We start from the raw sequence: 121896 nt of genomic DNA on the forward strand, positions 1-121896 counted from the left end.
GTGTGGAGTTCTGCAGCCCCTCCTCTTGGGTCGTGTGTGTAGTAGGCCTGCTCATGTGTAGGCGGAGGAGACTTGGCATTTTAATTAAGGGAATCATTTTGCACGGCTGAAACTAGTTCCATAAATCATCCCAGCAGGCACTTCTCAGAACAGGGCAAGGGGACCTCGATGGGCCATGGCAGCCTCAGAAAAAGGGGAAACACGACGGGTGGTCATGGAGGGGACAAGCAAGAGTGAGGCTGGAGCCCAGGAGTGGACACATAATTTCCCGTCATACGAAAGGGAGTTATTTTTGGCAGCCATCCCCTCTGATTTGCCAGGGGAGGGACCTCCCATGATGCCTGGTGGAATTCTGGAAAGTTCAGAGGAGAGGAGGAGGCCTGGGAACAGCACTCCATGTTATTGTGTTATGATGTCTTTGGGAGGAACGAGTGAGCCGTGTGCCAACAGATGCAGATTGCTTAGGTACCCAAAAGCAGAAAGGGAACTTTGCTGAGTAAGGAGGGGGGTCAACAGGGGCAGAGTGCCGCAAAAAGGGTATTGGTTTCTTGAGAGGGGAAGAAATGCTGACCGACTCCTTTTTCCAGTCTGAGAAGGGAAAGGGAGAAAAAAACAAACCCACACTTTTTGTAACATCCCTGGTAGCTCAAAAATGGGCAAAAGCAGCTCCTGGTCATCTTTTTCTGGGTCTGGCTCTCAAATGGGTTGGAAAAAGTTTGCTCTGTGGGTGAAGACAGATACAATGGCCTGGTTTTCGCATAACACTAAGCTGTGTCTAATGTTAACCATAGTTAATAAACCCAAACCCTCAAAGTGCCCTGATTTTCCAAGGTAAGTCCTAGAATTATGAAAGCCATCCTGGCTTCTGATTTGATCCCAGAATGTCCCTGTTTCCTCTGCCAAAGCTTCTGCTGCTGAGCTCAGGGAGGAGGGTGCGCCTGCGCTTGTCCGAGTGATGGCAGTTGTGGCTGCAAGGGAGCATCCCATTGTCTCTCCATGGCTGCTGCTGATGGCACTGCTACCTACTATAGAGGAATGGCTGATAAAACTATTGGACTTGGCTGAGATGGCAAAGTCAACATGTTTAATTAGAGAAAAATCATTACTGACATTTGTTAAGAATTGGAAATTTCTTACAGACTTTTGCGTAAAAATGAACTTGTAATATCTGGATTTGAGGATTGAAAAAATTCTGCTTTATAGAAGATAGAATGGTTGGATCTTACGGAATGAATACCATGTGTTGCTACAGGACAGAGAGCCAGAAGTCCTTTTATTTTTATTTTCTTCTTTATCTTTATTTTTCCTTTCTTTTCCATTTTTCCTTACTTTCTCTTTTTCTTTCTCCTTTCCTTGTTTTTTCTTCCTTCTGACTTTATTCTCTTTTAGACTAAAGTTGTTGTTTTACCTCAGTATATTATAAAAAGATACTTTGTAATGGGTATTTATATATATCTCTTTGAATAAGTATACAGTGGTACCTCGGAAGTCGAACAGAATCCGTTCCGGAAGTCCGTTTGACTTCCAAAACGGTTGGAAACCAAGGCGCAGCTTCCGATTGGCTGCAGGAAACTGCTGCAGCCAATCAGAAGCTGCGGAAGCCGCATTGGACATTCGGGTTCCAAAGAACATTTGCAAACTGGAGCAGTCACTTCTGGGTTTGCGGCGTTTGTGAGCAAAAACGTTCAACTCACAAGACGTTCAGGTTCCAAGGTACAACTGTACAGTGGTACCTCAGGTTACATACGCTTCAGGTTACATACGCTTCAGGTTACAGCCTCCGCTAACCCAGAAATATTACCTCAGGTTAAGAACTTTGCTTCAGGATGAGAACAGAAATTGTGCAGTGGCGGTGCGGCAGCAGCAGGAGGCCCCATTAGCTAAAGTGGTACCTCAGGTTAAGAACAGTTTCAGGTTAAGTACGGACCTCCAGAACGAATTAAATACTTAACCCAAGGTACCACTGTATAAAAGGCACGCGGATGGTGCTGTGTATTAAACCACAGAGCCTGGAAGGTCAGCGGTTCGAATCCCCACGACGGGGTGAGCTCCCATTGATCAGTCCCTGCTCCTGCCCACCTAGCAGTTTGAAAGCACGTCAAAGTGCAAGTAGATAAATAGGTACTGCTCCGGCGGGAGGGTAAACGGTGTTTCTGTGCGCTGCTCTGCTTCGCCAGAAGTGGCTTTGTCATGCTGGCCACATGACCCAGAAGCTGTATGCCAGCTCCCTCGGCCAATAAATCGACATAAGTGCCACAATCCTAGAGTCGGTCTGGACCTAATGGTCAGGGGTCCCTTTACCTTTACCTTTACCACTGTAGAAAGAATATATATATGAAGAATCCCTGATTGGACAGCTAAGTGGCAACAGAGCCGCCAATGGGTTTCCCCTTTCCTTCCATTCGTGCACTGACTCCTAGTTGATCTTCTGGGGTGCGAACCCCCTTGCCATGAAAGGGGCCTTGTGGGGCCAGCCCTGCCTGTCAATGAAGGAGGGGGAATGACCTACAACTCCACCAGTGTTTGTCACGGCAAAGCCAAGCCTTGGCCTGTGCAGAATCCTGTGCCAGCGTCTCTGAGCGAGGCACTTTTCCCAGGGGCTGGGCGTTGGCAGGGGGCAGCTGGGATTTCTTGCTGAGCGCAGCAAGTTCCCCCACTGCCCACTGTTTGCTTTAAGAGCTTTCCTATGAAAAATGAGCCTCCAGTGATGCCGGCCGCTGCAGCCGTCCCGGTGATTTACCGAGAACTTTGCTCCTACAAAATCTTTCCGCTCGAGCAGACCAGGAGGAGGGGGAGAGGCCAGAGAGCTGCAAACGGGCAGCCCGATTGGAACCAGATGTCCCAGGCCTTTGCTGCAAGGACTAGGCTGAGCCTTCTGCCAAGGCCTGTGCAGTGGCCAGATGGCAGATTGGCGGGATAGACGGGGCTGCCTTGGCTACCTGTGAAACTTGGAAATTCACCCTGCTGGAGGGATGCTGGCAAAAGTTTGCCGGAGTCAGACATGGAGGTAGCAACATCTGAGGGCTCCAGAAACCTGCAGCATGCCGAGATGATGGAGCCAAGTGGTCCAGGGAGAGTGGTCAGAAATGCCCTCTGTCTAGGGATGGGAAAGGATCCTCATTGAGTCCATACAAGGCATTTTTCCAGGAGGTTGCCTAGCTCCCTGCCTGCCTCCATCATTCAAACCCACAGACCTTCACTGTGGAAATGGAACTCAATGTACACATTTCGGCCAAGAAATTCCCCCTAATGGAATGCTTATTTGCATATTCCTTTCACTAATAGGTCGCGGGTGGTGCTGTGGGTTAAACCACAGAGCCTAGGACTTGCCAATCAGAAGGTTGGTGGTTCAAATCCCCGCGACGGAGTGAGCTCCCGTTGCTCAGTCCCTGCTCCTGCCAACCTAGCAGTTCGAAAGCACGTCAAAGTGCAAGTAGATAAATAGGTACCACTCCAGCAGGAAGGTAAATGGCATTTCCGTGCGCTGCTCTGGTTCGCCAGAAGTGGCTTAGTCATGCTGGCCACATGATCCGGAAGCTGTACGCTGGCTCCCTCGGCCAATAAAGCAAGATGAGTGCCGCAACTCCAGAGTCGGCCATGACTGGACCTAATGGTCAGGGGTCCCTTTACCTTTATGCAAACGTACCTTATTCTAATATATGATGCGCTTGTTTTTTGACTTTGGTTGGAAAGCCAAGATTTGGAAAGGTGTGAGTTTTGAGGTGTCGCTGCATCTCACTTTGTGCACTGTCTCAGGAAGGGTGAATTAGCTGGGCTCCCATTAAGATGCAGAGCAATCTTGTCCCTCATCCTTCCTTCCCCAGGTCTGTCGCAGCACAATCCTCCCTCCAGGGAGAAGCTTCTCTGCAGTCGCTTTGTGAGGGGTTGGCAGATGCCTTGGGACAGAAGGTCTGGTTTCCCCTCCCGAAGTTCTGTTTATTATACTTGTTTATCATAATATTTGCACTTCTAACTCCTGGCTCCTGTTTTTAAGCAGCAATCCAAAAAAAGGCGCTGTTTGTGTATGTGTGTGTTTCTGTGTGAAAAGCCAACCTCGCTGCCACTAATTCCTCATTACGGGGGAAGATCGAAGCCAACTGGAGGAGCTTGGGAGCTACACAAATAATTCTGCAGCTGAAGGGGCTGATTAAGAGAGAGTCACAGGGACAAAGTTCAGGAATGATTAAGGAAGGGCCTGGGAAGGCCTTATAAATATTCTTGGAGCAAAACAGCACTCCAGGGGGGACAAGAGGCACTGAATGTGATGCAGGGCAACAGAGGGCCTCTTCACCAGTTTTTCTTTTTAAAGTGCACACATTCCGATAGATAAATTCATAGAGGACACAAGGTATTAGCAACTGGAAGTGAATGAAACCTCCATCTGTAAGAGCAGTGGACAGTGTATGCCTTGCAAGTCGAACATTTTGGCTCCTGAACCGGAATGTAACGGTTTGTGAACATTCTTTGGAACCGTAACGCCCGATGTGGGTTCCGCAACTTCCAATTGGCTGCAGGAGCTTTTGACACCCCCTTGGCCAGGCAGTGCTTTCCATCCAGCCAAGCAGTGCTTTCCATACATCTCTCAAGCTGTTTGCCAAGGAATCTGCCAATTTACCACTGCTTGTATCACCCACTTCTGGTGCTTGCGAGATCAGTGAGTAAGACAATCGTGGCCGCATCAGCCCCTTCAGGGAGCCTTCAGTGAACCAGCTGCAGCTTAATGACCACATGACACATGGTCCTACTGCCCTGGCAATGGTGATGCCCACAGGATGCCTCACAAGGTTGGCAGATCCCCACAGGATGCCACTGTTGCGGGAACATTATTTATGGCCGATACAAATTAAGGGCGGGACAATCTGTCAATTTCCTTTCCTCTCAGTTTCTCATGTTTCCAACCTCAAGGTCAGTTCTCCACATTTTCATATCAGTTTGTGAACCTAAAAAATGTAAAACATCCTCATCAGCATTTTAGGGTGAATTTTTCCTAATAATACAGTGGTACCTCGGGTTACAGACGCTTCAGGTTACAGACTCCGCTAACCCAGAAAGAGTACCTCAGGTTAAGAACTTTGCTTCAGGATGAGAACAGAAATCACACAGCGGCGGCGCAGCGATAGCAGGACACCCCATTAGCTAAAGTGGTACCTCAGATGAAGAACAGTTTCAGATTAAGAACGGACCTCCAGAACAAATTAAGTTCTTAACCCGAGTTACCACTGTATCCACACTATTGTGTGTGCAGTTTTGCCTAACAAGCAGTTTTGCAAAGCCCCTTGTATGACAATTCTACTATTCTACGATGCACGGCATGTTGTTTTCATTCATCTTGATGCACACTTTGCCCCGGCAAGTACATTTCTGCACACCGTACTTGGCTGTAGAACTGCACTGCAAAATCCAGTGAATTTCGGATGCCATGGAATAGTTCTGTGTTTTGGTCCACATCTCATTTTTGTAATGTGAAGTTTAGGTCGCTGTGTCTTTAAATGCAAACTGAATTGAATTCCCACCTTCACAGTGGGTTTCCCATACTCAGGTGTGGCTCATGGGCCAGACATTTTGTCTGCCAGTGATGTATAGAGCAAGAGTGGCAAAAATCATGCTGGCATTGTGATGGATAAAAGTGAAAAGAGAGAGAGAAAGAGAGAGAGAGAGACCAAGTGCAGAGAGAAGAGCCTGTCCGCTCGGCTTTCCTGTTTCCTAATTCCAGCTGCAGCTGCTTCCCCTAGTTGTAGGCCAGTCAATGGAGTGGCAAAATTACAAGTTGCCGGCCTCCCATCCCAGCTGCATGAGGGTTGGCTGCCGTTACTCAGTGGTGAGAGAAATACGCACTGTTCAAAGTGAAAGATCCTCTTTTCTCTTTCCCCGATCATGATCCCTCCACATTTTCCAGAGTCCTGGCTCGGAAATTCACCCCTCAACAGGCAGTTTTGGCCAACCAACAAGCTCTGGGGCTAACATGCCTGGAGGGGCCTTGAAGGGAGGTGGGGCTTCTGCAGCAGGCCCCTGATCTCCTGCAACTTTCCCCCACCTTAACCTTCCACCCCCCAATTACTATGCTTATAAGGCACCTGGGTCCATTGCAGAGCATGGTGCATGTGAGATCTTTTCCCCTCCCCCGGCCAGTCTTCATTTGCTATAAATGAGCCTTTGCCTATTTTATGTCAATTCGCGTCATGATCCTGGGCACCAGACTCTTGGAAGTATCAAGTGGCTTGTCTGGTGTCCCAGTGCCAACCCAAGACATTTTGCTGTGTTTTTATTTTATATTCTCTATTGAAAAATTAAAAGTACAAAATTAAAAAGCGCACACAATATGAAAAGACACGAGAAAGAAGAAGAAACAAGAAATAGTACCCATGTTGAAAACAAAACAGAAGAAAAGATATTGTGCACGTTGCAAAAAAGGGGGGATAACTTGTTGCTGTAGTTAACCAGACCTTAATCTAATATGGTCTTTATAAAAATGAATTCCGTGAAGACATCTTGCTGTGTGAGGTGCATCCCTCCTACATATAGAAGCTGTATGGCTACTGTTGTCATGATAAAACCAGCGACCACAGTACAGTGGTACCTCAGGTTACATACGCTTCAGGTTACATACACTTCAGGTTACAGACTCCGCTAACCCAGAAATAGTGCTTCAGGTTAAGAACTTTGCTTCAGGTTGAGAACAGAAATCGTGCTCCAGCGGCGCGGCGGCAGCAGGAGGCCCCATTAGCTAAAGTGGTGCTTCAGGTTAAGAGCTGTTTCAGGTTAAGTACGGACCTCCGGAACGAATTAAGTACTTAACCTGAGGTACCACTGTAGTCATAATAACTGTATAAAACTATTCCAGGAATAGCCAACACGGTGCCTTCCAAATGTTATTGGACACCAGCCTCCAGCAGCCCCAGCCAGCAGTCAGGGATGATGGGAGTTGTAGTCCAACAGCATCTTGAGCACTGCAGGTTCCCCATTCCTGTGCAAAGTAGTCTGCAAAAGTTGCTTATGGATTGTTACAGCTTAGAAGACAGTGGTACCTCGGGTTACAGACGCTTCAGGTTACAGACTCCGCTAACCCAGAAATAGTACCTCGGGTTAAGAACTTTGCTTCAGGATGAGAACAGAAATCGTGCTCCAGCGGCCTGGTGGCAGTGGGAGGCCCCATTAGCTAAAGTGGTGGTTCAGGTTAAGAACAGTTTCAGGTTAAGAACGGACCTCCGGAACGAATTAAGTTCTTAACCCGAGGTACCACTCTTACAACATCCATAACTGATTCGGTTACACAAGGTTATGACCAGGGTACAGACATTCCAAAACAAGTCAATCTTTTAATTGGTGCTCTTCATTTGCACCTTGAATAATCTACCCTGACTTCCCCTTGGCCACCAGAGGAACATTTGTTACTCGTTTTCTATAACTCTCTGTGAGGCAATCTGTTGGTTTCTTCTTCTTCTGCATACAACTTTATGAATGAGAAAGGGGGGTGGTGGTAAAGCCCCCTGCCTGTGCCTTGGGGAAGGGGAGGGGTGGGGATGGGGAGCAGCACAACTCAAAGCCGCGTGGCTTCATTTCCCAGCTGTGGAACTGAAGTCTGGCAGAGATTGAGACGAGTTGGAAACCCAGGCGCCAATCCGATCAGAACCCGCATCCCACAACCTCACAAATGTTCAACGTGGGGTTGAAGTCCGGCGGGTCTTACTCATGAGTAAGTGCATTCAGGGTCACTGCCTCAGTGACGTGGCTCTTTCTGCTCTTCCCACTGTTCAATTCCGCCCCCCCCCAGCTTGGTGGTGGTGCTGCTGCTACGAGGGGCTGCGTTAGATGACTCACAGTTTCCATGATGGCTTTTTCAGCTCATCTCACTCAGTCGGCTGCCCTTGTTGGGTGGGTGGGTGATCTGAAACAGCTGTCCCCAAATGCCCTTGCGAGTGTGTGTCTGTGTGACTGTTTCTTATCACCTGCCCTGGATTTATCGGGAAAATATTTATGGCTAAAAACACAGGGAGGGGTGGCCACATGCCAGTCCCTGTGGCCTCGTCTTGAGGGTGGCAGTGGGGCCTGGGCCAGGGATTCAGAAATGCTCTGGCACTTTGCCTGGGGAGATGGGGGATTTTGCCAGAGCCTTTCAGGGCTGCCGACAATTCAGCTTGTCAATCCTGTAAATTAGGGCTATCAACGGCTACAAGCCATGATGGCTATCCTGTCTGCCTCCATAGGCAGCCGTGCTTCCGAATATCAGTTGTTGGAAACCACAGGAGGGGAGAGGGCGCTTGTGCTCAAATCCTACTTGTGGGTTTCCCGCAGGCAATTTGGCCACTGTGAGAGCAGGATGCTGGACTAGACGGGCCATGGGTCTGATCCAGCAGACTCTTCTTAAGCTTGAAGCTACATCCATTCCCCCACCCACTTTTGCTTATAGTCCCGCCCATCACTGTCATGTGCCCCCCTCTCAAGACATGCCCCCTGAGCAGATGCAGCCCTTGAGCTGGAAAAGTGTCCCCTGAGCTCAGTGTGCAAAGCCCCCGGTCACATTTCCTGCCATTCCACCCCACCCCTTACTCCATCGATCCCATCCCGCTCTCCCACTGGACTTCAAGCAGGAGGAAGAACCAGGTTTTAGCTGCTCCAGGAAAAAGTTTGCCCTCTTTATTATACCTAGTCAGTGCTCCCCCCCCTTTAAAATGTTTAGGGGTACTCTCATTTTGACTCAAGAAAATAACGATTTTATAGTTCAAATCTGGAAAAATGAATACAGTAAATAGACAAAAGTACAAAGATTCACGTCCCCCCAGGAGAAAGCACTGTACCTAACAAAAAAAGGGGGGTCCTTCAGAAGGAGCCGCCTGGCACAAGCACCCATTGTGCGGATGGCTTTCATGGCAGGCCAGCTCCTTTGCAGGAGAGTCAGCCAGAGCCCAGAGGACGGAGGGAAAGAAAGAAAGAAAGAAAGAAAGAAAGAAAGAAAGAAAGAAAGAAAGAAAGAAAGAAAGAAAGAAAGAAGGGACTGGAAAGTTTCTGTTGGACACCGTTCAGAAGCCTTCGCCCAGCAGGAGAAAACCCAGCGTGGAAAGAAAACAGTGCGAGGCGTGGAAAGTGCTGACTCTGAAAGCCAGCCTGGGCATCGGCCGCCAGCCAACCAGTCGGCCCGGTCACTGAGGCCACCTGCAGCTGGAAGAGGAGCCAGGCTGTTTTCCACAGGGCAGGCCCTGGGCAGCCCGCTCCCTCCCCAGAGCTGACGCACTCCAAGGGCTGCAACTCCCACCTTAGGAAGAAAGAGAGTTTCCACTGGAAGCAGCAGCAGCAGCAGCAGCAGCACTCTGTGCTGTTTCTCCCCTGGTTGCATGGAGACCTTTTGTCTGTTTCTGTTTAAAAAGAACTTCGCTTAGAATCATGAGGACTGGAGTCTTGGGAAAGGAATATAGGCACTTGGCGTTGTTCTGCCACTGTTGAATCCCTAGTGCTGGCTTACTGTTCATTATTATACTGTTTCAGAGCTTTTATGTTGATTTTGTATACAGCTTTAGGATATTAAAATAAGCAGTCTGGAGAATCAGTGTGGCATAGCGGACCAGGACCTGGGAGAGACCAGGGTTCAAATCCCCCCCTCTATAGGCCAAGGGAGCCGGCGTACAGCTTCTGGGTCATGTGGCCAACATGACTAAGCTGCTTCTGGCAAACCAGAGCAGCGCACGGAAACGCTGTTTACCTTCCCGCCGGAGCGGTACCTATTTATCTACTTGCACTTTGACGTGCTTTTGAACTGCTAGGTTGGCAGGAGCAGGGACCGAGCAACGGGAGCTCACCCCGTTGCGGGGATTCGAACCACCAACCTTCTGATCGGCAAGTCCTAGGCTCTGTGGTTTAACCCACAGCGCCACCTGCATCCCCACTGAACTCTGTGTTCCATTGAGCTCCGTTAAATGTCAGGCTCAAGAGACCCGCTTAAGGAGACCGCCTGCTGTCCCTCTCAATGATGCTCAATCGACACTTGGCCTGACACCATCCCTGTTGCAGTTAGGACGACCTAAACATTAACCAGATCCTGAGGCCTCTCCATCTAGTGGGGCTTGCTCAGAAGCAGCTGCTAACAGGCAGGCTCCCCTAGAGGACCTTATCAGATGAAGCTGCCATGTTTGAGCTCTTTGGAGGGCTGAGGCTGTGTGTCCAGAACTTGTTAACAAGCCAAGAGAGAGATAAAGACAGGGCTGGAATTCAGGTGAAGACAGAGGGTAAGGACTCCTAATTGGTATACCTTCACTCAACACGGCCATTTTCTCTTTCCATCTCTCTCTCTCTCTCTGGCCAGGTAGGATTGATGAGCTGGAAGCTCCCAACGTGTCTCAATAGAATAAACGGTCTTATACAGAGTCAGACCCATCTAGCTCAGTGTTTTCTTCAGCAGCAGTGGGACACTTGCTGCAACTCACTTGATGACTTTCGTGTAGCCCACCACGACCGCGATAGTTAAGATGTTCCCCAAATCAAGAATATAAGAAGAGCCCTTCTGGATCAGGCCAATGGTCCATCTCATTCAGCATCCTGTTCTCACCCAGTGACCACCCAAATCCTTCAGTGGGAAGCCGACAAGCAGCAGTCAAGCACAAGAGCCCTCTCTGCTCCTATAGCTTCCTTCCAGCAACTGGTATTCAGAAGCAAATGAACAGAGACTGGGTCCCCAAAGTGGACAATCCCACTTCTGCTTGTATTTTGTTAACTGCAAACACACAGGGTGTCACTGATTGCTTGTCCAGAGTTTAACTGGCGAAGCAGGAACCCTTGAATCTGGGGGCCTAGCTTGGGCAGGGCCACAGGGACGGCAGCCCTGGAGCAAAATTCTTAGGGACACAAAAATTCAAAAGAAAAAGAAAGAAAGGAAGTTGTAATAATAATAATAATAATAATAATAATAATAATAATAATAATAATAATAACAACAACAACAACAACCTCCTTCCCTACCCACCTTATCTCCCATGCAATATTTTCCTTGCTGTGGGTGCTGGCAACCCACGCTATCCTACTGCTTGAAGCTGACCCTTCGCTGTAATTTTTTCCTTGGTTTTATTGCTTTATCTTTTTGAAAACCGCTTTGAGTTTTGTTTGCTTTTCAATGAAGCAGCATATAAATTGTATAGGGACGCGGGTGGCGCTGTGGGTTAAACCACAGAGCCTAGGACTTGCCGATCCGAAGGTTGGCGGTTCGAATCCCCACGATGGGGTGAGCTCCCATTGCTCGGTCCCTGCTCCTGCCAACCGAGCAGTTCAAAAGCACGTCAAAGTGCAAGTAGATAAATAGGTACCACTCCAGCAGGAAGGTAAACGGTGTTTCTGTGCGGTGCTCTGGTTCGCCAGAAGTGGCTTAGTCATGCTGGCCACATGACCCGGAAGCTGTATGCCGGCTCCCTCGGCCAATAAAGCGAGATGAGCGCCGCTACCAGTCACAACTGGACCTAATGGTCAGGAGTCCCTTTACTTTTACCTATAAATTTTATAAGCTGCTGCCTTAGACTGATCCAGTAGCCCACTGAGCCACACCACTTTCCAACCGGCAGTACTAACTGGCAGAGCTCGGCTGATCTCCCGGCAGCTGAGTCTTGGCTGTTTACTGGGTGTTTGTGGGTGGGGGGGTTGTTGCATTTCCAGCAAAGTCCCCGGCATTGCACAAACAGGACTTCCAAGCCCCCACAGAGGCTGGACAGAGCAGTGCAGCTGAGTCAGCTAAATCATTTTCATTCCTGGATGACAAACAAAGATCAGCATCCAGGAGGTGTGGAGAAACAGTCTGTGTTGTAGGCACAAGCCAGCCTTTTAAAATTCTTATTCTCCATTTACAGGCATCAGACTGTAATATGTCGCAACCAATTTTGTTTATGAGACCCACTTACCGTTTGGGGGAAGGCGAGCCCATTTTGCAAATTTCGTGGCACTCGCAACCAAGCAAACATCCCCCACCCCACCCCACACTTTGTAAAATAGGAAGAAAGGTTTGCACAATTAGGGACAGTCCTGGAACTTTCAAGAAGTGGTTGCAACATACCGTACTTTTCCATGTATAAGACATATGTTTTTTACTTTTGAAATCATGCTAAAAAGGAGGGGTCGTCTTATACATCGGTAGTGCATAGGGTGGACGTTTCATTGGTTGCTGCCAAGGCTGTCAGAGGCTATTGTGTGTGCTATTGGTTGTTGCGTCAATGGGTGGTGTTGATTGGCTGATGCTCCGGCAGTTGGGCAGGCGACTTGCAGCTTCTGCCGGCGATGGGACAGACAGGAGGCGGATTTAGCATGTATTGAGCATTTTTTTGGCAATCCCCCCTAATAAAAATTCAACAACCCTGGGTAATCCCCTCCAAAAAGCTCAATAACCCTGGGCAATTCTCCACAAAGGTGGGTGTTTTTAATGTATTTCAATGTATATATTTGTTTGTTCTAATGTATCTATTTGGGTTTTCGTTTCTTTGGCTTTTGAGTTGCCTTTGGCAAGAAAAAGCGACCCATAAATTTAATAAACAACAGTGACAACAATTAAATAATTATAACAAAACCTCTAAGTGGTTTAAGAAGAAACATTCGGGACAGATCAAGAAAGAACTTCTTCACCTGGTGCATAGTTAAACTATGGAACTCACTCCCACTGGAGGCCGTGATGGTTGCCAGTTTGGTTTTAAAATAGGGTTAGACAAATTCATGGAGTAGAGGGCTGTCTTTGGCTACCTGTCATGATGGAGGCTGTTCTCTGCTTCCACAGCTGGAGGCAGCAATTTTTGTTATTGGTATCCATCTGTCTTGAGAGACAATGGGCAGCACTGCTCGGATCCTGCTTGTGGATTTCCCATCTGGTTGTATGTTGTAAGAACAGGATGCTGAGCTAGATAGGTTGTTGGCCTGATCCGGCATAGCTTTTACTTACCTTACTGAGTGGATGTTGGAACACCGACTGGATATATAATCAAACATCTATGTAAGTTTCATGCAAGCAAATGGGGATGACTGCTCCGTAAGCAGGTTGCCTACGTGCCTTTTGGCACTCTGTACGTGTTTCTCTTTCCACCCTGATGTGACCTGTGGTCTTCAGCGAAAGACAAGGCCAAGCATGCTGACAACCATGACCAGGGCAAGGGATAGCTTTGTGATTTATTTATTTTTTTAAAATTTCAAATGGTTTAAAATACAATATGAAATAAGGCTACAGTATATAAAAGACTCTCCAGAAAAATGATGTGCCAGCATCAGCAATTAAAACAAAACCAACTCCGCTCCCTATTAAGTCTTCAGTGTGGGAGGGAATTGCATTTTGGAATTCTTTTTTTAAAAAACACACACACACACACATACATACATACAGACATCGCTACATCTCTAAGCTACCTCAGATGAGTTTGGTTTTCTTTTTCCTAAAAAGCACCTGCTTTTTTTTCTCCTTTTTTTAATTAAAAAAAATCTTGCTTTTTAAGGTTTTTTTTCTTCTCCCTTTCAGTTCTATAAAATATAAATTATATGAAAATACAAGTTGGAAAATAGTTGAACAGCATAATATAACAATCTTTTTCTTCTTCTAAAATTATCAGCTTAAAAAAAACAAAACAGAAACCAGGTATAAAAACAAAGACCAAAAAATAGTAATTGTACAAACAACATACATTTTTCTTTTTCTCAAATAATAACTTGTTTCACTGAGGCAGTTAATTCCTGGAGATATTTCTGTCATAAACATATATGTATACATCAGTTATCATCTATTCAAACTTCTTTGGAATGGAGTGCACAGTTCACTGGTGCTACAGAGACCCCGTCAGAAACAGAACAGAGGGAGGAAGGAAGGAAGGAAGGAAGGAAGGAAGGAAGGAAGGAAGGAAGGAAGGAGGTGAATCTCCAGGCACATGAATGCAGAAGGAGGCACATTGGCACATCAACACAGCGCCACAGAGAGATGCTCCACACTCAACACTTTTTAGGCGTAGGTCTTCTGAACAGCATACACTGAAATAGGCCATGTGAGAACAAGACAACAATGTCTACCAACATGCAGCCACACACAGCAGGAAGCCACAATGAACGGCAGTTCCTGGTCCGACGATCCAAACCTTGTCATGTGTGGATTGGTCCACAGATATATTCTCTAAAGACATTGAGGTTTAAAAGTCATCCAAAACAGAGAGAGGTGTCCTCAGCACTTTTTTTCCTTAAAATTTTCCTACTGATATTTAAATATTGTCCCTCAATGAGGCCGGACTTATATTCACAAAATATTTAGGGGTATGAGTACCCCTGCATCCCCCCAGAAAAAAGCATTGGGTGTCCTTATATTTCAGATATTAATTAAAAGCTATCCTTGGCAAAGGTGTCTTCCAAGTTCCCTCTGTGTATCTGTTAGAGCAAGTTATTTAACTATCAGATCATAATTTTCAATGATAATTCGGAAGCAGGTTGCAATATAATACATTGGTACCTCGGGTTAAGAACTTAATTCGTTCCGGAGGTCTGTTCTTAACCTAAAGCTGTTCTTAACCTGAAGCACCACTTTAGCTAATGGGGCCTCCTGCTGCTGTCGCATGATTTCTGTTCTCATCCTGAAGCAAAGTTCTCAACCCAAGGTACTATTTCTGGGTTAGCGGAGTCTGTTACCTGAAGCGTATGTAACCTGAAGCGTCTGTAACCTGAGGTACCACTGTACTGTACTGTCTAAAGAGACAATCCTATGGGCCCTGAGAGGGTGCCCTGGGGGCTAGAGGGTACTGAGGAGGTCCGCCCTTGGAGACCTCTTCACTGTGGCTACAGGAACCTCTGCGGCCATCGTTCTCCATCAGTGCTCTGTTGTCAGGAAAGAGGAAAAACGGGCATGTTGGGGTGGATCTAGAGAGAGGCCTTGCACCCACAGGACCCAAAGTTCTCTTGTTGCCCCAACAAGGGAGGACAATATCCCAGTCCTGGATTTGCCATATTTGTTTCCCTCCAGCTGCTGCCTCAGATTGCAACCAGGCCAGTAGCAGGACTCTGGACTGGGCAATTCTCCCACTCTTTATTAATCTGCGTCTCCAGTGAAGGAATTGCTTTTTCAAAGAAAACCCAACAACTTATGTCATTGGGCTGTAAAATGGCTGTTTTTCTGAACTGAATTTCCTGGAGTTACTGAATTAATCACTTGCTAGGTACAGCTGAGCACTGCAAGGATGAGCCACTCCTACCCCCTTTCCTTCTTTCCAATTTGGCCGCAAAGAGCTCAGAAGGCTCTACTTGGTTTTTGCTTAACCACAGTGAAGGGGTTAGTCTGATACCTAAACTGTGGTTTGTTGAAACAAGCCAGCTTCTTAAAATATGGTTTGTAATGGGCTTGTTTCAACAAACCACAGCTAATCTTAAGCCACATCAAGTCTGGACAACATGGTGAGCTGTGCTTAATCGAAAACAGAAACAGAAGTTTCCAGTCTACCTCACAGATGGGACAACTCAGTGCTCAAAAGCTCTCGGATGAGCACTCCAAAGGTTCTGGTGTAGTTTCACATGGGTAGTGTAACTTCCAGCTGACACCTGAGTAGCTCATCAGGCGAATTGGTCATTTTCTGGCTCCCATTCAGCACCAGCAAACAGGCAGTGACCAGAGTTGATGGGAATTGTAGTTGAGCCACATCTGGACAGCCAAAGGCTCCCTAATGCATGGCTGAAAGGCACCATTTTTTGGCTTTATGGATACAACCTTTCCCCACCTCCACTACCCCTCTCTCCTCTCATCTTCTACTCTGGCTCTTCTTCCTCTCTACTGGAATCAAATCTAGCTGAACTGGAGATTCAGTCATCATTACACCCATTCCAGGAACACCCACCATCAATATCCTTGACTCAGAAACTATGTCCTATGTTGTCCCGAGAAATGCTGAGCTTTTATCTCCCACCATTCAAAACCAAGATCTCCAATCAGCCATGGCTAAATACATGGAAGCTCTTCCTTATTCCCAGCCAGGTGGTCAGAGGCATGAAGTGTCAAGTGCTCCTGTGGCAACTGTGGCAACTGTGGGGGAACCTTTGTCTGCTGAACTACAATTCCCATCACTCCTGGCCATTGGGCCACATTTTGGGGGGATGAAAGGAGCTGTAGTTCAGCAGTGCCTGGAGAACCAAAGGTTTCCCATCTCTAGTTCAGTGGTTCTTTCCAATGTTCTACTCAGAGCAGTTAGGCATGTTTTTGTTGTTGATGTCCTTTCTACTCTTTATCAATTCAGGATATCTCATGGGAAGCGATTCATAAATTACATTTTAATACATAAAACAAAAATGACTAACTTAGGTTCATTACTTCCAATGGGTCTGTGCTCTGAGTAGAACCTAGTTGCTAGTTGGACACAACCTTGAATTTGGTTTTTCAATTAATTACAGTTATACTCCTTCCTTCTGTCTGCCTTTTTGTGTGTGCAGGGAACTGTTCTGGACTGACTTCCATCTTGCCAGCTGCAGCCTGCAACTTGAAATAGATTTACCACCTCCTCTGACATTCGTGAGAAAGGGACCTCAGCAACAACAGTGTTTGCTCTTCTTTTCTTATAGCCCTGCCAACCTGAGATGTTATTATCTCAAGTCTTGATCTGTTTCAAATTCCGCTGGCCCGTCATTGACCCAGGAGTTCCCCCTCTTTTAATTCTGCATGATTGAAATGATTCAGCATGAAGCAAAAATTAAAATACATTCAACTATTTGCCGCTTTAAGGTCACAGATTAAGTTATCCAGTTTTGTTTTAAAGGGAACTCTGGCCAATTCACACAATACATTTCCGCAGTGATGTGGATCTAGGATCCATTAAGGGCTGGTGTAAAAATTATTAAGTGCGAATTTGACAAACACGTAGTTACAAACAGGTCTGCCATGCAGTTATACTCAGGGAGGTGGGGTTGGTGTGGCTCCTTTGCCAAGGACACATCCAGGCCTGTAAACCAAGGTGTCGTCACTGTAAATCACAGCTGGGGAGGGGGGGTGGGGAGGGTGCTGACACCCACGATGCCTCAATGGCATCAGCATTCCATCAGCTAAATCATGAACATTAATAAAGTAGCAAGGAAGGCAAATAAATCAGTAGATTTCGCTTCACCACCTCAACTGCCTTCTTCTCTAATAAAATAGGAACTTAAAAAGCCACTTTTAGGAAGGAAATGTTCCCATTTGCTTCTTTGGGACTGCCTGAGTTTGGAGCTCAAGGCTTTGCAAACACAGCGGAGCATCAGGACTGGAGGAGAAACAAAATGGTATCTATCCCACTTCCAGGAGACCACATTCCCTCCTACCTAGGCCATAGTTTGGCATAGAGATTACTTGGAAACTGCAAATAGGTGTGCGTGTCTATGAATTAGGCTCATGGCTGCTGGCCCTGACTTGATGCTTAGTGAGTTGACTTTGTGGAAAGGTTCTACACACCAGGAGTGGATCCAGCAGGCAGATTCCTCCACGAGACTCCTACATGCACGCTGGTGACCTGAGAATTGTTAGGGGACCTTTGCAGGAAGAGCTATTCTGTTTACAAAGTACCCCATTCTAAGTACAACCTGAGATATTGAGGAACTGGGGCCTGTAAGCTGAAGAACCAACGACCAATGAGACATGCAGGGCTGGGTCCTCCCACCAATTAGGGTATTGGAAACAATCCTAAAGTTCAACGCTGGAAGAAAAACCTTTCTTTAATATATCTTGAAAAGGCATAGGGAAAGTGGAGGAAAGTCCAGATAAAACTTTTGATGGAAAGAGCCCCTCTCCTCCTCCCCAAGACACAAAACTGATTCATCAGTTGGAATGGGAGAGCAAAAACAGAGTAAGGTGTGGGAGACCCTGTGTGAAAGCAAAACAGTCATTCACCCACAAATTTCTCCCCACCCACCACTCCTAGGGTGTATATTGATTTTCTACTGAACAGTTAAATGCTTCTGTTTCTGGAGGGGTCTACATAGCCTCTGTATTTCCCCCCCACCACCCAAAAAATGCTGATAGAATTCGCAGCTGGCATAACAAAAATAAAAACACCAACGACAACACAATATTGCAATACCGAGACCATCTTAGAGCTTAAGACTATTTTAGAGAAAAATACTGGCACAAAATTTTAATAAAATAACATTCTTTTTACAAATAAAAAAAAAAAAGGTATTGGTCCCTCTTAAGAAGCAAACTTGTTCTTTGAAATGCAAAATTATTTAGGACCACCAATGTGACTTCCCTGCAGAAGAGGATGCTCTGCCCCCCCCCCAAAAGGCCACTCCTCACTCTTAAAATCAAAAGGGAGCCTTATGAGCTTATGGATTGTCAGTTTATGGCACCTCGGGGGGAGGGCGGGGAGTTCTTTATTTATCATGCAATTCTAACAGGGCGGTTAACTTTTACGCTCTTTCCCCCACTGACTTTTAAAATATCAGCCCCCAATAAAACTCTCCAAGGACGTTCAAATTTTTTCCCCCATTTCTCCTCCCAGCCAAAATATGTCACAGTTTCATCCAAAAGCATGATGTGTCCCCCCCACCCCCTTTACAACCAGTGGAAATTCTTGTTTCTTTCTGTTTCTTTCTCTTTCTCTCTCTTTTAAAAGAAAACCATGACAGTAAAAAAAAATACAAATGACAGAAGTTCAATTGAACGCCTAGATGGATGCCCTGAATCCATCTACAAGGACTTCTGGTCTTGCCTGCTCATCCCTTCACTCATCTGCATCTGGCTTCACATCCAACATGGCGTGCAGCTCTTCGGGTGTGTATCCCAGCAAGCTTTGCAGGTCACACACAAAACGGTAGACGTAGCGCTTCCCGGCCGTCTTGTGGATGATGTTCTTGTCATAGTAGTAACGCAGCCCGCGACTCAACTTCTCATAGTTCATTTTGGGCTTGTTTTTCCTCTTGCCCCACCTCCTTGCAACCTGGGAATGCAAGGACACCAGAAACATCACGGAAAGTCCTTGGCGAGCTCGGAAGGGAAGGGAAATAAACGCTTCAATGCCAATAGCGCAAAATACCCTCGGGCAGATTTAGCGGTCATGGAGAATCCCGGGAACTGTAGTTTGCTAAGGGTGCTGACCTTGCAGAGCTACAGTTCCTAGCATCCTTCACGAAATAGAGTTCCCAGGATGCTCCATGATTCTTAGACCTTCAGTAGTGGTGTAAATATCTGGTGTGGGTGCAGAAGGGATGGAAAGGCGATGAAGAGAGACAGGAGGTGGACTTTTTAAATACGTCAATTTTGGTATTAGATTGCCATTCGCTCCAATTGAGCTTTAAAGAGCAGGTTTTCATGGGGCAACACGCCCCCCCCTTACTCAAGCATGGACCATGCCTGGATAAGAGCAGAAGAGAGGTAAGTACAGATAAGCCCTTAGTTTACTTAATTCAACACAAATTATAAATTTGATCCAGTGATAACAGCTTTTTAAAGTTTCATAGTCATTTCCATCTCCAAAGTCCACCTGCTGCCCCCTTACCTCTTAGTGCCCCCCTAGGGATTCGTGCTGCCCCCCAGGAGCAGTACCACTCACTTTTGAGAACCACTGCTCTAGGTCCTTATCTATTTATTCCTTCCCTTATAATACGAGTGTCTCTCCAGACCTGATTTAGGCCCATACGTACCTCATCCGGATCAGATAGCTTGAACTCCCAGCCGTCGCCTGTCCAGCTGATGAAGGACTGGCAGGACTTGTCTGTGAGGAGCTCCAGCAGGAACTGCCACAGTTGGATCGGTCCACTACCTAAGATAGCAAAGGGAAAGGACCCCAACAGCATTAAGAACAGAATCCATAGCAAGGCGCCTTGTCAACTAGGACCAACCAAGTTTTCAACCCTTCATGGCTGAGTGGTCTGCTACCTGCCAGGCCAGTGACCCAAAGGACTCTGCTTGCCATTTTTTAAAGACCCTCACCATGGGGAGACTTGGCCAGCTCAATTTGGCCTACAGATCGAAGGTCCTCCACCCCTCCCCGGGTTTAAGCCACCTCTGCATATTGTGGCTATTAATAAACACGGGTATTATGCAATATTGGAGGGTTCATGAAATATACTCGGAGTCGAGAGTGAATTTCATGCTCTTTATTCAGCTCATAGTGGTGAGGAGGAATGGAAGTTCCCCCAGAATGTCTGCTTTATATACATTATTTACACAATGGGCCCCACGTGATTGGCTAATTCAGGGATTCTCCTGTAGGCCAATCAGGTTGCAGATTCACTTCCACCTGGAGCTGGATTGGGTGGCTCTTGTGGACCAATCAGACTGCTGCATTCTGGGTTCTATTGTTCTAGGACCAATCAGACTGCTGCATTCTGAATCCTATTGCTCTATTACCAATCAGACTGCTGCATTTTGGATCCTATTAAACTCAGCACATAACACCTCAGCTAGATGTTACAAAAGGACAAAAGGCACACCCAGCTGGTGCCATTTTGGTTCTCCTTGTGTGGCAAGGTGTCCCCCCGCCCTTCAGACCACCCCACTCTCAAGAACAAGATGCATGACAACTAGCGTTTTGGGTAAAATCAAGCCACAATTTTATTGAATACATATTAAGAGGTTTGGCTCAGGCAATGGGTAGAAGCCACCATTTTTGGCCCACCCAAAGTGGGCTAAAAGTAAGCTGAAAGGACTTGCATTTGGGGTCGGCCGGAAGTGAGGGAGTCCCTGACCTACATGAAGGAATAACCCCCCTGCAAGATTGCATCCGGGGGGTGCTGTGGCTCCTTGCCCCCATCTGGGCGTCTGGACAGAAGCATCTCCTCTGGATCCCTTTAACAGGACACTCCATTCTCAGAGGGGCAGGCAGAGGCCATAACCTCCCCTCTGTCCAAGTCTACACCTACTCAAAGCCTAAACCGCCAAAGTTTTGATGAGTACTTTGAGGATGGTGAAAACCAGAATGCTGGAATTGGGGGAAATTCCAACTTGGCGCCAAATACGGTGGCCGACTCTGCTACTGCAAGGTCCAGCAGAGCCACATTTGACAGCAATATGGGGAGGGAGGGAGAAGTGGCTCCAGTGCAAGCTATATGCCTTCATTATATACCAGAGGGGCAGGCTGGACCCGCCTCTCAAGAGGGGCCCGCATGCCTGCTCAAGATTCGTCAATTGAACGAGTGGGTAGGATCAGCTTCCCTGGCAGCAGGATCGATCCAAGGACCCCCTTTGCTGCCCGGGAAACAGTCCAAGGGGCTTCTCCTGTCAGATCGCAGAGGGCAATGCAATGGCGTCCACTAAGAAGGGTGAGCTGTCTTTTGAGCAATCTCTAATCCAAACAGTGCAAGTTGCAATACACCTGGGCTGTGGGGTCTCCAGTCCGTTATGTGGGTGAGCGTGCGGGTGGGGGGCAGCAGCAGGGAGGTGCCACACGTGGTGATGCCATGCCACATGGCACATCTCTTGCAAAAGCCTTTGCCACGCCCCAAGGGCATCAGTAGAGGAAGAGGCAAACCTGGCAGGTTCAGTGTTGCCACTGAATGCGAAAATTTGCAGGATGATTCCCGGGCAAACATTCAGCCGCCTGGTTCCACAGTTGCCTAAGCAATATGACATTTATTTATTTTTTGCATCTGGGCAAAGGAGGCACCATTTCCCTGATGCACGGGCCTCCTCCCCTCCCACCTGCCGAAAAAGGGCCCTTGGCCGCTCCTGCCCCCGCGTCTTGCCAGCCGCCTCCCCTGACCTTGACTTTTTGTTCCCTGGCAGTGTTTACCAAGATGTGATAAAGAGGAGGCAGGTATGGAAATTATTTGGCCTCCATCCAAGGCATGTTGATGCAGGAGCAAGCTGCAAAAACTCCCCGGGCAAGAATGCTTGGAGCCAGTGAGTCAGAGCTGTGGCTATTCAGGTGAGAGGAGGCAGACCCCAGAAACAGGCCAGCAGGAGTGGCTGGCCGTCGCCTCTCTTCCACGGGGCTTGTGCTTTATATATCCCCCACCTCCGGGGCACCCGGCGTCAGCTGCACCCCCAGTTTCCAGTCTCTAGTCACACACAAACACACCGAGGGGCTGACAGTCTGTCACCTCCTGTCTACTTTGGTTGACTGGGTTAGACACACTGAATCATGGGTGGGGAATCTCAGGTTCTGGGAGGAGTTGAATGCGGCCCTCTGTGTCCGGCCCTCAGAACTCTCTCTAGGCCACACCCCTCACCCACACTCATCTCTTTGACTCAGCAGCACTCAAGAGCAGACGGGCAACTTCTCCTGAGGTCTGCTGTGGTTTCCAGGTTGTCAGGGAATGCCAATATTATTTGCCATTCCCCTCCAGCATCATGGAATCATAGAGTTGGAAGGGATCTTGAGGGACATCTAGTACAACCCCCTGCAATGCGGGAACCTCAGCTAAATCATCCAGGACAAATGACCATCCAACCTCTGCTTAAAAAACTCCAAGGAGAGCCCACCTTCCAAGGGGGTCTGGTTGACTGTTGAACAGCTCTTACTGCCAGAAAGTTCTTCCTGATGTTCAATATCCAGGCACCTCAAACACTTTACCTTCTTCCTTTTCCCCTGCCTCTTAAGGGACACCATAGCTCAGGGGCAGAACATCTGCTTGGAGTGCAGAAAGTTCTAGGTTCGGTCCCTGGAATCTCTTGGTAAGGGCTGGGAGAGATTCCTTGCTTGCAGCCCTGGAGAGCCATTGCTGCCAGTCCGTGAAGGCACTGCTGAGCCAAACGGACCTTGGGTCCGATTCAGTATAAGGAAACAGCTTCCTAAACTTAATGTGACCCTCCTCTGCAACGGCCCTTCAACGCCGGTTTCAGCCTGCCAAGTTCTTTGTGGCCATGTGGACCACATCTAAACCAGCCTGGCAAAGCCAGCCAGGAAAACCTTCCAAGTTCCCATGAGCTGGGTTTCCAAGATGCTGAGAAATTCACAGCTAGCTTGGATATGCAACTCCAAAAAAACAGCAATGACCTTGGTTTTTTTCCACAGTCCTGGGGAACATGCTGGCCTCCTGAAGATCCCGCCTTTCCATGCCATGGATCTATTATTCCTGATAAGAACATCAGAAGAGCCTGCTGGATCAGGCCAATGGCCCATCTTGGCCCAGCATCCTGTTCTCACAGTGGATGATCAGATGACCTTGGGAAGCCCACAAGCAGGACTCAAGTGCAAGAGCACTCACCCCTCTTGTGGGTGAACGATGAATCAATGACCTTCCATTCATAATTTTAAAAAGCTATTTTGCAAAGCAAACAATGAAACAAGGAAGGGCAGGAATCAAGCCCGCTCAACAACACCAGCAACCACAGTAACAGCAGATGCTTCTAATTTACCACCAACAAATCCACAGCGAAGGTACAAAGTTGGTGCGAAATGTTGAGGCAAGAGCAAAACTAAACTAAAAACAAAACCGGCAATAATTCAAACAGTCCCGTCGAGCAAAGCCCTCACTGGCTGCCCCGAATTTCCATCGCTTCCTAGGACAAAAGCAAGAAGCCCCAGGCCTAGGAGTGTAACGTGGCCCTTGAAGCCTCACCAACTGGCCCTCGGAACTCATTGCAGGCCCTGATTCTCTCCTGTTTTCACCTGAGTGGGAATATGTCCTTGAACTCTGATCAGGCCTCTTTATTGGCTTGAGTGAATGGAGGGCGGGCAGGGCTGTGTGTGTAGGAACTAGCCGATTCTAAGATGGTAAAATCTGCACCTGTTGTTCTCTGGCCCTGCCTACCACTGCCCTGTGGCCCCCAGAAGGCTGCCCAGAAGGAAAAAGCATTCAGTCCTGCGTCTCAAGCTACAGGGCTTTTCCATTCCTAACAAGTCAAGATTTAGCCAGAGCTGCCTGCTCTGTGTTTGCACCTCTCTTATGCCAAGCGAAGCTAGAGCAAGAGCCAAGATTTCATGGCTTAGCCAAGGCTGGATGAGGACCACACCTGCCTCCTGCTTTTCCTGCAAGCTAACAGCAAACACAAGGAGGATCAGCCAACACAACACCAGGAAAAGGAGAAAGAAAAAGACATCAACCATCACTGTGTGCCTCTGACCACCTTTATACTCAGCCCTGGACTTGCAGAAGAAGTCTTTCCTGGCCTAGAGATCCCAGTTCAGTTGTACCTTGTTATAATACGCTGCTTGCATACCCTCCAAGTGTCCCTACTTTCTAGGGACAGTGTCAGAATTATGAAAACCATCCCGGCTTCTGATTTGATCCTGGAATGTCCCTATTTCCCCCGCCAGTACCGCTGCCGTCGAGCTTGGAGAGGAGGATGAGCTGTTGCTTGTCCTGAGCAGCAGTGGCAGCTGCAAAGGAGCATCTTGTTGCCTCTCCATGACCACCACTGCTGGCCTCCTCCCTTGGGCACCTTGTAGTGGCTACTGGACAGCGGGCAAGGAGGTGGAGGAGAGGCTGCCACCACTGAGACCCTGCTGGTTCAGAGAGGCAGGCAGAGGGCAAGGCTGCTCTGGGCAGGAAGAAAGCGAGAGTGGAGCTGAAAAAGTCTTGATATATATTTTTTAATGCAATGCAGGAATCATAGCTCAATAGTTCCTGACAGATGGCCACCTAACCTCTGCTTAAACACCTTGAACGAAGCAGAGTCCTCAGACTTCAATTTCTACAGGAACTCAAAGATCCTTGGGCTTTCCTCCATGCCATTTAGAGGCACAGAGTCCGCGCACTACAAACAGGAGGACCCCTCCGACACGGACGCTGCGGGAGCAGACGACAAGCTGCCTTTTGTGACGTGATCCTCAAAGCCCTTGGAAGGAAGCCGGAGGCTGGCAAGCTCAACCCATTGCAGGATCCGCCAAGCCCAGTCAGTTGCACAGGCAAGACCTGCCCCCCCCACTGCCCGCCACAAAAGGCATCACCCCCTCCCCACCCACCAGGAAGAGGGAGAAAGTTCCGGCCTGCCCCTTGACAGCGGCCTGCTGACCTCTGTCCTGGAGAGGGAGCCCCACGCGCTAAGAATAGAGGCAGCCAGAGGGGGCTCACATGCTAAATGCAACTGACAAAGGAGGGCCTTGTCTCGCCCCCAGAGGAGTGAAGGGAGCCCTTGAGCAGCAGCCGTCGGGAGACAGTCACACGCTAGGAATTCTCTGGCATCACCAGGAAAATATGACTCGTCAAACGGATTATGAAATGGGGACTACAGTGGGAACCCTGTTTGAGGAGAAAGTCCCTCTGGGTGTGGGTGTGCGGCAAATGTACATCTACAGGCACCACTTCCAGATGCTCCCATTGCCAGAGTTTACTATGCATAGACTCCGTTTAGCGCTGCTGCCCCACCTCCCGCTAAGACACTGGCTCTATTTTTGCCTTCTGGGAATGCCTTGTTAAAGTTGTGTTGGGAGCTGGTAACTATGTCATTCCTGAGTGACCCATTCCCGCGTCTCCTAGAAGTGACATTTTGTAGCGACGGAGTGGGGCACCTCGACTCCAGCATGCGCAGGTGAGAGGTAAGACACCTGAATGCCAAAGGGACACCTGTGCTGCTGCAGCTCCTGCAGAATAGTTTAGACCATGAAGCCTGTTGGTGGGCAGTTATGCTTTTCTATTGCATCTCAAAGGGCTGTATTCAATGCCAATTCTACTCAGTGCAGACCCAATGGAATTAATAGGCATGGCCAATGTAGGTCCGTTAATTTCAATAGGTCTACTCTGAGTAGAGGTTAGTCGGCTATGAATGGATGTTGCAGAATCAATTTATGCAATGCCTAGCAGGCAGAGTAGAGCCTTTGGGTATGTGTGTCATGAGGCAGGATGGGGAGTGGGGCAGGGGCTTTGGGCATGAAAATAAGGGTGTTACGTTTGTGCCCCTATTTTATTTGCCTGACATTCCACAGTTACATCACATGGGTCTGAGGGTCCCCTTGGTTCTACTAACTATTACCTAGGCTGGTCAGAAGAACCATGTTCCATCATGAAACCAATACTGGGGTTTAAGGAAACGCAATGGGCTGGCTCTAGATTCTGCCAACCTCAACCAAGACCTACCAGACTCCCCCAATCAATATCTCTAACTTGTCACATTCTGCCCTGGAAGACAACATTGAAAACAACCACACTCAAAAGATTACCACCCTATAATTGCAAGACACATTGGGATGCAACCATCTCAACCAAACCATACAGTTAGCGTTGAATTCTAGTGAATATCAACCATATCTAAAATGTAGCTTTTCTGTACATCTGGGGTTTAGGGGAAGTTTACTTGCTTGCGGTTTTTATCTGGCCTCAACATGCTTTTTGTCATTCTCCCAGTGACGCTTTGCAAAGCAGCTGTAAAAAATGAGAGCTGCCCACAGTTTATTGGGCTCTGATTTCAATGGGACAAAATACTAGGGAATAGAGTGTACCCTGTCACGTGCCAAACTGCTTGCAAAGGTTGTGAAGCTACGAGGCAGAAAATAAGTAAGCAAACGAGCTGCCTGCCTGTCTAAACATACCTACTTATTTGTTGCACATCAGCAGCTTGAAAGAAGAGGAAAAGGACCCGCCTTTATAACTGAGAAGCAACCATGTTAGTAACAAGTAAATATTCGCTTATGTGTTTTCTCCCATTCCTGCTTTTGGGTATGACCCCCCCACCCCTTCTGAAAGCTCTGTTCAGGTATTCTTTGGGGTACAAAGTAATGTGTTTTTTGGGGGGTGGGGGTTATTTGAAGGTCTCATCTGCCCAGGGACTTTGCATGCCCACCCACAGGGTGTGGCAGAGCATGTCATGGCTATGATCTGCAGCCCTACTCACCTACCCCCGACCAACAGTCCAGGCTGAGGTGTGTGATGTATAATGTTTCATTAGGTTTTATGTATGTTGGAAGCCACCCAGAGTAGCTGGGGCAACCCAGTCATATGGGCGGGGTCCAAATAAAATAATAATAATAATAATAATAATAATAATAATAATAATAATAATAATGATGATGATGATGATGATGATGATGGGAGGTTTTGCCCATTTTGGAAAGAGCTTCATTTCCCTTCAGGACATATTTGCATGGCAGATTTCTAGGCTTTCGTTTTAGCACACCCAGCCAGGAGTGTGGAAATGGCAGGAGGAGTCCCTCAACCCTTAGATTTTCGTCTGCTTTGAAATGGAGAAGCCTGGTGTGGGAACTACGTGGTCAGTCCTAGCTTATCCCCTCTCTGCTCGGGCCTCAGCAGAGACAGCTCTTGGCTGCATCTGCATCAGTTCAGGATATGGGCAAGATCAGAGCCAAGGTGATGAAACTTTTTCTTTCAAAGATGACTCAGAAAGCATCCACCTTAAAGTTTGAGGGGAGAGCAAGAGGGTCCCATGTAGATGGGTTTTCTTTTCTTTTCTTGAGATTCTGTTGATTTTTGGGGAGGAGGATAGGGAGATCTCATCCATATGTTATTGTGGCAGCTGTTACCAAGCTTACAGGAGCCGTGCTTACATCAGAAGCATTTTTATGTTTAATGTTTTATTATTTTTTTTATATGTTGGAAGCCACCTAGAGTGGCTGGGGCAACCGAGTCAGATGGGTGGGGTATAAATAATAAAATTATTATTGTTATAATTATTAGTATTATTACAGACCCATGCAGTCGGCAGGACTATTCTTGTTGCAATTTTCATCACCTAAGGGACAAGACGGTAAAATGACAGCCTGTAAAACAAAATTGCAACACCGGCCAACCATGAATGCAAAGAGCTAATTTTGTTCTCATTTGCAAACTTCAAGCAGGTGGAACCCGAGTTACTGAAGCAGGGCAAGGACTCGCCTTCTGGGTTCCTCTGTCGGCTCAAAGGCAACCTCATGCTAGGAACTGTGAGCCTTCCTTATGACACACATCGTTCTTTGCGGTATGTAAGTAATGGCAATTCTGTCTTTAACGTCAAAGGAATAGGTGGTTGCTCACAACCTCCTGGGAAATTCAATGCAGTTTGAGTTGACCCAGGTGATGGCGAGTTTGGATCTTTCCATGTCTCTGTTCCTAAATCTGGGCACCATGCTGGGAGGAGAACAAAACCAGTAGGGCCTTTTGGTGGTGGCCCTGTATCTGTGAACATCCTCCAAAGGAGAGCTTTTAAACCAGGCACCCCTTCAAAGAAAGGCACCCTAAGCAGTCCTCCTCCATCCCATGAGCAGAAGCAGACTTCCGGCTTTGAAGGTGCGTTCACATGACCGCTTACTCTGCATCCAGTCCGCTCCCATTGTTGGATATTGTTAGGTTCGCACTATGTTAGCTATAATCCATAGCGATCCTGTACTTCCTTGACAAATACTGCTGTTGGAGGTGGTGTTATCTCAAACCCACTTCAGTCCAACTAGAAAACTGGATGAGTGAGTGGTAACGTGTACATGTGCAGAGGATGGTTTCGCGAATAGACGTTTGGGTGGTTATGGAGAGGGGCAAAGCCCAAAGGCCACGAGTGTTGGGTGAAGACATCCCCACCCCCTTATGACTTGAACAACCCCATGCAAACATGACTTGAAATGCAGTGTGTGTGACCTTGCTGCATTTTAAGCTGCTAATGTGAACTGCCCCTTCCTTTAACCCTGGCAATGGGGCAGCTCCCACTGTTGCATGTGCAGGCAGCAGGCCAGCTTAGGGGCTCACAAGGCAGCTGCATGGCACATACAGCTCCCTGTCCCTGCTGCATCTTTCTGTCTAATGGTAGAGCCTGTAAAATGGGCACGTCCCCTTTCCACCAACAACCTTGGCCTCTTTCGATGAAGTCGGGCCAACCTGAATTAAGCAGCTCCGCCTGAAGGGTGGCATTCTCTCTCGCCTCTGTTTTTCCAAGCCAACCAGCACAGTCACCAGAGGGTGTGTGTGTGTGTGTGTGTGTGTGTCTTTTCAGTCACCCAATCTAACAAGACCACCCGAGCGAGTGCAGCAAACTAGTAGTCAGGGGCCACAGAGCTTTTCTGTGAATTCTGTAGTTTTAGAAGAAAGCCAAGGGCAGGATCTTGTGAACTTGTGAAAGGAGGCAACTTGTGAAATGAGGTCAAGATGTGGAGGGCAGATAAGGGAACTCAAGGAGGCTGACTGTTTGACACAGGAGACATCAAAAGCCACGTGGGCCAAGCTTCCGCTGAGCCTCATCACCTCTGCAGCTCGAAGGCAGATACCATCGAAGGGTTGGGGCCCCTGGCGATAAAAAGGAAAGTTCCTCTCTGCCAGCCAAGCAAGCAGCCAAGCAGGAGCAGCACAGCCAGGGCCCCATTTCTTAGCTTATTGCAGAGATAAATAAATGCCCTGTGCTTTTCATCCATGTTCACTCAGAGGATTCTCACATACTGACTTCGCTTTTCCCTGCCATGTTTTGTGTCTTCAGAGTGATTCACACACAGAATCATAGAAGAGTTGGAAGGGACCACAAGGGTCATTGAGTCCAACCCCCTGAAATGCAGGAATCTTTTGCCCAAGGTGGGGCTTGAACCTGCAACCCTGAGATTAAGAATCTCATGCTCTCGGTCGTTTTCACAACAGTCCTGTAAGACAAGACAATGCGGCAACCGTCTCCCCACCTTACAGGGAAGGGGACATGAAGGAACTCTGGCCAAGACTACAGTGACTTGTTTACACTCAGTTGGTGAGTTCATAGGGGAGGTGATTTGAACACAGCTCCCAGCTCCCATTCTTAACTACTACACTTATGCCAGCTTCCAGCTTTGGTGCCAGCAGCTCCTGGCAAGTTTATTTCGATCAGGCCCAGAGTCTGAATAAGGCCCTGCTCTCCACAGGCCATACTGCTCCCTGGCCTGACCCTGCACCCTCTGTGACTGTTTTTGCCTGGCTGGGATGCCTTTGGCTTGGCTTAATGGAGGACAGAGAGGAGTATGCGGAGAAACTAGCCCACTGTGCAAAGGTGAGAGTCCACTTGGGCCAAAAATGTTTCCCTGCCCCTGCAATATAACTGAATGTAATTGTTTTGACGCTCACACCATGTGGGGTGTGGACTAATCTCCCAAAGTCTCCAGCAGCTTTGCAACGATTCAAGATTTCCTCTCCCTTGGCTCAGATCATCATACTCCCACTGCTGAAGGGAGCCAGTCTCCAGAACCCCACTCCCAGCCCAGTTTTCTTATCAGCACCTATTCCTGCAAACAGAAAGCACTCGTCACAGCTTGAAGCTGAAGCATCCAGCCACTTCCTTCTGTGCACGGCTCCTAAAAATGATCTCCTGACCCCACAAACACACACCGGTTCCCAGCCCCAGTAGAGGTGCTGCACTTGGGAAGGAAGAATCTCGCATGAGAGCTTGTCAAATCTCCAAATCTTTCCTTTTGTCCCACCTGACTCACGGAGTCAAGGGTTGCTACTGAGGCATTGCGGTTCTAGCAAAGAAGGACAACCCTGAAAACCTGAAATTTGCTCTCCTCTGATTTAGTGCACAAACATATATCTGTGTGAGAGATGCGGGCCGCAATGCCCCATCCGTCAAGAGACAGACAAGCAGCCTCTCATCCCATCTGCAGGCTGATTTTCGCCAGTTTATAGGTGCTTGTAAACGGTTAGATTTTCTTTCAAGCTGAAAAGGTGCTTCCGCACGCCCAATTCAAAGTCACATATCTGTTCGTATCTGGATCTGAAGTATCACTTTTGCATCGGGAGTCAAAGGCGGCAAGTTAACCTAGCGATCTGTTTCAAACTTCAGTAATCTCAAGCTGGTTCCCCAGGGTTGAGTCACAGGGTTTCAATTCATTTTCATTTGTTACTCAGTTATGTGTAAACGTCCATAAATACACATGTTCCTGCACGCATCTCCCACCCTTCCTCTGGCTCAGCCTATTTACAGACACAAGAGCACGAGCCAGGAAGGCTCCAGTTCATGGCTGGCTCACTTGTGGCCTCCAGATGTGGCTGGACTCCAACTCCCAGCAGCCCTTGCAGCCAGCATGCCCAATGGCCAGGGGGTTGTGGGAATTGCAGTCCTGCAGTGCCTGCAGAGCCCTGACAAGGTCCCCATCCCTGCCTTATCTTGGAATCAGACCACTGGTCCACCCGCATAGCTCAGTACTGCCTACACTGACTGGCAGCAGCTCTCCAGGGTTTCCGATACCTGCCCATTCCAGCCCTGCCTGAAGATGCTGTGGACTGCACCTTCTGCATACAAGGCAGCCACTGAACTGCAGCTTCCCGAGTTCAAATCTCGCTTGCGCCTCTAGGCAACTAAGCAAACTGCTCTCTCCAAGCCTTCACCCTCATTTCACTTGGAATATAGGGGAAACAACAGCAGTCTGCTTTGTAGGACTATTTGTCAGGATTACCAGAGATTTTTTAAAGCAGGAACTCAGGGGAACTCAGTTCCCTTAGCAGAGCCAAAATATCCACCTATATCTCTACTCAATGAAGTTGTGGCCATTTCTAATTCAGATCATTGTCTGCTTGAGTTTCTTAATCACATCTTACATTTAGCCACTGCCTGGGGTTCAGGGGTTGGTACTGTGACTGGGCCCGCAACAGACAGACAGACAGACAGACAAACTTCAACATGAGTTCTCGTACCTTTCTCCCCAGAAAAAACATACTGAAGAGCACAGATATGGTGCAGGCAAAGCACTTTGTACATCTGACATTACTACAGACATGCTAAACATAACTAAGGGCACTACCCCTAGGGCCTCACCTGTGTAGCCAGCCAAGGCGGCCGCAGGAATGACGGGCTTGTCCTTGTTCATGTCCGCTCGGTCTCGAACATAGTCCTTGAAGGTGCCTTTGGGCTTGTGGCTGGGCAAGGCCGCTGGGTAGTCCTCAGAGTCGAAGCTGTCATAGGAAGGGACACGTTGGAGACTCTGGAAGGAAGACTGGCTGCTCCACGACTGAGTCAGGCGGTCGCAGCTGTCGTAGCTCTCGATGCTCTCAAAGGAATCCTGGCCCCCGAGTTTCCCTGCGAGGTGAGAAGGAAACGAGGTTGGCGGAGAGGCAGTGGGGCCTAGTGGTCAGAGTGCTGGACTAGGGCCTCAGGGAGCACAGGATTCAGGTCCACTTGGCCCACTTGGGTGACCCTAGGCTGGATGCAGCCTCTCAGCCTAGCCTACCTTGCAGGGCTGTTGCGAGGATAAAATGAAGGGGAACTGCTCCTCAGACGAGGTGGTATATACAGGGAATAAATGAATAACAAAGCAGAAATGGCAGTGGAGAACCTGCTTGCACGCCGGTTAAAGGATTCCCCGTATTAAAGGGGAGTGAAGGTTGAGGAAGATGCTGATTCGGAGACCAATGGAAGCCCTGCTTGGTTTGGGGCAGGCCCTGCGGATCCAACCCCATACAATCAAAGCCCACCCCAATGCACACTGGAAGCACTCGACTTTGCCCAGGGAGTCCTGGGGGCTGCATCTTCCACCCCACAAGGAGACGCAGTTCCCAGCCCCCTCCATGAACTGCAGAGGAGGCGAAGCAGCACAGAGGCAGATCGCACACCTTGCATGCAGAAGGCCTCAGGGTCACCTCCTCTTTGGATGGTCCAGCAGCAGGTGATGCGAAAGCCCTCTGCCCTTTTGTAAAGCTAGAGATTCACTGGGGGAAATGGGCAAATCCTGAGGTTCATTTGCGGAGGCGTCCTATGTTTCCATTGCAACAATGGGCATTTTGTTGAATTGCTTATATAATTTATACCCCGCATTTTCAGAACAGATTTTATGTTCTCCAACGGGATGTTTTGTGAGTACAGAGCGGTAAAAAGAAGATCCATTCGAAATAAATAAATGCAGCAGGCAAATATGACAAATTAAAAGAAGAAATAAAAACAGCACGTCAGTTTAAACGCATTGGGAAATCAAACAACTAAATCTAACTTCTCAGAACCTGACACACACTCACCATCTCCAGTGGCTTTTAAACTCTGGCTTCATGATTTGCTGGTCAGGTTTACTCTAGCATGTTTTCACATGTTAAGTATATGCCCAAAGCCTTTCGTTGCACCAGAATGTGGACAGGAAGCACAAAGCTTCCTGTTCTGTGCTTCCCAAGGAAGCATAATAATTATTTAGTCTTGTCTTTGTAGGGATCACTTGATCAGACGCCAAACCTGCCAACTGTGGCCTCCCTGTGCAGATTATGACTTTTTATACCAGTCAAAGACATGAGCCCCTATTTAACCAGACGCATTCAGAAGAGTTTTGTTTTTTGTTTGTTTGTTTTTTAAAAGGGAGAGACGCGGAGAATTCTCCAGAATTCCTCAGCTTGACTGTTGCTCAATCATTTCTTCTTTACTGACAACCTCGGAGCATAAGAGGATCACTCAAGTTCATTAATTTCCCAAGCCGGACTGAAAGCAGCTGCTGGGATTGTGTAAGATCTCTTAAGAGCAAATTCCGCTGGCAGAGATGCTGGCAGTGAAGACCCAGCTACTAAATCTAAAGAGGCGAGGAGGCTCAACAGCTGGCAAGCCTGCCCACATATTTGCTGTGTCCTATTTCAACATCTCTCTCTAATTCAGGTGTGGTAGGGATCACCTGCGCAAGGTAGCTCGAGGGCCAGGTTTCAGGTGTCTTGCTAGACAATGCAACTTTGGGAAGCTTAAGGGGCCTATAACTCAACCAGAGAGCCCAGGTTGTGCATTCTCTACATGCTGGTGGACTACAACTCCCATCAGCCCCAGCAAACAAGGCCATTGGTTTAATTTCTAAAAAAGAGCCTTTGGTGGAAGGCTCTTTTCCTTGGGAAAATCTCATTCCTTCTTATATGTGGGGTAGGGTTGCCGACTTGTGATTTTTAAGGTGTTCCATTACCTCGGCTAGTGCGCCCCATGCACATATTATCCGGCGTTACGACCTCCTGCTTGATTGTGAAGTAGTCAGTGGGCAGGGACTCCATCTGCACGGGGTCCCGGAGGATGACGGAGGAGGGGTACTCGTTCTCGTACTTGAGAGACAGGAGCTCCTCGGAGCTGATGGGATGGAGGGTCTGGTAGGACTCTGTGATGAAGCTGGGCTCAGAGAATTCCGAGGGAGGAACACACTGAGCGTGCTCAATGCCATAACCTGAGAGCGGAAAGAAGACCTCAAACTGAATATTATCACCCAGGGCATTATTATTATTTAGCTGGAACTCTCTGGAACTCTGTTCTGGCACCCTCTAAGAGAACAAGGGAGGCATTAATGGAGAGTTCAAGTACCTCTTTTTCTAGAAAAATAGCACTGTTGTTGTTGTTGTTGTTGGTAACTGAATTTATATACCACCCTATACCCGGAGGTCTCAGGGCAGTTCACAGAACCATTGCAGTTCTAGCTATTATCCATAATGACAATAGTAATAATACCATCACCCTTAAGTTAATTAAGAGAAAGAAGCCATAGGAGTCACATTTCTTTAATAATAATAATAATAATAATAATAATAATAATAATAACAACAACAACAACAACAACAACAACAACAACAACAACAGTACCCCGCCCATCTGACTGGGTTTCCCCAGCCACTTTGGGTGGCCACCAACAGATATAAAAACATAATAAAACATTCAAACATGAAAAACTTCCCTATACAGGGCTGCCTCCAGATGTCTTCTAAAAGCCAAGTAGTTGTTTGTTTCCTTGACATCTGATGGGAGGGCACCCCACAGGGCAGGCGCCACTACCGATAAGGCCCTCTCTGCCTGGTTCTCTGTAACCTCACTTCTCACAATGAGGGAACTGCCAAGAAGGCCCTCGGTGCTTTTGCTCCTCGTATGCTGCCTAAACATTGAAAGGATTCCTGGTGCTAAATCTTGTACTCAACAGGGGAAAAAGAAGGGAGACTTACTAATGAAGTAGTCTGATGTATAGCGGGATTCTGGGTAGGCTGCGTTCACTCCGTTTGCTGGATATGGCTTTATCTCTTCTGCACCGAGGATGGGAGGAATGAAAGGGAAGATGCCCAGTAAGTAGCAGCAGTAGCAGTAGCATTCATTCATTCATTCATTCATTCATTCATTCATTCATTCATAAAAAATATTTGTATTGTATTAAAGGGTTTCCTCAGGACAGTGGAGGGCGCATGTGCCATGTCTCATTGGTGTAGTGGCATTCGCCCTTCTTCTGATAGGAAATGCTCTGCATGGGGGGCAGGAATGAAAATAGAGGGTCAAGGACGGTCATTTTTTTGGGGGGGGATGAGACATGTCCCTATTTGCACCTGAGGAATGTTGGCGGGCATGCTCCTAGGTAAACATGCACAGGCTGGCACCACCAGTTTCTCACACCCAAACCCAACACGACATTCCGTGGACCTGTAGCAAAATCTTTTATATTATCTAGGTAGCTCCACACACCAAGCACTGAAAGTCTCAAGGTTTTTACTCAGAACTGCGTAACCACGTTCCCCTTCCATTATAACGAGTCCGACAATGTCCATCATCTGAGACGTTCTTGATCTGTTTGGTGGACTGGGTCATGGCAGGATACATGACCCCCCCACCCCGGGGCACTCAGAAGTGTGGGGAGGGCCCAACAGCAATTACAAAACCTTGCAGTCAAGAGGTGACTCACCTACCGCAGGCCATATGACTGGAATAAAAACAGCAGTATGCTGGCTGCGATTGCTTCATCCATTTGGGCACATTCCACTTTTATTTTGTCTCCCCCTTCCAAAATAGCCTCCACTTCCCCGCAGTCAGCAGTGCCCTCTGTCTGACTGCAACCCCCATGCAAAGTTGACCGCAGCAACCTGGCCTCGCCTTCCCCTGTGGTCACACACACCCCATGGCTTGGCAAGCCTTGCCAGGAGGGGAGGGGGCACAAAGGCTGTGGAGATGCAGTTCACACAGGCCTCAGTTTGTTCAGCCCACCCCCCTTCATCGCTGCCGTCCCCAGGAGGGAGGCCAAGATTAGGCCCTTTTGAATGAAGGCACATTATCTCTGGCGAGTCTCTGTCTGGGCTCAGCAGAAACAAACCAGAGCCGCAGCCAAGCCCTGTTTGGGTTGTTCTCCTCCTTGCTGGCCAATACGTAAGGTCATAGGATCACAGAATCGTAGCACTGGAAGGGATGCAATGGGTCATCTAGTCAAACCCTTTGCAATGCAGGAATTACAGCTAAAGAATCAATGAAAAATGGCCATCCAACATTTGCTAAAAAAACACCAACAAATGAGGGTCCACCACCTTCTGTGAGAGTCCATTCCACGGTCGAATGGCTTTTACTGCCAGAAAGTTCTTCCTACAGCTTAGTAAGAATCTCCTATCTTGTCATCTGAACCCGCTGTTTTGGGTCCTACCTTCTGGAGCAGGAGAAAACAAGCTTGCTCCATCTTCTGTTTGACAGCCCTTCAGATGTTTGAAGATGGCTATCCCGTCACCTCTCAGACTTCTCTTCTCCATACCCAGCTCCCTCAACTGTTCCTCATAAGGCTTAGTTTCCAGACCCTTGATCATTTCAATCACCCTCCTCTGCATTTCTTCCAGCTTACTAGTGTCCTTCTTAAATTGTGGTGCCCAGAACTGGACACAGGACTCCAGGTAGAGTCTGACCAAGGCAGACTAGAGCAGTACTATTAATGCAGACGTGAAAGGCCACAGCAGAAGAAAAGAGGCCTTTCCTTCTAAAGTCAGGAAGCAAGGTCACCACCTTCTTGCAAAAATGTCCATGCCAGTTGGACTGTCCCATTGGTCCTGTGGTTAAGGCAGTTGTGTCACGTAGACTCTGGACTTAATGGCACTTAATAAGACAGAGCATAGTTAAACAGTGGTGCTCATGCAAATCCTATTCTCAGTGCCCTGGTTTTAACTTCTTCTTGTGGAGAAGCATTCACCAGAACCAATGAGGCAAAATATGGAAATAATTGGGAATGTCAGCTGCCGCCCCATGAGATCCTACAACTGAGCATGTTTACCTTCAGAAAGCCACAGGTATGTGTGTCTGGGGTGCGCACGTGTGGGTGTACCAGAATCCATGTTCCCCGGCGGCTTTTGTGGAAGGGAAAAAAACGCCCCCTCCCTCTCCTGACACCCAAAACAGCACAATGAGCACCTGTCTCCACCTATCGCAGAAGGTCCCCAAATGATCTGCAAACATCTCAGTGGGCAACACTCTGTTTACAATTGGTTTCGTCTCGCCTGTTTGCATTGTTCAAGCATGAATGCGGGTCTGTTTCTCAATGCTGGTCCAGCACGACCCAGGACCAGCTGAAGGTCCTCCTATGCCTTTGGGTAAATGAGGAATGAATCCTACAGCCCCACACACCAAAACACTCACAGGTTGGCAGCAATAAACTTCAGGACTTCGTATGAGACACACGGGCTCCCTTGGGCTGTATTTAACATGAAACATTCCTGCTTTTGGCAAATAGGTAAATGACGAGAGTATGGCTGTATGTGGGAGATCTCACAGCAGGGCTGGCCTTTGATATTTTGCTGCCTGAGGCCCTTCCCACTATTCATCTAGAACAGCGGTTCTCAACCTGTGGGTCCCCAGATGTTGATGGACTACAACTCCCATCATCCCTGAGCTCTGGCCTTGTTGGAGTTGTAGTTCAGCAACATCTGGGGACCCACAGGTTGAGAAAGGCTGATCTAGACACTGGCTGGCTAGGTGGTTGAATGTGCTCTCAGCACTGGGGGTGGGACAGGTCCTCCATGCTTCGGAAGCAGCAGACTAATTTAGGGCCCCTAGTCAGCACTGTGTGGCAAACTCCAATGGATGCTTCCATCAGGGAGCAACCACTGCTGTCCCTCAGCATCTGCCGCCTGAGGCACTTGCCTCCTTCTGCCTAATGGTAGGGCCATCCCCATGCCACAGGGAACAGACAAGCCATTAAGGCATTGCTAAAGGGTGCAAAACTCTTCTAGTGCTGTGGCTTTGTTCTCATTCAGCTTCTACTCTTCTTAAGAGATCCTCTCAGCCCACTGATTGAAAAGCTGCGGAAGAGCTCTCTCAAGAGACTGTGTGCAGCATCACTCGGCTAGGCAGCAGGGAAGGCATGTGAACAGTGGCAAAGCTCAGAAGATCTCCAGGGAGATCTGGGGGAGATCCCGGTCTGAAAGCCTGGAGCTGAGAGCAGACAGGGACACAGCCAGGAATAAGTGATGGAGTGCAGAGGACAGAGTTTGGGAATCTAGGGAATCTCACACGATGGAACCTTGTTCCTGAGCTTGTTTGCAATTGTTTTTGATCATTTGATTTATTAGTTGCTCATGACAAAAAAAAAGAAGTCTCTAGCCAACTTCCAAAAAAATTAAGAGCCTAATACATGGCATAAAAATGAAAACAATACATGACAATAAAACCATTACGACAGCCCACAGCAAATGTCAACAGCAGAAAAGTGTTAGCAATAAACAGCAGGACGCTGATCACAATCTGTCAGATGCCTGGGGGAGGAGGGAGGTTTTTACCTGGCACCAAAAGGGGGTTAATGGTGGCACCTGGCAGACCTTCCTGGGAAGAGCATTCCCCGCAGTGGTGAGCCACAACCGTAAAGGCCATGCTCTTGCCGAAGTCTATCATAGTGTTACCTTTCTGCAGGATCTCCAGATGTTCCCAGAGGATGTCTCCTACAAAATCCGGTGCCAGCTCCAGGAAGCAGTCCTTGCCCAGAGCACAGAGGGCAGCTCCATTCATACAAAACTTCTGGAAGTCCACACCCTTCAGGCTGAACTCATTCACCGCCCACATCACCCAGTCCCGGACATGGGTTTCCGTCCATTGCTGAGGGTCTGCACAAAGAAGCCACAGGAGAGAGGAATTGAAAGGCAGCTGCTCTGCGCACCATCTCATAAGGCAGGTGGGGGGAACCTTTGGCCTTCCAGATGTTGCTGAACCACAACTCCCATCAGCCCCAGCAAGCATGGGATGATGATGGGGGTTGTAGCTCAGGGTCCTCACACCTAATCTAATATATGGTGGAAACATCATCACACTGGGAAAGGAGAGATTAAAGGCCATGAAGGGACCATATTAAACTTTGGAGCCTTTTATCTTTCTCCCCTTTAGCTGAATTTTCTCTCTTGCGGTCTGAATTTCTACTTCTACTGGGTGCTGTGGATTTTTCATGTGGACTTTAACTGTTTAGAGTGATTCCACTTTGTCCAGGCACATTTCCCGAAAAGTGGTCTATGAACCCATAGAGCAGCCACTGCCGTTTATTCTGAACTATAGGGGAGCTCAAAAGAATCTTAGGCAAATGATCACCACACTGGGGAAACTGTTATTTTCCTCATGTGCAACTTGAATGGACTGATTAATGGACCACCTTACACCTCCCATTAATGGACTAAAGCTTGTATGGTTAATTTTCTAAGATTTCCTTCATCAAGTGCCAGTCCTGCATTCATGTGACATTTACACCTTTTTGCTCCCCAGGGATGGTGATGTTCAGCAGCCATGTAATAAACGCTTTAGGGGAAGTTTGGACCCTGATCTGCACAACCAAATGACCAAGAGCAGATGCGAGAGCTCATTCAGTGAAACAGACGGTGTTCATTCAGAGCTGGATTCATGGGGAGCTCATTGTACCTTTGGGGATTCCCAGCCGCTGCTGCTCTTTCGTGAAACCGCTGAAGGTGGCCTTCAGCGCCTGCGACATCATTTCTTTGCTGCTTGGAGTTAACAAAGGCACGTCGGCACATTCCATATCTGGAAGAGAGAGAAAGGAGGGAAATGAGGATGGTTTAGCTGCAAAACGCAGGACAATGGGAGAGGCAGCAATCGTGACCCAGGTGCTGAGTCCTGAGTGGTCGTCGCAAGTCACCTGCCTTGGCGTGACCTTTTTCTCCCAGTCTGAATATTCATCAACGGGCAGTTTTATATTTGCTACACATTTAAATGAGTCAACACATCTTAAAAGAGGAGGCAAAGAGACAACAGGAGGAGGTTGAATAAGATTTCCCAAACTCCACTATTGCTGTGCTGTTCTTTGGTTCTGGAAAGAAAGGTGAGATTCAATGGGATGCTTTTTGTGGGCTGATTGTTTTCGCAGGACATTTCCTATTCCACCAATGCAGTCTAGCAGATCCATCTGTGATTTTGTGCAACTGCTTAGGAAATCAATCCTGAGGTTGCTGTTGGATTGTGATTCTAGACAAGCTCTTTGGGACGGCACAACGGCACTTTTTCCTTTGGGCCGGCCCTCACTTAAGTATACTGCACCCACCTCACAGTACACCAATTATACAAATTTCTATAAATTACCCCAGATTATCTTGTGGGAGACTTGTGTGAGGGAAAATTAATGATTTGGAGTCTCAGGCAGGATTTGATCAAATAAACAAGAAATGTTTTATTAAACAAAGGAAGTTTATGACACAAAGTGGGTAAAACAAAGGATACTTCAGGTTATAATATTATTTCAGGTAGCCGTTCACCTAATAATATTTATACTAAATCTAACTAGTGTTATGGACTTCTAATCAAGCACAGCTTCCTTTAAACTTCAGTTGCTTGTGTTCAGTTACTTTGCTTCAGCTGGATGTCACAGGTTTTTAGATTAAAGGGTAAGTGCTCAGCTTATTTCCCGTTATTTCCCTTCAGTTCTTTCTCAGATGTTGCATAGCTTAATACTTTGGTTCTTAAACAAGGTGGTACTTCCTGTCAGTTACACACCCCTTTGACAACCCTACTCCTGAGGTACTATACGTAACAGACCCAAAGGGATCACCACACCCCTCTTAACTGGTTTGGGAGTCTTCTCTTTTTGTAGAAGAATCTCTCCCCTCCTGACCTAAGTGAGACCTAAGTAGACTGTATCTTTCCAGGTTCTACTTCTCCTGGCTCAGCCTCAGCCTCCCAGTTAATTCCTGGCCTATTACTCTTACAGGACACCACAGAATGTCCTTCACACTAAGTGCAGAGACTCCTTTCTCTAGCTTTTGATATATTCCTCAGAGTGGATGTTTCTACCCAGAACTAACTCTCACTCCCTATCTCCCAACTTGTCTCCCCACCTATCTCCTTTTCAACTAGGTCTCCTGGAACCCCGGCCAATCAGAGACTGCCATTCGTTAACCATTTGCTGGCAGGGAAAAAGGAAATTAAAAAACTTGGTGACCCAACCTGCCCAGCAAAACAAACTTTTCCGTTACACTCCTCACCTAGGCTGGGGTTCAGCAGCCGAAAAGCAAGTGGGTGGGTGCTCAGCTCAGCTGTTTTCCCCCAGGTGCTTTTATGATAAACTCCGCCTGCTAAAATCCCTGTACTCTTAACCCCCTCCTCAGTGACAAGTATTCTGGGATCCATCTTTCACCCAGAGAGTCCTGCCCAGGTACCAAAACTTCCTGTTTCAAGAATGGGCAAGCCCAGCACTATCACTTTGTATCTTACAGAGGTTGATGGGCAAATGGGTCAGTTTTTCTCTTGATGGAAACATCACACTTTACTTGCCACGAACCCACATCAGGCATAGTGATTTCTTTCTCCTTTTTTTCAGCCCCCCTCCCCAAAAAAGAACTCCCTTGCTGATGCAGTAGAGAAACCATCTACACCAGGCTGCAATGGGACCACTAGAATAGCCTCCAAAGGGATTGACTGAAAGTGTCTAAGGGCATATCAATAATAATAATAATAATAATAATAATAATAATAATAATAATAATAATAAAAATAAATAAATAAATAAATAAATAAATAAATAAAAATAATAAAAATAAAATATTTATACCCCGCCCAACTGGCTGGGTTTCCCTAGACACTCTGGGCAGCTTCCAACAAAATATTAAAAATACAATAAAATGTCAAACTTTAAAAGCTTCCCTAAAGAGGACTGCCTTCAGATGTCTTCTAAAAGTCAGATAGTTGTTTATTTCCTTGACATTTGACAGGAGGGTGCCACTACCGATAGGCCCTCTTTCCTCCACAATTTCCAGGCATATTATTAATCTCTCATTGTACTTTAATAAGAACTGTCTACAGATGAAGAGGAAGGACAGTTTGGACCCCATGTGAGAGGTGGGCAAGGGGAGATGTCCCAGGATGAGAGGCTGTGAGAAGAGAAGGGTGAGCCCAGGTGAGAGCTGGCAGAGAACAACATCCCCTCTGTAGATGATGAAAGTCAAGATATAGTGATGAGGGAGGATCTTGTTTCTTTTTTCTGTTCCTCCTCTCTCACCGATGTTCAGAACAGTCAAGGTTGGCCACTCTCTAAGCGAAACCGAAGACATAAACCACAGGTTTTGCTGCAATGGTCAGAAGAGCTAACATTTTTCAGATGCAACCGGTTGGCAGACATTCACCAGTTAAAGAGTATGGTGTGGGAAAAGATAATCAGGCCATTGGATAATAAGTAACAGATTCCATGCATTGTTTAAATAATGTCGTTTGGATATTTAGAAGGTTTTATTAGCCAAGGCTCTGGAGAAATAAACACACACCCCAGCGCTCTCTGCCATCCGTCTTCCGCTCTGAGATAACACCGAGAGAAAGTGTCCAGGACACTTTTCCCTGACCCTCGAGCCGCTTGTTTTTAATGATGGGTTTGAGAGAGCTTGGAGGTTACAAGAGACCACCCAGAAACTGCTCCATCACCTTTGCAGCCTGGTTTGGAGGGCAGCTGTGTTGCTCTCCCGGCTATGGGAGAATGATTCAGAGGCAACCTGGGGCAAGGGGAAGGCGGGGGGAAGAGGGAGGAGGAGACGAACCCTCTTCAAGCAGAGAGAAAAACAGATGGACCAGAAATAGGTGTGCAGCTGGAGGCCATGCACACTTACTCAAAAGGAAGCCCGCTAAGCTTTATGCTGTGAACCATCCTGTGATCTTTAGATGAAGGGTGGTAAAGTTCAGCGAGGCTCTCTAGAGAGTAAGTGTGATCACATGGGATCAGAGCCTTCAGAGACATAATATAGTACGCATCAGGTCACTGAACAGCCAATCACAATGCCAGCCTTATTGAGCTGGAGAGAAAACCAGGTAACTCAACCGTACGTTTGTTTCATGGGAGTTAAGGTAAAGGTAAAGGGACCCCTGACCATTAGGTCCAGTCGTGGCAGACACTGGGGTTGCGGCACTCATCTTGCTTTATTGGCCGAGGCAGCTGGCGTACAGCTTCCGGGTCATGTGGCCAGCATGACTAAGCTGCTTCTGGCGAACCAGAGCAGCGCACGGAAATGCCGTTTACCTTCCCGCCAGAGCGGTACCTATTTATCTACTTGCACTTTGATGTGCTTTTGAATTGCTAGGTTGGCAGGAGCAGGGACCGAGCAATGGGAGCTCATCCTGTTGCGGGGATTCGAACCGCCGACCTTCTGATCGGCAAGTCCTAGGCTCTGTGGTTTAACCCACAGCACCACCCACATCCCTTTTCATGGGAGTTACTTTCAAGTAAATATGCACAGGATGAAGTTTTTCAGCCTCAACATGTAGCAGTGTGCATTGTCTTAAACCCAAAACCTATGAATGCTCAAAAGTAAACCTTACTGATTTCAAAGACGTGTACAGTGGTACCTCAGGTTACATACGCTTCAGGTTACAGACTCCGCTAACCCAGAAATAGTGCTTCAGGTTAAGAACTTTGCTTCAGGATGAGAACAGAAATCGTGCTCCGGCGGCACAGCAGCAGGAGGCCCCATTAGCTAAAGTGGTGCTTCAGGTTAAGAACAGTTTCAGGTTAAGAACGGACCTCCAGAACGAATTAAGTATTTAACCCGAGGTACCACTGTACTTCCAATTAAGTCTATTTGGTGAATGTTAGAAGGATGCTGGAATGAAGTTATATGGCTTTAGCAGAAATGTTATAAAGAATTAAGTAAAAATAGATTGTTAATGGGCCAAAGGGGGAAAAAGTAAGGTTAGATTGTGTTAAGATAAATTATAGGACAAAAATTGAGAAAGATGGAAAGGATTTGCTGAAATAGCTAACTGAACTAGAACACAAAAAAGGGAGGTGTGAGGAGGTCGTTGAAACAAGTAAATGAAAGATAAGATATGGAAATATTGGATGTGTTTTTTAATTGTTTCTGTTTCTGTTTTTGTTTCTGTTTTGTCAAGATAAGTAGTGTTTTTTGTTTTTCATGTATTGTATTGTATTGTTTTGCTTTGTTTAACTTTTTTTCTTCTTTTTGTAATCTTTAAACTCTTAATAAATATTACTTAAAAACAAACAAACAATTAAGTCTATTTGGGTCTGCAGCCTTTAAGGAGTGTGGGGAGCAACACTGTTGCTTCAGTCAGGCATTGAGGAAACTGAACAGGACGGAAGGCCTGTTAAAACATCTCTGCTAATAGCACAGGGGCACAAGGAGAGCCAACAGTATCCAGCTCCTCCTGGCTGCATCCAAGTTCCAGTTATACATGGATAATCTTGAGTTTTACAAGAGCGCAATGCTAGATCTCGAGGAGCAGATACCGAAACCCGACTCCGCCCCGCAAAGCGTTCGGATTTCACAATGGCATTTTCACCCACAACCATCAGCAAAATGCAGAGTTGCTATTGCGACATCAGCCTTGCAGCAGATAACGGATGGTAACTAACTTGAGATAAAGCAAAGCTCCAGGACAAGCTGAAGAAGTTTAGATACTGGCCTTGAAAGTGCAAGCAAAGGTCAAGCACCCCTTGTGAAATCAAGGGGCCAGGTTTGCTACCCAGGAGGGCCGCTGCACATGTGATGTGGTGGGCCATTCAGTGTCATCCCACCGGGCAGGCTGACTTCACAGCCACTCCCTGTGACACTCAGGGGCACCTCTAGGATGTGGTTGTGCTGGACTCAGGGATGGAGCATCTGCTTTGCACGCAGAAGGTTGCAGGATGAGTCCCCAGCAGCATCTCCAGGTAAGGCTAGGAGAGACATCTGCTTGAAATCTTGGACAGCTGCTGCCTGTCAGTGCAGGCAGTGCTGAGTTAGATGGACCAATGGTCATTCTCAGCATAAGACAGCTCACTGCGTTGCTGCATTCACAACCATGTTTGTCACATCCACATGCTGTGTCTTAAGCGTGTGTTTAATAGCCTTAGCTGCACACCTAAAATTATCGTGTGTGAAGTGGTCCCAAAACACACCTTTCAATAAGCGTAGGGGAGGAGAAGTTATCAATGGAAATGCATCTCTCTCTCTCCCCCAATTTCCTTAAGGAGAAGAATTCCAAAATGTAATTTGGCATGTGGGGCAACATACATTGCCATCCCACTTGCAGCTAGTAAAAATAACTCCTCGTTGGGTTTGCACGTGTGAAGCAGCAAATAAAAGAAAGAACTTTGCCACCATCCAGGAAGTGGACTTTAAAATGATATTGCCTCTGTTGGGATCCAAATCAGGGTAGGTCTTTTTTTGCTGCAAATCTAATTATATTTAAAACCCAGGCCATGCAGGGAGAGAAACTGGAATGGCGAGAAAGAGCACCCATGTTCCTCCCTGGGGTCTATAAGACAAAGGGCATCACCCGCTCCTATTATTCTACTATGAGTGTCCCAATCTGTGTGGTTCTCCATCAGAGGCCTCCTTGCTCCTCTAACTCACACAGTAGCCAAGCTGAAATCAATGTCCGGTTGGTCACAGCAGGAGTAGCCTGACCTGGTCAGCCGTTCTGCTGCCCCTCCTGTCTCAGGATCTGATGGATGGAGCCAGAGGTCAGGGACCAAGCTCACTGCTGTCTTCTGCAGGAGCAAAACATCTTTCTTCCCCACCACTCTCCATCCTCGTCTTCTTACTCAAACTAGACAGGGAAAGATACCCGATGCATCATTGTCACGAGGGCAAAGAGCAACTCCAGCTGTTCTGCAGACCCCGGAACTGAAGGAGGCGGCAGCAGCAGAGGCTGGCCCATTTGAGTGAAAGACACACTGCTCCACCAACCTCAATCTGCCCCCAGCCACCCCATCCACCAGATATGGGAGGCAGTGCTGCCTAACAGGTTCCTCCTCCTGAGAATCAGAGTTGCCCCTTGTCCTCCTCAGCAGGGAGGAGGACCAAACTGGAATGAGTTGGCCCTGCCCATCATTGGCTCTGGTGCCACCTACTGTTAGCCTCCCAGTTCCCAATGGGACCCAGCCAACACTGGGCAGCAGAGAAGAACAAGAAGCAGGAAGCCCAGATTGGCCTTGAGAAGATCACCATGCAAGGGTTCTGGTGCAGGTGGTAGAACAACAAATATTGCCTTGCTGAAAAAAATAATCCAAAGAACGCAATGACAATATTCAAATTTGAACTAAACGAAGTCAAGTCGTGGTGGAGGGAAGTCACAGGGTGGGGGGTGGTGGTGTGGAGTTTATGTTTGTAGTGTAGGGTGTATATTCTTTTTCTTTTGGTCGATTTTGTATCAGTATTTGTTTATTTTACTTTTATTTTCTGTATCATTTATCAAGAAATAAATAAAATTAACAAATTAAAAACAAAAACAAAAAAATAAACATTGCCTTGCTGGATCCATCTATTTCACTGCTCTGCTTCCATCCTTGCAGCTGCCAGCTGGAGATTTAATAAAGATGGACTGCATTTTTTTCCCAGGAATAGGTGAATCATGGTGCCAATGACATTGTTTAGATGCTGGGAAGAATCAGCATGTGCAAGGACTTCCTGCCCCACCATAAATCAATAGAAACCCTGCCCTGGTGCAACCTACGACTGAGAACAAGGTAAGATTCTTAGAGGTAGAAGTGGCTGGTAAGGTGGGATGGGGACCCTTCTTTCACTTCCTGACAGGCGGTCAGCTGCTGCTTCCCCTGGGAGGGCGAGCAAATGACCCAGCAGGTATGCCAGGCAGACTCTGTTGGTGTGTTTGCACCACACTGGACTCACTGCTCCTTGGCCACTCCCAATAAACAACAACAGCAAGATGCTTCTGCTTAAAGGAATTATTTAAAGTCACCTAGAAAGATGTCTACTAAGGTACTCCTTCCCTCTTTTCAATGCCTGGTCCCAGGACTTTTTTCACCCGGAACTCGCTGGAATTCAGTTCCAGCACCTCTCAGGTGGGTGCCATTGCCATTCTAAGACAAGGAGGGAGGCATCCATCATGAGTTCCAGCACCTCTCTTTCTAGATAAATAGCACTAGCTGGTCCTCCTCACATTCACCACGGCTGAGACTGCAATCCCATGCACACCCATCTGGGACTTAGGACTGCACTGCCAAAGGGGGACTTTCCTACCAGGATTACTCGAGAGTTGTAAAGAGCTACAATTCAAACACAAGCACATGGGGGCAACCCACTCCCCCCCCCAATTGCACATATAACTTTCATCCCTTACCACCAACACACAGAGAGATAACTCATCCTGTCTACATAAGGTATTTCAGTATTTATGGAAGGTACGTAAAACACCCAGGATTTAAAAATAACTGCCCTTATTCAACTTAGAGATGTCTGACGTTCATTCATAAACACCAAATACATATAAACAACCATGTGTTGTTTACGTAGCTCTAGAAGTTTCTGCTGACTATTAGCTGCTGATTCCCTGCCTCTTCATTTTTAAAAGTTTCTATTTAAAGTAAAGTAATAATTTCTAAATCTGCATTAGATTTTTAATGGAAGCGAATAACAACGAAGTGAGCGCTAAATTTGTGCTATATTCTGCTATATTTCAGGAAGTGGTTTTTACGTCATGTGAACGCTTGAATATAATGAGGAGGTTAACAGTTTGGGAATCATCAGGGGAAACAGAAGGAAGTGCTATGTGACAGCAGCATATGGTTCTCCCCTCCCGTGACCATTGGCCAACGCTGCCTGGGTTCGATGAGAGTTGCAACCCAAGAACACCTGGAGGGCACCATAAAGAAACAGGGTGGCACCTCTCACTGAGGACCTTTATCCACATTATGTGTAACTTGCATAACTACAAACCTCCAAACCTGATATTCCCTTGAAATTGGTGTAAAGGTTTAAGTGCCGGTTTTGTACCACAAACCCTGAGTTTTGTGCCACCACCTCTCAATGCGTATTGACATACAATCACACGCACACACCTGCAAACAGCATGCTCATGTCCCCTCAAAGTCTATGCTGAAGTATTGTGCTACTTTGGTTATAAATTTACAGGAGATGCCAGTTTTGGGAGTTTGTAGTTAACACAAAGTATGTATTCACACACACACACACACACACACACACACACAAAATACACATAGAGGGAGACACTATAAAGAGATTTCCACAGGCACTTTCTCCTTCAAAATCTACTTTGTTCAACAATCCATCTACAAGGATTGATAAACTCAGGACCCAAAGACCTTGGCCAAGCCTTTGAGCAAGTCCATCTCTCATGGCCTGACCTCCATTGGGGAGACCAACACAAAGGAAATATGCTATGGAAATATTCCACTGGATTTCCAGAGATAAAAAATTATGTATACGGTAATGGTCTCCACACAGAAATCCTACCACAAACACAAGACCAATAAATTATATTTCACGTGCACAATTAACATAATTTTGGGCCATTGTATTTTCCAGGCACCATTTCCCACAAAGAGGTGATCAAATGTCAAATAACTACCATTATAGACAGCAGATTTTTTTTGTTTGTTTCCAGGGTCACATGATTAAAAGAGCACAGCAAAAGCCTCCCAGCAGAAAAGAAGTCATAGTATCATAGACTTGAAGAGTTGGAAGGGGGAATGAGAATCATCTAGTCCAACCCACTGCAATGCAGGCATCTTTTGCCCAACATGAGGCTCAAATCCACAACTCTGAGATGAATTCTCTCATTCTCTACTGACTGAGCTGTTCTAGGTCCAGACTTCCCATTGCCACACTAGTTTTTCCACGTGCAGGAAGCCAGAGTCTTACCAGATCTGACCCTGGGAAACTCCTCCACTGCTCTCCATTCTGATAGCTAAATGCGCGAGTCCTGCCCCTCTTTTGAGTTTTGCTTCTTTGCACCCCAATAACCTGTTGCCTTGAGAAGTGCAAAGCAAATCTGGGTGCACAGGAAGTCTCTGCTGCTTCCTGGAGCCATTCATGCTCCCTTCAGGGCAAACACACATCCCAGGCAGAAAGCTCCCCCCCCCAATAATGATAAGTTAAGAAACAGGCCAAATTGTCAGCATTTTGTAGCACTCTAAACCAGACACACTCTGTAACTAACCCTGGAAGCAACACCCCCACATTTTCTTCTGCAATAAGACTTGTTGGTTGGTGCAAGGGGAGAGAAGACATCTGTCAAGTGTGTATGCAAAGAGAGAGAGAGAGAGAGAGAGAAAGAGAAAGAGAAAGAGAAAGAGAAAGAGAAAGAGAAAGAAAGCTAAATTTCAAGATTTCTCAGAATTTGGGCAGGTTTTCTTAGAAACCCTTGCAGCTCTACATCAAGGAATTCCCCTCCATACCAATGCCAGGCCCTCTACCCCCCCCCTTTCAAAGCAGCCAGCCTCCCCTGAGATAATCGCCTCTAATCCCACTAACCACTTTGCTAAATAGCTCTAATCCTTCCCCAAAGGATCAAGTGAAGAGGACAAGGGGGGAAAGGGTCAGCTCAACTTGTAATAGACGCCAAGGCTGGGAATGAATGAGAGAAGGCAAGCGGGTGGCAGGGCGACCCACACAGTCCTTGGAAGTGGGAGAATCGCTCATTCATTTGATGGCCATTTACCCACAGCCAAAGCCCAGAAGCGATTTAATTGCTAGGATGCCTTTAAAAAAAATGAAAAAAGGCTGGATTTGTTTCACCAGCAACTAGAGAGAAACCACTGCAGGAATGGAGACTTCCAGTTGGACGGACTCACAGGAAGGCTGCTGGCAGCTTGGAGCTCTCAAAGGTCTCCCACAGTAGCCAGAGACCTCTCCAGGAAGAGATGCTTCGGGGTGCCAGGACACCAGCTTCTGTGGCCTCCAGGCACTTGTGGTTGAGGGAAAAGCAAGGAGCCAACCTGTGCAAGACCAAAGCCAAGGCAGTGCTGGCCAAAGGGTTGCAGACATGAGTGCCCAACGGGCAATGCAAGCTCTGCATTGAGATACACTCACATTCTGGGTTGCTGCCCAAACTTCCCATATTTCCTCAACCCGCAGAATCATACACACTTAATTGCCTTCTCATTCACATTTCTCACAATAGTAACAACAATACTGATCTCTCTTATAAGATGCTACAGGTAGAGATAATGGGCTGGTTCACAAGTTGCATGGACAACAGTGGAGGAAGCCGCTCAGGCACTGGGGGCGGCATGCCCAGGGGCACGGCAAGCCACCCATAGGGGCAGGGCACACTGCGGGGCCTCCAGAGTTTGCCTGCCTCCTCCCACTCAGCTGCCCTACAGTTTGGGGGAAGGCAGCAGGTGGACCGTTTGGGCAGCGCGGTGCCTGCGTGTGCCCAAGCCACCACGAGACACGTGGCTTGGGCACACTGCAGGCCCTGCAGTGAGTGCCGCCCAGCATTTTGTCACCCCCCTTTGTCATTGGTGACACCTGGGGTGGCCCGCACCCGCCGCACCCCCCTTCCTCCACCCCGTGCAGAGCTCTGGCGTTTCACAAACAAAGGCTTCATCCATATGGTCGGCTGAACAAGGAGGGTAGTGCGGTGCACAGGCGCCAGCAGGAACATCAGATTGGCTCTGCTAGGGCATTTGTACTCAACTCTCTTGCCACTGCCACCTGGTCCTCCTATGCAGCAGCAACTCACCAGCCGTTTTCTTTAGACTTTGCACCTTCCACCAATGCAGCCTCCCTGACTATGGATGTGCATCTCCTGGTTCCAGTCACCTGATACGCCTGCAATTGCAAACCATCTCCATTTCTGCCGCAGTGCCGGCATTTATGGATGTCAATGGGTTGCAAAATCACAAGCCTTCAAAGCACCACTGTTCAAATTGCAGAGGTGGAAGGACTCCCAAACAGCACAGCACGGTGCTGTGGCCTTGATGCAACGATATGGATGAATCCGATGCACCAGCAGTCATGTGACACAACCAGCTCCCCATATAAATGTTGCCATCACACAATGTGGTTGCCAGATTTCATTTCCTGCATGTTGCTCACCAAGCTGGATGACAATAAAATAGGAAGCGACTCTGCCATCCTTAATGGGACCAGATGTTACTGGGAGAGAGAGAGCCACAAAGTAGTAACACCCACTCAGCCACTGACAAACGTAAAAATGGAGTCCATAAGCATGCCCCAAAGTGGTCAAGGCTTCCATGAGATTGGCAACAAGCAATGGGAGCCTAAGGTACCCCCCTCCACAGAAAAGCTAACCAGATTGCTTGATAAATTCACGGAGGACAAGGGTATTAATGGCTAGTAGTCATGATGGCCTATATTGTAGTTGCTACGACTCTGAATACCAGGAGGGGAAAGGGTTCTTGTGCTCGGGTGTCCTGCTTGAGGATTCCCCATAATGGGCATCTGGTTGGTCACTGTGAGACTAGGTGGGTCACTGGCCCGATGGAGCAGGACTCTTATTATGTTATTCCTGGGCCTCCCCTACACACCCACATGCATGCATGGAACAATAAGCATTTACGAAGCCATTCATTCATCCACCCTAGGCTGGAAATTCCCACTACTGGCCTGACCACAAGTCAAGTTCTCTCCATCAAGTTCTTGCCCCCTCATTTATGCAAATCACTGTGTAACGCAAGACAGATGGAAACCGCATGGCAAAGGACAAAGATGACACTGATCCCAGTCACTCTCTGGCATCCTCCCTCCCCTTTAGCTCCTCCAAATTTCAGGCGGGCTTTCCCCTCCTATGAAAAGATTCCAGTTGGCCGGCTGTTCCCTGGCTAGAAACCAGAGGCCTGTGACTAAGACCCAAAAGCAACTGGGTGATGCCCACCACGAAGGTTGGTTCAGATGCACAGGGTGGGGAAGCAGTGACCCTGCGGATGTCACTGGACTCAGACTCCCACCCACGCCAGTCTACCGGACCAATGGCCATGAATGATGGGAGTTGTAGTCCACAATATCTCTACTTTAGATTCTGGTCAGTGACTAGTGGTAGGGGGGCTCTTTGGGGAAGTTTTCAGGCCTGGGCTCTGTATCTCAAAGTGGGCTGTCAGCAAGTACTGTGGTCATAGAATCATCATAGCTGGAAGGGAAACCAAGGGTCATCTAGTCCAACCCCCTTCATTGCAGGAATCTCAACTAAAGCATCCAGGACAGATGGACATCCAAGCTCTGCTTAAAAACCTCCAAGGAAGGAGAGTCCATTATCTCCCGAGGGAGTCATAACCACCACTCACTCCCCATGTGAGGGCTGGCAGAGGGTGGAGAAAAGAGATATTCATATAACTATTTGTGGCATTTTTATCCAGCCTTTCTGCTGAAGCTGCTCAGGGCTATGTGGCTGCTTTCAGTTTGGTCCTCACAACATCCCTGTGAGGTAGGTCTTGACTGAGAGATGATGTGGATTCTTAGCCCAATAATCAGACCATCAGGACATCACATGAGCTCTGCAAAACTGGAGTTTGCTCTGGGAATACGAATCCCTATTTTAGACTCGCCGCATTGGAATATTGTGCTAGACAACTAGGCAGATTTGCTTATCTGGAGACCTCAGGTCACCCAGGCAAGACTCTGCAATGCAAGAGGCAATTGCCTGCCTCAGTTATCTATGCTTAATTATTAGCAAGTCCACCAAAAACAGAAGAAAATTGTTTGGTGGGTGTAAGGGGAGAGGGGACGCGGGTGGCGCTGTGGGTTAAACCACAGAACCTAGGACCTGCCAATCAGAAGGTCGGTGGTTCGAATCCCCGCAATGGGGTGAGCTCCCGTTTCTCGGTCCCTGCTCCTGCCAACCTAGCAGTTCGAAAGCACATCAAAGTGCAAGTAGATCAATAAGTACCGCTCCGGCAGTAAGGTAAATGGTGTTTCCGTGCACTGCTCTGGTTCACCAGAAGCGGCTTAGTCATGCTGGCCACATGACCTGGAAGCTGTACGCCGCTCCCTCGGACAATAAAGCGAGATGAGTGCCGGAACCCCAGAGTCGGTCACAACTGGACCTAATGATCAGGGATCCCTTTACCTTTAAGGGGAGAGAGGGAGGGTTCAAGGAGGGGCAAAATGGTCTCCGCCTATAAGTGAGAGGGGGAGAGTAAAAAAAGAAGTGGAGGCTAAAACTACAGTTCGAAAAGGTGTCCAAAGAGTGTTGTTGCTGTTGAGTCATTTAGTCGTGTCCGACTCTTTGTGACCCCATGGACCAGAGCACGCCAGACGCTCCTGTCTTCCACTGCCTCCCGCAAACCAAAACCCCCCCACAAATATGAAGGATGCATTTCAGACCACAGGACAATGGCAATAACGGCAGGTTTCTTTTCACCAGGAAAACCAGCATCTCTAGTTGGCTCTAAAACAGGATTAGACAAATTTGTGGAGATGAAAGGCTATCAGTGGCTACCAGCCACAATGGCTCTGCTCTGCCTCTGCAGCTGGAGGTAGCAATGCTTCTGAACGTCAGTTGCTGGAAATCACAGGAGGGGAGAGGGCTCCTGTGCTTGAATCCTGCTTGTGGCATCTGCATGGCCACCATGAGCCAAGGATGCTGGACTAAAAGAGCTACTGGCTGGATGCACTAGAGCTCCTCTTGCGTTCTTTGGTTCTTACCCCCTTTCCAAGAGGCAGAGAGCGACCGCAAAGCCCAACTCTGTGTTGCCACTTGGATCACCCACCCCTTGGACATCCGACCTGCCCTCTGGAGGCCCTGCCAAGCTGCAGGCGGCTGGTCCAAAAGGCCTCCTAGCAGCCTGGGCTGGCTTCGTTCCCTCGTGGTTGAGAGAGAGAGAGAGAGAGAGAGAGAGAGAGAGAGAGAGAGAGAGCATCGTAAAAGATGGCTCTGACGAAGGCAAAGGAGTGGAGGAGGTGGAAGTGAGGGGGGGGCCCTTCATGACCACAAAGAAAACATCTCCTTGAAGCGCAGACTTTTCCCAAGATATGTCATGAGATTCCCTCCCTCCCTCCTCCTCCTGTTCCCTTCCTCCCTTTCCATCTCTCCAGCCTGGCTCCTGCTGGCTGGCTGGCTGGGGCTGACTCCAGAGCCAGCCCAGATGAGTAAGGCAACTGACATGGGGAGTGGAGCCTGAGCAGGAGGAGATGAAAGGGAGGAGAGCCCAGCCTGCCTCCTCCACTGCTGCCTAGTCAGAGAGGAGGGGAGAGCCAGGACTGGGCCAGACCCTCCCAGCTGCTGCCTCTTATTAGGCCCGCCAGATTAGCAAGCACGCATTTACACATGCTGGCATGCAGCCACACCGGTGCAAAAGCAGCCTGGCCTCTGCAACTGAGTCCCCATTTCAAGCAGGGCTAGAGACAGGCCTAGCTGCAGGCAACGCGGCCCAGGAATCATAACCAAGTAAAACGGGTGGGGAGAGATGGCTCGGGTTCAAATCCTAGTTCAGCTATGAAGTCGCAATCTTTTAAACTAGCCTACTTCACAGGGTTGTTGGGAGGGTAACAGAAGAAAGAGAACCTCATACAATGCCCACAGCTCCTCGGAGGAAGACTGCAAGATAAATGCTGCCTATTTAAAGCACCCCCCCAAAAAAACTCCTGGGAACTGCAGTTTACCCCTCACAAAGCTACAATTCTCAGCATCCATAACAAACTACAGTTCCTAGGTTTCTTTTTTTTTGGGGGGGGGGAGCTTTAAATGTAGAATGTGTACACTGCCAAAACATAAATCATCATCATGAGAAACCATCTCCATCCTATGCATGGGGTTGTTTTGGTTTCCTTCATTCGCAGGCTGGAAGTAATAATGTATTCAATCTATAATCATATTACTTAGCATCGATACACGACATATGAAGAATTCAAGGCATGTCAGGCTGTCTGCACAGCAACCCTGCATTCATTTCCTAAGCTAATGGATGGAGGCCTGGGCAGAGTGGCTTGCCCAAGGCTAGCTAGTGAATTCAAGGCTGGGGTGAGATTTGACCCAGGAACTTCTCATTTTACATGCTTCGATCCTGCTGCTTTGGGTTCACACATGCAGCCAACGCAGAACTGAACCCCACCCAGTGGCTGATGTTAGCCCCCCATCAGAGTGACCTCAGCTGATTGATGGGTGGCCATGGTTTTGGAGAAATGGACCACTGGCAGGCCAAGGTTGGCCAGAGTGGTGAACGTTCCTCACCTCTGGTATAGATAGCACTAAGTCAGATGGAGCAAGAGGCTGACGTGGTGAAAGGCACCTTGTCAAGTACTTAACCTCTGGACCTATCAAAGAGGCACAAAAATGTCTACAGTATCAGTTCTAGGCTTTGCGGGGTTCTTGGGCAAGAAGATGGCCTCAGGAAGAGTTATGATCACCCTGCATTAACCTATCTCAACCTCTCTGCAGTGGGCCCCCTCCCAAGGCAAAGGCAGCCAGACACCCAGCAATGCCAACCACCAGTGCCTGCCATGACCACAGCCTGCGACATCAGAGTGTGTCCTCTACATTTCTCTCCTCGCCCCCCTTTTAGTGAGAAGATCACTGTGTGCCAAAATTAAATCCCCCCAACAGTTTGGGGCACACTAAGGGACACCAGACTAGAAGCAGAAATGACACGATGAGCATCAAAGCATCAAAGGCTGCATCTCTTGGGACTCTTCCAGGGATGTAACTGGAGAAGATTTCACTGAAATACATCAAGGAACTCCTGGGTCCTCCCCCCCCCCCAATTCCTCCCTAGGTGTTGTCTCTGTCCTCCTATGTTATTATTTACTCACAGTTGGATCCCGGCCTTCCTTTGAGGATCTCAGGAGAGCTTAAGACAGAGCATCTCCTTCCTTTATCCTCCCCAAAACCCTGCAAGGTCCATTAAGGCTGAGAGATACAGGCAGGCACAAAATGAGCATGGATTCAATTTTCCATGACACCATCCATGCACCATATTTGCCACACCACACTTTATTATACTTCCGTTTTGCTAATGCAAAAGAGTTCTTAGGAGACCCTCTTGTTCCCTTCTCAGAGCTGCAATTCCCAGAATGGCTTAGCAGTCAATCCCTCTTCCCAGAGAACTCTGGGAAATGTAGCTCTCAGAGGAGAAGAGGAGAGGGGTCTCCTACTAACTCTCACCCCCACTTAACAAACTACAGCTCCCAGGATTCTTTGGGGGGAAACCATCACTGTTCAAAGAAGTACCATGGCACTTTAAATGCATGGCATGCGTATGCAGCCTGAATATATACTGCATTTGTAACCATATAGGTTGATTAGATATGCACATGTCAATGGCTACCCAAGCAAAAAAAGGCCTTCAAGACTGACCATTTTGTGGGAAGGATGCAAGCACATCCTAGAACTTCAGAGTTGCACATTTAAAGTAATTTAAAGCATGCTGTAGGCCCAGTGCAACAATGATACTTTTGTAAAAAAAAATGACTTTCTGCAGTTTGGAAAGTGATGGGGAAATGCCTTGAAAAGTGTGGGGTGGGCAAATGATTTTCCTATTAATCCAGGGGTCTGCAAACTTTTTCAGCAGGGGGCCAGTCCACTGTCCCTCAGACCATGTGGTGGGCCGGACTATATTTTGAAGGGGGAAAATGAATGAATTCCTATGCCCCGCAAATAACCTAGAGATGCATTTTAAATAAAAAGACACATTCTACTCATGTAAAAACACGCTGATTCCCAGACCGTCCACGGGCTAGATTAAGAAGGCGATTGGGCCGGATCCGGCCCCTGGGCCTTTGTTTGCCTACCCATGTATTAATCCCTGGCTCATTTTGAGCCTGCCCCGGGAGCAAATCAGGATGAACGCAGGATTGTCATATAACCTCGTCGCAAACGAATCAGAGCAAATGCTCAGTGGAGACTGGGCATAGTCAAACCACCACATATACCTCGTGTGAGCAAATCAGGATAAATGTGGACATGTTTCATGGAGGATCCATACAGCAGATTTAATCCCCAATTCCTGTCTTTTGTTACAAAAGCTCAGGGACCACCAGGTTTCCTAGTAGCTTTGATCAAGGAGGTACAGCTACTAACATGAATTTGACCAAACTGTGGGAGGCAGTGGAAGACAGGAGTGCCTGGCGTGCTCTGGTCCATGGGATCATGAAGAGTTGGACACGACTAAACAACAATAATAAAATATGGCTGGCTCCTTAATAGCTGCAATGCAGATTCAAAAGTTGCAAAACCAAAAAGCTGAAGCAAGTGATGGTTGGAAACATCGCTTGCCCTTTCCCCTGAAGCCCTCGACAGCCACAACATTTCCCCTCAAAGCACAATGGTTGTTCCTTGGCAAGAGAATCTCTTCCTGGCTCTCATTCCCCATGGGGTGATTGTGGCAAGAACTGTAGATACAGGCTTCTGTATGGGAAGGAAAGACAGCGTGGTCTACTCCATGCGATGTCAAACTACAACTCCCATCATCCCCGAGAGTTGGCCAGTGGTGACTGGGGCTGATGGGAGTTGTAGTCTCTGAGAAGCCAAGAGTGGCATAAATTGGAGTGGCACCCCATTTTATGCACACAACAGCCTTGCGAGGTAGACTAGGCTCAGCAGACACCCTTCCTTTACTCCACGTCCTAGACTACACAAGTAGTTTCACCCAACTTTTGGTGGATATTTCACAAAATCTGTAGAAGACAGGGTTGCAGTGTTATAAATGTTTAAATCAGTGAAAAGGGTTCTTTCATTTGATCAGGGGCGTGCAATAACAAGTGTGAGAACCCTGAAGACACTTGAGTTCAGTGAGAACTTACCAGCAGTCAAATTAACTTCAGACACTTCCTTCCAGTTACAAAATTGCATATCTGAAGGAGGAAGGGGTTTCTGAGGGACGCAAATAAGTCTTAAGGACAGGGCAGGTGGGAGAAACCAACATAGCGATGCTGTTGGACTACAAGTGCCATCGGCCCCAGTCAGCATAGCCAATTGTCTGAGGGATGATGGGAGATGTAGTCCAATATCTGGAGGACAACATGTTGGCTCCCCCTGCCTTAAAGCTAGTAAGGAAACCCCACAAAGCAGACCAGGGACAATTTGAGAAAAGAGAGGGTGCATCTGACAACTTCACACTCTATTTCTCATTTTTCCCAACCTTAAATACACATCTCCAGATTTTCATATCAGTTTGTGCTTTGTTTTTAATAAAAACAAATCCTCGTGAAAATTCGTCTGTATTTGAGTGCAAATTTCGCCTAATGGATACACTGGGGTTTTTTGTTTTTGTTTTTACAATCAAGCAGTGTCTAAATTTTATGAACTAAATATATACACTACAAACCAATTTTCCATAATATAATGCCTTTCCTATGTTCCTTTCACTGATATATACATTTCTATGCACACCTTATCCTGGTATATTCATTTGTGCACAAGTTAATTGGATGAAGAGCTGAATTGTGAAATTTAGAGAGTTTAGAATTCTGTGTTTCAGTTTGTGTATTCTTTCAGAAAGTGTGGATTAGGGAGGTCTGCCTTTAAATGTGAAACTGAACCGGATTTCTCTCCCCTTCCCTGCTCCCTCCCCCCTCCTTACTTGAGCATGCCCAATGGCCATGGAAAGCTGATTGGCTGTTGGGAAGGTGGGGGCGGAGAGAGAAGACCAAGGAGAGGTGAATGGAATGGCATATCCTGGAAAGGGGCGAGGCTGGCAGGAATGCTGAATGCAAGCACTCCACACTGCAACACTTTAGCTGCAGTACGTAATACTTGGTTTTGCCTTCTCCACTCTGAAAACCAAAACAGCTTTGTAAGGAGACTAAGGGGCGGTAATAATATTTTATCTGTTCACATTTCTGCTGAAAAACAATTGCAGCGATGCTATCTAAAACATTCCAATGATAAAATGATAAAAGCGTACCAATATAAATGGCACAACAATGCCATTTACCCAAACTAGCTCAGAGTATGCTGGAAAACACAGGAGAATTGATATGCACACAGCCCAGAAGTTTGGGTAAAAGAATTCTAAGCATTTACTATTAGTGACCTGTTTTCCAACTCCATACTTGAATAACTGAAACAATGCCAAGGTTTCCTTATAACCCTCTGACGGCGAACACACTGTTTACCCTACTGATGAGGTGAATGGCTGAAAAGTCTGCAATCCAGCAGGTAAAGAGAGGGCAATTTTAGGTTGCCTTCATTAGCAGTCCCTGGGCTGTGATTGGCTCCTCCAGGAAGCTACACCCTCGGCAGAGAAGCAAATGCATTTAGCAATTGCTCTTTGCTGGTGGGTAAAAATAACCCTAGGGGGGAAACCAAAAAAACTCCCTAGAACTGTGCGATCAGATCTGCTCCTCTCTGGGTCCCCTCCCTCGAAGCTTGTGCTGATAACTTGCCTTGACCGCAAGTTAAAAAAGAGGCCCTAATGGCAAAAGTCTTGATAGCACAAGGATGGAAGAATGAGGAAATTCCAACAAAAGAACAGTGGCAAGAAACATTGATGAGTTATGCAGAGTTGGCTAATTTGACATACAAACTGCGTGATAAGGACAACTGTGACTTTAAGGAAGAATGGGAACTTTTTACAAATTATCTAAAAAATCAACAAAATGAACTGGACTCCTTGGCAGGTTTTGAATAAACATTCACAAATTTATTGGTTTACATGATAGATAAGGCAAGGATATGTATAATTTTATAACATGCAGAGAATAATATGTGCAGAGAAATCAGAGAGAGGAGCTGAGGGAAATCCTTGGGGGGGGATTGAAGGGGGGAAGGGGGGAAATAACGTATGTGATTATATGGTCTGATAATTTGTTATGTTGAAATTGCTTATTAAAAATATTTTTTAAAAAGAGAGAGGCCCAAACAGCTCCCAGGGTAGCCAAATAGAGGGAGTGGCTCCTCAGGCAGTTCCTTCTCCACCAGGGTGACCTGAGGTAAAAGAGGACAGGGCTCTTGCGCCTTTAAGAGCGCAAAACAACCTTAAGAAGACATCTGAAGGCAGCCCTGTATATATATATATTAATGTTTAATGCTTTATTGTTTTTATATATATGTTGGAAGCCGCCCAGAGTGGCTGGGGAAACCCAGTCAGATGGGTGTGTGTGTGTTATAAATAATAAAAATATTACTACTACAGTGGTACCTCGGGTTAAGAACGTAATTCGTTCTGGAGGTCCATTCTTAACCTGAAACTGTCCTTAACCTGAAGCACCACTTTAGCTAATAGGGCCTCCCGCTGCAGCTGCGCCACCGCCGCACGATTTCTGTTCTCATCCTGAAGCAAAGTTCTTAACCCAAGGTAATATTTCTGGGTTAGCAGAGTCTGTAACCTGAAGCATCTGTAACCAGATGTACCACTGTACTACTACTGAATAGGATGTCCCTATTTCCATCAGATAGGGACGCGGGTGGTGCTGTGGGTAAAAGCCTCAGTGCCTAGGGCTTGCCGATTGAAAGGTCGGCGGTTCAAATCCCCGCGGCGGGGTGCGCTCCCGTTGCTCGGTCCCAGCGCCTGCCAACCTAGCAGTTCGAAAGCACCCCCAGGTGCAAGTAGATAAATAGGGACCGCTTACTGGGGGGAAGGTAAACGGCGTTCCGTGTGCTGCGCTGGCTCGCTAGATGCAGCTTTGTCACGCTGGCCACGTGACCCGGAAGTGTCTTCGGACAGCGCTGGCCCCTGGCTTCTTAAGTGAGATGGGCGCACAACCCCAGAGTCTGTCAAGACTGGCCCATACGGGCAGGGGTACCTTTACCTTTACCTTTATTTCCATCAGAGAAATGTTGGTGGGTATGCGAGGGCCATCTCACCCAACCCCCTGCAGTGCAGGAATCTTTTGCCCAACTTGGGGCTCAAACCCACAGCCCTGAGATCAAGAGTCTCACGCTCTACCACCTGAGCTAACCCAGTTGGGAACACGGTGCCTGGGCTGGGAAAGTCCTCTTCTTCCTTTCAGCAGGTGAAGCTGCTCTTTTGGGAGCAAATGGAAACAGCTGGCCCCTCTCTAGCTGGGAAACGCAGCAACCTCGACTCATGCAAAAGCTGCGAGCCTTGGGGTTGAGCGCTGAGTCACCGACGGAGCCAAAAAACTGGAAGCCAAACAACAGATTCCAGCCAGATGGGTCATCTGCAACTCAACCTAACCGGGGGATGACGTGGTTTGCCCCTACCCTGGAGAAACATCCAGCACACCTGGGAAAAATGTGGGAAATGATGGAATCAATAAATATTTATTACTGAGTCCACAATATTTGGACGGAGAATGTAAGCATGGCCAAAGGCCAGCGGAGGGAGAGAGCTCTTGGCCGGCAAGGCAGGCCTGTTTAATTTGATATCTGCTTGGAAAAGGGGAAGCGAAGCAAGGCAGGGAAGGAGTAGCCGGCGAGAAGCAGCCTTGTTGCCAAGACGAAGGACAGAAGCAGCGGCAGGAACTGGCTCTGTGTCTGTACTTTGGAACTGAAGGGCCACCCCAACACTTTGCCAGTGGGCAATTCCATTTGAAAACTGCACATTGTTTGCCGGATGAATGAGATTTATTATCGATTCAAAGGAATAATACAGGGTTGGCTAGTCAGGCTCAAAGATGGAGCTGTTAACACCAATGGAAACAGCTAACGTGAAAATGCAATGAAACTATTTTTTTCTAAATCTTATTTATTGATTTATTATTGATTGATTGATTGATTTTTCACCAAAGAAGACTTTACACATTTTTACGTAAACTGTGCAATGCAATGAAACTAACTCAGCAGCACTTGACAGCCATGAATCAAGACCGTGGGGCGACAAAACAAAATGGTAGCCAGGTAGTCATGACTGCCAACTACTAGACCATGAAGGTCTTAATCTCAGGGTTGTGGGTTGGAGCCCCATGTTAGGCAAAAGATTCTTGCAATGCATGGGGTTGGACCAGATGACTCTCGTGGTCCAACAATTCTATGATTCTATGAACTGATCGAGGGACGTGGGTGGCGCTGTGGGTTAAACCACAGAGCCTAGGACTTGCCGATCATGAGGTCGGCGGTTCAAATCCCTGCGACGGGGTGAGCTCCCATTGCTCGGACCCTGCTCCTGCCAACCTAGCAGTTCGAAAGCACGTCAAAGTGCAAGTAGATAAATAGGTACCACTCCGGCGGGAAGATAAATGGTGTTTCCGTGCGCTGCTCTGGTCCGCCAGAAGCGGCTTAGTCATGCTGGCCACATGACCCGGAAGCTGTACGCCGGCTCCCTTGGCCAATAAAGTGAGATGAGCGCTGCAACCCCAGAGTCAGCCACGACTGGACCTTATGGTCATGGAGTCCCTTTACCTTTTATGAACTGATCAGGATGAAAACAGTGTGGCCTGCTTGTATGCCTTTAAAAGCTAGCTGGTCAGCAGGGAGCAAGAAGAGAAGCTTTTCACAAGAAAGTCAGGAGCATGCTGCTGCCGCCACCGCCCTGATCACATCTGCAGAGTGAGCTGCTATTAACTAAGGATGCAGAGGAGCAGAGGCCAGCCGAAAGAGTGAAGCTGGCCACCCAGCTTGGATCTCGAGCGCTGCAGGCCTGATGTGGAGCAAAGCAAATATAGAAGCTTCTGTGCATCTGAGCTGCTTTAGTCAAAGCCCTGAAAGCAACGTGTGGCAGGCGAAACCACATCTTCTGAAGTCTACCTGCTTTTCATGTGAAACTGCTATTTAAATTGCACTTGGTTGATTTTGTTTGTCGAGTCGAGAGCAGATGCCTGCCCACGCAGTTCCAAGAGTTCAGTTACAAATTCAAGAAACCTGCTGGTTTTTTTTCGAAAGAAAAGGGGGGGGAGAGAACAAAGCAGACAATCTCAAGATTGCAGCAAGGTCTGGGTCCAAAACGCCCAGCTCCATGTAGAGAAGGCATGGGGAAGCTCAGGCCTAGAGTTAAATGTGGCTGTTCAAGCCTTTCTATCTGTTCCTTGGGACTCTCCGGTCATACCACACTCCCCCCCCAACACTGCTCCAGGGTACAAGTGCAGGCAGACACCAGCAACATGCCCCAACATTATTGGCATTAAAAGGGGCAGTGATTTTATCTAGGGCGGAAACCAACAGAACACTCAGAACTCCATCAATAAAGATGAGAGAAAACTCTGAATACATAAACTAGGGGGGTGAAGTCCATGCTTGCTCTTCTAACCCTCCCCATGCACTCTGCAGTTGAAGCGTGGTGGGATTTGAGAGCCAGTATGGTGTAGCAGTTGGACTAGGACCAGGGAAAGACCCGGGTTTGAATCCCCACCAGAGCACGAATCTTGGGCCGGTCACTGCCTTCTCTGAGCCTAGCCTACCTCACAGGGTTGTTGTGGGGTGGGTGGGAGAACCACGTGCACCACAACGTCTGACTACAATGTTTTGGTTTAGTCGCAGGAATGCCCATGGCAGTTCTATGGACTTCAGGGGCCCCAGGCACAAATGATGGGCTGGATGCAAGTGGCAGATCCTGTGTGGTCCATCCCACATGGGCAGATGCTGCGGGGGGTGGGTGGGGATGGCCATTCCAGCAGGTAGACATGGTCTTGATGTCTGTGCCTGCCTGGGTTGGGAGACCAAACACCATGGAACTCCCTGCCTATTGATATCCAGCAGGCGCCTATAACTGTACTCTTTTCTGCACCTGCTAAGAACCTTCTGCCGAAATGTTCAGAAAGTTGATGCAAATTTTAACCTGTTGTAGTATTTTAACATTTCATATGCTTTAAAGTTTTGACTAAACTGCGGGAGGCGATGGAAGACAGGAGTGACTGGCGTGCTCTGGTCCATGGGGTCACGAAGAGTCGGACACGACTAAATGACTAAACAACAACAACAAATGCTTTAAAGTATGGTTGCAAATTCCTTCCAATTTTATTGTTTTATCTTTCCCCACATTTCTGAAACAGACCACTTTTTAAAAAGAAGTTCTCATGAAAATTCACCAGCATTTTAGCATGAATCTCTTCTGATGTACACATTTTTTGCACATAATTTTGTCTAATACGGACATCTTTGCAGAGCAATTTTCTTTAATATTTTGTATGCTATTTTCACAAATGTGTGACTTTTTGGGCACACCTTTCCCACAATATTTGCACTTTTGTGCACGTTACTTGGCTGGAGAACTGTACTGCAGAATTGGGGGAAGTGGGATTTCTGAAGGATGCCCATTTTGGATCTCCTATTCACACTTGAAAAGTGCAAACTAGGTAGGTTCACCTTTAAAACATGGGATGAATCGAATTTCTCCCCATCCCTAGTGCCAGATAATAATAAAAAGACAGTGGCCTTGGTGGAGCTGAAATAAACAGAGGAGTTGGCTTTGTGGCACTCAATTTATCAAATCTACTATTAATTTTCTCCCAATTAGTTCTTTTCTTTGCCTCCTGGTAGCAAAGAGAAGCAGAGTGCAGCAGCTGAGGTTGAAAATCTGCATTGATCAAATACAGGAAATCTATTAATATATTACACACACAAAGCCACCAATATTGTAACTCGAAGCTACCTATCTCCAAGCGTGAAATTATTCCCTTAATGTTGGGCTGCAGAAATGCTTTGAGATTCCCATTTCAAACACAACACAGATAAGGAGATAGTTTATACTGGGTCTCCCGTTAGAAGGAATTAGAAAGGAAACTCAGAAGAATAAAACTTTTGCACACCTCTACCACAAACATCAGTCTAAGGTGGGGGGACTTCTCTCTCTTGCTCTCTCTCCCCCTCTCTCTCTTTCTCAGTGTAATAGCCCTCCCCAACTCCTGCTGTTTTTAAACTCTACAGGATGCTCTGAGTTTGAACCAAAGAAGTAAGGGAAAGCTTTTGAGTCCTTCCTGCTGATTCCTCCCCCCCTCCAACATTTCCCACTTGAAATCCCCTCCTGCAGCTGCCTTTTAATCTGGGTATCTTTTCCTCACTGGGGAAAAATAAGCTTAGGGTGGGGGCAATTTTTAGCTGAGAAGTGTCAGGAGGAATGCAATAATTTGCCTTTTACAGGTCATTTTAGGTGCCAGCCTTCCCCAACCTAGTTCCCTCCAGGTGTTTTGGCCAATGGTCAGCCATTATGGGGATTAAGGTATAATCTAAAACATCTCAGGGACAGGTAGGGCCCAGATTGGGAAAGATTACTGTGTCCTCCTTTAACCCACCATGACTAACAGCGGTGCTCCGCAAAGGTATTTCTTCTGCTATCTAATATTTTTTCAATGGGACGGGGGAGGGCCCTTTTGCATACAGAAGAGATGCTCTCCCACTGAGACACAGCCCTAGAAACTGAGATATGAAAGCTAGGAGCTACATGGAACCTTAAACCTAGGTTACGGGCGCAAGAACGGAATGTTTAGGCACACTTTTTTATAACAAGAATACAAAGCTGAAAATGAATGAACTGCAGCTAAAATCTTACATTCATTTTTCACATGGTCTAGTCCTCATCTGAAGACTGCAAAAAACAAAGCCATGCTTTGCCTGCCCTAATATTCTTAAGAGGGTCTCTTCTCTGGTCTTCGGAGAGTGGCGGGAAGTGGGGAGGCTGAAAAGGGTCCTCCTCTCCTTCCTCTCTGCATTTTAAACTGAAATCAGGTGCAGTACTGAGCCCAGAGCTCAGAAACTGCTACTGCTAATGAAATTCCTTGTCGCAAAACACGCCTAGAGCAATGGGAGTTTCGAACGCTGCGTGGCCTCTCCCTTAAGAGGTTAAACAGCCCCCTGCTATCTGCAACTCCTCTGCTTAAAAGTCAGCAGCTTTTGGTCGAAAGCAAAACTCTCTGGGGGAAGATGTTCGTGACTGCATGTCACACCTGGTTGCGGCCTCAGATCAACACAGCAACAAAATGACACGAGATCAACACAGCAACAAAACGACACAAGCAATCAATGCCCCCCCCCCAGCTCATTCCACACATGAAGAAAGATCAGCTTTTGTGTAGACTCTCGTCTTTTTCTTCTGGGTAAAATTTTTATTAAACTTTAAAATCTTTCCAGCTTTTAAGTTTGTTATACATTTCTCTTGAAACTTCCCGCCTTTCCTTCCTTGCTGTTCTTAATCTCATGTCAACTACATACCACATTCCAATAAGCATTCCACCTAAGACACATTCTTCTCATTCAAATATTATCATTTTTCTTCTCCTTCTCATGCTTCAAATCCTGTTTGCTATTTAACCTGATTATGATTTTTTTTTTAGGTATTCTTTTTCACACTGCTGCCTCTTTTGCACAACAGTCTATAGGATGGTTTGCAGAGGGGGGCAACCCAGGATGCTTGAGGAATACCAAGCCTAAAGCCTTGGTCCATCAGGGCTTCTGCCTTTCCACGCCTTGCCTGGATGATGGGGATGATGGAGATTCCATCAGGAGCCTTTGGGAGGCAAAGCCCTGTCGCTATGTTCTCCCAGCTTGGCTGTTGCCTGAAGAACATCCTCAGTCCTGAAACTCATTACGGGATTCTTTCAGAAGTGAATGGTGGGGAGGGATTAAACTGGATGATTTAACAGTCTGGTCCTCCTCTTCGGCTTCTAACATGGCTTCATCTACCAAGACAGAAGCCGCTGGAATGAGTGTCCTCACTACAAGATCGGGTTTTTTTTTGTTTCTGTCATTTTTTGCTGCCCAAGTTTGAACTTTGCTTCAACTTTAAAATGCCCACAGTCTTCCAAGGCACAGGAAGAATCAGATTTAGGCTTTAATGGGCTTGTTAACATGCTGGAGAGAAGAGGGGTCCCTTCTGCATGAATGGGGGTGGGGGGAGGGAATTCTCTCTTCCAATTCACAAAGTCCTTGATTCCTAGCCGCAACTGCACATGCAACCGGTCCCTGCAGCTCCACCATCTACAAATAGGTTAGGCAGCTCACGACTGCCGCAAGAAGTTAAAGTTTAAACGGAGAGGCCTGGCTTGGTCTGAAAGACAAAACAACCTCCCTCAGGCTCAGCCGCCCCTTTCAAGGAATCCGCCTTCTGCGTAGGCTCATTCGAGTGCATCTGGGAGAGATAGCATCACCTGGCCCAATCTAGGCCCAGGAATCCCTGTTAAAAAGCCTCTTTGCTGGAAGCAATTCTACAAAGGAAGGCGTTGCCACTTTGAACAGCCCTGATTCCCAGATCTCTATACAGTTGCTCCTCTGACACCAGTGGGGAGTTTGCCATTTCAATGCTACTTAATGGTTTTCCAGTTCTCTAGCTTAGAACGTGGTCTGGATCATTACAAACAAGGAGCAATTCTTGAAGAACAACAGAACCACAGGTGGGGAATGTGGCCCTCAAAACCTCTTTCTCGGTCATTGGATCTCTCCAATGGGGCCACCCCCTCACAGGCCCTGCTTCATAGCCTTGAGGGTTTTTGGCCTGTCTAGGATGTGTCCTTGAACTCTGCCCATGCCTCTTGACTGTCCTGATGGAGGACAGAGAGAGGGATGTGCGATTGCGTGTGTAGAAACTAGCCTCCTTCATATAAAGGCAACATTTACATCAGTTGCTCCATCCACTTTTCTCTGTGAGCCCGCACACCACTGGCATGTGGCCCTTGGAAGGTTGCCAAGAAGAGAAGGTGGCCCTTGAGTTAAAAAAATAACCATCCCCACCCTTGAACTAAGCCTGTAAGTTCTAAACTGATCCAGTGCCAACAAGAGCGATCCTGGCTGCCCATTACTAAGCGGGGGCTTGTTTCCTAAAGCCTGGCAGAACAGAAATGGTACCAAGTTGCTGGGCTCCTACTTGTCCCCAAAAGCAGTCTGATGTCTGTGCCAAACAAGCCTCCTGGAAGAGTTCATTCCACAGGACAGAAAGGCCGGCAAAAGATGGCGCCTTACCAGAAGATTTCTGCATACTGAACAGTGTTAGAAACTCAGATATATAATCTAATTTGCAAATGGCACATTGAACATAGGCTGCAGTTGCCACAATGGAATGTCTAGGCATCACCCCCCCCCCCACATGGGATATTATTATTATTATTACTACTACTACTGTATCATCATCATCATCATCATCATCATCATCGTCATTTCCATTTCAACACTGCTTCATAGTTGAAAGAACAAATCTCAAAGTGGTTTACAACACATTAAAACTCCAAATAAAACAAGCCAGAATAAATCTAACTCAAGCTCCAAGGGAAATATTTCAGATCCTTCCCTAAGTGACATTTTGCTTTCCCCAGCCACCAACCCAACATCCAGAGATCTCCATGTAGTTGCAACTGGACCCATGCCAGTCACAAAAGACACCTGGCAAATTTCAAACACTGGTATGGAGGGGAGTGAGAGGGGTGCAAACAGGAGGCAACGCTCCCCAAGACCATTCTGAGCCATTCTGGTGGCCTTCCAGAAGTTATTGAGTTTCAGCTCCCTAAATTCGTGGCCACTGACCATACTTGTTGAGGTTGGCAGGAGTTGGGGTCCAGTAACATCTTGGGAGCCATAGGCTCCCCATCCCTGAATCAGTGTCTCCTCCAAGGAACCAGCATTCTGAAGAGGACTAGTAACTTTGCTGGCATACTTGGTGATGTGAGTTGTATCTGGAGAAGGACCAAAGCCCCAGGATGCTCCAAAAGGACTCCCACATCTGTGGGATGGGGCACTAGGAGCCCTCCCCCAGAGGTTGTTGGGCTCTGGTTCTCATCAGCCCCGACCCACAGAGCCAGAGGCCAAGGGAAAGTGAGAGCTGTAGTCCAGCATCCTTGGAGGGCTACAGGTCGCCCAACCTTGATGCAAAGAGACAGAACTCCTGCAGAGAGAGATTCATGCTCCATACGCACCAGTCTGTGCTAGTGCTCCATCCCTGAACTCGTCGATAAATTATAAGCCCTAAAGCCATGTTCACCTGGCGTGGCTCCTGGTTTCATGATGTTGCTTGAGGAATCCCTAGGAAAGGATGGATGTTTCCATGTGTACAAGGAATGCCTATAATATGGTTTGTTCCCAGTATGGGATCTCATCCCTGGATGTGTAGAAGCTAAGCAGATCTGAAGCCTGGGATACAGGAGTACCACGATTGAACACAATTGACCTGCAGGGCAGCCCCTGTGTAGGCAGTCCAAAGTATGTTATTATTATTATTAACATTTGCATCCCACTTTTCCTCCAAGGAGCTCAGGGTGGCTTATATAGTTCTGTTCCTTCCCATTTTATCATCACGAAAACCCTGCGAAGTAGGTTAGGCTGAGAGGCAGTGACTGGCTCCCAAGCTCATCCAGTGATCTTCATGGCTGAGTGGGGATTTGAACCCTGGTCTCTCAGGTCCTAGTCCAATGCTCTAACCACTGCACAACACTGCTTCTTATTAAGTTTGTGCCTCATCCTTTCAACCAAGGCTTATGGCAAACAGCGAGGATTGAACCATGGAGAGAGAGCCAGTCATAAAGTCAAGAGTGATTCAGATCAGCAAATGGCCCCTTGAAAACAAGAGTAAAAAAGTCTGATGCTCTACCGACTGAGAAATAAATAGAAATGCTTTTATTGAAAGAAAGAAGTTTGCATACCAGCTCAGATGACCCCTCAAGACAAATGCAGTTTCTAAATCACATATCGGGGTGGCTGGTGCTTGGAAATCTCTCCCCATTTTTGTATTCCCAGGTGGGCAGAAAAAATAAGAGGTTTATTGAGCCCTGGCTGTGCCAACATACACAAAGATGGTTTGCCTTCAACTTTGTGGGTGGGGCTACCATATGCAGATGACCTTGCTTAGACGTGGATTTCCATTGCGCCAGAGCCACAACTAAGAAGACCCTGCTATGCCCCTGACTGGCATAGGCACAGTAACAGATTTAACCACACCTAAAAGGTACTTTCCTGAGAGTACTTGCTTGGAGAAAGAGCTGCCATTCCCTGAAATATGCTGTAAAAAATCATAAGGAACACAGGAAACTTTCTTAAACATTCAGGCAATGAGAGCTGCTAATGACACAGATTCATACACTTCCAGATGAATAAGTACCAAACTTTCATAAAATTGTAGAGTTGGCTGGAGTACCATCTAGTCGAACCCTGTGCAATGCAAGAGCTCAATTTTAAACTGAGCAAGACCACATTGAGGATTTGGTTGCATTCTGCTCCGCTGTTTTAGACCTAAATGGACCTCTGGTGTGACGAGAACACAATCAGGGTCCTGCTTGGTCAGAGCAAAGGTCCATCTAGACCACCACCCCCAATTTCCACCAGCCAGATGCCCCTGGGAAGCCCACAAGCAGCAGCTGAGGGCAGTGGGCCACCCCTGCTGTTGCTTCACCACTGTTGCAATTGAAATTGCTGCATCTGAACACACAACTATCATTACTAATAGCCGTAGGTAGACTTGTCCTCTGTGAATCTGGCAAATCCTCTTTTAGCCAGGAGCCATCACCAGCTTGATGTAATTCAGGCCCTTGAACAGCCTCTTGCTTGATCACCTATGGCGAATAGGACTCCTCTCCAGGTGAACAGGAAGCTTTTGAAAACTGAAATAATGTTGGGGAGGGTTCTCTTCCCTACCACATCTTTTTCAGGAGGCTGATGTGCCATAAATGCCTAACCACAGATAAGGACAGGCAAGCAGACTAGTGGGAAAGCAAGCTAGCCACAATTATTGTGGACTAGCAGCTTTTGTTTAGAAGATTTGGTTTAATAGTTGCTTAGCACTGATGTGGTGCTTTAGCGTTCTCAAAGCCCTTCACACACATTGTCTCAGTTATCCTCCCAAGGATGATACATTATCTCAGTTATCCTTACGACAACCCTGAAAGGTAGGGCTGGGACTGAGAGGAGAGCGCCTAGTAAGTTTAAGGCAGGATTTGAACAGAGGTCTTCATTTCATCGTTCAGTTGTTCAGCTCAACACGCCCAACACCCTGGTAATTTTCTGGATGCGAAACAGTGTGGATGAAAAGCATTCAGAAATTTGGGTAGTGAGGATTCTGCTTTGACAAAATCTGGGGTCACTGATCCTTCTTTATGAATGGAAAATTCTGCAATTCCCCATTCATAAATGAAGCAAAACAAAACAAAACAAAAACACCCTCTTACAATGAAAGATGATACTTTTTCCATTCTTTTAGGCTGTGTGATCTTTTTGCAAACTGATAGGATGCATTTCTGAACTTAAGTTTAGGAATCAGCAGGGCGGGCTGGATTTTGGTTGCCAGCTGTCACCTCTTTCTTCCTGTTAACCAGGCGTTTCCACCAGCCGAAACCTGGGCCTGCTTTTCCCAGAAACTCAGGAACAAGGCTCAGAAATGGCTGGGGGAAAGCGAGAAGTTTAACATCCGTAAATACAGATGCCAGGAGTGTACAGATGTGGAGGGTCAGCCAAGAGGAGGGTCCAGCTGTGGGTGATCATCAGACTCAGCTTAACCCTTTCCGCACGTTGCAGACACAGTTTTGCTACCCGCGCAAAAGAGCATCTCAGCCACATATGCACCCTTTGCAAGAACCCAACAGCTGCATTGTTAGCAGGCTACCTAGTCAAAGAGGTTACTTAGCAAGCCTTTGCATTTTGCATCCAAGACTGGGCCTAAGTGTTAACCGCAAACAAGAAGAGCTAAAATTATTGATGGCCACACAGTAACTTAGCAACTAGGGCTGAAACCATCTCTCCAGATAACATCGGACACCCTTGCCCCTGCTGTTCCATCAGAAAGTTTCCCCAACATCTCTTGTGGTGTGTGTGTGGGGGAGGCAGAGGTGCAAACGGCCCTGAAGCAGCTGTCTAGCACAGCTCCTCTCACCCTGTCGCCCTCCAGGTGCTGCTGAACTACAGTTCTCACCATGGCTGTAGGACACAAGAGGTGATAGGACGTTGGCTGTGCTGGCCCCTGGGGCTGAGGATGGGATTTATAGTCCAGCAGCAAGTGCAGGGCTCTGGGTTGGCAGAGGTTGGTTTAACATATTGATAAATATGTCACTGAGATGTCACTAGAATTTAAAACACAGCATTTTTTTTTTTTAAAAAGGCTTGGAGGATGCAGAACTGCTATTAGCAGATTATCATAAGGCAAAAGCATCCAAATCAAGGTGTTTTTTGTCTGTTTTTTGGTAATCTGCAACCAATGGATTTATAAAACCAAAGGAACAAAACTCTAAATTTCTGGATGGGGAAAAATGTGTTTGTGTGCATTTAAGAATATTATTTTTAAAGAGTATTTTTTTTTTAGTCACAAAAGGGACCTCCATTTAATTTTCTCTCAACAAGAGATTATGGGTTGTTTTTGTCTTCTGTGCCCATATATTTATGGATTACATTCCAAACCCTGCTTCAGGCCATGGTCCTAGGTGCACTTTACCTGGGAGTAAGTCCCATGGAACTCAGTGGGACTTACGTTTGAGCAGGCACGCACAGGCTTGCACTGTCAGTGTGATTCCTGTGTAAATAGGGGTTTGAACCCAGGTTCGCCCCATCTGAGTTTTACGCCCTGTCAATTTACACTGCCCTTTTCCTCCAGCGGAACCCCCAGAAGGATGAGTTAAAAGAAAGAAGCATTTTTAAAATAATAATAATAATAATAATAATAATAATAATAATAATAATAATAATAAAAAATCAACCCTCCCCAAAACCTGACTTCTTAATTTAAAGAGAAAGAAGAATGAAAGAAAGCCTTCCGTCTGATAGGGGATTGGAATGCCTTATTTTTGCCCGCTTTCCCCCAACGTCCCCCCCCCCCGCCTTGCCATCTCCAGCTGATCATACAAGCGAGGCAGGAGAAGGTGCTACTTTCCGCAAATCTCACTTGTAAAAATGGTGTGTGATTCGTGCGCTGGTGCGGGTGGGAAGGAACGGGACATTTCAGCCCACAAAGGCGCTCCGAGCCAGACCTATTAGCTCTCCTGGAGTACAGTACAGCCGCGCTCAAAACACATACAGAGAGAGAGGGAGGGAAAAGGGGAAGAGAGAGAAAAAGACAGGGGGAGGAGGGAGAGATAGAAGAAGAGAAGAGTCAATTACACCCAAAGGGAAAAAAACGATTCCCTGGAGCTTCCAGGCAAGGGCTCCCGGACTGTGGTCCAACTGTCAGGAAGATGCTCCTGCCCTAACCCAAGAAACAGCAGGAAAGCCGGCCAGAGCTCTCTCTAGACTTGAGATGGGAAGCCAAACCACTCGCTTGCACCATACAGCGTCCCCACGAACTCCAATTCAGGGGGAGAAAAGAAACACCGGGAGATGGGACCCCGGGCACAAACCAGACAATCTAGGGGTGGAAGAAAGCCGGTGGTATCGGAGAGGAAGCGGGGGGGGGGGGTCCCCAGAAGAGGCGTCGCCAAAGACCGTGAAAACAGGCTAGCCCATCCCAGGAAGGCGCAGTTACCGAGGAGCACAGCTGAGCGCAGCCGTCGCCCGGGGACGCTTCGGCCCTGACCCAGGGAGAGCGGGGCCGGCCAGTAACCCCGCGCGCCGTCGGGGCACGCGAAGGACCGAGAGCGCGGCGCAGCGGCCCACTTACCCGGCGAAGGGAACATCTCGGCGTCGACCTTCTCGGTCTTGATGATGGTCAGGGTGGGCTTGAGGTCCACGGCCGCCTTCATGGTCCACGAGGGGGAGGGGGACCTTCCGGGTCGGATCCTTCGGCCCCTCTGGCCGGGAAAGCGCCCCGCGCCCCCCGAAGTTGGAGACTCCGAGCTGCGCCCTCCGAGTCTGGCGCCGTGCGCCCCGCGCCCGCTTCTCCGCCTGCGGGGCAGCCCGACGGGCTCCGTCCGTGGCGCGCTCGCTGGCTCTGGCGCTGCCTTCCGCCTTCCCCGTGCCTCGTCTCCGGGGCGTTCCTGCTCCGGCCAGCCCCGCCGCTGCCTCCTGCCTGCCCGTGGGTTTCTCTCCCAGCCCAGGAGCGGCTGTAGGCGCGGAGCTCTCTGGGCTGCCGCCGACGGGAGGAGGGAACAGGGGCCGGGCTCCGCTCCGTGACAGCGGCCGGGGTGGGACCCGCCTGCCTCCGCCCCTTCGCCGCCGCCCAGACCCTCCGCGAAGCGCCTTCGCCTCTGGACCGCGCTCTGGAGAGGGGCTCCTCTCTCTCTCTTTTTTTCTCTCCTAACTCCGCATTAGTTAATCCGGAGTAAGGCTCCCCTCAGGACCAGAGCTGTAATCAGGCACTGAAAGGGGAAGGCGGGAAGGGGGATGGGACTTCACGCTTTACTTGGTCCCTTGGGAGCAAAAGAAAATGGGTGCTGGTCTTGCTTTCTTCTTCATCGTCAAAGAGTCATGGGATTGTAGAGTGGGAGGGGAGCCCCAAGGGCCATCTAGTCCAGCCCCCTGCAATGCAGATATGGCAGCTAAAGAATCCCTGACAGGTGGCCACCCTGCCTCTGCTTCAAACCTTCCCATGAAGGAGAGTCCACCACCTTCCGAGGAATCACCATCACCATTGGCATCGCCAAACCACTTAATATGCCAAATCCCTAAGCAGTTTACTGGTATATAGCACACAGTAAGATAACGGAAAGGAAAAGCTCTATGTGACATTTAGAACCGAAAACACAAAGAAATGCATCGGTAAAAGCAGAGGTGCCATCAATAAAATATTAAGTTAAATATCAACAACAAAGCAGTGTGATGAATCTCATGAGCGCAGGAATGCTTGCTTAAATAGAGGGGTCTTTAGGAAGCCCTTCATGCAGCCTGAACAGCACAGGAACCCCTGTTTTTATGAATACCACACAGTCTATAAAGAGGAAAAGAAGAACTCAGCCTCTTCATAAAGTGGGAGGTGGTGGTTCTGCAGGGGGGGGGTGAGTTTCCTCTCTCTCTTGCACACACAGAACTGAATTTTTTTTAAAAAAAATCTTGCTAGTTTAATACAACACACAGAGAGACATACATACATAGAGTGGTAGGAATTTGGGGCAGGTTGCTGGGAACAATAGCTCTGTTGGAGGAAAACTACAGTTCCCTAGGATTGTCTGGAGGGGGAAAGAGTGTTTTCAGAGTGTGGGGGGTTTAAGGCAGGCCCCCTCCCCTTAATGCCCCATTTTCATGATTTCCTTTGCCGCTAGGGTGACCAGCAATGCTACAGAAGGACGATTCTCCCTCTGTTACATATCCATTAATCATGATGAATCACAATAACTCACATTTACAGCTTCCAAAGCTCTTCACATCCATTATAGCTGTACAATTCGATACATTTTTATGGACTGAGTGTGACTTGAGAGGGCATGCATTTGACTATGAGGACAGAGCAAGAGGTCAGCTATTACAGATCTTGCACATCTACTTTCCTGGGGGATGCTACCCCAATACAGTGGTACCTCGGGTTACAGACGCTTCAGGTTACAGACTCCACTAACCCAGAATTAGTACCTCGGGTTAAGAACTTTGCTTCAGGATGAGAACAGAAATCATGCGGTGGCATGGCAGCAGCAGCAGGAGACCCGATTAGCTAAAGTGGTACCTCGGGTTAAGAACAGTTTCAGGTTAAGAACAGACTTCCAGAACGAATGAAGTTCTTAACCCGAGGTACCACTGTAACTGGAGCAGGGATGAGGGAACCTGGGAGGCCCCCTCCAGATGTTGCCGGACTACAACTCCTATCACCCCCAGCCAGCATGGCCAATGGTCAAGGCTGATGGGAGGAGTTGGAGCCCAGCCATACATGAATAGCCACAGGCTCCACAGTCCCGCATTACAGAAATTTGACGGGCTGAGAGAGCAAGTGGCGCAATGCAGGGGTGGGAGACCTTTGCACATGTTCTGCTTATCAATATCCAGCTTAACAGACCCGGGTGCCCAGAACTGGACCCAGGTTCAAATTAGTTCTCCAGAGTGGGTGTGGACTGGAAGGATGCTGCTGAGCAAGTTAATATGGTTTGGTCCCTGATGCTGCCCTTCTTTTGTGACCATCTTATTCTGAGTCACAACCTTGAAAAAGCTCCCAAACTCTCCCAAGAAAAAGCCCAAACTCTCCCACACTTGTAGCAGAGGATGGAAGACATTTTGAATTTGGGCAAGATGGAGAATCTTGCTTACAGAAGATGGGTTGCCTTGGAGAAGTCCAGTTCCACGAGGCAAACATGGTCTACGGCTATACTAACAAATTAGCTAGTGGGTGCAGGAACATCAAAAGAGTCCTGCTGGATCAAACCAAAGGTCCATCCATTCCTGCATCCTTTCCTTCAGTGGCCAACCAGATGCCGCTGGGAGACACCCACCTCCCCAAGCAGGGCTTGAAGGAAACAGCCCACTCTGGATGGACCAGAGTGGCTGGGGCAACCCAGTCAGATGGGCGGGTACAAATAATAAAAATGTTGTTGTTGTTGTTTACCCAGAGCCAGATTGCCCTTGATCCTGGAGGTAGCAAGGAGCCATGGATAGCTTTATCCTCCAAAAATTTGTCTACCCTCCTTTTAGAGCATTCTAAGTTTGGTGGGCATCTAAACTTGAATTCCATACTCAAAACAAACAAACAAACAAATTTCTTTCCAGTAGCACCTTAAAGACCAACTAAGTTAGTTCTTGGTATGAGCTTTCGTGTGCATGCACACTTCTTCAGATACACTGCATGCACACCAAACTTCGTGCATGCACACGAAAGCTCATACCAAGAACTAACTTAGTTGGTCTTTAAGGTGCTACTGGAAAGAAATTTGTTTGTTTGTTTGTTTTGAGTATGGCAGACCAACACGGCTACCTTTCTGTAACTTGAATTCCATAGTTCAACTCTGCCCTGTGTGAAGGAGTCAACTGCCCAGCTCTCAGCAGCACCAGATGAAGTGCTGGCACTTTTTCTCCTTGTCCATCATTCTGTAAACCTTGACCACTCCTGTTCACCTTTCCCTCCCCAGCTAAAAAGCCTCGGACACTGTCACCTTTCCTTGTAAGGGAGCTTTCCAGCTCTTTGATATCTTTTTTTGACATGTGACGATCAAAACTGTACATGGCGGCGTTTTAACTGCCTTGTGTTTCACCCACACGCAAGGCCGCAACCCCCCTGCCTTTAATACTTGGTTCAGTGTAGTTAAAACGTTGAAGGTGGAAGAGGTTTTGTTTTGTACACGGAAAGGCGGACGCGATGCTATTTTCTGTTTGTACAACCTCTTTGTTTTATATTTGCAGGGTTGGTTTTTTAAAAGAAGAAGAAGAAGAAGAAAGAACAGAGGAGGGCTTTTAGTAACAAATGTGTTTTCTGAAAACAAGGGGACATTGATGAGAGACAGCCTGGAGGAATCCACAGTGGGTCCATCTTTCAGAAAATTAAGCATGTGTGAAGTTGCATTTCAAATCAGTGAGAAGTAAAATAAAATAAAAAGGGGGGGGACTAAGACCCCAAAGTGCTGACTGCTTATTTCCCCCACCAATTTCACCTGAAACCAAGGATCCTTCCTTTGCAAGGCGGGGTTGGGACCGCTCCTGCCACAAAATATGCCGAGATCTCTTCCAGGTGGAAAAGTCGAAACTAGAGACAGAATTGTTAGAACCAAAGACAAAGCTGTTATCTAGAATGTATAACTTGCTGCTTATGTGGAATTTACAGGATGAGACAGTTAAATCTGCTATGATTAAATGGGCACAGGATGTTGGACACAACATTATGTTTGAAGACTGGGAAAGGTTATGGAACACCGGAATGAAATTTACGGCCAGTACGGCCTTGAAGGAAAACATTATGAAAATGATATACCGGTGGTACATGACCCCAGTCAAGTTAGCTAAGATACATCACCTGTCTGACAATAAATGTTGGAAGTGTAAGGAAGCAGAGGGGACTTTCTTTCACCTCTGGTGGACATGCCCAAAGGTTAAGGCTTTCTGGGAAATGATTTACAATGAGTTGAAAAAGGTATTTAGGTATACCTTTCCCAAGAAACCAGAGGCCTTCCTGTTGGGCATGGTAGACCAGAAGGTGTTAAAGAAGGACAGAACTTTGTTTATGTATGCTAGTACAGCAGCAAGAATACTCATCGCAAAGAACTGGAAGACACAAGATTTACCCACGCTGGAGGAATGGCAGACGCAGTTGATGGACTATATGGAGATAGCTGAACTGACCGGCAGAATCCGAGATTTGGATGTAGAAACAATTGAGGTGGACTGGAAAAAGTTTAAAGACTACTTGCAAAAGTATTACAAACTGTATGAATCTTAAGACGGTGCATGATTTGAAAATGATACGCTTTAGCAATTATGATTAAGTAAATAGTAAACTAAGTGACAAAAGAGAAAAGGAGATAATATGAAATTGAACATGTTACGTTTATTTTAAAGGTATAAAAATTCTGACATAATACATTGAATATAGATACATAACATGTAAAAGTTACAATAAGGTATGACATAAGGTAACAAATTGCTGACATTGTTAATATAAAGAACGCAGAATCGGAAGGGGTGGGGAAGTCCAATTTGGGATTTTTGTTAAAAAAAAAAAAAAAAATGGTTTCTTGTAAACTTCTTGTTTGTAATGTATAAAATTTGGAAAGAAACGTAATAAAAAATATTATAAAAAAAAAAAAATATGCCGAGATCTCTATCACCCCAGGAGCTTGTGAGCCTAAATGAAGTTCGGGGGGGGGGGGGAGGGCGTCTTGGTTTGCACATAAAGTATTTTATTGCAACTTCTGTAGCAAAAACACCCGACCACAAACGGCAGAGCACAGATAGGCGTGTATGACTCACAGAGGTCCATTTACCGGTATATACATATACATATACATCTATATATTTATAAGGTTTTTTTATTACAAAAAAAGAGAGAGTACGAACGTCATTAGCAACCTGTTTCTTGTGGTTCTTTCTGTGAGAAAACCTAACAGTCTTAGTTGCGTGCTGAGCAACTGCAATGTATTTCTTGAGACGCGCTTGGTTCACACGCAGACACATCCATACTGACTTGCCGCATCAAGTGGTGAGTCACTCATGTGAACAAGTCAACCCAGATTTAGCAGGCAGCCTTTTCGTATTGCCTGATGCCAGCTAAAATGCTGGGCTTTTCGATGGATCAGTTCATATGCTCAGCTGCAGGGATCAAATGCATAACGTTGGTTTGCAGAGAAATAGCAGGGTTTACCAAACTTGGGTCTCCATCCGTTGTTTTTTTTTTTGGACTACAACTCCCATCATCCCTAGCTAGCAAGACCAATGGTCAGGATGATGGGAATTGTAGTCCAAAAAACCAGATGGAGGACTAAGGTTGGGAAGCACTGTGGTGCATATGTATGATGTGCAGAAAAGGTGTTGCGTCTTCTCCAGACCCCAATCCAAATTTCATGATCATCCACCATCGTTGTGTGAAATCCTACAGCCCAGAAGTTATCGAATATATATAAGGGGACAGAAACCCACAAATGTCACAGAACCTCCCCAAGCGTACATCATGAGGCATGTGGGGAATGGGTGAGCGATATCTTTCAAGAATGCTTGCTGCAAAGGGAGGTGGGGACCTTGCCCAGCCTGGGGCTGCAGTTTCTTGTGGGAGCCTGCTAGTGGAAAGAGGTGATGGGGCTCATGCTTCTGGAATGAGGAGTGCTGTGTACTGTTATGTCGATCATTACTATCAAATCTTCCAGCAAATGGTGCGTGGATTTGCCACCTTGGGGTCTGCTCCTTTCCTCTGGAAGTCCCTGTAGCTTCTCAACCCTTTGCTTCCAGAACTACTAAGTGTGGCTGTATTTGCCTTACTATGTGGTACGTTGGTTGCTAGGCATGCAAATAGGTCTGACATGTGGGTGGGGATTGGTCTAATAATGGTTAACGATACAAAGGCTCAGGCAGTTCCCTGTGGCAGGAGAAAGCAGTCATATTCTGCTCTATGGGGACATTTAGGGGGCTGCCCCCAGCTGAAAGGTTCCAGTTTTCCCACGTCTCTTTTGCCATATATTTTTAATATATACAGTATAAAACATTAGGGGAAGAAGGTAGGCAGAGGAACTCATGAATGAGTGGAACATCATGAGAGAAGAAGATTCGCCGCAAGTCCATCTTGAGATGAATCATTGCAAAGGGAGGGAATTTGGGCAAGGTTGCCAACTGCCTGAACCCAGCCCTGCTCCTATGCTTCTAATGGCAGCTTGAACTCCAGGCCTGCCTCCTTGTCGACGAACTTCACCTCCTGTTTCCTGCAGATTGAACTTGATGGCCAAGGTGCTCCAGGGAACAGCAGGGCAGCTTCATCACAAGCACAGACACCACCCCCCACCCCCAAGTCAGTTGGCAACCCTAGCCATGCAAGAAAGAGTTTGAAATCGAGCATAAAAGAAGCAGCTGGCTTTGGAAACGACTCATTGCAGGCTCAGATGGAGAGAGAGATGATGCAATTTTCACAAGCCCATAATCTCTTCTTTTTTTTCTGCATTGCATTGGAATGTTGTAACTTCCAGAGGCACGGAGGAGCAAAAGCACACACACACACACACACACAAACACACACACACCCCACAGGGTAATTCACAAGGGGGGAGGGGGAGGCCTCGCACGATGGATATGGATGAGGAAAAGAGGCAGGGCCTGGTTCACACATAGCACCTGCAGCTTCGATGCTGGGAGGACAAGGCTGTTCAAATGCATCTGTGGTCCCCGGAGTGTGAAAGCGGGCCTGACTGTTCCTTGGTTTCCTTTCCGCAGCGTTCAAGGCTCCATGCGGTTCTCAGGACGAGCCTCTTCCTCCTCCCACAGCAAAACCACAAAACCTCCTGGAACGGAGCACAAAGCAGAGAGAGAGAGAGAGAGAGAGAGAGAGAGAGAGAGAGAGAGAGAGAGAGGCCTGCCCTGAACAGCTGAGCGGCCGGCCTGGGCTGTCAGCATCACTCCCTCCCCACCAAAAAAGAGGAAAAGGTTCCCACGGAAGTGATGGCCAGTAAATCCCAGACGCCAAGCCTGAAGGGAGAGTACGAGAAGGCGGAGTGGCAGGAAGGAGCAAAGATCAGCGCGGAGAAGGCCAAATCCCACATTTCTCTTGGTTGGGAAAGCTGCCTCAAACTCCTGCTTGGCTTTGTTTTGGCAAAATGAGACCTCTCCATCCATTGGCTGAGAGCCTGCACACCTGAGCGGAACAGAGACGTGAAGGATTCCTCCAAGGGACCCAGTTATTGAGTTTCCTCCTTGGTTTGCTTGCAGGAAAATCTTTTCATAATAGTTGATCACCTCTGAATTTAAAATGTTGTGTGGTTTCTTTCCCTTGTACGTAGATATTCTTTTTCTAAAGCACTTTGGTATCTTGTATGCTATAGTGGCATGAAAGTATTTTTTTTGTAGATAAGTGACTATGAAATCCTTGAGAGCTGTCAGTGTAGGCAGCGCTAATGCAGATGGATCCATGATCTGACTGGGTGCAAGGCAGTTTCCTGCATCCATCCATTAAGGACCATTAAGAGTGCTGCCTTCTGACTTGGGAAGCCCGCCTCCTGGCCCATCTGCTCTCCTGGCGAAGCGAAGCAGCCCTCCTCCCTCCACACGTGTTTGGGTTTGTTGGGGTGGTTTTCTTGGACGGAGATCCTGGCTGCCCAACAATGCAACTCTTGTTTTTCTCTTGTTACGCTGCAAAGCGGCCCTGAATAGATCCATCAAAAATTATAAGCAGGGGCAGCCCCCTGAGGCTCTGAAAGATCACAGACCGCATGCAGGGCCTGAACAAAGACCCCGCTCTTTCCGAACAATTAGCCCAGCTAAAAGGACATCTATCTCCTTCCATTAGGGCCACCACGTGCCTCCGAGTCATTGCATTGTACGGCTAATTAAATAACATGCCTCTCTCCCCATGCCAGTCTCCTGATTAGCTTTTCTCGGTCAGCCAGACACAGCCACGCCAGGCCCAGTGGAAGCAGCACTCTTGGTGATGCTCTGTTTGTGTTGAAAGTTATTTTCGTATTTCGAAACTCATTGTTGGACATCTGCTGAGCGACGGTCTCCGAGACTTTGGTGTGTGTTTTTATTGCTACAAGGGAATTTTAATTTCTCCATCAGGACTCAGCTCATTCACAGCCATTGATAAATCCATTCATTCATTCCTGGCATCCAGTAAGCATCAGTAGAGAAGAGGTTAGCTCTCTCAGTCTTCAATCCCAGAGCAACCCAGGAAACTGCCTTATATTGAATGAGGCCATTGGCCCATCTAGCTGAGCACTGTTCACACAGACAGTGGTTCTCTCTCAGTCCTACCTGGAGATGCCACTGGGTATTGAACCTGGGGTCTTGTGCGCGTATGATCACAGAAGCATATAGAATCACAGAACTGTACAGTTGGAAGGTACCCCAAGGGTCTAGTCCAACCGCCAGTGATGCAGGAATCACAACTCAAGAATCCCTGAGACCATTCAACCTCTGCTTGAAAACATCCAAGGAAGGAGAGGTCACCACCTTTGGAGGGAGTTTGTTCCACTGCCGAACAGCTCTTACTGCCAGAAAGTTCTTCCTAAGGTTTAGTTGGAATCTCCTGTCTTGTCATTTCAATCCATTGGTTAGGGCCTCTGGAGCAGCAGAAAACAAGCTTGCTCCATCTTCCATGTGGCAACCCTTCAGATATTTGATGATGATTCTCATCTCACTTCTCAGTCTTCTCTTCTCCAGGCTAAACATACCCAGCTGCCTCAACCATTCCTCATAAGGCTTGATCTCCAGACCCTTGATCATATTGGTTGCCCTCCTCTGCACACATTCCAGCTTGTCAATATCCTTCTTAAACTGTGGTGCCCAGAACTGGACACAGGACTTCAGGTCTGACCAAGGCAGAATTGAGGGTACAATTACTTTCCTTGACCTGGACACTAGACTTCTGTTGATGCAGTCTAGAATAGAATTAGCTGGTTTTTTGCGTCTGCTTCTGCTGCAGCAGCATCACACTGTTGACTCATGTTAAGATTGTGGCCTACAAAGACTCCTAGATCCTTCACACAAAGTTTATCTAGTCAAAGTCTGGTTTAAAAATAAAAGCATATTCAGAAGGATGGGCAGGGGCTTGACCTGAGGTAATGCTACTTTTGATAGATAAAGCTTTTCTACACCTGGATTACACTTTTCAGAAAGTGATAGATATCAAGATGAAATTTAGTTACTTATCAAGGTTTAATGGTATATGTAAGAATTTTCCAGGCAATGATATCTGCCATTCACCTCTTGAAAATGTAGTGACTACTGATAAATACCGTATACCCAGAGCACATCCTAAAAGAACCAGCAGAAATATTTTTAATAGTCCTGGATTTTGGAAGAGCGAGATATTCCTCAGCCAACAGACAGCCATCACTGAAATGCCTTTGCATGGGGGAGAGGGAGCGTCTGTCAGCAGCAAACAGGTAACAGCAGCAGCCTCTTTCAGAAACGAAATCCTAAGCGAATGTGTTACACCTTTTCATCTCAACATCTTGGCTTCCAGAGTCGAATGTGGTAAACGTGTGGGATGGAAGGTCTGACCCTGGGTCAGGGTGCATCAGTTGCTGGCCATGTTGACAGTTTAATCTACCTTTTCTCTGCAGCAATGACCTATGACCCCAACACATTTTACGGTCCCCTCCCCTCTGCGCTCTCTCTCTCTCTCTCTCTCATCACCATCATCTTCTAAGCCAAGGAGGCAGAAATTTATTTAGCCTGAAGACCACATTACCTCTTGGGTGACCTACAAGCACACAGCAGTGGTGGACATGGTCAGATGCAAAATCTGGCAGAGCAACAGACATGACGCTTACCCCTCCGAAATAATAGTCTTCATGCAAAAGTCAAGGTTTCCTGCATGTACAAGCCCATGTCTCCATCCAGACAAGCCAAGAGGCATTGCCACAGTTCAAGGACAATTCCAAGCAAGTTCTGAAGTAGGGCATGGGAAAAGCTGGGCAGGCATGGAGTGAAAGGGAAATAAGGAAAGGAGCATGGTTTGAGGAGAGTTCTGGTGGGGCACAGTTGCTCCCCAGGTCTCAGGACCCTCATTCTTATCTAAGCCATTGTCTTGGCCAAGAACTCGTTGCATTATGTAAGTACAGAAGAAGCCAGCTGTCTTGCTTGTCCATTAGTCGGGACAGGTAGGGCATTCGCTACTGCGACCAACATGTCCAAAAGGTACCATGAGCCAGAAGAGCTTGGCTAGGTAGCCTGCTTTGCTGCATGAATTCAACAGTGTGGTGTATTAGTTAGAGCACTGGACTAGGACCTTGGAAAGACCAGGGTACTCAGCCATGGTGCTTACTGGGTGACCTTGGGGGGCCAATTGCTGCCTCTCAGCCTCACCTACCTCACAGGGTTGTTGTAGGAATTAAATGGGTGGGAGAGCCATGTATGCCACCCTGGAATATTAAACAGACAGACAGACAGACAGTCAGACAGAATAAATCTCATAAGCTTGCTTAACATCATGCCACTTGGTGGAAATATTGCTCTTATTCCAAAATAGTTTGGGATTGCCCAGAAACATGTATGTGAATATTGAGGGAATGAGACGACTCTCAGACCTTAAAGGGCTGTGGTGCTAAAACAGCGCAGCTAACAGGATTTCTTTCCATAAACCCTTAATGGGATTATCTCTGGCTGGACACATCAATGCCTAGGCCAGTGGTTTTCAACCAGTGTGCCATGGCACCCTGGGGTGCCTTGAATGATGGTCAGGAGTGCCGCAGGCAACCCTGGCCTCTGTCCCTCTTTCCCTTCCTCTCTCCCTCCTCAGATGCCCCCTCACATCTCTGCCTCCCAAAGGTTCCTGTGGCTGTTTGTTGCTCCACAAGCTCCACAGGTGAATGGTGCCTCTGGGGCTGACCAGGGGGTGCTGGTTGCCAAGAGCTGAGGTGGTCCAAGGCTGCACTGAGCCACAGTCATCCCTTGACCAGGCTGCATGTCAAATAATAAATAATAAATAATAAATAATAAATAATAAATAATAAATAATAATAATAATAATAATAATAATAATAATAATTTATTTCTACCCCGCTGAAATGTTTTGCTTTTAAAGAGCCGTGAGCCTGTAATTCAGGTACAGGCAAGCTTTGTTTGGCTCGCTTGGGGGACCTGCCCCAAATTTATTGGGAAATGATGAGAATTGGGAGACAGCATCCTCCCCCATAGGGTTCCTCTCTGCCAAGCTGACATACTTTACCCTGAGACAGTTATGGGAACAAATTCCACAGCCAACTGTTCAGCAGAAGCACGGGAGAGGGGAGGAAAGATCATCGTTTATATAGGGCTACTTTTTCCCCAAACTTCCTAAGTGCTTTAGAGAGCGTCTCCCCTGGAGACCCAAACTGGAAACTAAGCAGATCATTGCTCTCATTTATAAACATCTGAAACATTAATGAAGTGAGAGGCAGGGAAACTGGGGAGGGGAAGACGGACTTCCTCGCGTGAAGGACTGGGCTATCAGAAACTGCTCTCTATGCCTCTGTAGACAAGGGCGGCTGTCAGATGTTCCACCTCCAAACAGGAGCGGAAAGTGCTGTCTTCTGTTTGCCCATAATATATATGTTTCTCTAGATATTGTTTGGCTGGAGAACTGCATCGCAAACTTCAGAGAGATTTTGAAAAATAGCAATGTTTCGGTTCATGCATTGGTTTGAGAAATGCAAGTTAGGCAGTTTCCATAACAAACTCTTTCTGTCTCAGCTCCTTCGCTCAAGAACCTCAAAGCATCTACTGCAGAATTCTCTACATGCTGCAGAGGATTCTGGGTATGCCTTTAGTTAGTGTAATAATAATAATAATAATAATAATAATAATAATAATTTATTATTTATACCCCGCCCATCTGGCTGAGTTTCCCCAGCCACTCTGGGTGGCTCCCAATCAAGTGTTAAAAACAGTACAGCATTAAATATTAAAAACTTCCCTGAACAGGGCTGCCTTCAGATGTCTTTTAAAGATAAGAGAGCTGTTTATTTCCTTCACATCTGCTGGGAGGGCGTTCCACAGGGCGGGTGCCACTACCGAGAAGGCCCTCTGTCTGGTTCCCTGTAACCTCACTTTTCACAATGAGGGAACCGTTAGAAGGCCCTCGGCGCTGGATCTCAGTGTCTGGGCAGAACGATGGGGATGGAGACGCTCCTTCAGGTATACAGGACTGAGGCCGTTTAGGGCTTTAAAGGTCAACACCAACACTTTGAATTGTGCTCGGAAACGTACTGGGAGCCAATGCAGATCTCTCAGGACCGGTGTTATGAGGTCCCAGCGTCCGCTCCCAGTCACCAGTCTAGCTGCTGCATTCTGGATTAATTGCAGTTTCCGGGTCACCTTCAAAGGTAGCCCCACATAGAGTGCATTGCAGTAGTTGTAGAGCACCGGGCAGGTCTTTGTGGCCCTCACCTGAACTACTGCAGAACCCAAGCATCATTTCTCCAGCTCTTCCTTCCCTGTGTCCCTGGTTTGTTTCCACTTTGAGTGGGGGAAATGGAAGATGGTCTAGCACCTGCTGGTCTTTTCTAGTCCCTCCCTGTTAAAGTGCCTTGCATTTCTGGCTAACTGACCTGCAACCTGCTCCTCTCATTGACAGCGCTCTATTTAAGAGTGTCCTGGTGCCCATTGGGATGGTTAGTGCGGAAGGCAGGGAGGCCACAGGAGGCGGAGCCAGAGCCAAAGAGAGGCGGAGTCAACTCAGTCTCATTGTGTGTCCCCCCCCCCACTTCCTGCTGAGCTCCACAAGAGCAAAACCATGGGCAGTGCCACCCCCAGACTGGTTGTTTGCAAGGTTGTATGTTATTCTTGCACTACTAGAAAACTCTTTGGATAACTTCCAACTCTACAATGCTATGATTATGCTATGAGTTTGTGGGTGCTACACTGCCCTTAATTCCTTGGTCCCATAGGTACTAGAATTTAATTAAGTCTTGGGGTGTTAAAACTGGATGCCAGACCCATGTGTATTAAGTTGTGTGCTGGATACTTCTAATCCCCTGGAATCAGCATGTCTTAAATGTTAATTAAGCTAGACGGAGCTTGCTGTGTTGAGGTGATAGCCTGGGTATCATAGAATCATAGAAATGTACAGTTGGAAGGGACCCGATGGCCATCTAGTCCAGCCCCTTGAAATGCAGAAATCCTGCCCACAACTGTCTTTGGGTGGACTTGAAGTAATGGGCCATTAAGAGGACAAAACATCCAAGTACAGTGGACACTCGGGTTGCGAATGTGATCCGTGTGGGATGCACCACAACCCGCAGCGTCCGCAACCTGCAGCGGTGCGTCTGAGCACATGCAGGTTGCGATTCAGTGCTTCTGCGCATGCACAAAGCGCAATTTAGCGCTTCTGCACATGCACGACCCCTGAAACCCGGATGTAACCCGTACTGGTACCTCCGGGTTTTGGTGGGTCTGTAACCCGAAAAAACGCAACCTGAAGCATCTGTAACCCGAGGTATGACTGTAATTCAGTTTGGGGCCTCTCCTTGAAGAGAGAAAGCCAGAGCTTAGAGTAGGACACAAAGCAGCAGGCAGAACACCATGCCTGAATCCAGGGCTGCAGCTATGAGAGAAGCAAGACCCTTCTGGGGTGATTATGCTTTGAGCCTCTCCATTGTATGCTCAGGTTGTATGTATGCGTAAACAAACCCTTTATCATAAAGACACCAGAGTCTCCGTGCCTCATTTACAAACGGAAACATGGACCCTGAGTAAGTGCACCTGGAAACCCTGGGATCTTGCACCACTTGGAGATTGGGGGGCCGTGCAACAATGCTATGAAGAAGGGAGGCATGGGGCAGGATAAGCCTGGTGGGGCGGTGTGTGCCATTTGTCTTCATGGGCTGGCCTCTACGGATCTGAGGTCCAAGTCCACTTCGAAGGTAAGGAGGCACAAGAAAGGGGACCAATGGGTGCCTTGAAACTGCCCATTCACAGCACCTGGGCACCAGAATGAGCACCTGGGCCCTGTCCCATTTGCCACCCTGGGGAGAGGGAGTGCATTCCTACTGCCATTATACTCACCCTTTCTAGATTTGCATCCATACATGAAACTTGGCAACATCTTCCTTTCTGGTGCTGCATTTGGCAAAGCATGAGCATTCACTCTGCCCCCCCTGCTCCCGCCCCCTGCCGCCCAAGGATGGTCCCAGACCCAAATAAAGCCTCTTCTGTGGCTCCCCGATGGCAGAGCAGCCAAGACGTGTCCCATTCACTTTCCAATAAAGAAACGCTCTTTCCAAAGGTAGAGGCACAATCCCACTCTCTCAGCTCTGCTGCCGGAGAGGGGTGCCCTCCACGCTCGTCTGGCACAGCTGCCTGCTTTGGGAAAATCTTTAATTCACTGAGAAATGCATCACAATTGCGCCAGGCAGCAGAAGCTTTCTAAAGCCCACAGGAAAGAGGTTGTCCTGTAACGGTGAAAGGCAACGAGGGAAGCACTGAGAACGTTTGCACGTGTTTTAGTGGATTAGTGGCCCGGAGAGAATCTCCTTTTTCAGAAATGCATTCGGAGATGATGACCCAGGTCTCAGCTACATTGGTGAAGGAAAAGCGCTTTACAGTGGTACCTTGGTTGTCGAACAGCTTGGCTCCCGAACAAATCAGCTCCTGAACAGCTCAATCCCGGAAGTAAGTGTTCCGGTTTTTTGGAAGCCGAATGTCCAACGTGGCTTCCATGGCTTCTGATTGAGTGCAGGAAGCTCAAGCAGCCAATTGGAAGCTGGGCTGGCCAGTTCTGGGAGTCAAGCGTATTCACTGAATGGATTAGGTTCAACCAAGGTACCACTGTATATGTGTTGTTTGTGCATTCTAACACTGTGAAATGAGGTGGCGCTGTGGAGTTCCATTTTTGCCAACCCAATTTCTCATACAATGTTTACAACGAGTTTAACAGAAACGCTTCTTTGATGTGTGTCAGGGAACTGCCATCGGCTCAAGGGCGAGGGGGGGGGGAAGGCGGATGGATTACAGAGAGCCCCCAAAGATCGTGGGAAGCAGCACTTCCTCAGCGGAGGAAGGAAGCCATGCCTCTAGTGGGGAGGAGGTGCAGGGCTCGGAGGATGCAAGGCGGTGCCAGGACACCTTGCCTGAGCAAAGCGGGGAGGAGGGAGGTCCCCCTTTACCCAGGCCTTCCTTGCGCAGAAGGCTTTTGTGCAGAGAGGGGAGGCGTAGGCTGGGGGTCAAGAGACTACTCTGCTGGGGAAGATTTAAGGACCACCCACTCTCAGATTCTGCTAGTGAATAAGCAAGACGTGGAATAGAGGCGCTCTGCATTGTAAAGGTTTTTAGCACCAATAATAAAGCTCTAGAACAGACCAGTGAGGCACCTTGCCTGATTGCTCATGAGGAACCACACGATAGCCATAACAATGTGTCTAGATCGAGCCCCGATGTAGAAAAAGAACGTTGTCCTCTCCGAGAAGAAAGATGCATTTCTGACTTGAAAGAGTGTGAGACACTCCTCTGCATCCATCTCATGCCCTCCAGATGTTCTTGACTAAAGCTCCCACCAGCCACAGGGAGAATGGCCATGCTGACGGAGAGCTGGAACTGGAGTCCAAAACATCTGGACAGCACCAGAAAGGTGAAGGTTGATGGATGCTAACAAAACACCTATATGTGGGCTTGCATATATGGAAGTGGGACCTTCAAAGGTCTATAGCTGAATTGCCTCTTTGCTGTTCTCCACCATTACACATCCAACCTACATTCTTTACTGGCCACTCGTTTCCAAGTCCATTAAGACTGGACATTTTTGCTGCTTTCCTTCATAGGAAACTGCTTCTTTTGTTAGGAGAGATGTTGGAAAATTCCCACAGAAACAGGAGTAGAAATTGCAGGGGTTTACTTATTCACCCTGCATCTGGAATGGAAATCCACCCAATGAATACGAGTGGTACTCACTGCCTTTGTTTTCAGTCCACAAATGGTATGTACATTATGACTCCTCTCCCCGTTCACATTGTGTTTCCTTTACACGGAAATGAATGGGGTGGAATAGCATCATCATCACCTCGATAACTACTTAATTAATTGTGCAAAATTCCGCTACTGCAGACACTGAGATGAATGGCATCGCTTTTGGCCAGAAGCTAACCTGCAGCAGAATGGCAACAGCACTGCAGGTAGCAATGAAAGGGTGGACCAGAAATTGACGCCTTCTTGCATCCCTCCTTGCCAGGCAGGCAAACAGGTAAGAGACAAAGGTGGGGGCTGGGGTGTCACCAAAGCAGCCAACACAGTTCCCACGTGGAAGAGGCACTGGGAGGTAATCTCTCTCTCCCAGATTAAAGGTTGTGGGTTCCCCAAACGCAGGCCACATAGGGCATGATCCACCAAACGTTTTTCCTATGTGAGCCCCATTAAAACAAATGGGGGATGTGCAACAGCTTTAATGCATGCTGTCCATGCACAAGCCACAGTGGGTGACCATTCAGAAGCCCTGGGTTCAGATCCTTGCCACTGCAACAACAGCCTTATGCAAGCCATTATCACTCAACCTATCTGCAATGTGCGGATAATAATACTGGCCTTCCTTACAGGGTCGTCATAAAGACTTATTGACATAACATATGGGAAGCATTCAAATGCTGCAGCAGTGATCAGCTTCAATAACACCCCTCAGCTGCGCCGCCCTCAAGAGCACTTGCAGGCCAAGCTTAAACTGTTGGTTTTAACCTTTAAAGTATTAAATGGTTTAGGCTCAAACTACTTGCCTAGACCTGCCTGCTCACATACTGCAATCTCAACTGGAGGCCCTCTGGGTCTGCCTGATCCCTAGACCAGTGAGGTAGATGGCCATTCAAGGCAGGGTCTTTGTTGGGATGGCCCCACGCTTTCAGAACTCCCTTCCACTAGATGTATGTAGGCAACTACACTTCCGAGGGTCTGGAAAGCCTTAAGGACCTGCTTGTTTATTTGAATGGGTTTTATTCTTTGGGAATAAAGCCCCTCATTTACGCGCATTCAGTATGTGTGCGACCATGTATACGTGCATTGAAAGTGACCCAGAAATGTCATAAAGACTTCACTGAAATGTCACTAAATGTAGGACTGACATATTTCAAAAAGTGAAAATCTGGACACAAAAGTTGTTGATCTTTCTTTGGCAAAGTTGTTGAATTTTTTAGTTTTACCAAATTTGTTGATCCAGATTTTCCTGGAAATGTCAGCAATTGCTGCCCGGACAATGTTTCCAACAGACATATTGCAAACCTATGAAATGGGTGGGATGGAGTGGAGCAAGGGGTTTGCAGGCTTTTTCAATGGGTTTCAATTATACGCGATTGCAGCGATGCACACAGTGCCTCGGAATGTAACCACCACATAACGGGAGGCTGCCTGTATATAATTGCTGGAAGTTGCTTTGGACAAGCTTTACCGGGAAAAGTGGCATAGAAATATTTTAAAATATAATAAAAGTGCTGCTAAGCATTAGGATCAGTGGTGCTCTGATCTTGCGCTTGGGGTCTTAAGCTGACTCCTCTTAGTACCGTAGCGAGCTAGTTCCACAGGCACAAATAATTCACATAGTTCAGATAAGTTCCAGATAAAAGGGCTGATCTGCTATCTGAGTCAAAAAGCAACTTCAAACTGTTCCTAAATTGCCCACTGCATGCACTTTGGCTCACCATGCAATCCTCATTTAAGTTTCAAAATCTTTCGGTCAGCAGAGGCTGATCGGAGCAGCAGTCTTGAGACATCTAAAGAGGTCTGCAATGTTGCTGCTGATCTCTTTAAGCACTGCAAGCAAAGGCCCAGCACTGAAAGAGTCTTTCTAGAGACCTTCTCTGGACATCTTGGTCGAAGAAGAGAACGTAAGAACAGCCTGCTGGATCAGAACCAAGGGGTCCCATTTAGTCCAGCTTCCTGTCTCCACAATGGCCAACCAGATCTTACAAAGTTTGGGAAGCTCGCAAGCAGGACCTGAATGCAACAACCGCCCTCCCCATCAGTGGTTAGAGACTGGGACCCACGAGAGACCAGAGCTCAAATCATGAAGCTGGCAAGGTGACCTTGGGGGGCAATCATTGCTGCTCAACCTAACCTACCTCACATGGTTGTTGTGAGGATTAAATGTGGCTGGGGAGAACCATGTACAGTGGTACCTCGGGTTAAGTACTTAATTCGTTCTGGAGGTCTGTTCTTAACCTGAAACTGTTCTTAACCTGAAGCACCACTTTAGCTAATGGTGCCTCCTGCTGCTGCCGCGCCGCCGGAGCACGATTTCTGTTCTCATCCTGAAGCAAAGTTCTTAACCCAAGGTACTACTTCTGGGTTAGCAGAGTCTGTAAACTGAAGCATATGTAACCTGAAGCATATGTAACCTGAGGTACCACTGTACAACACTTTGAGATCTTTGGCGGGAAAGGTGCAACAAATTAATGGGTAATAAATTAGCCACTGATTCAGCATTCCCTAGGGATACAGGCAAGGACTGTAAGCTGGCAGTTTCTCTCTCCCCCCCCAACCCCCAAAATCTCTGCAATCCCAGCAGAAAACCAGCAGCTAAAGCATCTCCCATTGCCACACCTTTCTGCCTGTCATGGAGACCCCCAAAGCACAGAGCCTCCATCCATAAAAAGTGGCATTGGGATGAGTGTGGGGTGGGAGTCAGAGGGTTAAGAACAAAGAACCAAAGGACTTCCTCCGCCGCACCACAGTCTTGTCGTGGCTCAGCATTCTTGGCAAGCGCAGGGTTAAGCACGGAGGAGGAGGAGGAAGGCGGCTGTGAAGGCCACGATTTCTGGTTTATTTCAAGAAGGGAAGTGTGTGGCTGCCCGATTAGGCCGATGGCTTCCTCTTTTCCCATAACCTCCAGACCCCCGTGGCCCCAGTGTTTACTTTCTGAAATGAAAAAATCTGCTGCTGTTTTTCTTTCTCCTTTCTTGTCCTCCCCCCCACCGCCTATTTTTGCATTTGTGCATGCAGCACATGATGGGGGGGGTTGCCAGGGGGGCATGCCAGGGGGGCAGGAGTGGGTGTGGTGATGAGACTGGCTGAATAGGGCAGACACCTCTCCTCCTCCTCCTGCCCCCCACAAGTCTTGCTCCCTCCCTCTCTGCCCCACAGGCCTTTTCCAGCTGCAGCCTCTGAGTTCTGACATCTCCAGCACCAGGTTAAGAGAGAGAGATATATATTAATGGGAGAGTTTTGTCTCCTGCTCCAGCAGCTATAAACACAACGAACATCTGGCAAGAGAAGGCTTCCCTTCTGCCAAGCAGCACAGGGGGGTGGAGAGAAAGCCCAAGCTATTTTCAGGGTCTCAGACCCACCCCCCTCTGTTCCCACCCGCTCCCCCTTTTTTTTCTTCTTGGCTGGGATTGGCACGCAGCACTGCCCCCCTCCCAGCGATTCCCATTCATAGATAAACCCCAGAGAGGAAGTCACTTCAGCTTACAAAGCGATGGTTGGGAAAGAAAAATAAAGATGGGATAAGGCAGGAGGTGGAGGAACTTTTCCCTGCTGTTGCAGCTCCCACCTCCAGCCACAGTTGAGTTTTCCTGGGTTGCCTGTGGGGTGCGCTGCTGTTGGGCTGAGGGCAACTGCAACTGGCTCCCCTCCCCAATGCCCCAGTCGGCGGCAGCTGTGTTCAATCAAGGGGTCTGTGTGCGATTCCTGCATTGCAGGGGTTGGGCTAGATGACCCTCAAGGTCCTTTCCAACACTACAATTCCACGATTCTACGATGCATGTCGCTGCTTAGGTTGCACCTCGTGAGCAGCCAGCAAACCTCATGGAGGGCAGCAGGCCTCAAGTCAGGGCACAGCAAGATGTGCAGGTCCCATTTGTCTGCACTCAATTGCCTCTAGGCCTGAAGGCATGTTTGTGTGTGTGTGTGTGTGTGTGTGTGCGCAAAGCTGAACCAAGACTGCATCCAGGCAGCAGAAGTGGGGCAAGACACTACACTGGCAAGCTTTCACACAGAAGCAGAGTCCTGAATAGGGAATGGGCGAATCTCCCACAGAATCCTAGAACTGTAGAGTTGGAAGGGACCCCAAGGGTCATCTATTCCAACCCCCCACAACGCAGGAATCACAGCTCAAGAATCACTGACAGGTGGCCATTCAACGCCCCCCCCCTGAAAATGATAGAGAGTCCACCACCTTCTGAGGTAGTGCGTTCCACTATCTAATGGGTCTGACTATTTCCATTTACCTCATTTTTCCAACCACTAAGCTCATTTCTTCACATTCCCACATCAGTTTGCAAATTTAAAACAAAGCAAAACATCCACATCAGTGTTTTTAGTGCAACTCTCTCCTCAGGTACGCCTGTCTGCAAAGCCCTTTCCCCTGAACATGATGCATTTGTGTGCGTTTTTGTACGTGTCACTCGATGGGAGAACTGCATTGCAAAATTCAGAGAAATGCAATGCAGAGAAATTCATGTATTATTGCTCCGGAAAGGGCAGATTAGGCCAGTTTGCCCATCAATGTGAAATGGAACTGAATAGTGGCTGAATTGTGAAGGCCTGTATTGATGCACCAAAGCACAAAGCACCTCTTCCTTCACGCTGAGCTCCTGGGCATCATCCTGACATGCTCCTGCCCAGGATTTCAGACTGCAATTGTTGAGCAGGAGGCATGAAAAGACAGCGAGGGAGAAAGGAAGTGAAGGACCCCGGATTGGACAACTGCAAGGCCCACAGGATGAAACTGCCCTTCCATTATTTTGCCTTCCTGTGGACCAGCACCATGAGATGCATAGGGATCCCCCTCTCTTGCTTTCCTTGGCACCAAAGTCAGGACACCTGGTAAGAACCAGTGTGGTGTAGTAGTCTGAATGCCAGAAAAGGACCTGGGAGGGACCCAGGTTCAAATCCCCACTTGGCCATGAAGCTCACTGTTTCTCAACCTTGCAGTGCTGTTGTGGGAATTAAATGGGGAAGGGGAGAACCTGTGTATGCCAACTTGAGCTCCTTGGGATAAAAATGTAATAAAATAAATGAATAAACAAACAAACAGGCAAACTTGTGGCCTTCCAGATATTGTTGAACTCTTACTCCCATCAGCCCCAGCCAGCAGGGCCAGTGGTCAGAGATGTTGGGAACTGTGGTTCCTCAATATCGGGAGGATCCCCGAAGGTTTGATAGTGGAATGAACTACCTTAGAAGTTGGTGGACTTCCCTTCACTCTGGGTTTTTCAGCAGAGGTTGGACGGCCATCTTGTTGAAGTTCTTGAGCTGTGATTCCTGCATTGCGGGGGTGGTGGGGCGGGGTTGGACTAGATGACCCTGGGGAACCCCTCCCAACTCTACAATTCTAGGATTCTATGAATCTGGCCTCTTTTCTTTCCCTCTTCTCTCATGTTTCTTATCTTCCTCTGTTGTCCTGCTACATCACCCTGCCAACTGTGTTTCCCTGTCCACCGCCACTTTGTGGAAATATAACAGGGTGTGTGTGGATCGGGTGTGTGTGGATCGGGGGGGGGGAGAGAGGGCCCCCAGTGTGCCCGCAGACCCCTTCCCAGCATCCCCCTCCATCCCTACCCAAATCTCTTGGGGTCTCCCTCCCAGCCCGTCTCAAGCAGATGTGCCTTCTTTGAGAAAAGGAGCCCATTCATCTCCTCCGGAGAGGCAGTGCGGGGGAGGCGGCAGTCAAGAGGACGTCCGTGAATGGGGGGGGGAGTGTGAGTGGGATGTCAGAAGGGGCTGAGAAAGGAGGGGGGAGGCTGCAGTTAAAAATAGGATAAAAGAATGTGAAAAAAAATGCAGCGCCTTCTCTTTTAAGCGTGGCTCTGAAAATGCGCTGCAGCTGGAGAAGCCATCGGCTGCTGAGCCGTCTTGGCCTTCACACACACAACACAGCACACAACACACACACACACACACACAAACACTCCTCTCCCAGAAAGGGTCTGGAATTGGGCCCAGAAGCTGCACACAAAGAGAACTTTCCTCCAGGGAACTCCACGAGGGAGGAAGAAGCATGAATGGGGGAAGTGCAGGGGGTTATAGACCACTTCCACGGGGGGGAAAGAGTGGGGTGGGGGGTGGGAGAGAGAGAAAAGGGGTCTTCTTGCCCCTCCGCCACCCCTCAAGTCAAGCCACCCACCACTGAAAGCATCTCTCTCTCTCTCTTTGAAAGTGTTTTTTATTGAATTGTATCTATACAGCCCAAATAACAAAACAGAACTTCACAAGACAAACACAGAAAACCTAAACAGAACCAAATCCATGTTACATTCACAAGGAGAAATGACAGAGCTGGCTTTCTGGATATTTGCGATGAGATATAGACAGGTAAGAGGAAAGTGATTAGCTATGATTCCTGCATTGCAGGGACTTGGGTTAGAGGGCCCTCAAGAGTCCCTTCCGACTCTACAATGTTATGATTTTATGAAAGTACTGCCGTAAGATCAAATCGGCATGGCCACACAACCTGCACGATACACAGAAACAAAAACCATCAAAGGCACACGGAGTACAAAGAATGTTACATCCAGAAAAACTTCCAACCCATTGGATGTTATGTATCCAATACAGTGGTACCTCGGGTTAAGTACTTAATTCGTTCCGGAGGTCTGTTCTTAACCTGAAACTGTTCTTAACCTGAAGCACCACTGTAGCTAATGGGGCCTCCTGCTGCCACCGCACCGCTGGAGCCCGATTTCTGTTCTTATCCTGAAGCAAAGTTCTTAACCTGAAGCACTATTTCTGGGTTAGCGGAATGTGTAACCTGAAGCATATGTAACCTGAAGCGTATGTAACCCGAGGTACCACTGTATTTCTTGAGAGGTTTGTGGAAGAGAGCATCTTTGAAATGCGGTCCATGCCCTTCTTAGTCAGTCATCTTCCTCTAGCTCTCAATGGGAAAAGAGGTGACTGAAGGACTCCGTTTGGTTTGGCTCTGAGGGGAGGCAGGCAGATGACAGTCACTTCTACATTGCCTGGCAGATGATATGCTTGGTGTCTCTCTCTCTCTCTGTGTGTGTGTGCTTAAAAAGGATTAGACCATTTCACGGAGCAGAGGTCTATCACGGGCAAGCAACTGCAATAATCCAGGGGCAGCATAACTCTCTGAAAACCACACACTGGGAGGTATTCAAGCAGAGGTTGGATGGCCATCTGTCATGGATGCTTTAGCTGAGATTCCTGCATTGCAGCGGGTTGGACTAGATGACCCTCAGGGTCCCTTCCAATTCTATGATTCTATGCAATGTCAGGGGAGGACTGCTCATGCTTCTCTGTGCTCTTCCCAGGATGTCTCCCCACTCCAATTCCTTGTGTGACTTTTAAGGTCGAGGTGAAACTTTAGCGAGGCAACCTTGGTTTTTAAACTCCACCATTCTATGATGCTATGGTCTGAGCAAATGATCTGTCTGGTTCAGCACTGCTTACAACAAAGGTAGGGAACCTGGGGGCCAAATGTGGCCCTTGGCATTCTCCTCAGACCACACACCCCTCACCAGCCTAACTTTAGACCCTCCTGGAGGGCTTTCGCCTGGGTCCTGGAGCTCTTCTGATGCCTCTTGCAGGCTGCGAACGTGAGAGTGTGTGCAGGAAGCAGCCTGCAAGCTCAAAGGCAAAACTGGTACCCCTTGCTCCGCCCACTCTTGCCTTTGGCCCCGCCCACCAGGGCCACAGAAAGGAAATCAGCCCTCCAGCTGAAAGGAACAAACACCCCACCCTCGCCTGCGGCGTAGATGCTCTGCCAGGTGCAATCTGTGGTTGGAAACAGGAAGTGGCGCTCGCCGCGCTGCAGAAAAAGGCGGCAGAAGCAGCAGCCAAACCTTTTGCAGAAGAGGCAGCCAAACCTTTTGCAGGGCTGGCAATGGGCAAGCTTGGCATCAGGCAGTCCAGGGTGCAAGGTGAGGGATGCCCAGGGGGGCATGCAGGGCACCCACAAGGGCCAGAGGTTGCCCACATTTGATCTAGGCCCTTCCCAGCCCACCCTGTCAAATGTCCCTTCTGCGTGCAGGGTGCTTGTTCTGCAACTGAACGACTGCCCTTTCTCTGTCTGCGGCCCCCCAAAAAGTTTGCTTTGCATGTACAGAATTGAAGCTCATTTCAGCAAGGTTACTTCCAGACATGTGAGTATTTTTGGCACAATGAAAGCACTCATATACCACACTAACAGTCGCAGCCTCCCCCACAGAACCTTGGGAACTACTGCAGCTTGCTAGGTGCGCTGAGAGTTGTTAGGAAGCCTCATCACCCTTCACAAACTACAGTTCCCAGAATTCTTTGGGGAAATCAACAGCTGCTGAAATGGTGTGACAGTGCTTTGAATGCAGATGGTTCCAACTCTTACACACCGCAAAATCAGATCTATTGGTATTGACTTGGAACTCTTGTACAATTCAAGTGAGCACTATATTTATTGTGATATTCAAATCAGATTAAGGGACATTGAAAATAAAATATTGAGTCAACTGTAAATAAAATTTGCTCCCCCAAGTTTTATGGTTTAAATCCAACAGATAACAGGGTCACTTATATTTCAAAATTAATAATTCTAGTCCAACGCAGGGCTTTTATATTACCCCGACTGAATGTTTTCCCCCTCAGCTTTGTCAAGGGCAGATATTTAAACATCCCTAGAAATGGTAGACATTGCGGATGTTTTTTGAATGTGCCGGACACAGTAGAACATATTCTTTTCTACTGTCCATTGTACAACCAGCTATGTAAATGCATGCTATATCCTTTTCTGGGTAGTCTAACATCACAGCACAATGAAGGTATCAGATGCTATCTGTCTGACATTAACCCGGTAGTAACTGCAAGGGTGGCTGAGTTTTTAATCAACACTATCACTCAGAGAAGCGAATGGCACTATTTGGTGGGAAGAAGCTCCAATGAAAATCTTAGTTATGAAATATTTTTACATGGCTGTTTATCTGTATATATTTTAAAATTTTATATATGGATGTTTTATGATGGCCTATATTTGTAATGCCCAATAAAGGTTTGAAGAAGAAGAAGAAAAGTTTGGATTTGATATCCCACTTTATCACTACCCGAAGGAGTCTCAAAGCGGCTCACAACCTCCTTCCTTTCTTCCCTCACAACAAACACTCTGTGAGATGAGTGAGGCTGAGAGACTTCAGAGAAGTGTGACTAGCCCAAGGTCACCCAGCAGCTGCATGTGGAGGAGCGAGGAAGCGAACCTGGTTCACCAGATTACAAGACTACCGCTCTTAACCGCTACACCACACTGGCTCTCTTTGGCGAAGCAAGCTTTGAATGCTTTGAATGCCATGGTGTGGGATGTGACCAAAGTGGAATAAAATGCTCTGCTGCCCCAACACAACAAGAACAAAAAGAAAACAACATTTTGCAGCTAGGAAAGTGAAGGGGAAATGTCCTGAACAGTGCAGGATGAAGGAGTGATGTGCAGGAAGATGCAGAAACCTCCCTCAAGCAAAACGGGATGGCAAGGTCATTGACATATAACTTCCCCACAGACAATCAGAAGGGAGGAGGAATAAACAGAAGAGCTGTAAGTCTCAGAAGACATTTGACAACAACTCCCCAACGTACAACCTCCTGACAACTTCAAAGCGGGGCTCACCCCCACCAAAAATGCAGCTGAGCAGGACTATGTGGAAAGAAGAACCTATTTCTGGTAAATTGTGGCTTTCAGCCTCAGGTTGCAAAAACGTGAGATGTTGTCAGATGCTGATCTCTTTGCAACATGCCCTCCCTGACTTGTTGCCTCCAGGGCACAGGAGTACCAGAAAGGAAGGCTTTTTCTTATTGCCTCAGGCCTCATGCAGAGAGGCAGAATGCTCCTAAGCACTGCATATACAAGACCGTCAAGCTGAGACTAGGGTTGCCATATTTCAAAAAGTAAAATTCTTGATACCCCCCCCCCAAATGGTTGAGCTTTTGGGGGGGCAACCTCCTCCGAAAATTGCTTTCGGAGCTGTTTTTGCTGCTTTTACCATCGCATTGCCATACACCCGAGTTTTCCCTGACATTTTGCCAATTCACCAAAATCCCCCCATGCCATTTTTACACCCGAAAACCAGGACGTGTCAGGAATTTTCCTGACATATGGCAAGCCTACCTGAGGCCTACCTTTCCACAAAACAAACTCAGACAAGGTCAGACTGCAGAGTCGAGTCTGAGAAGTAGACAAGCATGTGGTTGTCTCTGAAAGCTGCCACTCTGGGACAAATGCAATGCAAGTTCACAAGAGCTTTTGGAGAAATGAGGACTACCCAAGCCAACCTCTCCCTACACCATCATCATCATCATCATCATCATCATCATCATCACCACCACCACCACCATCAGCACCATCAGCATATAAATTTATATACCACCTTCATCCAAAGGTCTCAGGGCAATTCATAAGAGTCTTCAGTTGCTCCATCAGCTTTTGTCCTGGACCCGCTCATTTTTTTGTTTCTCATCCAGCTGACTGCTGGCTGGTGGCCCTTGGAAGGCTGCACACAAGGTAATGTGGCCCTTGAGCTGACAAAGGTTCCCCACCCCTGCTGTACACAGTACCGACTGGCTAGTGCCCACAATGTTGCTAAGAAACCTCTCTCCCTCCATAATCCTTGCAGCAGCTTTCCTCTTAAAGTAAAATTTCAATAATACAGTGAATTGGCCGATCAATGTGTGAATGTTTATGCAGCACTTTAAAACATTTAAAAAATTGGGCAGTCTACCTAAATATGGGCGGGGGAGGGGGCAGGAAGCCAGGCTCACATAAAACTTGAGAGTTTACAGTGGGCTCATGTGACAGCTGCCTTCCATTTATTTATTTCTTGCAGGTTTCTAGTCCTTATGATTAAGGAAAGGACATGTCCGCACAAAACCTGGAAGCCGGAGGAGGACTTGTGTCAGCAAATAATGGGTTTATAATCCTTATTCATTCCCCAGGCCTATGAAAATTAGAATAAATTTAGCAAACGAGGAATAATAATGTGGAAATACATTTGATTTGCATAGTTGATTCGGGATGTGGGTTCTTTTGGAAGTGCCTTGTTCCACCAGATGCATCTAGCAACCTGGCAGCCTCAGCTGTTCTTAATTTTGCCTCTCCTGAAAGGATCAAAGCAATTGGTGATGGACTGCCCTGCCACTATCAGTTGTGGCTCCAAGGGCTTCCAAAATGGGAGTCTTCCTCCAAGTTTTGCAACAGTGGCTCATCCCCTGCTCCCTTTATGCCATTTGTACTGAAGATTCTCTCCCAGCATCAGCAGCAAAAATATGATAGCTCCTTAGAAACATCTTTGGAACTCCAGGAGAGTGATAACATTCTTGCACAGATGCTTGCATCAAAACCATCTCTCTTTCAAAAGACCAAAAGCCTGGGGTTTATGGCCCAGCGACAGCACCGTATAATCTCATCTCATCTACCTAAAAAAAAACTATGGAAGATTTTCCTTTCTGGGAGTTGTGCTGCCTGCTTTACTGAGCAAAGAAGCGGCCTCTTCCCTGAGAGAGGGTCTCACCTAACACAAGAGCTGGCACTCAGCAGCTCTTTCCAATATTTTGAATGACTATGACTTTATTGAATGGCATTGATGGTTTCGAAGGAATTTGTTGCTATACGCTACTGTGCTTTTTGATGTCATAGACATTGCAATGCTTGTTGCGTTTTTAATGGCATTGCGGTTACTGAGAGCTGCTTTGAGCTCGACGTCTGCTGTTGGAAAAGGGGAATACAAATAGTGAATCGAGCACGTGAATAATCTTGCTTTGGGCACCAAAGGCCCATATTCTTCTGAGGAAGGTAAAACGACTCCCCACACCACATATGTTCGAATTTGGTTACAGGGTGGCATTTTAAAAAAAACATTCGAAGCTAGACTCTGTGAGCTGCAGTAGGTGCTTCCAGGTGGGCCCTAAACTGTGCAGTCAGCCATCTTGTTCATTCAGGAAGGTTTTCCCCCCATGAGTGATTTTTGTCCTGCATTGTACTTATCTTGGGCTGTTTTATTCCCCACCACAGGAAGTCCGAATAGGGAGCAAAAGACCCCTTCCATGCTCTGTGGATGGAGATATGGGAAGATATAAAACCATAAGAATAGCCAACTGGATCAGACCAAAGGCCCTTCTAGTCCAGCATTCTGTTCTCACAATGGCCAACCAGATCCCTGTGGGGGAAACTGACAAGTCGGATGCTGCAGGGTTCTGTCCTGGGCCCATTGTTGTTCAACATCTTTATAGATGACTTGAATGGAGGTACTGAGGGTTTGCTCATCAAATCTGCAGATGACACCAAACTGGGAGGGGTAGCTAACGCCACAGAAGACATGAAAAAAGTACTTTATTTTATCTGTCCCGAATCTCCAAGTCATAAAGACAACCGGCAAGGATGGAGATTCTTTCAACAGCCTGAATAATCCTTTGCCACCCCTATTTCTTGAACCTGTGTCAAACCCCTGACTAGACCCCCTCACGGTTCCCATCTGGAAGTGCTGGGGTCTTTTGTGACAGCCAGAGCCAAATCCTGGGAGTGGCCCCCACAAAGTGCAGTCAGAGCAGAAGTGAAACTGAGCACCTAGAGATACACACAAATATAGGACTTCCTTGCCTACGTGAAGCCGTAAGGCAGACAGAACCCCCCCCACACACACATTAAACCCCATTAAAATAAAAAAAAGGAAAAGAACAAAGAGGGGGAAATCCTTGCAGGTTACTGGTAGGAGTCAATACTGTCTTAATAAACACTGCTAGTGTTATGTGAGATCTCAGAATGAGCCCTGGACAGCAATGGGCTTGATTCAAATTTTAGCTCAGCCCCAAGCTGAGTGGCCTCAGGCAACTGTCCTTTCGCCCAGCTTTCTCTGTCAGCCTGCTCCCAGATGGGCCTATTTGGCCCTTGAGACTGACATTGCAGGCCTGGGTCTCTGCACCCTCATTACATGAGATCAGGCCAATGGGGACTGGAGGCGGGGCCTTTTCTGTGGTGGCACCAAGAGAGTGGAATATCTTCCCGATGTTTAGTCAGAATCTCATTTCTTGTAGCTTGAAGCCATTTGTTTGAGTCCTGCCCTCTGGAGCAGGAAAAAACAAGCTTGTTCCCTCCTCCATGTGACAGCCCCTGAGATATTTGAAAATGGCTATTGTAACTCCTCTCCTCTTTTCCAGGTTAAACATGCCCAGCTCCTTCAACTGTTCTGCATAAAGGCTTGGTTTCCAGACCCTTGATCATCTTGGTTGCCCTCATCTGCACACGTTTCAGCTGGTGAACATCCTTCTTAAATTGTGGTGCCCAGAACTGAACACAGGACTCCAGGTGTGCTCTGACCAGTTCAAAGAGGTTCCTACAGACACATCTTCTATCCAGGTAACCAAGAGGGATTATCACAATGCAAGGACACACTGCCGCAAGACGAAAGCATGTAAGGAGGGGGCGGGGCCAGAGCAGTGAGGGGTGGGGCCTGGAAGAGGAGGCATGGCCTTGGAGAGGCATGACCTGAGGAGACTGCTGAGGGCTAGGAACAGGTGCACCAACCCCTGAGATCCCCTACTCCTGGTCCAGAGAAATCCTTGCCCTGCTTCATGGTAAGGCTGAAGAAGAAAACACTTGTGTCCAGCTATATAATAATAATAATAATAATAATAATAATAATAATAATAATAATAATTATTTTATTATTTATACCCCACCCATCTGGCTGGGTTTCCCCAGCCACTCTGGGTGGCTCCCAACAGAATATTAAAAGCACGATATGCAGTGTTACCTCTAGTTATGAACTTAATTCATTCTGGAGGTCCGTTCTTAACCTGAAACTGTTCTTAACTAGAGGCGTGCTTTCGCTAAGGGGCCTCTTGCTGCCGCTGCACCACTGGCATACGATTTCCGTTCTCATCCTGGGGCAAAGTTCTCAACTCGAGGTAACTCTTCCAGGTTAGCGGAGTTTGTAACCTGAAGCGTTTGTAACCTGAGGCATTTGTACCTCGAGGTACCACTGTGTTTTGAAATAACTAGCATCCTCTTAAACCTTTAATACTGAAGGTGAAGCAGATGATGTAAACAATCTCTGTACTTCACTCAGTCACAGCCATGGTTTTTTTGTTTGCCTTTGATTGGTTTGTACATCCCATTGAGTTTCTGAAGTTGCATTTTCAAAAAGGTAGGAACAAAGAACAAATGGACCCCCAACAAGAAAAGTTGCAACCTGCAAAAGCTTTGCAGCATGAAAAGGGCGTGTGGATGCATGCAGAGGAAGTGGTGGCGGCACAGTGATGATGAGAGGAGGCTTTTGACAGTCAACAACAGTCATTGCACAGAGGAAGCCGCCGAAGAAACCCCTGCACTTGTTACAACATTTTACCTTAAGAAACAGAAGGGTGTTGGAAGAAGAGCATCTGCTGGGTCATAAGAACATAAGATGAGCAATCTGGATCAGGCCAAAGGGGGGCCCACCTAGTCCAGCATCCTGTTCTCGCTGTGGCCAACTAGATGCCCCAAAAGGAAACACACAGGCAGGATTTGAACACAAGATCCCTCTCCCCTCCTGTGGTTTCCCGGAGCTGGAATTCAGAAGCATCACTGCCTCTGAACTTAGAGGCAGAACACAGCCATCCTGACTAGTAGCCATCAATAGCCTTCTCCTCCTCCATGAATTTCTCTAATCCTCTTTTAAAGCTATCTAGGTTGGGGGCCAGGGATGAGGGTGGCGCTGTGGGTTAAACCACTGAGCCTAGGACTTGGCGATCAGAAGGTCGGCGGTTCAAATCCCCACGACGGGGTGAGCTCCCGTTGCTCGGTCCCTGCTCCTGCCAACCTGGCAGTTTGAAAGCACGTCAAAGTGCAAGTAGATAAATAGGCTCCGGCGGGAAGGTAAACGGCGTTTCCGTGCGCTGCTCTGGTTTGCCAGAAGCGGCTTAGTCATGCTGGCCACATGACTCGGAAGCTGTATGCCAGCTCCTTCGGCCAATAAAGCGAGATGAGCGCCACAACCCCAGAGTCAGTCACGACTGGACCTAACTGTCAGGGTCCCTTTACCTTTAGGTTGGGGGCCATCACTGCCTCCGGAGGGAGCAAGTTCCACCATTTAACTATACACTGTGTGAAGAAGGACTTTCTTCTATCTGTCCCGAATCTTCCAGCAGTCACCTTCGTTGGAAGTCCATGACTTCTTGTGTTATGAGAGAGGGAGAAAACCTTTACTGTCCACATTCAGCATGCCATGCATAATTTTACAGACCTTTATCATGTCTCCTCTTATTCACTTTTTCTCTAAACTAAAATAATAATAATCCCAAATGCTTCAACCTTTCATCAAAGGGAAGTCACTCCATGCCCTTGATCCTTTTGGTCAACCTTTTCTGAACCTTTTCCAAGTCCACAATATCCTTTTTGAGCTGAGGCAGCCAGCACTGTACACAGGATCAGGCAGGCCCTGGTTCCACCTAGTCCAGCTGAGCTTGGCCAAAGCAGGGCACTCTGAAGATTTGGTGGACTCAAGCTGCCATAGCTAGGGATGATGGGAGTTGTAGTCAACAACAGCACAGGGCGAGGGGAGCTGCACAGCGCATTGGCTATTCCTGACTTGCCAGAAAGCGGCCCACGAAGGTGGAAGCAGCAGCAGCCTGCTTCCCTAGTTAATTGTCCTCAGCATCAGGACCATTTAGGAACCAGCTTTACACTGAGCTAGACCATTGGCCGATTCTAGCTCAATACTCTTGACACTGACAGGCAGCAGCTCTCTGGGGTTTTAGGCAAGGGACATTCCCAGCCCTACCGGAAGATGGCAGGGCTTGAACCTGAGGCCTTCTGCATGCGAAGCAGGTGTTCTGCCAATGAGCTAATTCCCTTCCCTAATGCAACAGCCCTCAGGAGAACATGGGAGTTTCCTTCGGCCTCACCATCACAAGCAGGAGCCAGCCATCACCAGGCTCCTCCCCACGGGTGCATGAGTTCCATCCCCTGTAAAATCAACCCCTGTAAAATCAATCAAACCATGGCCGGCAGCCATGGTTATTCTTAGTATCATGTATTTATTTACACCCCACCTTTTTCCCTGACAGGGACTCTAGGCAGCTTACAAAAACAAATAAGAAGAGCTAAAAATATATTATTTTTTAAAAACCTAAACATTGATAAGAGTTAAATCTCTCTCTCTCTCTCTCTCTCTCTCTCTCTCTCTCTCTCTGTCTTTCATCCATTAAAATCACACAGATGATTGCAATAAAAGCAACATAGCCAGGACCACATTGCGAGTCTTTGAATTCTAAACCTGATAAATAAATAAATTCAGCAAGTCGTCATCACTTAGAGCATCTGATGCAAAGTCTTTTGTTGTAATGCTTACAACAATCCTCCGAGGGAGGCCAGTACGAAGATTATTACCTACAAGTTCACCTTACCCACTTGACTGCATTGGCGGAACTGGAACTGTTACATGTGCCACATAACACCTGCAAGAATCCATTAGTGGCAGAACCTGCACCTTGGAACTCCCTGCCTCTTGAAACCAGGCAGGAACCTTTGCTGTACCCTTTTCGGCACCTGCCGAAAAACACACTCTTGTTTCGTTAAGCCTGTCTGGGTGCCTAGAAAGTTGGGGGGCGGGTTTCATCTGGTTCAATCTATTAACTTTCTGAAAGTCTTAAATTGCTGTTACTCTTTCCCTATTGATTATTTTATTGTTTCACTTTTTTTGTAAACCTTTCTTTTTAAAAAGCAAACAAACAAGCAATGTGTCAATTTCACGAAAAGGATAAATGAATATTCCCATTTTGCAGACAGTTAGGGTAGATAACTGAGGCTGAACGAGAGAGACCATGTGACGGGGTCAAGAACCGAAGCCGGGCTTCCAGAATCAACATTCCCTCTACACAGCGTGACATGATGGCAGAGGAAAATAAGATTCTGCGTTGGGGAAATAGGAAAATGCCTTTGCTAGAACCAAGAGGAGACCTACCTGTGCTGTGATATTCAAGCCCCGTGGGCACTTCCTGGATGGCAGCTTCGTCCCAGAGTGGGTAGAATGCCCTCTGCTGGTAGCAGGTGGACTGGAACCCACAGGTCGCCCACGGGTCTTCGTAAGGGTTGACATCTCCCTGCCTCTGTGGGAAAGAGAAGCACACCTGGCTGAGCAAAGGTTTCCAGAGGAATGACACCGAAGGCAGTCACCTCCAAGTGTGCAAGCTGGGAAGCATGCAGAGGACCATGATGATCAAGGGTCCAAGCTTTGTGAGGACCAGTTGAGGGAGTTAGGGATGCTTAGCCCGGAAAAGTGGAGTCCAAGAGGAGATACAAGAGCCATCTTTTCAAATATCTGAAGGGCCGCCGCATGAAGCATGGAGCAAGCTTGTTTTCTGCTGCTCCAGAAGGTAGGATCCGAACCAAGGGGCTCAAATTGCAAGAAAGGAGACCCTGACTAAACATTAGGAAGAACTTTCTGGCAGTCAGAGTTGTTCGACAGTGGAACGGACTCCCTCAAAAGGTGGTGGACTCTCCTTCATTGTAGGATTTGAAGTAGATGTTAGATGACCACCTGTCAGGGATGCTTTAGTTGTGATTTCTGCATTGCAAGGGGTTGGATGAGAAGAAAATTGGGGTCCTTTCCAACGCTACCATTCTATGGTTCTTTGAGCCTGGATACAGTGGTACCTGGGGTTACAGACCCTTCAGGTTACAGACGCTTCAGGTTACAGACTCCGCTAACCCAGAAATAGTACTTCGGGTTAAGAACTTTGCTTCAGGATGAGAACAGAAATTGTGTGGTGGCGGCAGTGGGAGGCCCCATTAGCTAAAGTGGTACCTCAGGTTAAGAACAGTTTCAGGTTAAGAACGGACCTCCAGAACGAATTAAGTTCTTAACCCGAGGTACCACTGTAGCTTTGTTTGTTAGAGCATGCTACTGATAACACTAAGGTTGCAGGTTCGATCCTTGTATGGGACAGCTGCCTATTTCTGCATTGCAGAAACTGTCCCATCCTACAGTTCTGTGATTCTTTGAAAGTGACTGGTGCCTTGGCAAATGCTTCTACAAAGTGCACCCTGGTCCACAGGTGCATTTGACGGGTGTTTGGTGCACTCAGTGCATCAAACTGCAGAGTAGGGATAGGGAACCCCTAGGGCTGATTAGGGCAATGTGGTTCTCCAGCTTTTTCTGTGCAGCGTTTGGGATTCTCCCTTAGCTATCCCTTTCCCAGGTCAATCCAGGTCCTCCCTGTCTGCTCTTATCCAGCTGGACTGGGCCCCTGAACTGGAAAGATGCTCCATCTGGAGATGGGGAGAAGCGGGGGTGCACAAACCTCCTATCTGGACTGTACAATGGGAAAACCCACTACTGAATGTGGCTCCCAGGAGGTTCCACACCAAGAAAGGACAACACACACACACCAGCTCTTTGCAGTGTTTGTGTGATTCTCCCTCTCTTTCCCACACAAGTCAAGAGAGACAGAAAGGGCTGAACATGCTGCAAATCATTAGATTCTGAAAAGAAAACAGTTTCAACATAAATGTTGGCAATACTGCCACAGGGCCTTTTCAGTGGTGGCTCCCTGATTGCGGAATCACCTCCCCAGTGAGGTGCGGCTTTCTCCTTCCTTATTAACTTTCAGGATGAATTTGAAAACATCCCTGTTTACATTTGGTGGCTGAGGAAAGACTATTCCCGGCAAACTTGAGATCACTGGACGGAAGAATATTTTTAATCGGAATTGCCTTTAGAATGTTTTTCAATTGAAACTGTACAAAGTGAAACTTTAGATGTTTTTAACTAAAATTGTTTTTAGAATGTTTTGCCGTGCTTTTGTTTTGAAGTTGGGCGTGCATTTGCTGTCCGGGGCTCCTTTGGGAGGAAGGGAGGAATATAAATTCAATGAAGAAAAACAGTCAAACGTTCTTCTATGAGCAGATAAAAACATATACTCAGTAATAACAAGGTCAAGTCTCATGGGTCAGAGAACGCCTGGGCAAAAAGAGATGTCTTTAGAAGACATTAGAAACATGCCCTGACTCCGGTGGTGCAATCGGAGCAGGACTTTAGGGCAGGTGTCCAGTCAGGGAATGAGCTGGAGGAGCCCCCAAAGAACAGTGGGGAGGGGTCCGGCTTCCTACAGGTTGAAGAAAGGGAAGTGATGCACATGTGGTTGTATTCAATGTTAGCCCTACTCAGAATAAACCCTGCGAAATCCATGGACACAACTCCATTGTCGCATTGTCCTTCCTTGGAGGTTTTTAAGCAGAGATTGGATGGCCGTTTGACAGGGATGCTTTAGCTGAGATTCCTGCAATGCAGGGGGATTGGGCTAGCTGTCTCTTGGGGGTCCCTTGCAATGTTATGATTCCATAAAGCAGGGATTTTTTGGGGGGGTGTCTGCAGATGTCCAGATATTGCAGGACTCCCAGTATAACCAATGGGTGGTGCAGTCTAACAACATCTGGAGTGCAACAGATTCCGCATCCCTGACTTGAAAAGATGGAGCCATGTAAGAACTATTATAGCCTTATCAAACTATTGGTCCACTTAGCTCAGTATGGTCTACACTGACTGGCAGCATCTCTCCTGGATTTTCAGCAAGGGAGACCTTACCAGGGATCGAACCTGCACTCTTCTGCATACAAAGCTATGGTCTTTCCCCTAAATCCAGCATCTGAAACTGCCCCATTGCCTGCATCTCTGTTTGAGCATCTCTGCCTTCCAACACTCTGGAAGCAACCCAATGTTAACGCTCTGGCCCGACCCTTGCAGCCTGTTTCAAAACGGAGGGCGGCTTTCTGCAGCCCTTGCTGCCCCACCCATATCCTTCCACCAGCACAGCGGCGGCGCTGTCACACGTCCCTGTCCCCCAGGGAGCTGGGGGAGGCTCAGCCATAGGAAGCGACAGGAAGGCAGGAATAATTTTAGACAAACAACGCCAGGAACTCTGTTTCTTTTTTAAAGTAAAAGGAAAAAAAAGAAAATGGACAAGAAAACTCCCTGGAAGTTGCTGCCACACGAGACCACCCTTTGGAACAGATCTTAGGTCACAAAGCTGCTTTTTGGGGGGGGGAGTGGCTTAACTGGTGAAGGAGCAACCTTTGAGCCCAGGCTTGGAATTGGCCATTTGCTGCATCTACCGTGAGTAGGACCGTAGCTCGGTGGTGGAGAACTTGCCTTGCATACAGAAGGTTCCAGGTTCAATCCCTGGTGTCTCTAGGTAGGGCAGACAGAGAAATTTGCTTGAAACCCTGGAGAACCACTGCCTTCCACAGTGGGAACATTGGTTTCCGGGTGGGAGTTGATCACAGTGTGGATTTGCCACATGTGCCTTCCTCTTAGCACGTTTCTCCCTTGTGTCCTGAGTTCGAGTGTCTTCAAAGCCCATGACACCTTTGGTAAAGGCTGTTCTCCAACTGGAGCGCTTGCAGGCCAGTGTTTCCCAGTTGTCAGTGTTTAACCCTGACCACTGGTCCTGTTAGCTAGGGATGATGGGAATTGTAGTCCCAAACATCTGGAGGGCCGGAGTTTGCCTATACTTGGGGTAGGATCTTAGGTCAAGTGCGGGGAGGCAGCCAGGGCTGTGACAGAGACGCCTGGGTGCAATCCCACCATCACACTCCCCCACTTCCATGCATTGATTTGCATTGCTCCAAAATCTTCTGATATTCTTTGGCTCCATATGTATATTCACGGCTACACATTTCAGGAAAGAGTACATGCAAGCCATGTCTCTGAGCGCTTTATGGGCCCAGAATGCCAAGCAGGATTAATCCAGAAACTGACTAATGCTTCTGGAGAGGATTCCCACGCAGGCTCAGCTTCCACCGATATCAGAAGTTATTAGGATCAAGCCCTGCAAGGGCGACATGCGAAATTCTGACTCCGTCAGAGCAACCACAACATTCCCCAGGCGGGAAAATAACACTGACTGTCTACAGCTCACCACAGAGTCAGAATCCTCAAGCAACAAAACTGCCAGAGCTGGCCTGGGAAGAATTCCACTGTGCAGCATGGCTACCAGTAACTGGATGCCATCACAAACGCCAAGATGATCCAGGAGGGTCAACGCAGGCAAACCGGGGAGATTGACGGACATGTGCGTTGTTGGGAACCCTTCGGCCAAGTTGCCCTTAGTAGCCCCAAGTGCATGAGAGGCAACTTTGAGGCACTCAGGGGAGGGAGATGGCCACTGCAGGGTTGCCTCCAGCACTCGCCCTACTCAGAGTAGAATCACAGAAGTGTAGGGCTGGAAGGGACCCTGAGGATCAACTACTAGTTCAACCCCCTGCAATGCAGGAACGTGCAGCTGCCCCACATGGGGATCGAACCTGCAACCTTGGCATTATCAGTCCTAACCAACTGAGCTCTATGGTGCTGTATGAGCTGCAATGCTTCCCCCACCCCACCCTAGAAAAACTGGCGCCGGTACTCACCATGAAGTTGTTGTGTGTACCCCTGAGCATTCCCTAAAAAAGAGCATTGGCTATATAAGTTATATGAGGCATCATTTAGCCCAACACTCTCGTAATGCAGGTATCACTGCTTAAGAATCCCTGACAGATAACTCCCTGGGGTGGGGGGTGATTATTGTTTTGTTTGTTACTATACTACATGTTTTTGTATTTTTATATTGTAAACTGACCTGTGATCCTCGGTTGAAGGGCAGTAAAGTGCTACCTCGGGTTAAGTACTTAATTTGTTCCGGAGGTCCGTTCTTAACCTGAAACTGTTCTTAACCTGAAGCACCACTTTAGCTAATGGGGCCTCCTGCTGCCGCCGCACCACCAGAGCACAATTTCTGTTCTCATCCTGAAGCAAAGTTCTTAACCTGAAACACTATTTCTGGGTTAGCGGAGTCTGTAACCTGAAGCGTATGTAACCCGAGGTACCACTGTATATAAATTTAATAAATAAAGAAGATAGTGGGCATGCCTAACTTAGGTTCATTTATTTCAATGGGTCTACTCTAAGTAGAACTTAATTGGAGGGATACCAGCCCATGGGTCTTACTCCCATGTTGTAGAAGGTTTGTGGGGTTGTTTTTTTGCACCCGTTGCCTGGCTACAGAAATGCACTGCATAATTCAGAGAAGTGCAAATCTCAAAGGAGGTTTCGACGCACGGATTGTGTCAGAAAACGAGAATGAGGCAACCCTATGGTGTGTGTGTGCAAAAACCATCAACCACAGCCCTTAAAAAACACCACAGTGTGTTTCCCCCACCCCACCCCACTGCTAACCCCAAAAGCAAGCAGGACAATGTCACCACTGGCCACCAAGATCCAGCTTAAACAAGCAGGTCTTTCAGAAATAATATGGCACACATGGGCATAAATAAAGGTACATAGCAAACCGAAGTTATGCCCCCTCTAACAAAAGGCCTATCCTGTCCCGTCCCCCGCAACAAAAATCCTGGCTACAACTCCTGTTTGCCATCTATGGAAAGAAAAGGTGTAACAAGGAAACAGCTTGTGGGGGGTGATAATGGGGGAGGCCAGTTGCCTAGATGGGGCCAGACCTTGGGACAGATGAGTTCAGGGGAAGGAAACTCTTTTTCCTGTTATCCCAAAATAATAGCAGGCTCAGCAGACCTTCTGCCAATGACGTGTTCTGCATTCTTTCCCGGCTTCTGAGGCTCTTCTGCCTCACACGAGAAACACCTCAATACAAAGAGGACCTTATTTTCTTTGAGTGCCATCTCACAGTGAGACCACAGCTCTAGGCTCTGCAAAGTCCCCTGGGGCATTCATGAATCTACCAGGTTCCAACTAGTTTCCCAGGACCCTTCTTTCGAAGTGTGTATTTAGACTCATTGCTGTATCTAGTGTTCTCTGTCCACTAGCTCAGGGGCTGTTGAGCCAGCAGACAAGCGAGGTTTTAACACGTTCTGCAACGTAGAAATCTGGTGTGACCATTGTGCTAGTGTGAAATTGTGCTACAAATTGTGCAATCTATCGTGCAACGAGGTTACCAGCAAACTGCTCGTCCATCCTCTTGCACAACTGGTGCAAAACATTTCACCGGCAGAAGGAGGATCCCACTAAGGCAGCCTTTCTCAACCTGTGGGTCCCCAGATGTTGTTGAACTACAACTCCCATCTCCCCTAGCTAGCAAGGCCAGAGCTCAGGGATGATGGGAGTTGTAGTCCAACAACATCTGGGGACCCACTGGTTGAGAACCACTGCACTAAGGACCTTTAATAGGCACGGGCAAACTTGGCTCTCCAGATGTTTTGGGACTACAATTCCCATCATCCGCTGACCACTGGTCCTGCTAGCTAGGGATCATGGGAGCTGTAGGCCAAAAGCATCTGGAGAGCCGAGTTTGCCTATGCCTGGCCTTTAACCTTGGGTGCAACCCCATGTAAATTGGCAGAGGCAACATTTGTACAAATTTGTCTCCTCTCCTGCACTCTTTGTTTCATGACCCATTTCCTCTTCCTTGGCAATGGCCACTTGATTGCTAACTCTTGAAACTGCAAAGGTGGTGTTTGTGGAAATAGCCAATGCCATCAATGGGTGGATCTTCAGGGTACATGACAGAGCCTGGAGGTGATGCCCAGTGGCTGGGGGCAGATTGGGAGTGAAGCCCAATGTCTTTGCACATGTCTGGGGACAGACCCCAGCACAAAAGCACTCTGTGCATTGAAGACACCCTTTTCTGAGAGGAGGCAGAAAGGCTTTCCCTTCACTGGCAGCTGGCCCAAAGCAAAGGAATCAGAAAACCAGCCCCCCACCCTGGTTGACTGGCAGCTCCCAGTGTGAGGGTCACACCCTGCCGAGATCTCATGCTCCTCAGAATTGCTCCTTGACGGAGGCTGCTCACATCTTCAGATGTGAGTCACCGGTCTAAGCAGGCTGTGCTTGCAATGGAAGGCAGCAGGGAATGTGAAACTCACAGAACCCCCTGCCTTTCACATGAATCAAGACCGACACCCCGAGATCCTTCCTGCATGAGCACCAATTAAAAGGGGGAGGATACCCTGAATGCCTATAACCACACCAAGGCATGTGTGAAGTGGATTATCAGGTGCTGAGATATCAAGGGGGTGAAATGCGCACATGAACCAAGCCCAACCTTCAAGTCCATTTCTTTAAGTTCACTTAGAAAACCAGGAAGTTTGACTTATTGAAGGATGCTTTGCATTCCGCCTTGCATCTTGTTTCATAGAATTGTAGGGTTGAAAGGGTCATGCAGCCCAACCCCTTGCAATGCAGATTCGGAAGTACAGATTACCGTATGTAGGATTGCCTTCAAATACACATTGAATCAAATTTCTCTCCCATCTCCAGCCTGTACAGAAGTCTGCTTACTCCAAAGTCTGAGTGAGCTCAGTGGAACTTCTTCATAGAATCACAGAACTGTAGAGTTGGAAGGGACCCTGAAGAGGATCATCTAGTCAAACCCCCCGCAATGCAGGAATATGCAGCTGTCCCATGCAGGGATTGAACCTGCAACCTTGGCGTTATCAGCGCCATGCTCTAACCACCCAAGCAAGCGCTCAAAGAATTGAATCCTCTGTTTATTCTGAATGTTTAAACTCAGTTGATTTGAACCCTGGCTGAGATCGGTTCATTCCCTGCCTTGTGTTGCCTCCCCACCCAAATATTGTGCCCAGCAGAGCCTTCCTTACCATCACAGCAGGGCGGGCCAGAGGATAGGGGGCTGGGCTTCCATTAGTCGTATCCATATAGTAACTCATCATCTTTGAGGCACCTGCAGAAATGGGAAAGGACCTGTTAAACGAATTCCCAAGAGATGGACATGATGCAGAAGGTGGATTCTCTTGTCTGCGTTGCCTTTAGGCTGTAGCCAATGTTCTCTGTCTGCTGGTCCAAAGACCCTTACGTAGAGTGGGCGGTTGGGTTGTAATGTTGTGCAACAGAGGAACTGAGCACAACAGTCTGTTGTGCAACAAAATTACCAGCAACCTGCTTATGCATTCTCTTGTGCAACAACATCCCACTAGTGCAAAAGCTTTCACCAACAGAGCAAGGATCCCGCTACATGACTTTAACTTAGCGCTAAATTAGAGACAACCCTGTGTTCATTGGACTCAGGCTTCTGAAAAGATGAGGTTGCTGGTACTATTATTATTTAATTGCTTTTTACAGACCACCTCAAATCAGCTTACAAAATATTAAAATGCATAGCAACTGAAACTTTAAAATTCCTAACGTGGAGTAAAATATAAAAACAATAAAAGTGTACCTCAACAATAATAAAATGAATCTGATTCTACCAAGAGCTGAACTCCAAACCAGGCCATACTACATTATGATTAAATGAATATCCAAACACCTGAAGGTTTAGGTCTGGGAGATAATGTTGGCGATGTTGAGCCCAGGTAAGTTTTCCTGGAAAGAATGTTCTGTAATTGGGGAGCTACCCCTAAAAAGGCCCTTTCTTTCATTGCCACCCTTCATAGCTCCCTCACTGGAGACACACAGACACATGTAGGGTGACACATGTGTCTGGTGACACATGTAGGGTTCAGGTAAGTTCGTAAGGAAAGCAGTTTGGGGGCCCCAAGCTGCAGAATCAAGATGGCGGACTGAACCTTAAAAAACTTCCCTGGTTTCTTAGAATACTAAACAATCCAGGGAATGAGTCTGCTATTATATTCCTCCCCTTCTCTCAATGGCAGAAGTTTGAGTGCAGTGTCAACTTGATATTTTGTGAACATACAAAACACGGTCATTTTTCATCATTTCAAAGCCTCATCCCCAGCAATATTTGAGACTCTTCACTCTGAAGGAAACTGGGGAGTTCTTTAAAGCTCAAAGGGAAAGCAGATTTCCATTTATTAGGATGATGGGGGCAGTTCAAAAAAGGAAACAAATCCTTATGGTTGATTGTGACATGAAACAGCTGGCAAGAAAGGCAGAAACTGGTAGTTTCATTTCTTTCTCTGAAGGGCTAGAAATATCTCAATTTAAGCATCTTGGACTCCTCTCACTGATGGATGGATGGATGGATATTCCTGAGATTATACAAGCAATAAAGAGAGCAGTGAGACATGCGATAGTATAGAACCAACACATATGAAAGTATGCAGAGCTCTGGCAAAATGTGCACCATCTACGTAAGTAACAAATATTTCAATTACGAAAGAAGAACACACAAACAAAATATCCCAGAGCTAAGCTATGGTCATTGAAAGCCCACTTTAACTAGTTCCTCAGTTATAGGGAAGGCTGAAGTTGGCTGCTTGGATGAACCAGCAGGAGGACGATCCAGTGCTGAGATCAATCCAACCACCAGGGAAGGTCTTTCTCTGGTTCTCGCTGTTCTTTGATGGTTTGGGGTGAATTCCAGGCTATGATAGTCTGCTAGGGAGAGTGGTGATGTGTCTGGACTACAACTCCCATGATCCCTGACCAGTGGCCACATGGGCTAGGGCTGATGGGAGTTGAAGTCCAACAACATCTGGAAGGCTACATGTTTTCCATCCCGGATTTAACATCTTTGCCCTCCCCCGAAACACAGGAAACAGTTGAGTTCAATGAGACTGCAACCCAGATAGGTTTTTGGATTTACATTTGAACCAAGATGCCCAGTATTGTATTCAACTGACTTTTATTCAGGGTAGACCCACAGAAATTAATGGTCATGACTAACTCCAGTCTATTAATTTAAATAGGTCTACTCTGAATAAGTTTGTTGAGTACAATTCTTGGAGCTTTATAGAAAACATTTGGATGGTATGAAGCTTTAATACTGAATCCTATCTACCAGTAGAGCTCCCATATTTGCAAGGTGAGCTAAATGTGGGCAGCTCCACCAAGACCTTCTTGGTCTCTAAACATTTTGCTGACACTGACCATAACTAGTAGGCTTTCTACCATTCTGTGATTCGAACTACTAGAACAGGCTTCCTCAACCTCAGCCCTCCAGAGGTTTTTGGCCTACAACTCCAATGATCCCTTGCTAGCAGGATCAGTGGTCAGGGATGCTGGGAATTTTAATCTTAAAACATCTGGAGGGCCGAGGTTCAGGAAGCCTGTACAGTGGTACCTCGGGTTACATACGCTTCGGGTTACATATGCTTCAGGTTACAGACTCCGCTAACCCATAAATATTACCTCGAGTTAAGAACTTTGCTTCAGGATGAGAACAGAAATCGGGCTCCCGTGGTGCGGCAGCAGCAGGAGGCCCCATTAGCTAAAGTGGTGCTTCAGGTTAAGAACAGTTTCAGGTTAAGAACGGACCTCCAGAACGAATTAAGTACTTAACCCGAGGTACCACAGTATTAGAACAACAAGCCAGCTGCTTTAGCAAAGAATGAGGATTGCTCTGCAGCCGACCTTTGTCAAAACTCTTTGGCCTTTTGGTGTCTTGGTGCAAGTAAACAAATACACAGTTACAATTACAAACAGATAGCCGAGCTGGTGACTGTGCAAAAAGTGAAGTGGAGCATGTGAAGCGAAATCTTTATAAATGAGCTAACATGATCGCCCGCATCCCAGGGATTTAGACCAGCTAATCAGATATCGTGGTAGTAATAATCCTAAAAACAACAGGTAGTATAGAATGAAGTTGTACTCAAAAATAATGAACTTAAGTTAGTCAGATCCATTAACTTCAACGGACCTTCTCTGAGCAGGACTAGCATTGGCTACAACCTGTTATTCTTACTACAGCAGCAGCATTTCACAGTGTTCAAAGCACATTACCTTTTAAACCTCCAAGTAAGGTAAAGGTAAAGGTAAAGGTAAAGGTAAAGGTAAAGGTAAAGGTAAAGGTAGAGGGACCCCTGACCATTAGGTCCAGTCACGGATGACTCTGGGGTTGCGCACTTATCTCGCTCTATAGGCCGAGGGAGCTGGTGTTTGTCCGCAGACAATTTCTGGGTCATGTGGCCAGCATGACTAAGCTGCTTCTGGTGAACCAGAGCAGCACACGGAAACGGCGTTTCCCTTCCCACCGGAGCGGTACCTATTTATCTACTTGTACTTTGACGTGCTTTCGAACTGCTAGGTGGGCAGGAGCTGGGACCGAACAACGGGAGCTCACCCCATCTCAGGGATTCGAACCGCCAACCTTCTGATTGGCAAGCCCTAGGCTCTGTGGTTTAGACCACAGTGCCACCCGCGTAAGGTAGATCAATATTATTATCCCCACGTATTATCTCTATGTTGCAAGTGGGAACATGGCTTGTCATGAGCTCATAGGGGTGGCCTTAAATGAGCCTGTAGAAGGGGCAAGATTTGAATCTGAGACTTCCCAATTATCACATCAGTCTCACAGCCACCAGACAACACGGGGCTCTTGCCCTTTGGAATACACAACCCCAAATTGGCATCATTCCATACGCCCACAGTGGCCAGTTTTCACTCTGCATCTCCAACAAGCAAGCCATCTATCCTGGCCAGTGAATTTGGGGAGCTGCTACAGGTACAGACTCCAGTCGAGCTATACACATGCGAACGAGTCCTGACTTTCTTCAATTTGGTCCGGGCGGGGGAGGGGGGACTTTTTCTGCTTATAAAATCCCATATCCTGCCTTCCTCTGCTCACCGTTAGCCTCTGAGAACATGAGAGGCAGGGGCTATGAAGGCGTAATTAGTTTTGGCGAACATCACAATCAACAGCAAGGAAGAGGCGGTTGGTAAAACTGACAAGGCAGGAGGTCAAGGCAAGGGCACTTGTGAGGAACCCAGCAGATTGCAGGTTGTGGGTGACCATTAAAGCCACAGAGGGCTGCTCCACTTTAGGTCTCAGTCCCAGAGCGCAGGAGCCGTTGCTAATTAAAGGAAGATGTGGATGGCTGAAAAGGTGCAATGGATAGCAGGGCTCTCAAGCAATTAAACCTTCTTGGCTTTTTGTTCGTTAACTGCTTACCATTGAACCAACTAATTAACTCAGCTTAAATGAATCACAGAATCGTAGAGTTGGAAGGGACATCCAGGTCATCTAGTCCAACCCCTTACAATGCAGGAATCGTGAATGCATATCACTCAGATAGGTGCTTTTTTAAAGACACTTAACATATGGTCTAAAACTGGGGTCAGCAAACTTTTTCATCAGGGGGCCGGTCCACTGTCCCTCAGACCTTGTGGGGGCCGGACTATATTTTGGAAAGAAAAAAAAAGAACAAATTCTTATGCCCCACAAATAACCCAGAGATGCATTTTAAATAAAAGGACACATTCTACTCATGTAAAAACATGCTGATTCCCAGACCGTCCGTGGGCCAGATTGAGAAGACAATTGGGCCAGATCCGGCCCCCAGGCCTTAGTTTGCCTACCCATGGTCTAAAACTCCATCTCTCATTGTTAGGCAAAGAAAGTCCAACTTTAAGATTTTATTTCCCACACCTTCTTACAGTAACAGACCAGAACCAAAGACAGACTCATAGAATTAGACAAGTGCACATCTTGAACCCTCGGCAATTAATTGATTAAAGGTTTAGCTGGTGATTCTACCCATTAATTGGAGTGGGAAGGGGAAGACCTGTTAGGCTACAGGCAGAAATAAATGGGCACCAAGGAAGGAGTGCCAGCTTCCCAAAGGGCAACCCCAGCTCAAGCTCTCCAGTTTGCCATGGAAGCACATCCCATGATGATGTCGTCCTGGTGCCCTTCCCTTCCCCAACTCCACACAGCTGGATGCCATGAGGAAGGAAACATCCCCAGTGATTGCATCATTTACTATGCAGTTGTATAACATGACTGGGGAGAGAAAAGAGAAGAGCTTCTGTGGGTGCTGCAGTTGGTGTGCTGGACATAATTCAGATTCACATTGTTGCTCCTGGGCTGACTTTCAGCCAGTCACCATCTTTCTGCCTAACCTACCTTGCAGGATTGTTCTGACGATAAATTGAAATGGGGGGGGGGGGGAGATCCCTGTAGGAAAGGGAGCTTTTTTAAAAAAAGTGACTTGCTGTTTTCAATGACAGCCCCTGTGACCAGCGTGGTATCTGCTTCCAGTCTTCGCCTTTGGAGAATTATATATATATAAATTTAAAACTTATTAAATTTTAGATTAAATTTTTTCAAACATTTTCACAACAACCATCCAATCAAACAAACACATTGTTTCATACGTTGCCTTCCCACCCTTACCTCAACAGAGTTTTTACTCAGACCTTTTCTCCTGCATTATATATTCATCTACAGTGGTACCTCGGGTTAAGAACTTAATTCATTCCGGAGGTCCGTTCTTAACCTGAAACTGTTCTTAACCTGAAGCACCACTTTAGCTAATGGGGCCTCCTGCTGCCGCTGCACTGCCAGAGCACAATTTCTGTTCTCATCCTAAAGCAAAGTTCTTAACCCGAGGTACTATTTCTGGGTTAGCAGAGTCTGTAATCTCAACCGTCTGTAACCTGAAGCATCTGTAACCTGAGGTACCACTGTATTACAAAATGTTTCTCTATTACAATTATTTTATCGCTGTTCTTCCTCTGCTTTTATCTCAAATCCTGCCTGCAATTTCATTTGACTGTAATTGTTTTTTGTTTGTTTGTTTTTTTAAAGTCCACGAAAGGCCTCCATTCTTTTGCCTTTGGTATTCATTTCTGAACTTCTTGAATTGAAAATAATTGTGGTCTATACAACATCATTTGCAGACCAAGGGCAATGCATATCTTCAGTCAGGTCAAAGGGGCCAGCCAGGCCCAGAGTCGATGGAGAGGTTAGACCCAGTTATGGCTATGATCCTCATCAGTTTCCTACCTTTAATTACCCGCACAAGTCATCTGTCTGCAGACACCTATAAGATGAAAGTGGCAGGCCTTCTGAGGCATTGCTCCTTAAGAGCCATTAAGCAAGGGGAGAGGGATTCCTGCATGATATTCAAAGCCTCCATGGAATTGCTGCCTTTGACAGTATTGCCCAATGCTTTTAAAAGCGTGGTAGAATCCCACATTATGTCTCAATTAGGAACTTGTGGTGGGGAAGGTAAGAACTATTTGCCTGGGCGTAATTTTCTCACTCTCTTTTTGGACAAATCACATTATCTCATGCTTCCACGTTGCAGGAAGAAGCTGTTCTTGTTATTAACTCTCCAGTGGGTACTTTAAAAACAAAAGACAGCTTGATTCTTCAGTCAGTCATGCTGAGGTATACATTGCTCGCTCTCAGGTTAGCCCACCCCACAGGGTTGTTGGGAAGGTAAAATGGGGAGGGGGGAGAACCACGCGCACTACAGGAGCTCATTGGAGGAAAGGTAGACTATCAGTGCAATAAATACATAGGTAAACTGGGAATTTAGCCTCAAAGAGTTTGAGGACTAGTTGAGTACAATGCACCAGCTTAGAAAACAAAATGGAAAACATAAGCTGCAGCTAAAAATTCCCACAATGCTTCCCAGAAATACTGGTCATGCTGGGAGACCGTTCTTCATAATGCACTATTATCTTCCTGCAGAAATGATGTACTGGCCCATTTCTGACACAGGCAACCGAGGCCGACAGCTTTGCTCTTCTTCATTCAAGTTCCATTTTCCTGCTACTACTCTTGTCGATTGTAAGAGAAGGAGTGGAAATGGGAAGGGGGGCGGGCGTGGAGAGAATGAGGATGCTTCAAAACAGACACCAAATATATCTGCATAAGAATCCTAAAGCACGCCATCCAATGTTGATGATTGATAAGATTAATGTTAATATTGTATAATGCAGCAATTAAGGATAAGAATAAAAACATCAGGGCTGGAAGGACAGGAAGTCAAAACGAAAAAATATAAGTGCATGTGAAGTAAATCTAATAAATCTAATAAAAATTAATATTAAAAAGGTAATATTTTTTTATTATCACTGCTGCTAATAAATAGGGTTGTATCGAAAGTTCTTCCCTGGGGAGACTCATTGAAACTAATTCATCATATCCATTAACTTCAACGGGTCTACTCTGAGTAGGGACACAAACCATAGCAACTAGCAGCCCAACTCTGGACACCCTGCGGAATATCCACCTACCGAGCAATGTCAAAGCTTGAGAAATTAGATCCAGCCACTGAGCCCAGAAACAAAGTTCTTCCCTCCCTGCTTTTATTCGTCACCTGTACAAAGCACCTCTCCACTGCGGGAGTTGGAATGGGTGCCTGACTCCAGACTGCAACGTTCCCTCCCTTCTCTGCAACCCCTTCCCCACGGAGTGCTGGAAGAAAAAGCGAGTCATAGGTCAGAAAGCATCGTGGGCTATCAGTGCTCCCAACCTCCAAACGGGGAGGGGGGAAGAGCAAGAAATAGGAAGAAATTACCAAGAAGTAAAGTTTTATACTGGCTTCCTTTGCAACTTGCCTGGGCAGAGAGGAGAGAAAAATGCTGCGCGCGGCTGGAGGAGGTTTTCTTGCTTTCCACGCCTGGCTCAGGACTCTGATCCAACTACCTGGCAGAGTCCTCTTGGCTGGGGCTAAAGAGGATGGAGCTACCACAATGCTCCTAGCAGAGGCGCCTCTTCAAATGGAAAGAGGGGTGTGGCCAGGGGCGCAGCAGGCAAAGGGGCAGCTGGATAAAGCCATCTTTCTCTCCCCCGCCCTCGCTCGCGCATCGCCAGCAGCAGCGCAGCAAGGGAAACCTGGCGCGGTGCCACCGACAAATGCAATTATGCAAGCCAGGAGCCCATCCAAATGAAACTGTCTTTCCGATAGAAGCCATATTGGGCGGCGGGGGGTGGGGGCAGAACAAAATAGCTCATTCGCCTGCCCTTTCCCCCTTGCCCAGGTGGACAGACTAAGTCATGGAAACACAGAACTGTCGAGTTGGAAAGTATCCCGGGGTCATCTAGTCCAACCCCATGCAATGCAGGGCCCCTCCTCCATTCTG

The 121896-nt window shown here is 47.4% G+C and overlaps 1 protein-coding gene across 2 annotated transcripts; it reads right to left on the reverse strand.

The window, feature by feature from the left end:
• Positions 1–17655: 17655 nt before the first annotated feature.
• Positions 17656–121491, reverse strand: ETS1 (ETS proto-oncogene 1, transcription factor). Of its 2 annotated transcripts, XM_053366327.1 has the most exons (10): positions 121372–121491; positions 113760–113842; positions 106117–106261; positions 39308–39427; positions 38308–38508; positions 34621–34698; positions 33606–33857; positions 31502–31762; positions 19576–19694; positions 17656–18872 (listed from the first exon to the last, which is right to left on the reverse strand). In XM_053366327.1, the coding sequence occupies exons 2-10, from the start codon at positions 113829–113831 to the stop codon at positions 18657–18659; spliced, it is 1464 nt and encodes a 487-aa protein (XP_053222302.1). In that variant the 5' UTR covers positions 113832–113842; positions 121372–121491; the 3' UTR covers positions 17656–18656. The 2 variants fall into 2 exon arrangements, with proteins under 2 accessions (XP_053222302.1, XP_053222303.1); XM_053366328.1 differs by lacking the exons at positions 106117–106261; positions 113760–113842; positions 121372–121491 and adding an exon at positions 72930–73358.
• Positions 121492–121896: the final 405 nt, after the last annotated feature.

Source organism: Podarcis raffonei, chromosome 15 (genome assembly GCF_027172205.1).
Source record: "Podarcis raffonei isolate rPodRaf1 chromosome 15, rPodRaf1.pri, whole genome shotgun sequence".
Lineage (NCBI taxonomy): Eukaryota > Metazoa > Chordata > Lepidosauria > Squamata > Lacertidae > Podarcis > Podarcis raffonei.

Coding starts and splice junctions, on each gene's coding strand:
- ETS1 (XM_053366327.1), bottom strand. CDS start 113,831: ATGATGAGTTACTATATGGATACGACTAATGGAAGCCCAGCCCCCTAT. Junction 34,699..38,307: donor TCTGGAGATCCTGCAGAAAG/GTAACACTATGA, acceptor TCCTCGGTGCAG/AAGAGATAAAGCCATATCCA. Junction 19,695..31,501: donor CGCCTTGGCTGGCTACACAG/GTGAGGCCCTAG, acceptor TTGCTATCTTAG/GTAGTGGACCGATCCAACTG.